The sequence below is a fragment of the Apodemus sylvaticus genome, chromosome 7 (assembly GCF_947179515.1).
Source record: "Apodemus sylvaticus chromosome 7, mApoSyl1.1, whole genome shotgun sequence".
Classification (NCBI taxonomy): domain Eukaryota; kingdom Metazoa; phylum Chordata; class Mammalia; order Rodentia; family Muridae; genus Apodemus; species Apodemus sylvaticus.
Window position 1 is genome coordinate 63,476,206 of NC_067478.1, and position 123,118 is coordinate 63,599,323.

General features: G+C 46.8%; 4 protein-coding genes, 1 long non-coding RNA gene and 1 pseudogene across 5 annotated transcripts; 3 read left to right on the forward strand and 3 right to left on the reverse strand.

The window, feature by feature from the left end:
* Positions 1 to 3,664: 3,664 nt before the first annotated feature.
* LOC127689715 (40S ribosomal protein S23-like) lies at positions 3,665 to 8,307 on the reverse strand (annotated as a pseudogene).
* Positions 8,308 to 22,295: 13,988 nt separating this feature from the next.
* Positions 22,296 to 29,790, forward strand: LOC127688895 (uncharacterized). Its single transcript, XR_007978786.1, has 3 exons — positions 22,296 to 26,954; positions 28,530 to 28,933; positions 29,584 to 29,790. It is a non-coding gene; the product is annotated as an uncharacterized LOC127688895 (long non-coding RNA).
* Positions 29,791 to 30,068: 278 nt separating this feature from the next.
* On the forward strand, positions 30,069 to 49,557 carry Ankdd1a (ankyrin repeat and death domain containing 1A). Its single transcript, XM_052189435.1, has 15 exons — positions 30,069 to 30,145; positions 33,652 to 33,755; positions 35,910 to 36,038; positions 37,961 to 38,059; positions 40,282 to 40,386; positions 41,441 to 41,539; positions 42,485 to 42,583; positions 43,443 to 43,541; positions 43,876 to 43,974; positions 44,800 to 44,898; positions 45,475 to 45,573; positions 45,912 to 46,007; positions 46,531 to 46,735; positions 47,756 to 47,887; positions 48,497 to 49,557. Exons 1-15 carry the CDS (start codon positions 30,112 to 30,114, stop codon positions 48,556 to 48,558), a joined length of 1,560 nt encoding a protein of 519 aa, XP_052045395.1. The 5' UTR covers positions 30,069 to 30,111; the 3' UTR covers positions 48,559 to 49,557.
* Positions 49,558 to 62,863: 13,306 nt separating this feature from the next.
* Spg21 (SPG21 abhydrolase domain containing, maspardin) lies at positions 62,864 to 92,333 on the reverse strand. The gene is made up of 9 exons (XM_052188006.1): positions 92,105 to 92,333; positions 87,779 to 87,865; positions 84,477 to 84,638; positions 77,083 to 77,163; positions 74,835 to 74,980; positions 70,312 to 70,420; positions 68,860 to 68,967; positions 65,736 to 65,876; positions 62,864 to 63,480 (listed from the first exon to the last, which is right to left on the reverse strand). Exons 2-9 carry the CDS (start codon positions 87,839 to 87,841, stop codon positions 63,364 to 63,366), a joined length of 927 nt encoding a protein of 308 aa, XP_052043966.1. The 5' UTR covers positions 87,842 to 87,865; positions 92,105 to 92,333; the 3' UTR covers positions 62,864 to 63,363.
* Positions 92,334 to 92,374: 41 nt separating this feature from the next.
* Positions 92,375 to 97,057, forward strand: LOC127688897 (ATP synthase subunit e, mitochondrial-like). Its single transcript, XM_052188007.1, has 3 exons — positions 92,375 to 92,462; positions 94,121 to 94,262; positions 96,473 to 97,057. Exon 3 carries the CDS (start codon positions 96,545 to 96,547, stop codon positions 96,767 to 96,769), a length of 225 nt encoding a protein of 74 aa, XP_052043967.1. The 5' UTR covers positions 92,375 to 92,462; positions 94,121 to 94,262; positions 96,473 to 96,544; the 3' UTR covers positions 96,770 to 97,057.
* A 5,169-nt stretch (positions 97,058 to 102,226) lies between these two features.
* Mtfmt (mitochondrial methionyl-tRNA formyltransferase) lies at positions 102,227 to 116,047 on the reverse strand. The gene is given in 10 exon segments (XM_052188008.1): positions 102,227 to 102,484; positions 102,487 to 102,648; positions 104,041 to 104,123; positions 105,722 to 105,800; positions 108,698 to 108,789; positions 110,463 to 110,538; positions 111,738 to 111,840; positions 112,427 to 112,549; positions 114,574 to 114,783; positions 115,810 to 116,047. Coding segments are annotated over 10 exon segments (1,155 nt in total). The 5' UTR covers positions 116,004 to 116,047; the 3' UTR covers positions 102,227 to 102,451.
* Positions 116,048 to 123,118: the final 7,071 nt, after the last annotated feature.

Consider the following 123,118-nt stretch of genomic DNA (forward strand, 5'->3'; position numbering starts at 1 on the left):
GCCTTCCCTTATAAGGGCAACAACTTAGCTGTGATGAAACCTCATGGACTCCCAGCTGGGTGGGCGGGGGAAGGGAAATGACTGAGGCTCCAAGGGCTACAGCTGTGAGCTCTGAGCCGCTGCAGGAACCCACCCACAAGCCTCTCTGGTCCCCATCCTGTGTCAGCTGCTCAGAGTGGGGCTTTCCAGCTAGTCCCACTGGTCTGACTGGGGAGGAGAGGAGGATCCAGGCAAGGCCTGGGAGGCTGGGAATGGGAGGGAGGATTGGCTCTGAAGGGGACTAAACCCAAGTGAAGTAACAGGACGTCTCTGGAAGCAGAAAGGGGGTCTGGACCCTGAGTGACTGCAGCCCACTGATGCCTAAGTTGGCTAAGCCCTCTGAATGCCTAGGCGAGGGCTCAGGGAGGCTCCTAGGCAGGGAAGGGGAGGGCAGGGGTCAGTTAGCTGTCAGTGTCCCCCTCTATTGCTCCTGAAGTTTATGTCCCCGGAATTCACCAGCCCACTGTCCAGCTGAGAAACCAATCATGGGATCGCAGGATATGCAGGTAGATAAGCATCTCTGAGACCGTCCAGTCTCAACTGCCAGTTTTAGATGAGGAAGTAACAGCTCAGAGGGAGGACCCAAACCTGCTTATCTGTTCTGCTAAAAATGTGTGTGGTATGTGTGTATATTTGGCTTTTCCTTTGGTTTCTTATTAAAAGTTCCTTTTAAAGAAATCACAAACCAGAGCAGGGTGTGGTGGCACATTCCTGTAATCCCAGCACTTGGGAGGTAGAGGCAAGTGGTTCAGGAGTATAATGTCACCCCCAGCCAGCTAAGGCAACATGAAACCCTGTCTCAAAAAAGAAAAAAGAAAAGAAAAGAAAAATCATCTGCAACTAGGTTAGGGGTGTGAGTGTGAGTGTGAGTGGAGGAGGAGGTCCGCCTAGCACGTAAGACACCCTGGGTTTGATCCCCAGCACAAAAATACCGAAGCGAAAGAAGAAATCCCAGCTTGATAGCTGCATAGACACAAAGGCTCTTCTACTCTCAGTTCTAGTTAGGTGTGAGATTGGTGTTTCCTTGGAGACCACATATAGGCGGTGGGAGGGGGTGTCAACATTGGCATTAGGCCACATCCCAAGGGAGAACTGTGTCACTGACATCAGTGTTCATAAGCTTCCTGGCTTGGGCTGACTGCTCAGCCCCTCTGAGTCCATCCCATCTCTCAGGAAGGAATTTTTGATGATCATTTTGGTAGGGCATCTAGCCCAGAGCCTGTCATATAAGGATTAATAAATGAGTAATGCATCGATTCCATACCAGCACCGGTACATAGATGCCAAGTACAAGAAAATGGGGTCCTCAGGCATGTGACTCCCTGCCACTCAGGAGGACAGTAAACACACTGAGGCAAGCTCTTCATTATTAGATGGTCACGTCCTATATAGCGGGGCACATGTCTCTGGCTGCTTTGGGTCAGGGAACAGGATGTGGCTTCGTGGAGGAGGTGGCCTTTATCTGGGAGTCGTAGGATGACTAAGAGTTTGCCAAACACAAGTGAGGGAGAAGATCTGAGGCAGACGAATGGCTGAATACGTTTTTCTAGACCCACAGTGAATTCCTTATGGGGTGTCCTGTAGAGAAAATGCTAAGGGATGGAGAGGAAACAGAAGCCGGGGTGGGAGGAGGCGATGATGGGTAAGAGTGCTTGGACTTCATCCTTGAAGGTGTTGAGGGGGACAAGTAACGGCTGAGGGGTGGATGGAAGGAAACCTGTTAGGACGCGGTGCTAGTGGAGCAGGTGAGGGGTGGTGGGCCTCAGTAGCAGGGCCACCTTGGGAGTGGTGTGGAGGGGTAGGTTCTCTTAGGAGTCAGAATTGGGCTTAGGGGACTTGAATGCTCCATGGATGTAGAAAGGATTAATTCTTTTTTTCTGGAATAGGGACTCTATGGGGAAAGCAAAGAACAGGAAGGATGGTGACAGGGAGGGGTCTGATGACACCAGAATTGGACTAGCCAGAGCCAACAGTCCCAGACACCTGGAGGGCAGGACCAGCACACTGAGTTTCATATGTTACTTTGGGCTAGCTACACTGTGATTGATAAGAAGATACCATCTCAGGAGAGTTCTTCCAAGGCTGTTCCTTGGCTCTTTGGGAGCTAAGCCCATGTCTGTCCTGCACAAATTCTGTCTTCTCATGCCAGCCAGATCGTCAGAGGGCAAAGGTACCAGCTGCTGAGCCCAATGGCCTGAGTGTGACCTCAGGAACCCACATGGTGGAAAGAGAGGTTACTCTTTGCTCTCCACACACATGTGCTCGAGAATTCTCTAAATAAATAAGTAAATAGCGCCAGACTGATGGTTGCTCAGGGACTGAGAGTGTGTACTGCATCAGAGGACCTGAGTTCTGTCCCCAGCACCCACATCAGGTGGCTCACAACCACCTGTAACTCGAGCTCCAGGGGATCTGGTGCCTCTGGCCTTCTCGGGCTTTGCACTTACACCCACACAGAGAAACATTCAGACACATTGTTAAATATAATACAAAAAATTTAAATAGTTAAGAACGGGTGGGGGGTGGACAGAACACTATGTTTGTAATCCCAGTACTGGGGAAGCAGAGGCAGGAAGACCCCTGGGGCTTGCTGAGTGGTCATCTTTGCTATAACTCATTGGATAACCCACAACCTCTGGCCTAAAATGGCAGCAATGCTGAGGTTGAGAACTGTGACCTACATGGGCAATGTATAGTCCCTTTACCATAACTGGACAGATTGTAAAGCGAATGGCTTGGCTTGTCACTATGAACAGGCAAGACTGTCCCCCGCAGGCTATGTTGTCAGGATCATTCATCAGCCACTCAGACCGTTAATCAGTGCTTCTGTCAGATGTGTCTCCTGCCTTCACACACAAGCAAAGAGGCTTTGTTTGCTTTCCTCCTCTGGCCTCCATGCACACATGCACAAGTATGTGGGTGCAGACACACATGAACACACACATGTGCTTTATTTCTAGGAGTCATTTCTTGAGATAATCCCCCCAAAAGACTTTAAAAGCATTTCTTTTCCCACCAGCTACCCCATAGCTGCTGGCAACAGGAAAGCCCTAGAGTGTACAGAGCAGAGCGAGCCAGGCTCTGGTCAGCCTCCCCACTCCTGTCCACAAGCTGGCCTAAATAGCCAAGTGTCACCTCTGTGGCCCTGACTGGGTGAGCTTTGCCCAAACAGGGCCAGCCAGCCCTTCTGACACCTTCCTCCATGAGGCCTTCCAGCTGAGGCAGCATTCTGGGACCACCCGTCTCCATTTCCTTTTTGCCTGTGGCCTTGGGTCTGAAAGGAAGCTGGCCTGCCCTGTTCCTTGCAGCTAGTGCCAGGCTGCTTGGAGGCTGAACTCCGAATGTCTTCAGAGTCCCCAGGGCTCGATGTGGCACTGAAGTGTGCTGTCCTGTGAACTAGGGAACATGTTGACAGAATGCTCCAGGGGTGCTGACGCAGAGACCCATGTTCTCATGCTGTCTAATGTCTCTGCTTTGGAGGAGCAAAGGACACCCCAGATCAAATAGCCCTCTGTTCTTCCCTGAGAGAACTCAGCTCAAAATCACCCATTAGGCCTGAGCCAAAGGACAGTGGCTCTGAGAGATAGGCTCTCCATGTGCTCTAGACTTTTTCTGGAGTCCCAGGAGGACCCTAGAGTTCTTTATCCTTATTTATTTATTTATTTTCAGAATATGACATTTAAAAAAATTTTTTTATTAGATATTTGCTTTATTTAAATTTTAAATGGCCAGAATACGAAATTTTATTACTGTGTTTCCATTGTCAAATTTTATGATCTTGATCTGCCCTTCTTGCCTTTGCATAGAGCCAAAGGAGACACATTGGCTCCTTTAACCACCTTTTCGACCAAATCCAGCAGCCAGAACTTCATCGTTTTCCTCAATGAAGCTCAAGCAGCCATCACTGGGCATGAATGCTGTGTTCTTCTTGCCGTTCTTAATGAGCTGCACCCTGATACCCTTCCTGATGCAGGAAGAATTTAGCTGTTTGGCTTCAACCCCTATTTTTTCCAGCACAATTCCCTTTGCATGAGAGGAACCCCTAAATGGATTGGTCTTCAGGGCTGTGCCCAAGTGGGCTTTCTTCTACTGCTTATCACACCACTTCTGGTCCCGTCGGTGAGTGCAGAGCTTCCGGGCAGTGCGGAGACCTTGCCGGCGCCGTGGCCTCAGAGAGAGAGAGAGAGAGAGAGAGAGAGAGGTGGTGCTCTTTGTCTCTTTTTAAATGTCTGGGTTCTTCCACAGGACTAAGTAGTTGGTGGGCTTCATGGCATGAGCCTTCCAGCTCTGTGATCTTTGAGAAGTTATCTAACACTCCAGTCCTGGAGTCCTTTCTGGAGATGGAGAGCATAAAATGCACCTTTGGTTCGAAGACAGAAGGAGGCCATATCTGACCTGCTCCTGAACATGCTGGCACAGGGCCTTCAAGAAGCAGTGATTCTTTTGCCACTTTATTTTTTTTTTCCCCAAGATAAGCTTTCTGTGTGTAGCCCTGGCTGTCCTGAAACTATTTCTATAAACCAGGCTGGCCTTGAACTCACAGAGATCTACCTGCCTCTGCCTTCTGAATGCTAGGATTAAGAAATGTGCCACCACTGCCCAGGCATACCGCTGTATTATCAAAGCACGCCTCAGGAGAGACTGTCCCACGCAGGCTGCCTGGGAGTCTCAGTCAGTCACAGAAAGTCTACAAGCCGCAGACGGAGCATAGCTGGTATGTGGTCGCCTGGCATGCACAAGTCCTTGGCCTCTGTTTCTAGCACCGCATAAAACCTGTGCAGCAGGACTGCAAGCCCCTCGGTCTCTGTGCTTGGGAAGTGGAAAAACAGACAAAGTGTGGGGCGGGACGGAGGAAGGAAGCCTGTAGTGTAGGGCTGTGGATGAGGCACAGTGGTAAAAGACAAGCATGTATTTACCTTCACAAGGGGGAGACACCGGAGGCTGGTGGTCTCTGGGTTCAGTCCCAGCATTGGGGGAAGGAGGAAGGAGGAAAGAAAGAAACAAAATCAAGGAGAAGAAGCATCCAAGCTACATTTTACAAATGGAGAGAGCAGGGCAGGGTCTGGGCTCCCGCTACACAGGAGGGGGAGAGGGAGGGCACTAGCTGCATTCCCCTCCCCCAGCAGGCCACTAGCCCAGTCCTGCTGCTGCTTTCCCAGTCCTGCTCCTTTTGGTGATAAGAGCTCCAGACATCAACTGTTTCCCTCCATCCAGGCCTGGAATCGGGAAACAAGGGACAGGAATTGTCCTTCCTGACATCCCCTCGCAGGCCTTGGCTTCCTGAAATACAGCTGTGGCAGCAGCTTCGGATTTGGCAGGACTTCTAGCATTCATTTAATAAAAAACAATCTATGGGGCTGGGGGTGTGGCTTAGCCTCTCAGGCGCTTGCCTCAGACGCCCTACCTTGGATGTGATAACCCAGCACAGCATAGAGCTACATTTGGTGAGTCAGGTCCTGTAATGCTGGGGCTCACGGAGTTCAGTGTCGCTGCTGGCTGTGTAACAAGTTGGAGGCCAGCATGAGACCTTGTCTTGAAAGATAAAAAAACAAAAATGACAAAGAACCGGCTACAGGGCCCTCCTGAAACACTGGCAAGGCTGGCAGGGCCCGCCGATTTCTGGGACTACAGGGAGGAAAGCTAATGAACTTTCTGAAGGCCGTGGAAAAGCAGATATGCTGTCAGCCTCCCAAAGAGACTGGATCTTTCCGGGCCTCTGGCCCTGCCCCACAGTAAGTTCTAGACTAGCAATTGCAGAAAGATAGACAGGGCTGGCTGGCAGCACAGGGAACACACCCCGCCCCAGTGTGTCAGCTGCAGGCATCCGTGTCAAGTGCAAAAAGACCCTGCTGGGTTTGGATTGCTGCAGCTCAAGGAAACACAGGCCCAGAGATGATGAGAGATCTCCCAACAGACAAACAGCACGTGGCAGAGCACAGTGAGGCAGGCAGGCATCTGGGAAGCCACAGCCTCTGCCCTGAGTGATGTAGCCACACCTCCAGAACAGAGCTTTCTCCTCATGCGGCCTCCTGAACTCCACTGTGGTTGCCAAGACAAAGTGTGCAAATCACACCTAAAGCAGAAGCAGGCCTGGTGCTTGCTTCCTCAGGCCACTTCCTGTTTGGAGTCCAGGGCAGTCCCTTCCAGCTCTTCTTACCCAGATCAAGAGACTCCCTCCATGCCTTGGTGTGGGATCTAGGGAAGGTGAGACTGTGTATGTGGCAGAACCTACTGGTTATGTGGCTCTCCCCAGCTGCCTGAAATCTCACCACTAAAGCTGTTCCTTGGTATCATTTCCCTCTTGGATTCCTGAGACTCGAGACACATCGTGTAGCCGTGAGCTGTGGAAAATACTTCACAGTTTATGAAATACGTTCCCAGCTGATTAGGAGGGGACTGTTTTTGTTCTGAGGTAGTCTCACGTGCTTCAGGCTAGCCTCAGACTTACTATATATATAGTCGAGAATGACCTCAAAGTGCTGCTCTCTTGCCTCTGCCTGTCCAGTGTACCCATTATGCCGAACTGTAGGTCAGTCCTAGGATTTCCTGCATGGCAGAAAAGCACTTTTACCAGCTGAATTGTGTACCCCATCCCCAAACAGGTTTTTAAAAGCGTATTTACAGGTGTGTATGGTAGCTCATGCCTATAATCCCAGCATTTGGGAGTTAGAGGCAGGAAGGTCCATTAGCTCAAAGTCATCCTTGTCTATGGAGAAAGCTTGGGCTACATGTGAATTAGAATCCTCCTTAAAAAGTCACCAGGTATGATGGTGAAAATATTTAATCCTAACACTGGGGAGACAGAGGCAGGTGGATTACTGGGGAGACAGAGGCAGGTAGATCACTGTTTCAAAGCCAGCCTCATCTACATAGAAAGTTCCAGGCTAGCCAGGACTACATAGTAAGACCCAGTCTCCAATAAATAAATACTGTTTTGTCTTTCTGCAGTGTTTGGGATCAGGCACAGCATCTGATCATGCTAGGTAAATTGTCTTTTACCAGGGTACAGTCTAGCCCTAAAATTTTCCTAATTTCTAATTAACATATAACAATTGATGTTGTGATGCATATATCTATATCTATAATATGCAATGGTCAGATAAGTAACCTTTTTTAAAACTTTATTTTATGTGTATGAGTGTCTTGCCTGCATCTATTTAAGTCATACTTCTATGATATAGAACACCAGAACCTCTAAGCACTTTATATATGTGGCTAACCATCATCCCTGACTTCCTCTTCTCAGCTCTGACAATCTTACCATGGTTTGGGAGGTGTGTGTGTGTGTGTGTTTATGTGTGTGTGTGTGTTTATGTCTGTGTGGATGGATGCCCACAGAGTCTAGAAGAGCGTGTCAGAGCCCCTGAAATTAGAGCTTAAAACAGCTGTGAGCTGTCCAACATGAGTGCCGGGGACTCAAACTCAGGTCCTCTGGAAGAGAGTTATGTGCCCTGGGCCATCTCTCCAGCCTCTATGAAGTCAAGTGTGTTTTTCGGGTTTTTTTTTTTGTTTTTGTTTTTGTTTTTGTTTTTTTGAAACAGGGTTTTTCTGAGTAGTCCTGGCTGTCTTGGAACTAGCCTCAAATTCAGAGATCTGCCTTCCTCTGTCTCCCAAGTACTAGGACTAAAGTCATGTGCCACTATCATCCAGTCTAGAAATCAACTTTTTAATTTTTTATTTTTATTAATGTTTTGTTTTGTTTGTTTTCAGACAGGGTCTCTCTGTGTAACCCTAGCTATTCTGGAACTCGCTCTGTAGACCAGGCTGGCCTCGAACTCACGGAGATCCTCCTGCCTTTGCCTCCCAATTGCTGGGATTAAAGGCATGCATCACCACTGTCCCGGTATTTTTATTGCATTTAATTATGTGTATGTGTGTATCCACATCCAGGTAGAGGTCAGAGGTATCTATCTAATCCCCTGGAGCTGGAGTTACAGGCAGTTGTGACATGTCCTATGTAAGTTCTGGGAACTGAACTTGGCTTCTCTGAAAGAGCAGTACTTGATTTTAATCACGGATCCATCTCTCTACCATGAAATAAAAATATTATTTTTTTTAAAAATGGGCAACAAAACAAACAAACAAAAAAAGCCAGGGTGTGGTGGCGCACGCCTTTAATCCCAGCACTTGGGAGGCAGAGGCAGGTGGATTTCTGAGTTATCATTCTGAGTTATGCATTTGTGTGGACGGGAGGGCAGGCACATGTACCATGCGTACATGTGGAGGTTAAAGAACAGTTTTTGAGAATCAGTTCTTACCTTCTTCCATGTGGGTCCCAGGGATGTCTTTTGTCCATTGGGCCTAGTGGCAGATACCTTTATCCACTTAGCTGTTTCAATGGCTCTAAGATGAACTGTTTTAGCTTTAGATATGAGGCAAGAGATTATTGTCTTTCCATACTTGACTTGACTTATCATATCAACCACTTCTCTTGCTGTTACTGTTGATGTCTTGAGGTCTGTCTTGTATATGTATACATATTGTGCTTGCCTGTGCATGCATTTATGTAAACCAGAGGTCCACTTTGAGCCCTGTCTATCATTCATTGAATTATCTTTTGAGACAGGATCTTAAACTGACCCCAAAGCTCACTGATTGGCTAGCTTAGATGGCACCAATCCCTGGAAATCTTGTCTTTGCCCACTAACACTGGGAAAGGGGTCATGCCGCAGCAGCTGGCTTTTTTCTCCCCATAGGTTACTGGGCATCAAACAGAGGTCCTCAAGTTTGCATAGCAATCCCTTTACCCACAGAACCATCCACCCAGGCCTCATGGCCTCCAATTCTATCTGTGGAGCCAGAGATTACAGAATTTTATTGATTTATTTTTTTAATGGTCAGATTGTGTGTATGTGTTTGATTTCATTGTTGCCATTCATCTAAGAACATCTGGTTAATTCTGTACCTTGGATCCTGTGAATAACACAGTCATCATGGAAGCACAGCTGTCCCTTCCTCAATGCATTCCTTCCCTTCCTTTTCTCTGGATATGTAGCTAGTAGTGAGATAGCTGGATCATATGATAACTCTATTTTTAGTTCTTGAGGAACTTCCATACTGTTTTCCATAGTGACTACATTAATTTCCATTTCCACCAACAGAGTATGAGAGTTCCCCTTTCTGACATCTCATTTGTCATTTGCTTAGTTTGGTGATAGCCATTCTATCTGGTGTGAGATGATTCTTCATTGTGGTTGAACTATTTTGGTCCTCTTCACATCAGAGAAAGGTAGAGTAGCAATTTCAACACGTCTATGGGACAGATGAGGTCACTGAGGGAGGCAGAGGACTCGCCAGCTAATCAGAACCCCAACTTAAATGTAGGTCTTTCTGCTCTCTGGGCCTCAGAGGACATAGCAGGCAGGTTTGAGTAGGAAAGCAGAAGGGACAAGTTCTGGAGGACAAAGCTTGGCCAAAGAGGAGCATGGGTCCCTGTGGTCTGGAGGGTCTGGCAGGAGACAAAAGTAGCTTGTCAGCTAGGAGGAGTCAGATGGGTAAGAGCCTTTCCTCCAGGCTCCAGCTGTCCTCTGTGCTCTGGAAATGCCAGCTCTGTTGCCTGACACTAGGACAGCTAGGCCATCGGGGAGGCTCATTAGTTTGTTAGCACTGGCTGAGTCAGGGCCTCACAAATGTGTTCCTCATGTGACTTGAGATGAGTCAAGAGGGGAAGTGCTGGGAGGGGATTCCCAGGATACGGGCAGCTGAGGGCCTGGGGGAAGGAGGTCTAGAGATGGGCTGGAGGCTGGGCCTCTGTAGTGCGGCTGTACTATCCCTAAGTCTGAGGGCCAGTGCAAAGAGTACGATCAACTTGGAAGTGATAAGTCCCCTGATGAGCAGCTTCAGTACGTGAGCATCTCAGAGCTTCTGGTTATGGGGAAAGACCTAGCCTGGTGCCAAACAGTATAAACATAGCAAGAGCCTAGGCTTGGGCACATGGGCCCCATTTCCTGAGACATCCTATTTGCCAGGTATTTGTTTATCTTTGTAGAAATCCAATCAAACACTGCATTTGATACACACACACACACACACACACACACACAAAATGTATGGGGCTGGCAAGATGGATCAGCAGGTAAAGACACTTGCCACTAAGCCTGTGACCTGGGTTTGCTCCCAGAGAAAATGGAATACCTCAAGTTGTCTTCTGACCTCCACACACACCATAGCGTATGCTCACTTCCACTATAACAATCAATAAATCAATCCATAAAAACCAGTAGGAGCCAGCTATGGTGGCCCAAGCCTGTAACCTCAGCCCTTGGGAAGTGAGGGAAAAAAAGATTAGGAATTCAAAGTAATTCTCAGTTTCGTAGTAAGTTTGAGGCAAGTTTGGGATATAGAAGAAGCTGCCTCAAACCCCGCAGTGGTGGTGCACACCTATAATCCCAGTGCTTGCGAGGCAGAGGCAGGCTGATCTCTGAGTCTGAGGCTAGCCTAGTCTACAGAGGATAGCCAGGACTACATTGAGAAACTTCCATGTATGTCTGTGTACTATGCATGCCTGGTGTCTACAGATGTCAAGAGAGGGTTTTGGATCTTTGGAGCTAGAGTTATGGACAGGCATGAGCCACCATGTGAGTCCTGGGAATACAACCTGGATCCTCTGGAAGAGTAGCCAGTTTCTTAGCCACTGAGCCATCTCTCCAGCAACCCATTTACTCTTCCCCATTTAAAAAATATGTCTTAAATATTTTTTTATTACATGTATGTGTTTGCCTGGGGTTTGGGCATTCAACACCCTTGGGGGCCAGAAGTAGGATTCCCTGGAACTGGGGTTAAAAGTCAGCTATGAGCCACCTGGCACAGATGCTGGGAACTGAACTCATGTCTTCTGTAAGACTAGGAAGCACTGATGAACACTAAGCCATCTCAGCGCAGGCCCTGATTTTCTTTTTCTTTCTTTCTTTCTTTCTTTCTTTCTTTCTTTCTTTCTTTCTTTCTTTCTTTCTTTCTTTCTTTCCTTAAAGATTAATTAATTTATTTATTTTATGTATGTGAGTGTACTGTTGCTCTCTTCAGATACAGCAGAAGGGGGCATCAGATCCCATTACAGATGGTTGTGAGCCACCATGTGGTTGCTGGGAATTGAACTCAGGACCTCTGGAAGAGCGGTCAGTACTCTAACCGCTGAGCCATCCTTCCAGCTCCCCTGATCTTCTTAAAGGCATTTTATGGTCATCAGAGCTGATCTGGTTACTTACGTTAGTGGAGTGTGCTTCAGCTCTGAGACACCATCACTGTCCAATGAGCAATCCACAGCTCTCCAGCTGCCTGCTGTTCATGGTCCATTATGAGCCTTCCCTTCCTGTAAGCACTGACATTGTTTAACTTCACTTCAGAACAGCCCGAAGCCCTCACATGTTTCCCTTCATACACATGCACAGTCACCAAGAAACAATGTGTTAAGAGGAAGAGTTAAAGGAAATGGGGAACGTTGGCCAGAAAAGAGGCTGGTATTTTAGCACTGTGGGAGAGAACCTAAGACAGTTCCCACCTTAATCGTGAGCTTGCTTAGAACTCACTATGCAGCAGAGGCCAGCCTTGAACTCATGTCAATCCTGTTGTTTCAGCCTGAATCTCAGCACTCGGATTAAAAATACAAGTTGCTCTGTGTGGAAGAGGGATATGAGATTGGAAATGAGGACATCTAGGGAATTTCCAGATAGCCTGCTTCATCCTGTGCCTCTCTGGATCCTAGATCCTCCCTCTACTGCCCACCCCTCTACTGAGAAAGGGAGTGAGGGGTGGGGTGGAGGGCACAAAGTGGCTGGTGGTAGTTTTTGGTGGAGGCACCTTTGTTTGTCTCAGTCTCCTCAGCTGGGAACAGGGAGCAAAGATGTATGCTCCTGTTGGCATGGGCTGTGATGTGGTCACTGGGGAAATATTTTTGATCAGGGGCCACAATGATCATTAGTTCACTGACACTGAGTGCTTGCTGCAGTGAGACTGGCTTCTCCTCCAGGGATTCTGTACCTGTTTTTAAACTGTCAATCAAGTTTAGATTGGAAGTGGGTGTGGAGGTCCAGGCCTGCAATCCCAGTACTCAGGAGGCTGAGGCAGGAGGGTTAGAAAGTTCATCCTTGGCTACATAACAAGTTTGAGGCTAGCCTAGGCTATATTTGTATCCAAAAGGAAGAAGGAAGGAAGGAAAGAAGGAAAGAAGGAAGGAAGGACCCAGATGATCACTCCTTTTGAGACACAGTTTGCTGTCTATGGGGGTCACAGGCTGTACTAGTGTTATTTTGAAGATTACGTAAAATTCTATGTGAAGAAACTCAGAGCCAGAAGTTTCCAGGGACTTTTTCCTTTTTCTTTAGACGGATTCTCATTATGTAGCCCTAGATGACCTGCAACACAATATGTAGATCAGGCTAGCTCAAATGCACAGAGAGCCTTTTGCTACTGCCTCCTGTGTGTGTCATTACAAAAGGAAGATAGGATCTTGAGGTTTCTTCCTGACAGGCAAGACACTAGCCTGGAGGCTCCTCTGTGTCAAGCCTTGGAGTGAGTGTGTCTGACATCTCCAGTGGCCTGCCCCTCCGAGGGTGACCCAAGACTGCAGGCTCAGAAGGTCAGGCTCTGGTTAAACCCCGAGTCTTCTCTCCAGTCCCTGGGGCCCAGAAGTGGCTGGCTGCCAGTGTCAATGTTGAGTTCCATGCAGCTGGATTTCTGACCAGTCCTCGAGACTGGTGCGGGAGGCCCAGAACTGAACGGTCTCTTCAGGGAGGCCCATTGTCTGAATCTTGCCCTTGGTGTCACAGACAGTGAGCAAAGTTGAAACTAAGTCCGAGAAGAGACCAGGAACTGGGACCCTAAATGAGGAGCTCCTACTGAGAGGAAGGGGTGCCCACACAGGGCAGGCTAGGAGCCCTACCCCTTCTCAGAGCCAAGTCCAGGTGCTCACACTTCCAACCCCACAACCTTACCCTCTTCCCTCTGCCCACCCTGGGCCAGCAACTAGGTCTGGCTCTTACTGTAAGCCTTGTGCTTGCATTGCCAAGGATGACACCCTCACATGCAGGTGACCATGTCTAAGAGCCCCTTCTCACGGCAGCCACAGGGCCCAGGCAGGCTTGTATGAGCTGCCTCTGACCTGAAGGGTTCTTCGCACCACGGTGGAACCTCGGCCACTCATTCATCATTTTCTGGATGCTTTACTCCCTAAATTCGTATCCATTTAGTATTTTCCCTTACAGCAAGCCCTTTGAAATAGCCCAAGAGGGACACAGTGCATATTCCTGTGATCCCTGCAGCCTCAGCACCTGAGCCCTCACTAGGCCGCACCAAGAGGATTGTGGGAAGTTCAAAACCAGCTTGGGCTACACAAAGAAACTCTTTAAAATAATGATAACAATAACAAATAATAAATAAAAATAATGAAGTATTATCCAGGGTGGCACATGACACACGTGAACTCTCAGCACTCTGAGTAGTAGTGTCAGGAGAATCACGAGGTCAAGGCCAGCCTCTGCTATATTAGATCCTTTGTCCCCAAAACAAAATTTGAGTAGGCAAGAGCTTATTGTGGCGAAGATCCTTGCTGTCATGCCTGACAATCAGAACTTGATCTCGAGACGTACACAAGGTGGAAGGAGACACACAACTCCCACAAGTTGTCCTCCTGCTGGTGTGACTGGTGGCCAGTCTCAGCCCTCTTCCTAACCACACAGCCACTGTGTTCCTCTGAGGTCCTGCTCTGCAGGTGTGCCTGGCAGGAGGCGAGTGCTCCTTTGCTCCTGTGCCCAGGTTTACCAATCCCAAGGGGAAGTGCTTCCTGGTGTGCCCCCTAAGTCCTCTGCTGCAATGTCACCTCCTGTCCCTGTGTTTTGCCCTCACTGGACCTGGGATTGGGTAAAGGTGTCTTCTCTGAAGGGTTGGTTGGATCCAGTTCTGATACTGGTGCTATCTTGCTGGGTACCCTTGAGCAAGTCACTGTCCCTCTCTGGACAAGATTTTCTCATAGGTAAAATGAAGGGGCCAGCTTTCTGAAACGGGCCTTCTTCCACTTCCTCTCCCTCCCTGCAAAGACAGGGGGAGTTTGGGTAGGGCTCTAGCTTTTTCATATTGCGCTAATGGTTTCTGTTTCTCTTCCGGTTGAGGATGGGAACCTAGATCTGGATGAGCTGGAGAGGAAGCTGCTGCTGAGGGTAGCAGTCTGCCTGCCGGGGAGCCCGCCCCATCTGGGAACCCCCTCTTCGCCTTTTCCTCAGACCATTAGGCCGACGGGTCTAGGTGTTTTCAAGGATGGTTGAGGAGGCCACACGCCTGTGTCTCCATCCCCGGGTAAAACGGACGTTCTGCATCCAAACCTGAGTCTCCAAGGAGTGGGGTAGTCAGAGGCCCACTCAGCCTTCCTGCTTTCACAGAAGTGGAAACTGAGCCCCAGAGAAGTATGGCCAGGTCAGGTCAGCACCTTGGCTGGAGTGTGGGGCAAGAACTTGGAGTCCTGAACCCACTCAGGGGAAGCTGTCCTGCCTGCCATCACCTTCTGCGTGGCACAGGGACAGCAGGGCTGCTATGAAAATGTCTCTGACTCTTAACAGGAAGTGTGGGTTCTTCGCTCTGAGTTGACAACCACAGCAGCTACACACACACACACACACACACCCTCCTTCGAGCGCCAGTGCAAACACATATGCAGAGCAACCTGCTTGTTCTCCTTTGTGAGAAAACATACCATAGATGGAGATGTATCGGAAGCTCCCACTGGCTCCAGATGCCCAGCTGAGGTTTCTACTCTGTGCCCTCTGACCCACATCACATTTCATGGTAGAGAATGGACTTCAGGAGAGGAAATGAAACCAGGACACTCGGCACGCCTCTTCTGGGTTGTCACAGCTTAGCAAAAGTCCCCACACACCAGCCCCGTGGCTAGTGCCCATCAGTCCTGCAACCTGGAGGAAAACCTAAAGTTCCAACAGGACAGACCGACAAGAATAGCATCCGCTCCCCCCACCCCCCACTCCCAGGGGACCACACAGGGTGGCATACTCATGACCACCCAGAGCCAGACACTGCCCTCGATCCATCTGATAAGAGAGGCCAAAGAAATGGGAGCTTGCCTGCAGAGGCTTAGCATGTAAATGACAAAGTCTAGATTCGAACTTGGGGTCAGAAGCTGGGCAGTGGTAGAACGCACTAATCCCAGGACTCAGAAGGCAGAGGCAGAAGGATCTCTGTGAGTTTGAGGCCAGCCTGGTCTACAGAGCAAGTTTCAGCATAGCCAGAGGTAGCTAACACAGAGAAACCCTACTTGGAAAAACAAACAAATGAAAAGAAAAAGAAAAAAGGAACCTGGGGCCAGGTACTCTCATCCTCATGGGAAAGCAGCGGATTGGAGCAGTGACACTGTCAGCCCACAAAATATGACAGGGCCTCCTACAGGCAGCACACAGGGAGCAGGGCTCCCAGAAGTCTTGGTGTCTGTGAGTAAAGTTTCCCAGACATGATGACACTGGAAACTGCTTTAAAAATGAATGGAACTGGGGCTGGAGAGATGGCTCAGCAGTTGGGAGCATTTTCTGCTCTTCCAAAGGTCCTGGGTTTGAATCTCAGCAACCACATGGTGGCTAACAACCATCCGCAACGAGATCTGACGCCCTCTTCTGGAGTGTCTGAAAACAGCATATAATAAATCTTAAAAAAAAGAGAGAGAGAGAGAATAAAAGGAACTGGGCTGGGCTGTGGCTCAGCCGGCAGAGTGCTCACACAGCACGAAGCCCTGGGTTCAGTCCCCATAAATTATGCTGCATGATGAGACATACCTGCAAACCCCAGCCCTGAGGAAGTCATTCTCAGCTACATAATGAGTTTAAGGTCAGCCCGGGCTACACCAGAGCTCTGGGATGAGGCTGGAATTTTAGGGTATCCTAGTCAGTCCTAAAAGAGGGTTGTGTGCTTCTGTCAGCCCCATGTTCCAGAGACCTCCCAAAGATGAGCTGTTACAGGTGCCCAGGCCAAGGTCACGCGGCTAGGAGCAGACCTTCAGCCATGGGAAGGAGAGGGAGGAGGGAGCTGGGAGGAAGGATGCTCTGGGGGACTCAGGCTCCTGGTGGGGATGAAGATGCAGCCACCGGGCCTGGCTTCTGAGACCACAGTGTCCACCTCCAGTCCAGCTCAGGACCCTAGGTTAGGACTGGCAGGCTCTAGAGCACGTTTCCCCCAGACCCCCTACTGTTTGTGGGTCCGACCCTCCTAAGTCACCTCTCCTCCAAGGCAGCGAAGGACTTTGCTCTTTACTAGCTAAGGTGCCAAACTCAGCCTCTCCCTGCAGAGCTGGAGGGATCTGCAGCTGCTGGCTGCACCAGCAGTGAATGAAAAAGCCCCAGGTTCTGTGTCCTCACTGCTCTAAGCAATCTGGATAGTCACCAGCTGCAGGCCTGGGGTGGTCCTAGTGATTGGCAGTACCTGGATGTGTGCCTTAGCTGCAAGGGAGGCTGGCAAGGGGGTGTATTGGGCATAGTTCATTTCCAGGGTATAAACTGGATTCTTCCTTGAACTGAGAATTCTCCACATCTAGGAAGGGCTTTCTGATTCCATTATACTACCTCATAGGGATGCTGGTGAGAACTGCATAATCCACATAAGTGTGTTTTGTAAAGTACTGAGTCTAAAAGAAATGTTTAAGGGACTGGAGGATGGCTCCATTAGGAAAGTGCTTGCTATGCAAGCACGAGGACTTGACTTTAGATCCCTAAGACCTTACATAAACAACAAATTGCAGTGACACGTGCTAGCAACTCCTATGCTGGTAGTACAGGCCGATCAAAGGAGCTGGCCAGCCAGTCTAGAGCTATGGTTTTAGTAAAACAAAGCAAGACAAAAAACAAAGCAAAAAAAAAAAAATACCTGTCTCAGGAAGATGCCCTATCTAGATCACTGACCTCCAAATACACAAGTAGCTACATCTACATGCAAACACACACACATACACACACACACACACAGAGAGAGAGAGAGAGAGAGAGAGAGAGAGAGAGAGAGAGAGAGAGAGAGCTCTCCGTAAATGCAAATCATCATTCTAGTAAATTCTATATATGCTTGCTGGTAATCTCATTTGGGAAGTGGAAGTAGGAAGATGAATTTGAAGATAACCTGGGCTATGCAGCAAGACATAAACTCTCCCCTCCACATGGGCAAGAAGTAGACTTGGCTTTTGTTCTCTGCTTTATCTCAGTGCGGGCAGGGGTGCCTGACACCCAGCAGAAACTCCATCTAGCCTTTCTGGGCTTTGCTTGTTTGCCTTTTTTTTTTTTTTAATTGAACCAGAGTCTCACGTAGCCCAGGCTGCCTCCAGCCTTCCTCTGTTCTCACTTTGCTGCCCTGGCTGTAGTCTTAGTGGTTTCTGAAGACGAGACAGATGCTGCTGCATAAGCCAGAGGCCCACAGTGCCATTTACTGCCTGTTTATTGAGTGGTCTCTGAGTCACCTCCCTGCCTCAGCCCAGGTACAATAGCCTCAGCTGGCTCAAAAATGTGCGAAACTGGCTGCAAAATAACAAAAAGGCTTCAGCCTTCAAGCTGAGCAGGAAACAGCTGATCAAGCCTGCCCTGGGAGATCTGCTTCTGCTGGGAGCTGAGGAGAAAGCTTTCCTTTTTCTTCGGTGGGAATGACTTTCTTCATTTCCTATATCCATGAAATAGTGTGTGTGGGGCAGAGCAGAGGATAATGTCAGATGTCTTTAATTGCTCTGTAGTTTTTAAAGATTTTTTCTTTCTTTCTTTCTTCTTTCTTTCCTTCCTTCCTTCCTTCTTTCTTTCCTTCCTTCCTTCCTTCCTTCCTTCCTTCCTTCCTTCCTTCCTTCCTTCCTTCCTTCCTTCCTTCCTTCCTTTCTTTCTTTCTTTCTTTCTTTCTTTCTTTCTTTCTTTCTTTCTTTCTTTCTTTCTTTCTTTCTTTCTTTCTTTCTTTCTGTGAGTACATTGTCTCTGTCTTCAGACACACCAGAAGAGGGCATCAGATTCCATTACAGATGGTTGTGAGCCACCATGTGGTTGCTGGGAATTAAACTCAGGACCTCTGGAAGAGCAGTTAGTACTATTAACCACCAAGCCATCTCTCTAGCTGGAGTTGTTGCTTTTAAATTTATCTGGAGCTGGAAGATGGCTCAGTGCTTCCAGAGGACCCTGGTTCAATTCCCAGGATCCACATGCAGCACATGCCAGAACTCCAGTTCCAGGGTTTCTGACACCCTCACACAGATAAATATGCAGGCAAAATACTAATGAACACAAAACAAAAATAAAAATAATTATAAAAATAAATCATAAAATGATTTACATTTATTTGTGTGTGTGGAGGCAGACCATACTTGGGGCTTAGAGGAGAACTAGCAGGAGTCAGTTCTCTCCACTATGTGGGTCCTGGGAATCAAACTCAGTGACAGTGGCATGCACCCTTACCCACTGGGCCATTTCATTGGCCTTCTCTCCTTCTTTTTTTTTTTTTTTTTTGTTTTTTGTTTTTTGTTTTTTTTTTTGGATTTGGTTTTTTCGAGACAGGGTTTCTCTGTGTAGCCCTGGTTGTCCTGGAACTCACTCTGTAGACCAGGCTGGCCTAGAACTCAGAAATCCGCCTGCCTCTGCCTCCCAAAGTACTGGGATTACAGGTGTGTGCCACCACCGCCCGGCTTCTCCCTCTTTTTGAGACAAGGTCTCTCACTATATCCAGAGTTCACCAGTTCAGTTAAATTGACTAGCCCACAAACTTCAGGGCTCTATCTGCCGGTCTCCTTCTTCCCAGCAGTGAGGTCACAGTCACACACCACTGCACCTGACTTTTATGTGGGTGCTGGGCATTGAACCCAGGTCCTCATGCTTTAAGTAGCAGGCACTTGACTGACCGAGCCACCTCCCCAGCCACAGACACATGGAGAACACCTCCAGGGTCACAGGGCCTCTCCATGAGGGGACAACTGTAGTGAGCTGACCTGAGCCACACAGGCTGGCGCGAGCTGCGTGAGGAAGTCAGGCTGTCCCTGGAGATGAGCCTGGCCTTCGCCTTCCTCAGCCGCTCTTCCAGGAGAGGAGAGGAACACAACACTTTTGGCAGGAAGGATGAAATAGTCCTTGGACCCTAAACCTGTTCATCACGACAGCTTGAAAGGCTGCCTGGCGCGTATTGTCCACGGTGCAGACTCCGGTGGCTGGGATTGCTGGTCTGCCTGAGTTTGGGGGATGGGAAAAGAGGAGGCTACTTGCCTGCTCTGACTGACTCCTGGCCCACCTCTTAAAGTGGAAATGGTGTCCTCCCTGTTTAGACAAGGCCCTGGGGCCTGAGGGACAGTTACCAACTCCACTGCTGTGTTCCTGTGCTGTGCAACTCAGGCTGAGGCACCAGCAGAGAAGCGTTTGCTCACTGGTGGGACAGGAGGCAGCTTCCCAGAGAAAGCGACATCTGAGCCAGCCTCTAAACAATGTGTGGGGATTTAATGCTCTTGAGGAGGGAGGGGAAAGGGGCAGGTGACCTGAGGAACTGTGCTGGTACAGGAGGCGTTTGGCAAGCTCAGAGTGTCAGATAACTCAGGTGGCCAGGAGGGGCAGGCTGGGAGCTAGGAGGCCTTGCTAGCTAGCCAAGGCTCTAGGTCCGGTTTGTGACACCTAAATGACCTTGAGTTACAAAAATTCACTTTCCTCTGAATATTTGTGAGATACCCACTTCCCTGCTCAGTTTCCCCCCAGCTTCCTTTTCTCTGCCCTCCCCTTTCCTCTTTAATCCCCTTTGTACCCTTAGAAAAATGTGCTTCTACTTTCATTTAATACACACACACATACAAATACATACACACATACATACTCATACACACATACACACACATACATACACACACTTACACACATACACACTCACATATATACATACTCATACACACACATACACACAAAACATATACACACAAACATACACGTTCACACACATACATACATACACATTCACACACACACATACATACACATTCACACATACATATTCACACACAAGAACATACATATTCACACACGTACACATTCACATATATACTCATACATACATATACACTCACATACACACACATGATTGAATATAACTATATAAAATCTAGAAAAATCATGAAAGAGAGAACCCAGTGCTGGAGAGACGGCTCAGGAGTTAAGAGCACTCACTGAGCCGGCAGAGGGAGGACCAGCGTCCACACAGGGTGGATCACAGCTTCCTGCAACTCCAGGTCCAGGGATCTGACGCCCTCCCAGGCATCCTTAGGCACTTGCATACATGTGGTTTGTGTGCATACATAAAGTCAGGTATATACTCTCTCTCTCTCTCTCTCTCTCTCTCACACACACACACACACCTTTTGTCAAAGTGAAAGAAAAATGAGGAAAAACCTATAATATTTATCTTTCTGGAACTGGCTTAATTACCTAATACGATTCCATTTCTGTCCATTTTCCCGGGACCACTATAACTTTATTTTTCTATTTTGTACATTTGCCACATTTTGTACATTTTCCTTATCTATTCTGTTGGTCTTGGACACTTAAATCAGTTCTGTAACTTAGCAATTGTCCATGCTCTCCAACCCCCTTGAGACAAAGACCTGCTATATAGACCAGCCTGGCTTAAAACTCAAGACTCAGCTTGCCTCAGCCTCCGCCGAGTGCTGGGGTCACATGCATGTGCCACTGTAGCTGTTTCTTGTACCTCTAAACTTTCTTTCTTTCTTTATGTGTTTACTTAGTCTCTCTCTCTCTCTCTCTCTCTCTCTCTCTCTCTCTCTCTCTCTCTCTCTCTCTCTCGATTCAGTGGCCAACAGTGAACCCAGAGGCCTTCCTGCAAGCTTCATCTATATAGGAGAGATGACAGCCACATCTCTCCAATTGTGTCTCCCTCGATGACGTCTCAGGACTTCTCAGATAGCTTTAGCTCGAGCTTTCTGCCTTCTCCCCCCTGGGCTGACAACACGTGTGCTAGCCTCCCAGGGCCTAAATGACAAGGCAGACACAGGGGAGGATGGATGATGACTCAGCTCAGGCAAGTCGGGCTTTATCACTTCCCAGCCTGTGGCCCCGGACAAGATACAGAGCTCCCTGTGAGTCTCAGTGCCCTGCATCTGCAGGTGGAGATGAAGTAAGTGCCGCTGTGTGCATTTGCTCCAGGCAAGGCTTCCTGTTAAGATACAGGAAAGACCTACAAGGACCTCTCATGTGCTGGGACACTCCAGACAGGTGAAGATGTGGAGAGGCCATGTGATACAGATGACCGGATAAGCGCATCACACCCTTAACTCTCTCTCAGTATTTCCTTACTAAGGTTTTTCGTTTTATAAAGATTTATGTATTCTATGTATATGAATACACTATAACTGTCTTCAGACACACTAGAAGAGGGTATCGGATCCCATTACAGATGGTTGTGAGCCACCATGTGGTTGCTGGGAATTGAACTCAGGACCTCTGGAAGAGCAGTCAGTGCTCTTCACCACTGAGCCATCTCTCCAGCCGTCTTAGTTGGGTTTTTGTTGTTGTTCCATTTTTTGAGACAATGTTCCATTTTTGAGACAGTAACCCAGGCTGGCCCCGACTTGCTATGCACCTGAGGATGACTTTGAACTTCTGATCCTTTTGCCTCCAGTTTCCAAGCACTGAGATTATAGACGTGTATCACCATGCCCAGTTTATGCAGTCCCGGGGCTCTAACTCAGGGCATTGTGGATGCTAGGCCAGCACCCTGCCAACTGAACTACATCCTTATGTAGTAGTGTTTTTTTTTTTTATTGTGTTATTATTTGCTTGAGTGTGTGTGTCTGTCTGTCTGTCTCACATGTGTGTGTGTGTACTTGAGCCTTGTGTACATTTGGAGGTCAGATAACAACTTGAAGGAGTCCAGTAAGTTCTCATTCTTTACCGTATGGGTCCCGGCCATGGAACTCAGGTGGTCAGGCAGGGCAGCAAGTGCCTTTGCTCGCAGCTGTCTCACCAGCTCCTTATTTACTTTTGAGTCTTATTAAAATAGCTCAGGCTGGTCTTAAATTCAAGATTCCTGAACCTAAGTCTCATGAATGATGAGATATTGGGTGTATACCATTTTGCCAGACTCCAGAATCTTCTGTGCAGGCACCAGCGGAGGAGCCACCAGACCTGTGAGGATGGGTTGTGTAGAGCAGAATGCAGAGCCCAGTGGCAGTGCTCTTATCAAAGGAGGCCAGGCCCTGCCAACCGGAAGGCACTGCTGACTTAAAGGCGGGTCTCAGGCCGTGGGAATCCTGCCAGCGTGCCCTCTTCAGGATGTTGTAGAAGGGAGGCCTTCAAAATGGGCATCTGAGAGATCGCATCTGACAGGAGAGGCAGGGGCAGCCCAGGGCCTTGGAGAAGCTGGGTTGGACCACCGGTGAGCAGGTTCTTCATATAAGGCTCTGGAGCAAGTGGAACCGGAAGCTGGTCACACTCTGCTGAGCCATAGACCTAGGCTAGAGGGCAAGATTTTTGGAGTCTAAAAGGAGGACACTTATGCAGCAGCCGTGAGGATCAGGTATCAGTTCTTTTCTTAGTACCCAACAGGCTGAGTCCGTGTCCCACCCCAGATTAGAACCAGAAGATGGCCAGCCACAGTAGAGGCAACTCTGGCTCATGACAGGATGCTTTCCTGGAAAGGCTGGTGCATTTGCAGACCTGCCGGGGAGATAGGTCTGGAGTCACAGCCCTCAGTGATGGACATGCGCATGCACAAGCCCCAGAGAGAGAGGATACGGCGGCTACTGGGCTGGGTGGATGCAAGGATGACACCTAGCAGTCCTGACAGCAGACCGTAAGCCTTGAAGCCACTCTTGCCTCCTGTTGCCCACTCACAGCAAATCCTGTTGGTTCCACCTCCACACCAACTCCTTCTTATTCCCTCATATTGCCCTCTGAATCCCCACTGTCTCTTGTGGGGTACTCCAGCACCTCTACCATCCTCCCTGTTTCTACCCTTCTCCCTATTGTCTCTCCTTACCCTGGCAAACCCTAAGTCATTTATTTTGAAAGATTTATTTATTTCATGTGTTTTTCCTGCATGTATGTCTGTGTACACATGTGTTCCTAGTACCCAGAGTGGTTGGACCCCCTGGAACTGGAGTTATGGCTGCTTGTGAACCACCACTCGGGTATCACACTCAGTCATAAGCAAGAGCACCAAGTGCCCTTTCCTGGGGAATCATCTCTCCAGCCCTTACTTGTTTATTTTTATGTTTTTCTTCTTTCAAAGTTTTTTTCTGAGACAGGATCTCTCTGTGTCCCTGGCTATCCTGGAACTCTCTTTGTAGACCAGGCTGGCCTTGAACTCACAGAGACCCATGTGCAGCCACATCCCTGGGACTAAGGGCATGGGCCACAATGACCAGCTGATTGGTTTCTCTTTGATTCAAGGTCTGGCTATGCCAGAGACAGGCTGACTTTGAACTTCTGATCCTCCTGCCTCCATCTCCTAAGTACTAGGTTACAGGTGCATACAACTAGACACCGTTCAAGGCCAACCTATTTTACATATCTGGTTCTAGCTCAAAATCCAGATATGGTGGCACATGCCTTTAATCCCAGCACTAAGGAGTCAAGAGGCAGGTGGATCTCAGTTTGAGGTTATCCTGGTCTATGGAGTGAATTCCAGGACAGCCACAGTTGTATATAGAGACTGGGGGTGGGGCGGGGAGCAGAGAAAGAAAGAAGGAAAAGAAGAAAGACTCCTTCAACACTTCCTGCGCTGAGTGCCGCCTCTCAGATGTTCTACCCCAGCAAGCACAGATCCACTCCTTTCTCTTCCACAGTCTTCCAGCACTGCTGGTGTGGCCGCTCCACTGTTTATTTGGATGTGTTCATTCTATTGATGCACCTTGGATTGTTTCCAGTTCTTTGCTGCAGTTAAAAAAAAATAACAACCAAAGAGAACAAAACATCCCTTCTCCCACATACCTGTAGAGATTCTTTTCTTTTTCTTTTTCTTTTTTTTTTAAATATCAGTTTTTATTCTGCCTCTATGTATATCTATGTGAAGGTGTCAGATCCTCTGGAACTGGAATTACATACAGTATTAAATTGCCATGTGGGTGCTGGGATTTGAACTTTGGTCCTTTGTAGGAGCAGCCCATGTTCTTGTCCACTGAGCCATCTCTGCAGCCCTGAGATGTAAATTCTTAGAGTTGTTATAAAGGGTGTGTACTTTGTTTTATTTTTTCCAGGGATGGGAATTCAGCCTACAGTCTTCAGTAAAAAAAACTACCATCAAGCTAAGTTCCTCACGTTGCTACAAAAACATTTTTTTCTGTCAGCCTCTGTCCAGCTGTTTCAGGACCCGGCACCATGCTGGTTTTCCTAAGGTTGCTGGTGTTCACAGGCTTCTTTCTCTCTGATGAGCTTTGGCATAATTTGGTTGAATCTTACCAGGTTCTGTGACACCACGACCAAAAAGTCACTTGGGAAAGAACACAGGGATGAATCAGTCTCCATCTCTGTGATGAAAAGGTCATCTAGGCTGGGGATCCTGCTGCTGAGGTCATGCTGATGGGAGGCAGTGAGGGCTGCAAACCAGTCCTATCTAGCAGACGCCGTAGACCAGGAACCTCCAGAGAGGAGCCGAGCCGAGTTGGGTTTGGAGCAATTGGGAAGTCCTCTGAGGAGTTCGGCCTCAGCTTTGCCCTGGCTACTGAACACTTTCTCAGATACTAGGTCACTGAATTCTCATAACAGCTTTCGGTATTGTCTTAGTTTATTGCTGTGATGAAACATGACCAAAAAAGCAACTTGGGAAGGAAAGCGTATATTTGGCTTAGAACAGGAACTCATACAGGGCAGGAACCTGGAGGTGGGAGCTGAGGCAGAGGGTTTGGAGGGATGTTGCTTAATGGCTTGCTCATTGTGACCTGCTTATTTATAGAACCCAAGACCACCAGCCCAAGGGTATCCCCACCCACAATGGGCTGGGCCCTTCTACATTAATCACTAATTGAGAAAATGCCCCACAGGCTTGCCCACTGCCCAATCACTGGGGGCATTTTCTCTATTGAGCTCCCTCCTCTCTAATGACTCTAGCTTGTTGGCATAAAACTAGCCAGTATACTTATTTATTTATTATTTATTTATTTATTATTATAAGACATTTTTATTTTAATTTTTTTTTTTGGATTTGGTTTTTTCGAGACAGGGTTTCTCTGTGTAGCCCTGGCTGTCCTGGAACTCACTCTGTAGACCAGGCTGACCTCGAACTCAGAAATCCGCCTGCCTCTGCCTCCCAGAGTGCTGGGATTACAGGCGTGAGCCACCACCGCCTAGCCATTTTTAGTTTTAAAAATTTTAAAATTGTATCTGTGTTTGTCTGCATATATGGTATGCCATGTGCAAGTTTGGTTTCCATAGGAGCTACAAGAGGGTGTTGAATCCCTTAGAAATGGAATCGCTGACAGTTATGAGACCTCAGGGAACTGAACCTGGGTGCTCTGCGAGAGCAGCAAGTGCTCTTAACTACTGCACCATCTCTCCAAGTCCTAATTTATTTTTATTTTAAATTATGTGTCTATGTCAGTCCATTGGTTTTCTAGACAGACTTCTCTTTCCCTCTTGCTTGTCAGTATCAGAAATTAGGCTTTTAGAGGTTCGTGTGGCGCCTCGGGTTGTAGTGCAGGTCTGTGACCTGAGCCACTCAAGAGGATCATGGGTCTCAAGCTCGTCTGGGCTACAGAGTGAGTTCGAGGCTAGTCTTAGTAATTTAGTGAGATACTGAGACCCCATCTCAAATCTAAAATTAATCAAGGGCAGGCTAAGTCAGGGATGGTATCAGCACTTGACGGGGTAGAGGCAGGAGGCCCAGATGTTCAAGGTCAGTTCTTAGCTGTATAGCCAGATGGAGGCCAGCCTGTTCTATATGAAATCCCATCTAAGAAAGAAAGACAGAAAGACGGACAGACAGACAGAAAGAAAGAAATACAGACAGAAAAGAAAGGGAAGACAGACAGATAGATAAAAAAATGAGGACTGGAGATGAAGTTCAGGTGTTAGGTGAAATCCTGGGTTCAGGTACCAGCACTCACAAAACTCACACCTGTAATCTCAGGCCTTGTTATGCTTAACGGTGGAGGCAGGAGGATCATTGAGGCCATACTTGGCTACGAATTGAGATAAAGGTCAGCCTGGACTGCTTGAGGCTCTGTTAAAAACAAAAAATAGGGCCAGCAGGGAAAGAGGCTGGCTGCCAAGCCAGAAGTCCTGTGTTTAATCCCCAGGCGCACGTAGTGGAAGAACAAATTCCTGGACGTTGCCCTCTGGACTCCACGGGGGTCCTTCACCAGTAGATCCAGCTCACTGGCCGGATCCAGTGGGTCAGGTTGGACTACAGCCTGCATAGCTTGCCTCTGTGGCCTAAGAGTCACGTGTCTTATTAGTGTTGAAGACAGACCCATATGCGCACACTTACACACAATACGGTACCGGCAAGCTGCACCGCTTTGCTGACTCTGGCTCCCCCGTGTGTCGACGACCGGAGCTTCAGTGGGCCTAGTGGGTTCTGCCTGGCTGCATAAGAGTTGGGGGGGAAAAAAAAACAACCCAGAACCCAATTGCTCCCAGCTGCTCTGGTTTGGATCATGCACAAAAGTTCATGCATTTATGTGGTGCTGGAGATGGAAGCCAAGGTTTTGTGAATGGTAGACAAAAGTTCTACAACTGAGATACTTCTTCAGCTGCTTTTATATTTTTGAAAACTAGAATACAGGGTTTATTTAAACAATCTAATTGAAGGCTGCAGAAACAATTACTTTGTCAGTTGAGGGTGTTTAACCACCTTTGTATTATGAGGTTGGGTACTCCTTATCAGCATTGACCTCACGCCGTTGTGGATACATCTGGGAAAAATGTGACTAAAGAAGGCTTGAGACTGGAGATGGACTCTGTAATCCGAAGTATCAAAGATTCCTGGTACTGTACCATTGAATTCTAGCCCTTGGGAGTTGAGACAGGGGCGTGTGTGTGTGTGTGTGTGTGTGTGTGTAGGGGCTGGGGGTGGGAGATCTGGAGTTGGAATCAGCCTGGACTCCCTAGAGAGATATTACCTCAAAAAATTAAAAGCCAGGCATAGTGACACACACCTTTAATCAGCACTCAGGAGACAGAGAGGGGTGATTCTCTGAGTTTGAGACCAGCCTGGTCTACATTGTGAGGACATCCAGGGTTATGTAGAGGCCCTGTTTCTAAATAAATAAATAAATAAATAAATAAATAAATAAATTTTATTAAAAAATAAAACAAGGGGCTGGGATTAGCTCAGTTGGTAGAGTACTTGCCTGGCATGCAAGAAGATGGCTTTGATCCGCAGCACTGCACAGACTGAATATTGTGATCAACACCTGTAATCTCAGCACTTAGTGGGTAGAGGCAGGAAGATTAGGAGTTCAAGTTTATCCACAGGTTACATAGGGATTTTGAGTCAACGTGAGCTACAGGAGACCCTGTCTCAAAAACAGAAACAAAAAAGCACCCTCCCCCACCCTTTCCCCCAAACAACAACAAACAAAACCCAACAACGAACAAATGGAGGAAGTGCCTTCTGATGGAATACCACTTCTGCGAAAGCTTCCTAAACACTCACCAAGTCTTGTGGTTGGACCACCAAATTAAGGAACACGTGGGAGACAGGAGCATAGCAAGTGACTCTGTGGAGAAGGATTGGCAGCATCAAGATGGTGGAATGTGGGAATGTCTATAGGACAGACAACAGAGAGGATAGGGTGGGGGTGGGACAGGGGGTGGGATTCGTAGATTAAAGGAAAAGCAAGGGCTGTGGATCTAGTGCAGTGGCAGAGCATTTGACCGCCATATGTGAGAGGCCCTGAGTTCAATCCCAAGCATTCAGGGTGGGAAAAAAGTGGAAGGACATTGTGATAAGCCAGGCAAAGAAAGGCAAATATGAATTTACTTTTATGTATAAGATACCAAGTTGATTTTATTTTTTATTTTTTGTTTTTGTTTTTTGTTTTTTTGTTTTTTTGAGACAGGGTTTCTCTGTGTAGCCCTGGGTGTCCTGGAACTCATTCTGTAGACCAGCCTGGCCTCGAACTCAGAAATCCACCTGCCTCTGCCTCCCAAGTGCTGGGATTACAGACGTGCGCCACCACTGCCCAGCTACAAAGCTGATTTTAAAGCAGAGACAACAATAGTGGTTCCTAGAGTCCAGAAAGACCATGGGGAGGGAGGTATGAGAGAAGAAGGTTAATGAGCACAGAGCTGCAGTTCGTTTATTTATTTATCATCCATATATTGATAGATTTATCACAGGTAGGGTCATAGTATGTAGCCAGGCCTGGAACTCGCTGTGGTACCCAGCCTAGGCTCTGTATCCTAAGTGCTAAAACTTCACGTGAGCACATACCAGGAAAATACTACATGTAGGAAAAATACTAATGTACATAAAAATATTTTTTAATTAAAAAGACTTCAAATATGAATTGTGGAAAAATGTTGATATGTGGCAATATTCTTTTATCTTTTCTGTAGGTTTGATCATTTCTCAATAGCATGGTGGGGCAAAAATCATCCCTCTACATAAAGAGACCTTTATCGGCTCCAGATGGAGGCGCCACAGCCTAGCATTTGGGGCCCTTGGGGGCCATTCTGAGCAACCTTTTGGGGCTTAGATAAATCTTCTGCACATTTGCCACCACTCAGAGTATCTCCCCACACCCCAGCAAGGGGGGATGGGACTAAAATCCAGAGACATCTGGGCAGTGTTCAGACATCACACAAACATATGGAACTGCAAACATCTGCATGGGCTCCCATCCTGGGGCAGTCTACTGCACTGTCCCCCACTCTGCTCCTTTGTAAGCTTCTGTTCACCTGACCAAGAACAAGACAGTTCCCAGAGACCAAAGAAGACGGGCAACGAAAGAACTCAGCAGGTATAATACTGCCATGCTCCAAAGCGTTGGCCTGTGTGAATTTTGAGCTTCTTTGGGAGGCAATGGGCGGTTCCAGGGTATCCCAGCATCTTGCAGGATGGTCAGAGATACTACACACATGTGACTCTGAAGGGAAGCTGACGTGGAAGATCACGTGAGCCCGCGTGTTGGAGACCAGCGTCCATAACAAAGCTAGATTTGGTTTCAGAAGAAGACAGAACACATAAACAATAAACAAAGGGGGGGAACCCCAAATTTTGTTTCTTTTTATTATTAAATTATAGGGAAATGGGCCGAAAGCCTAGTGTGATTTTGACTGTCATGGAATTATAAAATCGTGACCACGCTCTAACAATTAAAGGCTACACTAACGTGGAGAAGTGGAGAATGTTGGTGGCACAGTTAACACTGGGAATTTGACACTTGAGCTAGTCCCCAAAAAGAATGACAGGGACTAGCCTGCTGAGGAGAAAGGGCTGGAAGAGCATTCCGCGAAGAAAAAAGGAATAGCAGTTTCTTAGACCTTTAGGCAGCACAGAGGGTGGTTCATTTTGCTGGAGGAATTTTTACAATGTTAATTTCATTGATTTGTTTACTTTTGATTATTTTACTTCCTTTGGGTTAAAAGGTCTTTTCGCCCTTTCTGCCAGTGTGGATTCCAGAATGCCAGCCTTAGACTGCTACCACCAGTGGAGCACACACACTGGGACAACCGCACCGTCTGCTCTGGCATCTGGCATCTTCCTGCTTCCTCCGTGTTTCTGTTTGTTTGCGTTTGGTTTTGGCCAATCTAAGTAATGTAATTTATATCTAATTGTTGCTGTGACCCGATTTTTCTGATCGTGAATATATCTTTTGTCCTATGCCTAAGGCTTGCTGGGGTATTAGGGGGTCTGAAGTATCCAGAGTGGGAGGGCCTGTTGAGGCATCAAGGTTGGGAGGGTCCCAGAGGAGCTGCGCGCAGGGACCTGGAGCAGCTTGAAGGCACAGGGCGGGGGCGGGAGCTGCGGGGGCGTCAGTCGGACTCACGGATGGGCTGACAGCAAGCAGAGGCTACAGACAGAAGCAAAGCCTCCACCGCCCACTCCCGCCCGCTCTGCGCGCTCTGCTCCAGGCCCTGCGCTCTCCTCACCTTGGCAACGAAGCACGCCTAGCAGGAGTGAGCGCGGAGCAGCAGGATGGAGGAGGAGCTGGCTTGGGAGACACACGGCTGTGAGTGACGCTAGCGGGGGTGGGGGTGGGGGGACGTAGGAGCCGGAAGAACCGAGGCCTGGTGGGAGGACCCCAAGTTCAAAGAGGGCGACCCAGGGAGAGGCTGGCCCTTGGCCTGGACACCTCTGTCTTGGTCTTCTCTGTTGCTCCTGAAGAAACAGAAGAATGTCGTACGGGTGTATGGCACAGTGGCTGCGCATCTGGGACTCAGGGTGTCCCGAATGCAGCAAGCCAGGAGTGACAGCGATCCCTGATAATAATTTGCTTTGTGTGGCAGGTCTTAAAGCAGGTCAGGCCAGTCTTCTACCTTTGCTACCACGTGGGTCGGGCCTACTGCCATCTCCATATTTTCAGATGAGAAAGCTGAGGGACAGGATGAGGTCACATGACAGTATATTGGTAGAAAAGCTGAAATCAGAAATAAGAGCGCACACTGCTTGGCTGGTAGAATGTTTGTTTAATATGCACAAGGCCTTGTGCTCAATCCCAAGCACCATGCAAAGCCAGGCATGGTGGCATACATCCGCAATCCTAGCACAGGGGAAGTAGAGGCAGGAGGATCAGGAATTCAACATGGTTTTCCATCCTTTGGCTATACAGGGAGTCCAAGGCCACCTGGGCTACAAGAGACCCTGTCAGCCACCATCACTACCATCAAAACAAACACTTAAAGATCCTAGTTCACCCAGAATAAAATGGGGTGTAGACACCATATCAAAGGAGGAACCAGGATCTTGGAAAGAGGTGCTGTGGTCAGCCCTATCCCTGAATGAGAAAAGAAATTTCGGAGTCTCTTTCAGAATGTACCCAGAACCAGGACCTCTGTGCATGTGGCTTCCCACAATGCTCTCCTGGAGACCTTTGGTGCCCTGCCTGGGAGAGGAAAGAGGACTGGCTCATCATCTCCTATGAGAAGTCTTAGTCCTGCTGCCCAGGCTGAGCCCTGGCCACTGAACCCGGGGTGCTTTCTCAAATCCGCATAGTCCTCCCCCTGGATCTCAAAGTGCTGAAGCCAGATGTTACCATCTGCCCAGAAGAATGAGATGTGGGTGCTGGGCTCCCGGAAGCTTAAGCGTGGCTTTTGAATCTTGTATTTTATTATTTACTTTATTTTTTTTTTTTAGACAGATTCTCACAGTGTATTCTTGGGGAGGTGTCTTTGAATTCACTGCTTAGACCAGGCTGTAGATTTGCCTACCTCTCCCTCCAAGTGTTGGGATTAAAGGCATGTGCTTTGCTTTGTTATTTTTTAAAAGATTTATTTATTTTTATGTATATGAGTACACTGTAGCTGTACAGATGGTTGTGAGCCTTCATGTGGTTGCTGGGAATTGGATTTAGGACCTCTGCTCTCTCCGGTCAACCCTGGCCAACCTTGCTCACTCAGTCCCTGCTCGCTCTGGCCCAAAGATTTATTTATTATTATAAGTAAGTACACTGTAGCTGTCTTCAGACACAATAGAAGAGGGGGTTAGATCTCATTATGGATGGTTGTGAGCCATGGTGTAGTTGCTGGGATTTGAACTCAGGACCTTCTGAAGAGTCAGAACAGATGCTTTTAACCACTGAGCCATCTATCCAGCCCCATTTTGTTATTTTTATTTGTGTATGTGTGTTTGTACGAGTGTGCAAGCGCGTGCACACGTGTTTATTATACCTGAAGAAACCAGAAGAGGGCATTGGATCCCCTAGACCATAGTTCTAGGCAGTTACCAGTCAGCAAATGTGGATGCTCGTAACCAAACTCAAATTCTCTGTAAGAGCAGCTACTCTACTTAAGCACAGCGCCATCTTTCAAGGTGGTCTCTTCAGCCCCTTATGAGACAGGGTCTCATGTGGCCCACATTGGATTTTAACTTGCTGATACTGTCCTTGAACTCTTGACCCTCCATCTCCTAAGTGTGTGCCACTACGCCTAGCAAAGTGCTGATTATTTCAGAGCGATCACAGAGTTCTGCTGGGGTTAAAGGGTCCTTGAGGATTCTCCCAGCCAAAGGGAGAGCAGTGAGGGTGTGTGGCTCTGAGCAGAGGAACCGGCGCTCATCAAAGCTCGGGTGTCAGAGAGCCTGGTGTGCATTGCTGAGGCTGGAGATGTGTGGGCAAGCAGCATGGGCAGGCAAGCTTTCAGTCTAACTCTGTCACTTTTGTGCATGCTTTCCCTGCCAAGACATTGGCCATCTGTCCCTGGATGCACAAAGGACCAGGCTCAGTGTGGAGGGCAGGGGACAACTTTCAGGAGTTGATTCTCTCCTTCTACCTTGTTTTTGAGGCAGCAATCTCCCTTGCTGTTTCTGCCAATCTGTGGTGCATACTCCAGACTGGCTGATCTTCGAGCTTCTGGGCAATTTTCTTTCTACCTGCTATCTGATGCCAGAACTACAGATGCACGCCACTGCAACTGGCTCTTCACATGGGCTCTGGGAATCGAACTTATGTTGACAGGCTTGCATGCCAACACCTTCACTTTTACTGAACCATCTTGAGCTTTCTTTTACTTTATTTAGAGTGTGTGTGTGTGTGTGTGTGTGTGTATGTGTATGTGTGTGTGTGTGCAGGCACTTATGATATGCCTTTGGAGGTCAGGGGACACTTTTGGAAGTCAATTCTCTCCTTCCACTATGTGGGTCTTGGGGACTGAGTTCAGGCTGTCATCCTTGGTAGCAAATATCCTTACCAACTGAGCCATCTCACACTCCCCCCTTATTTGTATAGATTTTTTTTATATGTATGCCCATGTCTTTTTTTATGTATGAACATGTGACTGTGTGCACGGGTGGGTGCCTGCAGAGGCTAGAAGAAATGTCAATCCCCTTGGAAGCCAGGTGTGAGCCTTCCAAGATGGCTGCCAGGCTCTAAATTCATATCCTCTGAAGGAGCCATAAATGCTTGTGCCTGTTGACCGCTCTTTTAAAGTACGTTGTTGTTTATTTCTTTTGTGTATATGTAGGGATGTTTGTACCAGAGTGCTCGTGCAGATGTCAGAGGGGGACTTGTAGAGGAACATTTTCTCCTTTCTACCATGTAGATCCGGGTACCACACTCAGGGTGTCAGGCTTGGCAGCCAGTGTCTTTGCTCTCTGATCCATCTTGACAGTCCACTTTTCCCTTTTTAAATTGAATTCTAGGGATCTGAGCCCAATTGCTCATGTGCTCACACTTGCCAGGCAAGCACCTTACCTAAGCCATCTCCCTGTGCCCTGAAGGTGATTTGAAAGGGAGAGAGAAGGCAGAGAAGAGAGCCTGCCAGCCAGGCAAGGCAGATATGGAGGTGGAAGGGTTAAAATTAAGGGGCAAGGAGAGAAGAGGTGGAGAGATGAGGAATAAGAAGGTGAAAAAACAGGAGATTCCTCCTCTGGTCTCCCTCAGGGTGGCACAATAAATCTGCACTGTTGTCTAACCTGGGTCACGTTAAAGGTGGTCAAAAGTTGGGAATGATCCAACCATCCCCAAACACATCCCTAAGAGTGTGGGGGGTCCCTTCCTCTCACCCCCCTCTTTCTCCTTAGTGCTTCCCCTGGAGAGACAGCTCCATGAGGCCTCACGCTGGAATCAGGTGGAGAGGATGAAGGAGCTGTTTGAGAAGAGGGTCAACATCAGGGCTAGAAACCATGTGAGTATGACCGTGCAATGCTGCCACCCTGTGGGACAAGTCGCTGTGCCGGACAGAGGACATGTGTTTGCATGCATTGACTTATGGGAAGGCCCTTGCTGTGTCCATTGCCTGAACTGGTCTGAGGGTCAGTATTCCAAGCCAGGCTTTGGCAGTTCCAGAGCTCAGACTATGAATCGGTGTGGCCCATCTGAAAGACACATCTAAAAGACAAAGGTGGAGAGGTGCAGTAGGCAGGATTCTGGGGACCGTCAAGGACCAGACTCCAGACTCCAGGAAGCGTGTATGAAGCAGCAGTCAAGTTTGGCTCTCTTAACACCTGCTGTTCCCACTGTGTGTGAAAATCTGAGGAGGCACAGGCCCATCTTGGTAGCCTGGTAGTCAGGCACGGGGAAGAGAATAGAGGAAGGAGCATGTCTTTAAGTGGACCTTAAAGACAGCCCAGCTATCATACAGGGCAGCCCTTCTCTGACTCAGAGCTTCTGACTCTGAGGAAATTCTTGGGTGATAGACTAGGCCATGACTAGCAGGAACCGGGTGCAGAATCCTTGATAGCAGCAGAGTTTGCACTGTCTCGGGTGATTTAATGTGGCCTGACTTCAGTCTGCAGAGCCAGCTCAGGGGTGTAGGAATAGTAACAAGAATTACGAGTGTGTCCCCAGTGTTCTGGTTTTCAGAGTGCTCCAGCCGCTCAGTGGCTGTCATTCAGCCCTGAAGAGATGTGGAGAGTAGAAGTATTGACCCTGAGTATAGGTCAAGGCAGGTGCGATTGGACAAAGGCAGGTTACTCCAGGTCATACAGGACATAGCTGGTGACTGAAGCTTTGGTCTCAGCTCCTGGACAAGTAAGCACCTGTAGGGAAACATGGTCTTTTAAAGATTTACTTATTTATTTTATATATATGAGGACACTTTCACTGTCTTCAGACACACCAGAAGAGGAGCCCATTACAGATGGTTGTAAGTCACCATGTGGCTGCTGGGAATTGAACTCAGGATCTCTGAAAGAGCAGTCAGTGCTCTTAACCACTGAGCCATCTCTCCAGCCCTTTTATTTTCTTTTAAAGATTTAGTTTTTTTTTTTTTATTTTATGTATGGTAAGCATGGTCTTTTAGGATGACAGCAGATTGTTGTCCATCCATCCATCCATCCATCCATCCATCCATCCATCCATCCGTTGTCCATCTTTCCACCAGTTATATTCACTTACACATTTATTGGTGTCCTCATCCATTGATTCAGTCTATTCACTCATATATGTTGGCTCATTTGTTCATTCATTCATTCATTCATTCATTCACTAAGGGCTACCCTGTGCTAGGTGCTGGGAACAGAGCAGAACCCATGGAGTCTGGTGGGGTAGCAAAGACAGCAAACCTGTGATCTCATTCCCACAGTGATGAACTGTCCTGTAAAGCTAAGGGAGGGGCCTAAGGGCTTTGTCCCACCTGGAGACAAAAGCTTCCACAGAGTAAGGTGAAGCATGGGGCTTTAGGTAGAGGGGATGGTGTGGCAGAAGCTCTGAAGAAGAAAGGTCAGGTCTCCAGAGATGACACAGAAAAGTAGAGTTTCTGTTTGCTGCCTCTCATAAGCTGAGGCGGCAGAGAAGCGGACTCCACAGATGGAGGCAGGTGGCCCAGCATGCTCAAATGGACTGAGGGCCAGAAAGCAGCGTGAACTCCCAGGGTGGCGGAGAGTGAGCCAGACGGCCAGGCCCCATCAGCTCACTGTGAAGGAAGAACCAGACATTCTGTTTCCCTTGGGGACGTTGAGAGCTGTCTTAGATCACATGTGGCTTCCCAGTAGGAAGAACGGTTTGGAGCTGGAAACCATCTGGCCCCTTTGAGAAGCACTGGCGGGTGGGGGGTCGGGGGCAGTGCCAGGCTGCACTGGGTCTTGTAGGTCCACTCCAAGAGCGGTGGAAAGACACTGTGAAGAGTCTCAAGCAGGGACAGATGGGCCCAGTCAGTATGTCCTATGATTTGTACCATATCGGGGAGAAGGGACCCCAAGAAGGGCTGGGTCCCCAGCCAGCTGGTCACTGTAGCCACCAACAGTCCTTCCTCCTTGCAGGCCAGCTGTCCTGGTAGGGAGGGTGCTGGGGGCAGGCCAAGCAGTCGGGCATAGTGACAGTTGTCCTCTCCTCCTGGCAGGTGGGCAGAGTGGCTCTACACTGGGCAGCAGGTGCTGGGCACGAACAGGCTGTGCGGCTGCTCCTGGAGCATGGGGCTGCTGTGGACGACGTGGACTCGGTAGGGAGGTGTGTGTGTGTGTGTGTGTGTGTGTGTGTGTGTGTGTGTGTGTGTATCTGACCTGTGAGCAGTTGTCATTGGTGGGATTGCCAGTGATGTAGTGATGTGAAAACACATAATAGGCTGGGCCTGAGTTGATCTTGGGGATTGACAAGAAACCAGTGACACTGGACCCATCTCTTTCCCCTGGCACAAGAAGAAAGTTCTCGCTATTATCAATGGCCTTTCAGTTCTGGGAATGGTCCTTCATGACACCATGTGATGAGGGAGAGGGGTGAGCTGTAGAATAAATAACCACGTGGATCAATAATGACCTGCTTAGTAAAGGGCCGGAGCAGAGGGTCCCCTGTGATACTGAGACCCTGGTGTTCTGCCCTGGTCAGCACCTTAATGTAACTTGCTAAGAAACTGTGTCCTGGAGCATTCTGGGCAGCTGGAGGAGGTGGTGCTCTGCATGAGAGGGAGGGGCCCCAAAGAGGCTCTAAGGAATTGTCTCTGCAGGTTGAGAAGGGATGAATCTGACAGTGTGACATTTGGTATAGGTATACTTAAGAATGAAAACTCAGGGATATAGTTGTGGCTCAACTGTGCAGAAGTATGTGTGTGGGGGAATAGAAAAAATAGAAAGAGAATAGAGAGAAGGTCACAGGGAGCCCAAGCTGGCCTCAAACTCAAGGCTGACCTTGAACTTGTGTTCCTTCTGCCTCCATTTCCTGAGAGCTCTAAAACGTTCGGACTGCAGGTGTGCACCACTATGCCCAGTTTATGTGGTGCTGGGGACTGAGACCAGGGTCTCATGCATGTTAGGCAGGGACTTCCCAACTCAGTCACACACCTGGTCCCCAAACTAAATGTAAACTGAATAACCAAAGAAAGAAAGAAAGAAAGAAGCCACTGGACATTGCATTGCACACCTTTAATCCTAACGTTTAGGAAGCAGAGGCAGTCGATCTCTGTGAGTTTGAAGCGAGCATGCTGGCGGCGCACGCCTTTAATCCCAGCACTTGGGAGGCAGAGGCAGGCAGATTTCTGTGTTAGAGGCTAGCCTGGTCTACAGAGTGAGTTCCAGGACAGCCGGAGCTACACAGAGAAACCCTGCCTCGAAAAACCCAAAAAGAAAAAAATAAAAAAGAAAGAAAGAAATGAAGTCAGCCTGGTTTACACAGTGCGTTCCAGACCATCCAGGGCTGTATAGTGAGACCCTGCCTCAAAGTAAACCAACCAGCAGAGGCAGGGGATGACGTAGTGGGTGAAGGGGTGCTGTGCTACCCAGGAGCCTAAATTCAGCCTTTTTTTTTTTTTTGAGACAGGGTTTCTCTGTGTAGTCCTGACTGTCCTGGAACTCACTCTGCAGACCAGGCTGGCCTTGAACTCAGAAATCTGCCAGCCTCTGCCTCCCAAGTGCTGGGATTAAAGGCATGTGCCACCACTGCCTGGCCAAACATTTCATTTTCAATGGTCTTTCTGTTGAAGAAGCAATGAGAGTAGATGGCACCTGTTTCATTTTCAAGTTCTATATAGTAAAAGAAAGTTTCCAATAGTCTATCAGCCTCTGGTTTAATAACAGCAAACCTGGGGCTGCAGAGATGGCTTGGTGGTTTAGAGAACTTGTTGCTCTTACAGAGGACCCAGGTTTGATTTCCTAGAGTCCACACTGTGGCTCACAACCATCTATAAATACAGTCCCAGGGGATCTGATGACGACCTCCTTTTAGCCTCCTCTGATGCCAAGCATGTACATGGTCCACATATACAAAGACAAAACATTCATACGTAGAAAACAACAGAAACAAATCTATTTAAAAAGCCAGCAAAACGTTCTAGTTTTAAGGGCCTAAAGCCTGGGGCTCTCTGAACCAATCTGTACCTGTAGATGAATGGCTTGGCCACGGGGTCACAGCCACGCCTCTGCCTCCTCCCTTCTCCTCACCTCCCTGTGTCCTCTCCCCTAGTTTGGGATGAACGCACTCCTCCTGTCTGCCTGGTTCGGCCACTTGCATGTTGTGCAGATCCTGGTCAATGCTGGGGCCAAGGTCCATTGTGTGAGCGAGGTAAGGCCTCAGGCGGCAGCCCCGGGCCCCTCTGTTTCCCACCCGCTTCTGCCTGTGGCAGCTTACCTGGCCTTCTGGAACCTTCAGCTCCCACTGAGCTGAGCCCCGCCCGCACCCCCCCCCCCCCCCCGCCCCTGTAGGCTGGAGACTGGGCAGGGTGTTTTCATCTCTTCTCCAGTTGTTGTATCCCTCCCTGCTCTGGGGTGGAAATTCTCCACTGTCTGGCCAGCTGCTCTCCATATTCACAGCTGGAATCTGCCCAATCTACAGGGCTGTTCGGAAGGTGAGCTAAGGCAGGAGGTCTTCCCTTAGGTCTCCTGTCAGGCTCTGCCCTTCTCATCCTCGGGGTAGCCACATGGAAGGATCAGAATCCTGGGTGGTTACTTTATCACCCAAGCTTGCTTCCCATTGGAAATGGGATCGTACCTTGGTGTAATGGGATCGTACCCCGGTGTAATGGGATCGTAGAGCAAGATCAGTAGTGGGGGTAACGCCCCAGGCTGGGTGGGTGCTGGCCCCTTAGGGATCTGGCCTCCTTCAGTACTGGGTGTGTGACTTAAGAAAGCAGGGTCCCACAAATGTGAGTGCTTGGAATCCCCTCCACTGGGATTCACGTAGCCCAGGCTGTCCTTGAACTGCTCATGTAGCTGAGGTTGATCCTCTTGCCTCCACTATCCACGTTCAGGGATTACAGGTGCCTGTCACTACACCTTGTCTGTTCTGTACTGGGGATGGAACTCAGGGCTTGTGCATGCTACAGAACCCTATCCCTAAATTGGTTTCCTATCCCAAACACCCCTAAAGGATGTTTATATTCTAATCTCAGACCTGTGAACTCACAGGATCTAATAGGACAAAAGGAATTTTGCAAATGAGATTATAGATCGAGAATTAGGAAGATTCCTCTCCCGCACCCTGCATTATCCACACAGGCCCCTGGTGATCCCAAGAGTTCACAGAGAGGCAGTTAACACAGGAAGCTGAGGCTAGGCGTTCAATCCCTAGCACCCACATGGCAGTTCACAACTGACAACTGTTTGTAATTCCAGTGACCCTGATTGAACCTTTAGAAGAAATGTGCCCCTCTCTACTTAACCCATTTTAACCATCCTGTGAACCACCGTGTGGGTGATGGGAACCTGGGACCCAGCGCAGTGCTCTTAAATGCTGAGTCATATCTCCAGCTCTAAGAACATTTTTTAAAAGCTCAGACAGTACTTCAGACTACAACCTTAATGCAGGCGGGGGTGGAAGTCCTGGGTCATTTGTCCTTTGTAAGTCTCCCGCATTTAAATATTACTCAGGAAATTAAATATCACATCTCGCTTCCTCAAAGAGGGAGCCAGATCCTGCAGAGAGCATCTGGCCTTTGTTCTCCCTGGGAGACTAGGAGGTCGGTTTTAGAAATCTTACACTGAACACTCAATTAATGGCTTCATTTTTTTGTTCATTTGAGTGTGAGTGTGTGTGTATGTGTGTGTGTCCGAGCACGCATATGCATGTGTGTGCCCGCCCTCCCATGTGCCTGCATGAGTTTATACACAACACAAGCATTTAGGTCCCTAAGAGGCCAGAGGACATTGGATCCCATGGAATTGGAGTTACAAGCAGGTGTGAGCCATTTGATGTAGGTGCTGGGGATTGAGCCCAGGTCCTCTGAAGGAGCAGCCTGCTCTTAACTGCTGAGCCATCTCTCCAGCTCTGTCAGTGCTTTCTTCATTTGTAGCTGTACGAAGGAGGCTAGTGCCTAGAATTCTCACACATTTGCTTAGTGGGTTGTTCCTGTGCTGTGTAATATCACCTTACAATTTGGATTTTTTTTTCTGTTTATAAAATGTTCTCTATTTGGGCATGATAGAGAAAAACCTTTAATCCCAGCACTTGGGAGGCAGAGGCAGGAGGATCTCTATGAGTTTGAGGCCAGCTTGGTGTACAGCATGAGTTCCAGGCCAGCTAGAGACGCATATATACTTCCCCTGTGCTCTGACCTGTACTGAGGCAGTCTGTGCATAAATGCAGACTCAGAGAGGTAAAGCAACTCACTGGCCTGTGTGGAGCCAGGCTTTGGCTTCTGGCATCCTGACTGCTGGCCGCTGACTGCTGGCTGCCTCCCTAGCTCTGACAGCACTGTTGCCATGGAGAGCTGAGTGCTGGTAGACAGGTAGTGTATGAGAAGGGTCTCCCTTCACAGACTCCAGGGGTGCCCTTGGGCTTGTTTCCAGGATGGCCTGACTTTACTACACTGTGCTGCTCAGAAAGGCCATGTGCCTGTGCTGGCCTTTGTCATGGAAGACCTGGAGAACGTGACCTTGGACCATGCAGACAAGGTAAGATCCATGCAAAGCTATCCGTTCAACTCTTCCTTTGGCTGGGACTTCCTAGGTGTACCCTATCAGTTGGGGGCACGGCTGACGGATCTTATGGGCTCAGGCTCTACTAGGGGACTGCACATCTGGAGTGCATCCTTTGATCAGCTGGAAAAACTGTACTGTACCTTGAGTGTCCCTAGAGGGAACATGGATGATTCCTGAACAGGTCGGATGAAAACAGAACACTTGACTCTCACTTCCATTAAGGACTAAACAGGCCAGAGAAGGGAGCCTGTTGTTTGCTTCCTGGAGAAGGGGTCATTTAGGGAAGGGGAGATTTAGGGTCCTTGGAAAGGGGTGATGTCTTAGTCAGGGTTTCTATTCCTGCTCAAACATCATGACCAAGAAGCAAGTTGGGGAGGAAAGGGTTTATTCAGCCTACACTTCCATGTTGCAGTTCATCACTAAAGGAAGTCAGGACTGGAACTCAAGCAGGTCAGGAAGCAGGAGCTGATGCAGAGGGCATGGAGGGATGTTTCTTACTGGCTTGCTTCCCCTGGCTTGCTCAGCCTGCTCTCTTATAGAACCCAAGAACACCAGCCCAGGGATGGCACCACACACAAGGGCCCCTCCCCACTTGATCACTAATTGAGAAAATGCCCCACACTGGATCTCATGGAGGCACTTCCCCAACTGAAGCTCCTTTCTCTGTGATAACTCCAGCCTGTGTCAAGTTGACACACAAAACCAGCCAGTACAGGTGGAAAGCATTCTTGGAACTTTAAGGGCAGGAGAGAACTCCGAAGGTGTGATTTCTGGTGGACCGGAATCATGAGAGGGAAAGCCGAAGGGGCTGGGGGTCGATGGAGATCTTCACGTCTCAAACCTGAGGATTTTTTCTTCAGGTGGCAGAGAGCCACTGGAGGGATGCAATAGAAGGGGGAGCTTCTCCCAACAAAGGGCTGTTGTTCAGAAGCTGAGGCTGGGTAGGAGGGGGCTGGGGAATGGGGGCCACGGGAGGTGTGTGCTCTGGCAGTGTGAGGAGGCTCACTGTCCCTCACCTTCTGGCCAGCTGGGAAGAACAGCATTTCACAGAGCTGCCGAGCACGGACAGCTGGATGCTCTGGACTTCCTCGTGGGCTCTGGCTGTGACCACAGTGTCAAGGACAAGGTATGGTGACTGAGAGTAACTCCAAGTCTCCTGACCAGCTGCAGCAGGCCCTGCATCTTCTTGGTCCCGGCATCACCTTACTCCTTATTCCTCTTTTCTGATTTTTATTATGTGTGTGAATGCTTTCCCAGAATATGTGTGTGCCGTGGGCATGCTGGACGCCCTCAGAAGTCAGAAGAGGGTGTCCGACGGTTGTAAGGCACCAGGTGGGTGCTGGGAATAGAACCTCGGCACTCTGGAAGAGCAACAAGTACTCTTAATACTGAGCCATCTCTCCAGCCTACTTCTGACTTGAGTTCTGATAGAGGGAAAGGCCCCAAAAGGCCAGAATGTGTCATGTGTCAGATTTCTTCAAGTGGACACTTCAGTTCATGTGAGCCAGCTGGTGGGGTATACGATACCCAAGATAAAACTTCCTTTCTTTCTCTCTCTTTCTCTCCTCCCTCCTCTTTCTTCTTTTGAGAAAGTCTCAAATAGTCCAGGCTAACTTCGAGTTCAGTGTGTATCTGAAAGTGACCTGGAACTTCTTATCTTCCTGCCCCTATCTCCCAAGCACTGGATTTATAGGTAGCACTGTCACGTCTGGTTTACATGCTCCTGGAGATTGAACCAGGACCTTGTGCGTGCTAGGCAATCACTCTACCAACTGAGCTGCACTCCCAGCCCTTATTTTATTATTAGAGTAATGAACCTGCCTTGTGTCATAAGGAACAAGAGTGTGTGGGGGACCAGGCCTTGAGAAGGCTCCTGGTTGTGGCTTTTGGCAGTGCACAGGCGTGACACTTGTCAGACTTGCTCTGTAATCCTGAACATGTCACTCTGGCCCTTAACTTCGCCACCTGTAAAATGGGGGGGGGGGGTTCTAATGGGGGTTCTCTGACATACTGACATACATATTTGGGGACCCTGTATCTGTGAGTCCTTCAAACAGTCTTCTTCCTGCAGGGTGGGAACACAGCCTTGCACTTGGCTGCCAGCCAGGGCCACGTGGATGTGCTACAGAGACTTGTGGACATTGGGCTAGACCTGGAAGAACAGAACACGGTGAGTCGCCAATGCCGACACACACAGACAGATGAGCCACTCGCTGTCTTTGAGGAGGCCTCAGTCTGTGGTGCAGTGTGGGTTTGTCTTGGTAGTGATCTGGCGCAGGAAGCTGAGGGCATTTTCTCACTCATGGTGACACTACCAGGAGGAGGTGAGCAGAAGTCCAGGGAGTTGGCTGAACAAGAAGCCAGATAGGCTGGACGGTCAAAACATGAGAGGTTGTTGCTACCCAGATAGATGGTCATGGGAGACTTTCTGACAGAGGAGGGACTAGACTGGTGAGGGTGAGATGGCTTAAAGGACAAGGAGCACATGGACAGAGGTGTGATGTCAGTCAGCATGGCAGAGGTGTGATGTCAGTCAGCCTGGCAGAGGTGTGACGTCAGTCAGCCTGGCAGAGGTGTGACGTCAGTCAGCCTGGCAGAGGTGTGATGTCAGTCAGCATGGCAGAGGTGTGACGTCAGTCAGCCTGGCAGAGGTGTGATGTCAGTCAGCATGGCAGAGGTGTGACGTCAGTCAGCCTGGCAGAGGTGTGATGTCAGTCAGCATGGCAGAGGTGTGACATCAGTCAGCATGGCAGAGGTGTGATGTCAGTCAGCATGGCAGAGGTGTGACGTCAGTCAGCATGGCAGAGGTGTGACGTCAGTCAGCATGGCAGAGGTGTGACGTCAGCCAGCCTGGCATGTGCGTTCCACACAGTGAGGCCATCAGTGCGGGCTCAGAAGCTGCAGGTAACCAAGACTCTTGTCCTCACTAGCAGGTGGTTAAGAGTTCAAAGGGCCAGAACAGAGGCCTGTGCCCTTCATAAGCTTGGCTTCAGCTTCCCCAGGCTCCATTCTCCCCCTGTGTGTCTCAGGAGGGCCTGACTGCTCTGCATGCAGCCACTGAAGGGATCCACGCCGACTGTGTGAATCTTCTCCTCAGCGCTGGGAGCAACGTGAATGCCCTCACCCAGGTAGCCAGCCCTCCTGAGACTGATGGCTTCCATTCCCCAGACTGCCAAGTCACAGTATGTCAATCAGAAATAGCTGATTCCTAAATGTTCTGTGAATAGAGGCTTTAAGGCAGTTATCTTGGGTCTCCATCTTGGCTTCTTCGTGGCTTAGCTCTGCGGCCTGGTAAAAGCCATTATAGTAAAGGCCACAGTGGGCATTTTGCAAGTCCTGAGGCCTGGGCAAATCACAGATTTCTCCTGCCATGAGACTTGAGCAGAGTATGAGTCTCAAGCTGCCCTGCCACACCCACATGAGAGAGCCTTGAATAACCGCCCCACGCCTGTTTCTCTCTAGAAAAGGCTGAGCTGCCTCCACTACGCGGCCCTTGGTGGCTCTGAGGACATGTCCCGCGCACTCATTAAGGCAGGAGGATGCACAGATGTGGCTGACAAGGTAAGTGTTGGGCCTGGATTGAAAGGATCCACACAGCAGTGTTCCTTAACTGTATTAATTATGCACAGGGGGGAGAACTAGTCCCAGGGGCTGGGGTGGGACAGGGACTGAAGGAACATTGTGTTCTGATGTTTTGTTAGGAGCAGGGTTGAAACCAAGCTTGACTATCTTCCCAGCTGAATTAACTACAACTGGTAGACCCAGTCACTTAGTTATATTCTCTCTTTCTCTATTTGTGTGTGTGTGTGTGTGTGTGTGTGTGTGTGTGTGTGTATGGGCGCGTGCGTGCACAGAAAGGCCACAGGCTAACATTAGGTGTCTGACTACTCTCATTCATTCATTCATTGATTCATACATCACTGTGGCCAGGCACCTCCCCAGGTGCCTCCTAGCTTGGGTTGTGAATTGCAGTGTTTCTGGTTGAAAGGTGCATACCCTCACAAGGACACATTTTTGTGTGGTTTTTAGACCACTGTGTGGATTTACTGTGATAGAGAATCAGAAGACAGTGTTGCTAGAAGGAGCCTTAGCAACCATCCCTTGTCAGATGAGGAGTGACAGAGGAGGGTGGACCAGAGCAGAAAAACAGGCGTGTCCAAGGTCATGCCGTGCACATATACTCAAGGCTGGCATTTCAGGCTCTCTAACCTGGCACAAGGACTGTTACCCTCAGTTTTAGGCCTCCAGTTCCAGGCATTGTGGCTATGCCTGCCTCTGGTCACCTCTATTGTTTGAGAGACTACAGTGGCCAAATTGACCCCACCTACCTCCAATCTGCAGTCCTGGAGGAGGGGCAAGTCATTGATCTGCGTGTCTCTCCCGTAGCAAGGCACCACTCCTATGCACCTTGCTGTGAAGCACAACCTCCCTGGCCTTGTCCAGCTCCTCATCGATGCCCACAGTGATCTGGACGCAGTGGACATTGTGAGTGACTACAGGGACCAACCATTCAGACCCAGGGGTCTCCCGGCATGACCTAGGCTTGAGAAATTAATATCCTTTTTTAGCTTTTCAAGGTTGTTGGTTTATTTTTATTTGTGTGTGTGTGTGTGTGTGTGTGTGTGTGTATGAACATGAGTGTGAGTATCTGTGTATGTGCTCCCTGTGTGCCCTGGGAGGTCAGAGGAGCATAAAATCTCCGGGAGCTGGAGTTATAGGCAGCTGTGGACCATCCTATGTGGGTGCTGGTGATTTAATTACTGTCCTCTTCAAGAACAGCACTTGCTCTAAACCACAGAGCCACCTCTCCAGCCTCTATGTATTGTATTATTGTATTGTATTGTATTGTATTGTATTGTATTGTTTTGTATTGTATTGTATAATTTTTGAGTCAGGGTCTCTGTGTAGGCCTGGATGTCCTGGAGCCTACCATGTAGGCCAGACTGGCCTTGAACTCACAGAGGTCGGTGGTCCCTGCCTCTGCCTCCCGAGTGCTGGGACTGAAAGCGTGTGCCACCTTGCCTGCTCCCCAGATGCTTTACCTTCCCCGTCTTTCTCCAGAGGCAGCAGACTCCCCTCCACCTTGCCGCCGAGCATGCCTGGCAGGATGTCGCAGAGAAGCTCCTCATTGCTGGGGCTGACTTGAGCCTGAGAGATAAGGTACCTGTGCTCTAAGCAGCCCCTCTTTCGAGCCTTCAAGGCTTCTTCCATGCCAGACACTGCTACCAATGCCAATGATAATAAATACAAGTAAATATAACAATAACTCTATTATTATTATTATTATTATTATTATTATTATTCCACATCTCTACCATGCTGCCCAGAAAACCTTTCTGTTTCCAGTGTGGACCACTGGAAGTACTTCCCTTGGGCAGATGGTTTTGTAGTAAGTCCAGAGGGCAGCCTTGCCCTGCCCTGCCCTGCCCCGCCCCGCCCCGCCCTACCCCCCCCCCCGCCCCACCCTGTACAAGCTTCCCTCTGCCTTTTCTTTGCAGCAAGGAAAAACAGCCCTGGCAGTGGCTGCCCGTAGCAACCATGTCAGCCTGGTGGACATGATCATAAAAGCTGATCGTTTCTACCGATGGGAGAAGGTATCGTTTCCATTGATCTCGCCGGCCTTGGCTGTGCATGGAACATCGACCAATCTTGGGGGCTCTGTCTCGAAGTGGGTGGTCACCTCACCATCAGGACTGTGAGGACCTGGACAAGCAAGCATCCAGCCACACCCAGATGAGGCAGACTTGGGTCTGTGCTGGTAGGATCCTGGCCAAGAAATAAATTGGTTTGAATACATAAACTTCATGGTGATAAAGAAATGGTGTGAGGACAGAGAGGTCTCTGGCTGGTGGCTTCCTGGAGACTACAGTGGAGGTGGCACAGTAGTGCTCTTTTGACTGGCAGTGGGTTGAAAGTCAGGGAGGTGAGTTCCAGATGGAGGAACAGTGTGAATGCATTGGGGTCCAATGGTCAAGACCAGGTATAGTCAGACAGGGTGGCAGACGTGAAGTCACCCATGCTCATTTAGGGGCCCAGGTTCTGTATCACTTATATCATGAGGAAGAACTTGCAAGGAGGCCCCAGATGGCTTCTGCACTTTTGGGATCTGCCCCACAGGACCACCTTTCATGCAGAGACGGCAGCGACCTCTCTAGGAAGAACTTAACCTTTAAGCAAGACCATCGGCAGGAAACGCAGCAGTTCCGCTCTGTGCTTTGGCGACTGGCCTCCCGGTATCTGAGGCCCAGTGAGTGGAAGAAACTGGCCTATTCCTGGCAGTTCACGGAGGCTCATGTCTGTGCCATTGAGCAACAGTGGACAGGTACGGCACTACCCTGCCCTACCCCAGGGCAGCCGCTGGTTGGGGACATGTGAGGTGAGTTCTGTGTTCTGTGAGGCTGGGGAAAGAAGCCGTGCGACCGGCAGCCCAGCTCCGCTCTACTCCCAAAGCTCTCCTGGCTTCTTGCTCAGGCTCTGCATCCCTGTTGACCTCCTGTATGACCTTGAACTTTGCAGAATCAACTGGAACCCGAGCTCACTGTTTATACACTCAGCTAACGCCATTCCCCATGGGGGTGGGGAAGGAAGAAAGAGGTGACTGTTGTCACTCTTAATATCAGTTTAGACCTCTTGGCCTTGGTGCAAAGAAACAGAAATAAAGCATGCCTTGACTCAGTGTATGTGGGTGTGTATGGTATGCGGGTGTGTGATATATATGAATGTGTGTGCATGTGCACATGGGGTGGGCACCTGTGTCCTTGCATGTGGAGGCCGAAGAGGGGCACTGAGGGTCCCACTTCTCACTCTTCCCGTCTCACGGAAGCTGAAGTTGCTGGGTTTTGACTAGGCTGGCTGGCTAACAACCCTAGTGATGCTGCTTTCTCTGCACACCCCGACTCCCAACCTGAGGTTAAAGGTGCACAGAGCCAGGCCCGGCTTTTAGATGAGTGTCACGGGGTCTGAGGGCAAGTCCTCACATTTGTACACTGGGTGTTCTTACCCACTGAGTCATTGCCCCAGCACTATATACACTGCACTATATGCTTTATTTCTATTTCATGTTTCTTTGTATCAGTTAAAGATGAAACATATAATTGGGTATCCTAGTACCTTGAAGACATACGGCTTTTTTTTTTCTTTTTGAGTAACATAGGTAGATCCTCAGAGAGAACCTGAGGCTATGGACGCTCTATAGCCTGAGGCACCATCCCTAAGTCACTCCATCTGAGAAGCTGGACCCCAACCTCCGTCTTTCCAGTTGGCTGCACTCAGGATGCAGTAGAGGGCAGCATACACACCTCTGGGAAGATGCCGAGGCGGCCTCTCCTCTCACCCTCTACAGGAAGTCGGAGCTACCAGGAGCATGGCCACAGGATGCTGCTCATCTGGCTGCACGGCGTGGGCATGGCTGGGAAGAACCCCAGCAAAGCACTGTTCGAGGGCCTCGTGGCCATCGGCAGGAGAGACTTGGCCGGTAAGTCTATCTCAAAATAATTAAGTCACATATACGTGCTTAGGAAAAATTTAAGTTTGTAAAATTACTCTCACTATTTTGTCATCAGGTACTTACATAAGTAATAAAATAAGATGGTGACAGTTTTTTGAGGTTATTTTTGTTGTTGTTTTGGGGTTCTTTGCTTTTTTGAGACAGGATCTCATTATGTAGTTTTAACTGGCTTGACCCACTTGGTCTCAAACTCACAGAGATCCACCTGCCTCTGCCTCCCAGTGCTGGGATTACAAGTGTGTGTCACCACCCCCCAAATAGTCTTTAAATGTTTTTTTAGATATTTATTATTTTATCTGTATATGAGTGTCTTGCTGGAATGTTTGGATGTGTATCAGAAGGTGTCAGATCACTGGGAAGGGATGATGGCTGTGAGTTAGGACCTGAACCCAGGTCCTCTGCAAGAGTAACAAGTGCTTTTAGCCACAGAGCCATCTCTCCGACCTTCCCAAATATTCTGAAGAATGGCAATGCGTCTTCTCTTAGCACTAAGACTCACAGGAAATTAGGACACAAACCAGCCCAGGGAGGAAGGGTGGATGCAACTCTAGGCAACAGGGGTCTTGTGTTCTACAGAAAGCGCCAGGAAGATGGCAAACGGTGAGCCCACGACGCCCAGAAGGTGTACAGCCATGTGAGCTTTGGGGACACCCGGAGAACATCTGCACAGAAGAGGATGTCTGTAAGGGCTTCCAGAGCAGTCCCCGCACACAGACCTCCAGCTGCTGCTACTGGACCATAGAGGCCAGCAGGAAACGCCAGTATTTTCTGAAGGATGGGCCATGGGTCTATTCTAGGTTTTCCCGGCCGTCCTGTCCCAGCAGTGTGGCCCTTTCTAGCTCTCAGCTTATTTTGTTGTGTTTGTGAGGGTACATGTGTATGCAACTGTATCACGGGTGTGTGGAGGCCGGAAGACCTTTGGCTGGGCATTCCTCCCCAGGCTCTGTCCATCTTAGGGTTTTTGTTTGTTTGTTTGTTTGTTTGTTTTGGTTTTTTGGTTTTGCTTTGAATAACAGGCGGGTAGATTCTCAGAGAAAACCTGAGGCTATGGACGTTCTACAGCCTGAGGCACCGTCCCTAAGCCACTAAGTCACTCCATCTGAGAAGCTGGACCCTAACCTCCATCTTTTTTTTATTTTATTTTTTGTCTTGAGACAGCCTCTTGTCTCTCTATATGTTCCCAGCAGTCATGGAATACCTTGTGTTTTTGATACAAGGCCTCTCATTGGCCTCACTGTACTAACTGGTCAGTGAGCCCAGTGACCCTCCTGCTTTGGCCTCTCTAGTGCTGGGCTTTCAAGTGTGTGCCACCGTGCCCTGGTTTCTATGTGGGTTCTGAGGGTCAAACTCAGGTCCTCAGGTTGTTTGGGAAGCGCCACACCAACTGAGCAGTTCTCCCCAAGCCTCTCTGCTCATTATCACTTCCATGATCTTAGAACACCATGAAGCATCCCTGCGGAGCAAGGGGTGTCTCCACAGCCTAGGGCACTGAGGTCATTCAAACTGGACGGCCCTTAACTCATCAAGGGCAGCTCAGTGCTCTCCGGGGCTGAGCTGACAGAAGCTACCGTGCTGATCCCACAGCTGTCTGCACACACTCTCCTGTTCGCCCCTCTAATCGGGTAATTGGTTATATAATGGGATCTATAACTTTTCAAAGGTTTTGATCTTTTTTATCTTGAAGTCACTTCAGACTTACAAAAATCAAAAAATAAAACTGAGAATGTTCAAGTGTTCTGCACACAGCGTCTCTAAACATTAGCTCTTGCATAACTACAGTGTGGATTTGTAAAACCAGGAAGTGAGAGGCTGGAGAGGTGGCTCTGTGGTTGAGAGCACTTGTTCTTGCACAGGACCCTGAGTTCAGTTCCCTGCACACACGTGGCAGCTTAGAGCTATCTATAACTTCTGACTCTAAGTGATCTGACACCCTCTTCTGGCCTCCAATGTCATTGCTTGTATGTAGTGCATGTGTGCGTGTGCACTTGCAGGCAAACATTCATATATATAAAATCTCTTCTAAAATTTAGGAAATTAACAGGTTACAAAATACTCATTAATCTCAAACCATATTCAGATTTTGTTAGTGTTATGTCACCTCTTAAGTTACTATCTGGCCCAGGATCACAGATTACATTTAGACATTTTAGATGCTGTTCTGATTCTTTGGTGCTGGGGACTGAACCCAGGGTCTTACATATGCTAACCACCTGCTACACTTTTGAGCTTACAACTTCCGTCTTTGCTTTTGTTTTAGATGGGGTGGGTCTCTCCAGGTGTCCCAAGCAGGCCTCCAGCATGAGATTTTCCCACTCCAGTCTCCCAAATACTGGGACTACAAGACACTCACCACTACACTCCCCTGACACCACATCACCCATTTACTGTGTGTGTCACCCCGTGGAGGACAACCTGGCAGAGCTAATCCTCTCCCTTGACCTCGTGGGTCCGGGGGTTGGAGTCATGTGTCAGACTTGATGGCAAACACTTTCACCCACTGAAGCATCTGCTGGGCCCCTCTTCCCTCCCTTAAACGTTTTTAGATTTAAAATTTGTATTTTATGTCTATGTTTTGCATGCTTGTATGTATGTACGCCACATACATGGTTCATGGTTGGTACCCTAAAGAAGGTCAGAAGAGGCGTCAGATCCTCGGAAAGTGGAGTTCAGAGCTCATGAGCCACATGTGGGAACTGAACCCAGGTCCTCTGCAAGAGCAACAGAGTCTTAACTGCTCCACCGTCCATCTCTCAGCCCCGGTCTCCTCTGAAATAGTTCCACGAGAAAGCTCTGAGGTATCGCCCCAGTTAAACATGCTGAGTTGACAGGGATATTTCACAGCTGCACATCCAAGATGGACCACTGACCATTGTGGCTACTGAGCAGTACACAGTGGGTATGGCCAAAGAACTGAAATTTCAGTTTTATCTAGGTTTTTTTATTTTGTTTTGGTTTTGTTTTTGTCTCCCCACCTCCTCTGAGACAAAGTCTCTCTGTGTAGCCCTGGCTGTCTTAGAACTCTCTCTGTAGACCAGGCTGGCCTCCAAATCACAGAGCCTGCCTTTGTCTCCTGAGTGCTGGGATTAAAGGTGTGTGCCACCACTGCCCAGTCAATTTTATTTAGTTTTAACTATTGAAAAAAAAAATAGTGGTGTTTTTGTTTTTCCTTTTTTTTTTTTTTTTTTTTTTTTTAGATTTTTATTTTATTATATGTAAGTACACTGCAGCTATCTTCAGACACTCCAGCAGAGGGCATCAGATCTCATTACAGATGGTTGTAAGCCATCATGTGGTTGCTGGGGTTTGAACTCAGGACCTTCAGAAGAGCAGTCGGTGCTCTTAACCATTGAGCCATCTCACCAGCCCCTGTTTTTCCTTTTAAACAGTACTGGGGTTCATGGTAGGTAAGCACTCCACCACTGGATTGTACTTTTGTACTTATACCCCAGATTATCTGACTATTAAGCAAGCAAACGGCATGCTTTCTGGACAGCAGAGCTAACCTGCTGCCTCACTCTGAAGTGTCAGCTTGTGTGTGTGTGTGTGTGTGTGTGTGTGTGTGTGTGTATGTGTGTGTATGTATGTGTATGTGTGTGTGTGTGTATGTGTGTGTGTGTATGTGTGTCTGTGTGTGTGTGTATGTGTGTCTGTGTGTGTGTATGTGTGTGTGTGTGTATGTGTGTGTATGTGTGTGTGTATGTGTGTCTCTGTGTGTGTGTGTGTGTGTGTGTGTCTCAGCACCTGAGAAGCAGAGGCACAAGGGTTCATCCCAAGCTTGAAGCCAGCCTGGTTTATACAGTAAGTTCAAGGTCAGCAAAAGCTAGAAAGCATCCGAGATCCTGATCCACTGATATTTGACCTACCTCCAACTGTTCAGATTTTACTTTCCCAAGAGGTCGAGAGCCAGTCAGTCCTTCTGGAAGTTGGACTACCTCTGGAAGTGGGCGCAGGTTGGTGTCAGAAGCTGGCCCTAGCCATAGGTGTTGCTCAGGGTCCTGTGATACTGTTGCAGTTGCTATTGAAACTCTAACTTTCTTTTAAGTAGGCAAGCTCCCAGTCCCTACTTTAAACCCAGCGGGCGCCCTGTGTGCTGACTGGCCCACCTCACTTGCTATTGCCTGACAGTGCAGCCTCACAGGCCACACACCGAGCCTGCAGGGTTCAGGCCATGGTACAGAGGCGCAGGTGTGCAGCCCAGTGTGATAGTCAACCTGCAGCAGAAGATGCAGGTGCAAGGAATCCACCCAGCACGCACGGGTACACAGCGTCTATCGGGAGGCCTTCCTGCTGTCTCCCTATGTAGCCCAGGTTGGTCTCAAACTCTCTTGTTCCGCAGCAGTTCCTGGGTGCTGCGATCACAGGGGGCACCAATGCACCTGGGCTGAAGTTCTTCCCTACACTGCTTCTGATCTTTCCTACATTTTTTTCCCCAATAAACCAACCGATTGTCTTCTGGAGATGATTAAAATAGAATCTGCCTTGTCTGCACAATGGAATAGTATATGCTGGTGAAAAAGACACGAAGTATTTTATGGAAGGAGCTTCAAGATCAATTAAATGGAAAAATCAAGCTACAAATCAAAGTGAAACCATGCTTACTTCTGGATAAGTGAAAGTGTCCACTTTCACTTTTTATTTGTATATGTTTTTTTTTTAATAAATAAAAGCTAGAGGAAGGCTCAGAAGCTGGAACAAATGGTGCCCTCGGGATAAGAGCCTCTGAGATAGGGAGAAGGTAGGTGTCTTAGTTAGGGTTTTACTGCTGTGAACAGACGCCATGACCACGGCAACTCTTAAAAGGATAATATTTAATTGGGGCTGGCTTACAGATTCAGAGGTTCAGTCCATTATCATCAAAGTGGGAATGTGGCAGCATCCAGGCAGGCATGGTACAGGTGGAGCTGAGAGTTCTTCTACATCTTCATCCTAAGGCTGTAAGCAGAATACTGGATTCCAGGCAGCTGGGATGAGCGTCTTAAAGCCCATGCCCAGTGACACACCTACTCCAACAAGGCCACACCTTCTAATAGTTCCCTTCTCTGGGCCGAGCACATATAAAACCATCACAGTGGGAGAAAGAATTCTTAGTGAAATCACGTACTGCTTTAACTTTCAAAATGTGCAGGTGCATAAACGAACATAGCATTCTGGAAAAGGTTAAATGATGAACGGACCCGCGGATGCCAGGGACTCTGGGTGAGGAGGAAGGTGAGGAGATGGCACCCAGGGCACTGTTGGCATGGCGAGACTGTTCTTTATGGTAATGGTGGATGCATGGCATTGAACAGCACTCAGAATCCACGAGGCAAACCACAGTGCTGGCCCTGGGGTGAGCTATGGGCTTAAGTTATTAATAACGTTTCAGTATGAGCTGGGGATGTGGCTCAGTTGGTAGAGTGCTGACTTAGCATTTATGAAGTCCCAGGTTCTATCCCTGGCTCTGCATAAACCAGACCTGGTGGCACGCTCAGTAACATGATGAGGTCAGATTGAACTATGTGAAAGCCTGTCTAAAAGAAAGAAAGGCAGAAAGAGAGGAGTGTCAGTGTTTGTTCATCAACTGTAACATACCCCACAGATGCAAAATCATGTAGGACAAACGATGGGGTGGAGAAAGATAGACAGGAACTCAGCCTTCTCAGTCATTCTAAAAGTAAAATCTCTCAAAACAGACAAACAACTTGGGAGCCAGAGGGATGACTCAGCGGTTAAGAATGCTTGCTGCCAGCTGGGCGGTGGTGGCGCACACCTGTAATCCCAGCACTCTGGGAGACAGAGGCAGGCGGATTTCTGAGTTCGAGTCCAGCCTGGTCTAGAGAGTGAGTTCCAGGACAGCCACGGCTACACAGAGAAACCCTGTCTCCAAAAAACCAAAATAAATAAATAAATAAATAAATAAGAATGCTTGCTGCCCTTCCAGGGATCAGAGTTCAGTTCCCAGCACCTAAGTCAGGCAGCTCCCACATAGCTGCACACAAGCACATAATTAAAAGTAATACAAATCTTTACCTATAAACTTGTGAAGTTGTGAAAAGAAAAAAAGAGGCGTTAAAACCAGCCAATTGGGTCAGGAATAATGTCACACACTGCCAAGGCCAGAGGCTTACCTGAGCCCAGATGCTGCACTTTGTGTTGTAGGACCCTCGAGGCTCCACTCGAGTCTCGGATCTCGCACACCCAAGGAAACGCGAGAGACCGGCTTGATGCAAAAACACTAGGCAGTTTAATTGCGGAGCTCCAGGCCGACATGTCTCGGGTAAGAGACAAAGCGGTCCACCCCGAGGCTCAAAAGCTAGGGGTTTATATGGGAAAAGGCAAGGGGGTTTCACGCTCTTTACATAATTAGTCAATTCATAGATTGAGGGAGTAATTGGCATACAATTACATCAGCGGGTAGTACGTGAGTCAGCAGTGTAGGAGAGTAGAATGTAGGGGAGTGGGAGACTTATCTTGTTAGCAGAGGGCCTAGTTAAACTACAGGAGAAAAGAAAGGGTGTGGGGAGGGAGCCCAGGTGGCCCATGACTCAGTGGAGGTTGTTTAGGCTACTTTTTATCTTTTCTGGCTGGCTAGTTTCTGGAATGTCTTAACGACCTTGGGAGGACCATCCTGCTATTCTAACAACCTTGAGAAGGCCCCAGCTTGTCTGGGTTTGCCCCTGGCCTGCTATATGCCTGGGCCGTGGATTCTATGAGGTCTTAACTTCGTTTTTGTTTCTAATTTCCATCAGTGTCTGTGTGGGACACAGCTGTGGCCACTCTATGATGCAGGTGTCAATGGCTTGGTCCCAGCTGATGGCATTTGGGAATGGTTAGGAACCATTAGTGGTGTGGTCTACTAGAAGTTTCCTTGAAAGAGGTAAGGACCCTGGGACTCTTCCTCTCTCTGCTCCCAGCTGTCTCGAGGTAAAAGCTCTCCCACACTCTGAGTAACCCTCTACCCCACCACAGGCCTGAAGCAACTGGAGCAAGAGATTCATATGGACTGAAACTCTGAGCCAAAATCTTTTCTCCTGTTTTATGTGTTTTGTCACAGTGATAATAAAGGTGACCAGTAGGGCAGGAGTTCAAGTCCAACCTGGGAAACAGTAAAACCCCCATCTGAGAAAAACAAAACCAGAAACTGCACTTGGTTATGCACAGCTATGGTCCCAGCGACTCTGGAAGTTGGGCCAGAGGCTCACTGATGCTTAGGAGAGTCTCTGTGGTCAGTCTGAGCAACGTGCCTATTTTATTTAGGAAATACTGCATGGGAATGAGATGATAGATCTGGATAAATTTTATTAAATTATTTATTTATTTATTGAGATAGAGGTTCTTTTTGTTTTTGTTTTCAAGACAGGGTTTCTCTGTGTAGCCCTGGCTGTCCTGGAACTCACTCTGTAGACCAGGCTGGCCTCGAACTCATAGAGATCCTCCTGCCTCTGCCTCCCAAGTGCTGGGATTAAAGGCGTGCACCACCACTGCCTGGCCAACACAGAGGTTCTTAAAGTCTGTATCTATCCAGTAATGGGTGGGAACAAAGACTGATGGATATCTTCTGTCTCAGGGAAGGTGGGATGGGGGTATCTGAGATACCCACAGAGGATTAAAGGTGGGGGTTGGGGAGATAGTTGTTGGGGTGGGGAAGGACAGATTGAGTGCCTGAGGTCTGTGCAGGGCCATGGGGGTGGGGAGGCAGGTTCATCTGGGAATCCTGTGACTGGAACACAGAAGGTGGAAGGTGAGGAAAGGAGTGGGGGCTGCAGAGAGCATGCTGGGAGTCCCTTTTCTACTCCATAATTGAAAACTTGGCAGGGCACGGAGGTGCACACCTACAGTCCCAGCACTTGAGAGGCAGAGGAGGCTGAAGGATCAGGAGTTCCAGGTCAATTTAGAATACATAAGACCCTGACTCAAAAACCCAAGGACTTAGGATGTACCTCAATGCTACACTTGCCCGGGGCACACGAGGCCCTGGGCTCAATCTCTAATGCTACAAAATGAACTTAAACGTTGATGCCTCACACGAACTCAACAGGATGGAGGGTGGGAGCGTGAGTGGGCCTGCTGCCTCACTCAATCTTCTCTGGAAGCGCTTCTCAGGCCCAACCAGCACCAGGAATGGACGGACGGCTGTTACTGGGCCTGCTATGCAAGACACGGAAGCTGAAATGGAGACTCTTAGTTTTTCCAAAAAGAGCTTTGTGGCTCGTCAGCTGGCAAGGAGACCGGAGATGAGCTAGAATGATCTGTGATCGGCAGGGAAGGCTGACGAGCTAGAATGATCTGGGATCGGCAGGGAAGGCTGCCGAGCTAGAATGATCTGGGATCGGCAGGGAAGGCTGTAGAGCGGCTTAGGGCAAGGGGAGTTAGGAAGCTGGCTGGCCAGAGAAGGGGAAACTGGCTCTGCCCAGCAGCCACCTCTGCTTGGGGTTCACACTGGGGAAGTGCAGTGTCCCCATGCCTCTGTGTCGGACTTTGGTTCCTCCAGGCTGTTAAGCTCCTGCTAGGTCACATCCTTGGGTGCTGTGGCTCTGATCTGAAAATTCGGTTGCAGGATCTTGAGGGAACTTTCCTGTCCCTCCTAGGAAACAAATGCTAATCTGCCTCAGAGTGCTCTCTCTGTGTCTGTGTCTCTCTGTCTCTGTCTGTCTGTCTGTCTGTCTGACTCTATTTCTCTTTCTCTCTCTCTTTCTTTTTGTTGTTTTTGTTTTGTTTTTCAAAACAGGGTTTTCTCTGTGTAGCCCTGGCTCTCCAGGCTGGCCTCTGCCTCCCAAGTGCTAGGATTAAAGGCATGTGCCACCAGCACCCATGGCTTTTCTTGTTTTAAAACATATATTAAAATCTTTTCCTGACTGGGTTTGTACCTCAGTGGTAAAGTGTTTGCCTTGCAAGTGCAAAGGCCCTGGGTTCCATCAGCTCTGGAGGAAAAAAACTAATGATGTATATACAATGCGCATGCATTACAACACAAATACAGTATAAAACATGCATGTATTTTCAAAACACATGCAAGCACAAAATGTAATATATCAAGATACACTATATATTTATATTCTTATAGTTGGAGATCTTTCTCCTGTGGGTCTCAAGATAGATAATTTATGGAGGGTGGGAACAAGATTGGGGGACACATCATATATTGAAGTGCATCCATGTAATTCATTAAACAGGTATAAAACTAGCCATGACTGAAGTTGCTTTTAAAATTTTTTCCTCTGCAATTTTCAGTAAACAGTAAAAGCAATACTTAAAATTATAGATTTTACCTGGATGTATGTCTGTTTACCATTTATGTGTAGTGCCCACAAAGGCTAGAAGAGAGCTTTGACTCTTCTGAGATGGAGTTAAGGTTATGCACTGTCTTGTGGGAGCTGGGAACCGAACTCTAGTCCTCTGGAAGAGCAGCCAGCTCTCTTAAGAGCTGAGCCATCTGTCCAGTCCTAGAGCTCTATTTTAGAATTTCAGAAACTGGTCTTACTTCCACAACGTTATTTTACAATGTTCCAGATGGTTTCTCCAGCAAGCGACAAGATCAGACTAGTGTGTGGATGGCACGGAGGCTGGCAGAGGGTGGGGGCTGGGAGAGCCAGTGAGGGGCCACTGTGGTAATCTGGGCAGGAAGTACCAAGTCCTGGCCTGTGGCAGGAAGGGTTGGGCTCTGTAGGTTGGATGGCAGATCTGTTAGTCTGAGATGAGGTAGGTGTGGAAATCTGCTGTGTAGACAACTCTTCTTCAGCCTGGTGGTGTAGAGTGCAGTGGGCATAGCCAGGCTCCCATGGTCAGCCCGTTCAGAGTCTGCCTCTACTACAGAGAGCTGCCTTCACCCGGGACCATGCTCCCCATGTAGCCTGCATCAGAACCAGAGCAAGCTAGAAGACTCAGTTGTGTTAATCCAGAGGCATCACTAGCCCCAAAGCTTCCCGTCTGGTGGGCAGGGCATCATTCAGAGTCCAGCATCTCTTCCCATCTTGTGCACCAAGTTTTAACTTGGCGTTGGCTTCTCTCTGAGCCTCGCAGGCCTAGGTGTGGGTGGCCTGGGTGGGAGTTTCAGAGGTTCTGTGATGACTGGGAGAAGAGGCGGGGCAGGTTTGACAGATTGGTTGAGGAGTGGTTGTAGTTTAGTATGCAGGAGTCTGAGGCTCCAGTAGAAGGCCAGTCTCAAAGACTGGCCTTTGAAAAAAACATTGTAGGCTTGTAACTAAATCAGTCAGGACTGGAAATGGCAGCTTGCAGTCACCCAGTGTTGGAGCAGGTAGCAAAGGTTTTTAGGGGGAATGAACTCACTTAGGGAGGATTTGGAAAGAAAGCACAGGACCGCCCTCCAGCCACTGTATCTTCTGGCTCCGTGATGGATGCTCATAGCAGCTGTGTGGTTGGGAGACTGAGGCCTGCCTGGAGTTTTAGGTGCAACCAGTTAAAATGCCAAGCCCTGCCATTACCGATTACAAGTGTTTCCTAGCTCACAGGAGGTGTCAAATCACTAAACGGAGGAAGCATCTGGCTTGTCAGATGCCACATTGACATTCTGGCCACACTGGTCCTGTAGGAGCCTGAGCCAAATACCTGGAACTCCCTTGTAAGACCAGTGTGACCAGAGCTGTGGTAGGGCTAAAAATCTGAGAGACAGAGATATTTGGTATTCTTTAAGACATGTTTCATTTTTATGTACTGTGTGTGTGTCTGTCTGCGTGTGCTCTAACCATGGTCTGTGTGTGTGAACTCAGAGGACAAGACCTGGCTCCCTCTTCTCACCACGTGGGTTCTGGGAACTGATCTTTTAACTTGCTGAGCCATCTCATTGGGTTTACATGTGGGTATGCAAGTGTGGGCTATGGTGCATGTGTAGCGGTCTGAGGACAGCAGGCTGCAGTTGGCTCTCTGCTTTCGTGTGGGTTCCAGGATTTGAACTCAGGTTTCCAGGCCTGGCTGCAAGCGTCTTAACCCACTGAGTCATCTCATTGCCCCTGGATGGCCCTTGTAGTAAGTGGCTTTCTTATAAGGGTATGTTAGGGGCTTATCGGTCTGTTACAATGTTTATTTCCTGCTGAATATCACAATGTAATCTCCCTTAATCTCCCTGAAGCTTCTATAGCTGTGATGAGTGTGGACAGTGTGAATACTGTATCAGGTTGACTAGGGACACTGCAGTCTCAGGAGCAGCTTAGCAGGTGTGATGCAGGTAGGGTGTGTGTGATAGTTCTGTTATTCTTACAGTGTGAGTGTGGGTTCTATTGACCAATGGGAATCTGCTGAGGCAGTGATGGTGCTGGCTGTTATTTCAGTGTTTCCTTAGTAACGGCCCCAACAGTGGCCAAGGGCACTTTCGCATTGAATTAGATACTAGTTTGGGGCCAGATACTTCACAAGGAGAGGCAGGGACAAGAATCTGTTCCAGCTCTTTGACATTTTTTTGTCAATGGTAATCAGACAAAGACAAAGCTCCTGTGGCGGTGTGTGTTGGGGAACTGGAGACTTTCTCCTTGTAATCCTAACTCTTATACACCTGAATATAATTGTCATCTTGGAGGCTAGTTAGTCCTGGAAGCTTTTAGCTCCTGTCAAAGCTAATCTAGGCCTAGAATGTTTTCAGCCTCTGAGACTCACCGCTGAATATGCTCACACTTTCTAGTTCTTTCTGATTTCTGACTTGCTCATTCAACTCAGCTGTTCTGACTCAAACTCTTTTCCAAGCCAACTGATTCAATCTGGCTTTTCTCCACTTGTTCTGAAATTGCTTTGCCTGGCCTCATACTAATTTGACAGTATGTTGTAATTTTCTATCTCCTTCTCTGTCTCTGGCTTGTTCTCTCTGTGTAGCCTGTCTCTGTACAACTTTTCTAGTAAAACTGCCTCCTTCCTTTTTTTCTCCTTTTCTCTCCACACTGCGCTTTTGAAGCAGCTTCCCCTTTCTCTCTTCTCATGAGAGTTGGGCAGATCCTATTCTGTCACATTTTTCTGATTCACCACTTTGTCTGCCACTCAATTAGACATCACTTTCAAACATGGGTGCTTCCTTCTACAAATTACTTGATTGTTTGGATTAAAGGTGTGTCTGTATTTCAGAGGGATTAAAAGTATGTGCTAAGGGCTGAGCCACAACTAGAAACGCAGTCTTGGGGTTCACAGTGCGATGTGAGAAAATATCCTGCAACATCTGCCCACTCTTTCATTTGTTTTGTCCACCAGATGTCAAGCTGATGGATCGCAGCTGGAGCTGTGATACATGCATCAGAGAGGCAGGGCATTTATGGGCAAGGGAGGGAGTTTCTCGCCAGACATTCTTTAGGCTGTGGGCTTTGGGGTGGAGTTACAGCCAGGGGCAGAGAGGCATTGCTACCATGCCTCAGCACATCTCTGCGGGTGGAGAAGCTATGGAACCTGAGTTCCTGCTCTGCACAGCTAGCAGCAGGCCTCGTGGGAGTGCTGGAAGCAGGGGAGCTGCCTGGAGACAGGCCCTGGTTTTGGCATCCAAGCCGCAGGTGGTTAGCCATGTCCGCCTCAGCATCCCTGGGTCTGTGGACAGCACCCCCCACTCCCCTCTGCATCACACTGCCAGCTCCCAACCACACAGCATTCTGTTGTGTGTGTCATGACTCTGCTGAGCCAGACCTAAAGCCGTCTATCGTGGTGGAATGCTTACAGGGTTCCACAGATGGGAACACACATGTATTGCAGACCTCCAGTGCAGTCCAAATTCAGGAGATAGTTTCCTTCTCAAGATGGCTCCTGGCTACAGCACAATGGGGGTCTTTGGGAGTTGAGTGAATTCTTTTTCCAAAGTCAGATCACTGCTGATTTTAGAGCTCCTATATATTGAAGCTATCAGTCTGCAAGGGCCAGGAAACTGCAATAGCAAGCTCTTTATCCCTTTATGCGCAGTAAGGGCGGGGTTAGGGTTGGGGGCGGGGCTGGGGGCAGGATTCAGCCAGATGGTACTTTGTTTCTCTTGATGTCATCACAGATCTCTAGGGTTCAGAGGACCCTATTCATCAGAGGACTCCTGATGAATAAATCCCAGGATCAGCTGCAGTCACTCACCCGAGCACTCAGCTGTAAACCCGTAGCTTTGAAGCAGCCATCTCCCTGCCGAGCCTTGGCTTTTATGGGGCTTCACTATGGAACTGGGACTCACCATGTGGACCAGGCTGGCCTCACGGTCACACACCCTCCTGCTTCTGCTGTGCTGAAGACTAAAGGTATGCACTACCACGCCCGCTTTGAATTGACTGTGTGCCCGCACACATGAGCAGGGCAGAGGACAATCTGTAGACTCTGGATCTCTTCTTCCACCACAGGTTCTGGGGACTGAAGACCGGGCATCAGGCTGGTATGACAAGGGCTTTTGCCTGCTGAACCACCTTGCTGGCCCAAGATCTTTGTTTTTTATGATTATTCTTAAGATGTTAATTTTTTCTAGCCATTATATTGATAGCTTCCCATAACTGTTAATTTTTTAAAATGTTAATTATAGCTTTTTATATGTATGTGTGTGGACCATATCAATTTTCTAATGTGGACTGATAAAACCTCTTACATATACAGATATTTCAACCTTTATTATCAAATAACCTCTTGGTTACTGTACACACCTGTATACAGATGGGTGCATTTACCTGTGTATGTGTGGGCAGAGGCCAGAGGATGCAGCCGGTAACCTCAGATAGCCCAGTGCCCGAGTGCAGCTAGTGCTGAGGTTCCAGGCTGCGTGGACACTCTTGTCATTGTGCACGGGCACTGGGCTATCTGAGGTTCCAGGCTGCGTGGACACTCGGGCACTGGGCTATCTGAGGTTCCAGGCTGCGTGGACACTCTTGTCATTGTGCACGGGCACTGGGCTATCTGAGGTTCCAGGCTGCGTGGACACTCGGGCACTGGGCTATCTGAGGTTCCAGGCTGCGTGGACACTCTTGTCATTGTGCACGGGCACTGGGCTATCTGAGGTTCCAGGCTGCGTGGACACTCTTGCCATTGTGCACGGGCACTGGGCTATCTGAGGTTCCAGGCTGCGTGGACACTCTTGCCATTGTGCACGGGCACTGGGCTATCTGAGGTTCCAGGCTGCGTGGACACTCTTGCCATTGTGCACGGGCACTGGGCTATCTGAGGTTCCAGGCTGCGTGGACACTCTTGCCATTGTGCACGGGCACTGGGCTATCTGAGGTTACAGGCTGCGTGGACACTCTTGTCATTGTATACGGGCACTGGGCTATCTGAGGTTACAGGCTGCGTGGACACTCGGGCACTGTGCACGGGCACTGGGCTATCTGAGGTTACAGGCTGCGTGGACACTCTTGTCATTGTATACGGGCACTGGGCTATCTGAGGTTACAGGCTGCGTGGACACTCGGGCACTGGGCTATCTGAGGTTACAGGCTGCGTGGACACTCGGGCACTGGGCTAGCTCGAGTCCTCATGCTTGTTCAGCATGCACGTTTACTCACTGAGCCACCCCCCAGCTTCTCACATGACACATCTCTTGAAAGCACACATAGAAATGCTGTAGAATCAGAAAGGTCTCATAGTCATCCAATACAGGAAGTGTATGGAAAAGTGAGGGAGACGGACAAGGCTCTCCGCAAGCTGGAAGTTTTCTACATCAGATCAAGAGCTGAACAGTTTATTATTTTCTCCGTATGTATTAAAAACGTTGCTATCAGGCATCCGGTGATCTTTCAGGATAATATCTGTAATCCTAGCACTCGGGAGGTGGAGGCAGGAGGACCAGGAGCTCTAAGCTAGCCTTGGCACATAATGAATTCAAGGCCAGCCTAACCTAAATGAGACTCTTTTTAACAAATCCCATTGTGAGAAAGATGAAAATATGTATGTGGGCTACATCGGCAGTCAGCAGGTGACAGCCAGCTGTGCCTCACACAGAATGATGGAGCTGTTCACCCAACATCACACAGCCCTGGCCAGCAGCCCAGCAGGGCAGCAACACTCACCACAGGAGCCACTCGCTGAAATTCAATTTTTATTCCAAATGTAATGTCTAGAAATACAACAGCTAATAATCAAAATGGTGTGCTCAACTGGGAACTAACAAAGCTGATGTGTAGGGAGTAATCAGCACGCCGCCAGCCTCGGCACTCTGGTTATATACCCAAGAAAGCATAAAAATGATGGTGTTCCTCTTCCAACCTGGAGGTGCAGCAGTTAGAGAAAGCAGGAAGAGAGAAAACGCCACATTATCCCAAACCTTTGAGATGAACACACAGCGTGGAGACTTTTGGGTAGCAAAAATTCCACAATTCTTAAAATGGGAGTCTTTAAAAGTTCTTCAAATTCAAAAGTTTAAAACAAAAACAAATGTGGAGAGGGGACAGACACACTGGCCTAGAAGAGCTGACGCCTGTCATGAGATTGACAATCAGTCCGACTTCCAGAACTGTGAGGAGCAGCGTGCCTGACGAACCTGACCTGATTGTGCAAGAGCGGGTGGCTCGGCGGCCGGGCCCCATCTATGGCTCCTCCTGGCTGAGGCCCAGGTGGCTTTTCTGCACCTCCAGCTCCTCCGCACTGACCACTGACGGGTCGATGGCGGCGTATTTGGTTCCATGGAACTGCAGCAAATGTATCTGGAAAAGTGCAGATTACTCCCGTTATTATTAGGGTTTTGTTTTATGGTGCTGGGATTGAAGCACAGGCTTCAGAGTGCTATACAAGGCTCCACCACAGGGCGACCCTGTCTCCTGTCCTGAATCTTTCTGAGATCGTGTGGAGGCCAGAGAGCAGCATCAGTGTCACTCCTTAGGGCTCCCCTGCCCCCCTTTAAAGGATTTACTCATTGAGGTATTTTATGTCTGAGGGGAGGGCTGTCTTCTTGTTCACCAGCAGAGGGCACCAGATCCCATTACAGCAGGTTGTGAGCCACCATGTGGTTGCTGGGAATTGAACTCAGGACCTCTCAAGAGCAACCAGTGCTCTGAACTGCTGAGCCATCTCTCCAGCCCCCTTAGGACTCCTTTAAGAAATCACAATTAGTTTGTGTATGTGTGGAAGTCAGCAGCTGTGGGAGATGGCAATCTCCCCCTCTGTAGTTTCCCGGCACTGAACTGGGTTGCTGGGCAGGGCACCGTTCTTTTACTCACGGAACCATCAGTGGCGGAACCATCAGTGGCCATCCACCTTGTCTCTCAGTGACATCAAGCTTGGCAGGGAGGAGAGGCTGCTGCTAGCTGGCCTCAGAGTCTGCCTGTTTGTCCCCCCCCCCCCCACACGCCATCACACCTGCCTTTGTAACCCTGGATTGTGTGGACTGAGCTCAGGCCCTCCGCATCACACAGCAAACACTTTACCTTGGAGTCTCCCCAACCCAGCACCTTCACTTTTCAATGACTGCATTACAGAGCAGAAGGTGTAGCATGCTACATTAACCAGCACAGTGGGAGAACATACAATTTTCCTAAAAGTACAGACTAGAGAAAAGCCAGCAAAGAAATGAGTATGGGTCTCATAATGTAGCTGAGACTGGTGTTGAACTCACAGCAATCCTGTGCCAGCCTCAAAGTGTTATGATTACGAGTATTCGCCACTGTGCTGTCCAAAGAAGTGGGACCACTGACCTCAAATTGTTTTGTGGTTTTAAGCCGAGTCTCCATGGATATCGCTCTCCACCCACATAACCCCATGTTTTGTGTATGTGTGCATCTGTGGGCACATGTGTGTAGACTCATGTGTATGTGCATGTAGAGGCCCAAGGTCGATCACTGTCCATCTTAATCACTGAGGAAGGCAGGCAACAATCAAGTCCAGAGCTAATATGGCCAATCCTTTTTAAAAAATGTATACAGGGGATTTGTATACACGTATGCCTATGCATCTCATTCAACCACATTCATGCAGGTCAAAAGAGGACGTTGGACCCCTGGATCTAGAATTTCAGTGGAGGTGGGAGTTGGACCTCGGTCCCCTGGAGAGCCACCAGAGCAGCCTCTCCAGCCCCAGCACGGTAGTCTTGAAGGCCAGCTTGCTCTCCGGACTCCCCAGACTCCGCCTTTCCAGGCTGAAGTTCACACAGGCCACCATGCTCACCGGGCGTCTATGGGACTCTGGAGACGGGAACTACAGTTCTCATGCTTGCATGCCATAGACCCATCTCTGCTGGCCCTTCATAAACCTCCTTCTTTATAAAAGTTTTATTGCATGTTTTACTCATGTGTGCCTGGTGCCTGTAGAGGTTGAAGGTGTTGATCTCTTGGAACTGGGGTTAAGGATGGTTGTGAACCATCATGTGCATGTTGGGACTCAAACCTACAACGTCCTGCGTAAGAGCAGCACGCGCGCTCGGTCAATGAGCCGCTTTGCCAGCCCTCACACAGCAAACATCCCGGGATGCTCCATCTGTGGACGCTCAGTGTGAGGTCTCTCCAGTCCTCTGCTACTATGGCTAATGGCATAGCGGGCATCCCTGGGCATCCGTTTCTCTAGGGTTAGGATTGCCTCCTGGGGATCTACTTTCACAAGTAGTAGAGAGCATTAAAGATGGGGCTCACTCACCAGAAAGGTGCCTGATGCTTCTTGCTAGATTATCAAGGCAGCCGGTCATCACCCCATTCTAGTAATCTCTTCAGAGATTGAGATGGTGTTTTATTTTTGCTATTATCATATAAGCAGATCAAGAAGTCATTTTCTGAGGCTTGGAGTGTTTCATTTAGATATGGTGTCTTGCTGTGGCTGCATACCCTGTCTCCAGGAGGCAAGGCACACCATACTAAGGGCCACTACCACAGTGTCTGATGCAAGGCCCACCAATCTAGAGCAGGACTGGTAAGGGAGCACTGCCTTGGAGGTCTCTGAGGCTCACATGCTCTGGGGTCCAGGCTGGACTTACCTGCACATAAAGGTTGACCTCTGCACTCCTGCACAGATAGGGGAAGTTGCCTCCTGTCTTTAGGTGAGCTCTCCGGGCATTAGGGTATAGTTTGTACATTTCTTCCTTGGCTTCTGTTGACAGTGCACTCTGGTCAAACACCTTTGAAAACACGCAAGGCTGAAATCTCAAGGCATTGTTAGTTCACTCACCTCACGTTCTTGAGTGCCAGAGCAGCCAGAGATTACCGCCTGGTGCTGTTCCTGGTCACGTCAGACTCCAATCCAAGCGTGCACTGTGTGGTACAATGCTTGTCTAGCATGTACACAGCCCCAGCCCCATCCAAAAAATAAAATTCTAATTCCAACTTAGGATCTCAGGTATAGACTTTGCTGTCTCTCATATGTAGCTAATTAATTAAATATTAATAGTAAATAAATAATTATTAATCATTACTATATCATTAATCATTAATGAAAATAATCATTAGAATACCAATTTCAAAAACAATGAAATCTTGGGATTGGAGAGATGGCTCAGAGCTAAGAGCACTGGCTGCTCTTCCAGAAGACCCTGGTTAGGGTCCCAGCACCCACATGGCAGCCCACAACTGTCTGTAACCCTAGTTCCAGGGGATACAATACCCTCTTCTGACCCCATGGCCAGATGATGCACTTACAAACATTCAGGCAAAGCATCCATATACATAAAGCAAAATAATCTATTTTTAAAAAGACTAAAGGCAGGAAGTTCCCACTCTTTCTGGGAGAGGGTGTTCTGGCAGCTGAGCCCGAGAGCTTCTGGGCACCTTTCAGATACTCTCTGCAGCATGCACACGGAAGCCAGAGGCCAACTGCAGATATACTTGTTTTGGAAGACAGGGTCTCTTGATGGCCTGGAATGCACAAAGCAGGTTAGACTGGCAGGTTGGCAAACCAGAATCCTGCCTGTCTGCACCTCCCCAAGGCTGGCATTACAGGCACGTGCCACCATGTCTACTGTTCTGTTTGTTTTAATGTAGGTTCTGGGGCTCAAGAAATGGTTCCGCCACTAAAGGCTGGACTCAAAACCAAAATGTTAAATGAACTAGAATCTTGTGCATTACTGGGGGAAATGCAAAATGATACAGCCATTGGAAGACATTATGTCAATTCCTCAAAAAGTTTAAAGTAGAATTGCATGTGTGTCACACTATGTGTGTGGGTACATGAGGCGGCCGGAAGGAGAACTGCATGTGTGTAACTATGTGTGTGGGTACATGAGGAGGCCGGAAGGAGGACTGCATGTGTGTCACACTATGTTTGTGGGTACATGAGGAGGCCGGAAGGAGGACTGCATGCGTGTCAGTATGTGTGTGGGTACATGAGGCGGCCGGAAGGAGGACTGCATGTGTGTCACACTATGTGTGTGGGTACATGAGGAGGCCGGAAGGAGGACTGCATGTGTGTCACTATGTGTGTGGGTACATGAGGAGGCCGGAAGGAGAACTGCATGTGTGTCACTATGTGTGTGGGTACATGAGGAGGCCGGAAGGAGGACTGCATGTGTGTCACTATGTGTGTGGGTACATGAGGAGGCCGGAAGGAGGACTGCATGTGTGTCACTATGTGTGTGGGTACATGAGGAGGCCGGAAGAGGATCCTGAATCTTCTGGAGCTGGAATTGTGGACAGTTGTAGGGAGCCAGAAAGGTGCTGGGAACAGAAATTACAAGAAATTGCAGAAATTATCTCTACAGCCCCCAAATTACAAGATTTTAAAAAGCGAGGACTCAGATCCTTTATACCCATGTCAACTGACACATCCACAAACATCTGACAGGTGAAGACATGGACAAGATGTGAAGTTTATGCAACAGAGTATCATTAAGCCTTAAGATACTCAGATACAGCCGGGCAGTGGTGGCACATGCCTTTAATCCCAGAACTTGGGAGGCAGAGGCAGGCAGATTTCTGAGTTCAAGGCCAGCCTGGTCTACAGAGTGAGTTCCAGGACAGCCAGGGCTACACAGAGAAATCCTGTCTCAAAAAACCAAAAAAACAAAGATACTCAGATACATTATGGGGCCAGGGAATCTTTTTCCGTCTTTATTTTGATGTTCATAGGTGTTTTGCCTGCATGTATCTCTATGTACCATCTGCACGCAGGCCAGAAAAGGATAGCAGATCTCCTGAACCATAGTTAAAAATGATTGTGAAGCGGGGCGGTAGTGGCACACACCTTTATTCCCAGAACTTGGGAGGCAAAGGCAGGTGGATCTCTGAGTTTGAGGCCAGTCTAGTCTACAGATCCAGTTCCAAGACAGTCAGGGCTACACAGAGAAACTCCTGTCTTGAGAAGTTGTGAACTGCCATGCGGGCAATTGGACTAGAACCCAGAGCCTCTACAAGAACAGCCACTGCTCAAACCAGCGAGCTACCTTTCCAGAATGAATCTTGAAAACAATTGTATTTTTAATTAAGTGTGCATGTGTGTTCCTCTGTGTGGGTATATGCATGTGAAATCACTAGACATTTACAGCATCTGTTGGGGAGAAAATAAAATCCACCAGCCTAAGGTCTTGAGGTGCAGAGCGCCTGCCTAGCACACAAAAAGTCTGGGTTCAGTTCCCAGCACCCTAAACACCTCCCACACATAAAATAAGGTCAAAATAAATAAGCTTGGGGGTGTTTGGCCTGCATATTTTTGTCAGTGTAGCACCTCTAAGGCCTGGTATCTGAGGATGCCAGAGAGGATGTGCAATCTGTGGAAGTGGAGTTAGACGGTTACAAACCACCACACGGGTGCTGGAAACAAACCTGCATCGTTTGCAAGAGCAGCCAGGGCTCTACCCACCGAGTATCAATAATCCAGACTATGTGTTTTAACTTTTGGTGGGGGGGAGCTGAGACAGCCTGTTTATCCCTGGCTGGCCTAGAACTTGCTATGTAACCAGGTTGTCTCCAACTTCAGTGTCACTAGCACACCGAGGACAAGGCTGTCTGTCACTCTCATAAGCAAAAATCCAGGAGGAGCAGCAGGTTACTGTGGAATTGAGAAGACCAAGGTGTATTTGAAGAAAGAAGTGTGGTTAATGTCACCAAATAATTTATCTTGGCTATATATTTATAATGGCAAATACCTGTATTATTTCAAGAGAAACTTACATCCATGATGGTGACAGGGATGTCCCGAATTTTATGAGGTTCCACATAGGAATTCTGACAGTTGAGAGTTAGTCTTGAAGCTAGCTCACTTTGACCCAAACTCTCCAGCTGCAGAAGAGATAGAGATACAGGTAAGAGTTTGCAGGGATTTTTTCTCATGTGTACAGCAGGTCCACTAAGTGGCACTGTGCTTGTGATGTTGGGGATGTTTATGGTGGAAAACTCACCAATGAGAAAACACGATGTATCTGACAGACTGCAATCCATCAGGGCCTTTTCTATTATGGCACCTAAATCTGGCCCTGTAAATGCCACGTGGTCTTCTTTTGGCGACAACCTGCACTGCCTGTTTAACTCAGGTGCACCCTAATGTGAGTGCCTCAAAGGTGACAATCAGCATGTAAGGACCTTAGGGACCTTCTGTCCGTGCTCCTGAAATGGCAGGGTGTGGACTTGCTTATCACATTGACCTGAATGCTTCTGGAGGGAAAAACTGATTCTGGCTGAGCACAGGGCACACACCCTCAGGAGGTAAAGCCTGAGGCTACAAGATACCTGCTCTCGAAAAATGAAACCCCTCCCCACTCTAAAGGAGCCAGACTCCTGGACGCATTCTAGTGTGAGGTCTCTGAAGCTTCTGCTCTTAGAAACGGTCTTGCTGGGTAACTGGCTGGCCTCAAGGTGGAGACCCTTCTGCGTACGTCACCAAGTACTGAGGTTATAGGCATAATTATCATAGCCAGGCTGCAATATTTTAACTTTTAAATAAAAATTTAATTTTATGCTTAAATTGCAGGTGTCTGCGAGGCCCACTGAGGGTGATGGATTCCCCTGAAGCTGGAATTTCAGGTGCTTGTGAGCTGCTTGACATGGGTTCTGGGAACCCAGTTTGAGTCTTCTGGAAGGGCAGTTCACGCCCTTAACCATCTCTCCAGTCTATAAGCTGGTGTCCTCAGTGACCACAGGTAGTTCCCACAGTGGAAGTGACCACCAAAGGCGGTGCTGAGAACCAAACTCACATCTTCTAGAACAAGAGTGTTCTTAACCACTAAGTCATCTCTGTAGCCTCTTAAATTAATTAGTTGGTTTTGTTTGTTTTTTAAAGATGGGTTTCTCTGTGTAGCCGTGGCTATCCTGGAACTCACTCCATAGACCAGGCTAGCCTTGAGCTCACAGAGATCTGTCTGCCTCTGCCTCCCAAGTGCCAGGATTTGGGTCCCAGCAAGCATTACGACTCTTTCTAAGCTCCTGTTGGATTTGAATGTGCAGCACCTGCTGGGAGACACTGGGAGCTAAGCCCTCACCAGCAGTGGGGTCTGTCTGAAGTACTACAGTTAACACAGGGGCCTGCTCCACAAAGTCCTCCCACACACACCACAGATGATGGACCTCCTTTTATATGCGCATGAAAAAATCCCAGTGAACGTGTTCCAGGAGTGCCAGGATCCTCACCCTGTCCACCATGAAATCAATGGCGTCAGCCATCATCGGGTCCACTGGGCCAGAGGAAAAGTTCCCCAGAACTATTTTCTTGAGCATAAATGCTGGCATCAGCCAGAAGCTGCAAAACAAGGACAGAGGCTGGTGACTGACATGGCAATGGAGAGTGATCTTCAGCTCTGAAGCTCCTTTCCAGGAGGACGCCTGGAATCCAGAGGAAGGCCGATGATCTGTATTTCAAGGAAGGAGCAGGAAACGTGAGAGAAATGCAAGGAAAGGTACAAGTATGAAGTAAGTAAGACATTTTGTAGTGAGAGGGTGTGTGTGTGTGTGTGTGTGTGTGTATGTGTGTGTGTCTGTTTGTTTAAAAACAGAATTTGTTTGGGATAATTTTTTTGTCCTAAAGTAGTATGGTTAGATTGCTCCAAATGTACAGGAAAGGCAAATAACACCAGAACAAGTAGCAGAAAGTCTGTGGAGGAAAACTCACAAGAGGAAGCTAAGATCAAGGAAGCTGGGCAGTTGGGCCAGGCAGCTGCTTCCCCTCTGACAAGGCCTGTGGAGGTCTTTGGGTGATGGACATTTTACAACATGGCTTGTTTAACTGACAGAATTATGACCTTCCCCACAGAAAAACTTCCTTCCAAGGAGTAATTCACTCTATCTTTGCAGTGCTTGACTGTACATGCCGTTACCAGGAGATGAAGGAGCAGTGACTGACTAGGCGAGGCAGGAGGGACACAAGTAGATCCCCAGCGGCTAACAGAACCCATCCCAATGATGAGACTATACAGGGATACAACTGATAGGGAAGTGCTCCTCTGGGAGCACTATTGGACATGCACTCTCTCAGGCTTCAGGCAGTGGTGAAGGGGACCCAAGCACGAGACTCAACAAGATCGGGAGCTACAACAAAACACCAAGATCCATTTCAGTTCCTAGAGAGGACATATCAGTGCTGACCATGCGGTAGCACATGCGACATGGCGGGATATTTAAGAGCAGAGTAAGGGCTACGATGTGGCTCGGTTGATAGAGTGCTTGCCTAGCATGCACAAAGTCTTGGGTTCAGTCCCCAAGACTGCATAAACTGGGTATGGTGGTCCACACTTACAACCCCAGCACTTGAGAGGATCAGAACTTCTAGGTCACACCCAGACAGTTGGAAGCCAGCCTAGAAAACATGGAACCTGTCTCAAAACAAAAACCGGGAAGATGGCTTGCCCTACAAGCATGAAGGCTGGAGTTCACATTTGTAGTGCCTGAGTCAACGCTGGGAGGATGTGGGAGGGCAGGCAGAGGATTCCCAGAGCAAGATGGTGAGCTAGAATAGCTCTAGACTATGCCTCTATGTGAAACAGAGATAGTAGAAGATATTGGATGCCAATCTCTGCCTCCAAACACATGGCATCCTCGCCAACCCCAAAAACAGAATAAAAGAAATCTATAGTGTCGAGGGAGCATTTCATACAAACCTTTTCTGGAGGAGATGAAGTGACACTTATGGTGTTAATAATACACAACAACTGCAGGAGGAGGGAGCCAGACAGGATGCATTAGACCAGAGGAAACGGTCTCTCCAAACACTAAGGTGCCCCAGGCAAAGGCCTGGCACACCCAAGTCAAGGAGAAGGAGCAGCAGAGCAGAGAGCTCCAATGTGGAAGTGCAAGGACAGGAAAAAAGGACTGGCGGGCTCGCAGACATTGAAAGACTCAGATTTACAACATTGTACAAACTGTCCCATGGGAGTCCTGGGTAAATCTGATAATCAACAACTTGATTGCCTGCTGGATACCAGTACTATCTGTTCAGAACTGAAATATTAGGTAGCTAGAACAACAACAAAACACTTTACAGGCTACTCTCCTGGTAAGAGTCTTGGGACAGGCAGGAGCATCCTTTTGTAACCTTCAGAATGCTATTCTGGAAATCAGCCCCAAGCACAGTTTCTTATAGAGGGACAAGATGGCCTGAAAGAAACCTTTCTACCCGGACAACTCAGCACCAAGGTCCAGCTGAACAACCTGAAGTCCCCAAGACAGGTAACGAAAGCCCTGGGAGCAGTCAGGGCTCACACGAGACAGGTTAATTCCCAGTTAGAACTGCCTTTAAAGAAGGGGCAGAGATCCTCATCACATCACCTTAGAGAAGACGGGACAAAGCCTCGTGTCTTTTTGTAACCAGACCTCCTCATTTTATGTGTAAGTGGTTTATCTGCCTGTGCACCACATGCTTGCTCGGTGTCCATTAATATAAGATGTATTAGTTGGGCATAATGGAATGAGCCTTTAATACCAGCACTTGGGAGAAAGAAGTTGGCAGATGTTTGAGTTTAGTGAGATCTATCAAAATAAAAAAAAAGTAGGGTAAAAATTTTAATACATTTCCTGCCAGCCTCCACATAACATCAGCACTCAAAAAAACATCTTCAACTGGGTATCAAGGCCTGAGGGAAACAGACTTTTTGAGAATCTACACTCCTAATGCCATTCACTCTGCTGACAACCACTGCTCTTGGAGATTACAGGGACCCCTTTTCACAGTTCCAGGAGAAAATAATGCCAAGAACTATTTGCATGTAAGTGGTAGGACCTGCTCAACAGAGCTTTGCTAACACAGAAGTGACTGCATTATTTAGCCAACTGTGGATACAACCTGTCTTGCGCTAAACCACAGACACATACACAATTCACCCACTGATGGTCTGCTCTGTCCTAAATGCTGTGGTCCCCAACCTTCCTAATGCTGCCAACCTTCAATGCAGTTCCTCGTGTTGTGGTGACCCCCGATAAATGAAATTTATTTCATTGCTACTTCACAGCTGTAATTTTGCTACTGTTATGGATTATGATCTAAACAGTTTTTGAGATAAAAGGTTTGCCAAAGGGATTGTGACCCACAGATTGAAAACTGCTGTCCTACAGGAAAGGACACATTTGCCGGTATTTAAACAAGTCCAGGCAGCATCAAACTAGATCTGGGGTAAATGGCTGTTTTTGTTTTCTTCCTTTGCAGAATTTGAAGTCCAAGTCATGTATTTAAGGAAAAACTACTACATGAAGCTTTTGTTTTTGTGGTTTGGGACAGTCTCTTGTTTTGTAGCTATGACTAGCCTGATAATTTCTCCTCCGGTATTTTTTAGAGCTGGGATGACAGGTTCATGTCAGCACAGCTTGCTTCTACCATGAGGCTGTCAAGTGACATTAAGGTCTGGAAAGCATTAATTCCCGAGGACTGGGGCTGTAGCTCATTGTCTGCACACTTGCCTGGCAGGCACCAAAGCCTGGGACAACCTCTGTGTATGTTCCCTCCTATATTCTTTCCTTATTAAAGAGGAAGAGGAAATTACGCAGCCATTCTATGGGCCAGTCCCAGTGTGAGGTATGAGTCACCTGTGCACTGAATTGTACTACTCTGCTCCCAAATGACGTCTCTGACACCACCCTCCCAAGCATTACTGTTTTTAGACCATTGAACTAGTACATTCATTCAGCTATCTGGGCCTCTCTGATCGAGCTTTGCTGGGCACGTGGAGGGGACAGTGAGTAGGATGTAAAGTGAATAAAAAAAAAGTAGCATTACAAGAAACCCAAAGACACAGCAATGGCTCAGGAGACACAAAAATGTCATCTAGGATGCAAGCCTTAGCCAAGGAAAAGCAGGTTGTTAATACTAGTAACTACAGTTACTAGTGGATGCTCAAAGCATCACTAGGTGACCACAAGCTACTGTTAGGGCTACAGAAGGAACAACCTAGTAAGTGGAAAGATGGTTCATAAAGCAGAAGAGAAGGCTACTGGGGTTGGTCACAGCTCAGTTCTAACTAGATCTCTGGCTCCTCAAATTGATTTATCTCAATATAAACCTTCATATATTGATAAAGAAAGGCCTAAAGAACAGGTCTTTATGTGTGTGATACACTCCAGAGATACAGCTGTCTTCCTGTGTCACTCTTTGCCTTATTCTCTGGAAACAGGGTCTTACTGGTTTTAGGTTAGGCTGTCTGGCTAGCAATCTTTCTGTCTCCACCACTACCCAAGCCAGCACTGGGGTTACAACCTCAAACATCAGGACTCACACCTGAGGTGTCCTGACATGGCTTGTACTCACACAAGCAAAGATTAAAAATAAAATGTTAAAATCAATGAGAGGAACCGGGTACTTTACTAGCTGCTCCTAAAGCAATTCTTTCTGAAGAACATGGCATCAAGTGCCAAGATTACACCAATATGAACTAAGTGTTCTTGTCTTTCCACTGGTGGTCACCCCTCAGGGCACTAACCCAGAAAGGGAGGAAATCAAATTGTATGAAGATTTATCGCAGAGCATGACAGAATGTTGGGGAAACCTGCATGAAACTATGTCGACTTAGAGAACTGATCTTATAAGCACGACAGGACATCTGTTACTGCACAACCCACACTGAGTAAAGAGTTGAGCGTGGCGTTCATAGCATTCTTTTCTTCTCCACCTCCTACTCCCACTGCATCAACCCCCCCCCCCAAAGCCAACATTTAAAGATGCACATCCTTACCTGTTTGCAGTCCACGTTTGGTTGAAGATAGACGTGTCACTGAAGGCATTGCACAGGATGAGGGAGTGCACTCTGGGAGACTTGTGAGTATATTCAGCAAACTTCTGAGCCAAAAAGCCTCCCAAAGATGCCCCAAACAGATGGACCTAATTATAAATAAACATAAGGCAGATCCTAAAATACTGAGTTGCTTCATTTGTTGTTAATCACAGAATATGCCATCACTAGCTAATAGGCTGAAATATCTACAGCAGTTATAAATTCAACAAATACTTTATTTAAATAAATGTATTTAACTCCATCAAGAAAACAATACACTAGGTGTTGAAAACGTGACTTAGCAGTTAAGAGTGCTTGCTGCAGACATGAGGAGCAGGGTTCGGATCCCAAAAGCTATGTAGTCCCAGACCCTGCCTCAGAGGAATGGGTGGAGCGTGACAGAAACACGCAGTATCCTCTGCTGACCTCTGAAGTACATGCATCTGCACATACACTCACACAAGTAAGTCTAAATCAAACAATGCTCCCCACCCCCCAGCCCTGGAGAAAACATCTGGGTACGGTTGTGGGGAGAGCAGGTGAATGAATGGGTGCCACTGGGGCGAGCACAGCCACACCAAGGACCCATGGGAACGGCAAAGCCTTCCTCTGGACCAAATACAAGTGTTGACAAGCAACTGACCTTTAGCTAAAACCAGTGTTTTATCTGTCATTGTGTGCAGTCACTATCAACCAGAGCTGCCTCTTTTACCTCCCATCTCCTTGTTCAGCTTTATAATAGTAAATGATAAAAGAAACTGTGTCCTTGCTCAGTGCTATACAGTAAGTTCACTGATATACTGCTGGTGCATCTCCACCAGAGTGCAAGGCCCACCGAGCCCAGCCCTTCTGTTCATGAGTCTGACCTTCCTTCGGTCCCTCATCACCCAGTCAGGTTTCTAGGATCCAGCTACTGGGTTGCAGAGAGTAATGGCTCATACCTCTAGCTCTCCCAGCATCTGGGAGGTAAGATGCGAAGTTCAAGATCATGGCTGGCTACATAGTGAGCCTGAGGCCAGTCTGGGCTACGTGAGTCGGTCTCACACAAAATAAAAAATGATCTAATGCCCTGGAAACCAAAATCTTTCTGAGGACAGAATTTTGATAAAATCTCAGGTTTTATAGCATTTTAGATCTTTAGATTGGGGACAACTCAACCTGTCCTGACCCATACTATGATGAAAAGAACCACAGACACATCATGCTAAGCAGAAAAAGCCAGTTACAAAGGCCACATCTTATGTAATTATGCTTAAATTAGTGTCCAGAGCAGATAAGGTCATAGAGACCAAAGAGATTTGGTTGCAGAGCTGGGGAAAGATGGAGAGTGGCTACTAATAACTTTTCTACTTGCACTATGGGAAAAATGTTTGTGTGTAAGCATACACGTCATAGCCTGCTCGTGGGGGTCAGAGGATGTTGGAGGCCCGAGGTCCTTGTGCTCACAGGTAAGCACTGAGGACACCAGGAATGGTAAACATGGAGGCTGTCTCTTCAAAGGCAGAGACACAGAACCTGTTCTCCACCCAGAAGGCTGGAAGGTAGTTACTAGCCTAGTGACCTCTGTGCTATCTGTATGATCATACCAGACCCTCAAGACCCTGAAGATGTCACATGTAGTCAACCTATAGAACCCATCTTTATAGAAGATGTTACAGGTAGTTTATAAAGAGTTTTGATATAGTCAGGGTGTAAGGTTTATTCGGCACACAAGATGAGTTAATTATCCCTAGGAAACTTTTTTTTTTAATTGTGCAGTGCTTCAATATGTCTAAAATAAACTGGCCAGTGTCAGACTCTATATTGGCTACTGAGTTGTGTTGAACCAACTGCCAACAGATACACTCCACAACTGGCACTAATGTACAGTGCCACCACACTGTACCACAGTCTACAACCACAACAATCTTCAGCAAGGGGCTCTCTTCATCTGCCCTGCGGTCCGGGGAATGGCTTGGTGGCAAGGCCTTTACCATCTTATTGGTCCAATAAATTTCCTTTTAGGGAAGATAGAAAAAAAATGCTCCAGAGTTGACAGTGTTGAAAGCTATAACTTCATCTGGAAATTTAAAATGTGACTGTCTACTTTAAAACAGTATTGTGTGGTATGTGAATTCTATCACAATAAAGCTATTACTAAAAAATAAGACCTTAGCCTTTACAGGATTCACACTTCAATCACATTCGAAGTTATTGGTTCACTACTCACTTTATCCAACTGTAAGTGGTCTAAAAGTTTTCTGAATCCATCACAGAATTCAAGATGGTCCCAATAAACTGGATACTGCAACTGAAATAAAAATTTTAATTCATGTTAACAATTTAAAATGCATCTTACATTTGAACAGTTCAGGAATTACATAACTTTTCCTATTGCCCAAGCTTTGTTTCTTATTCTACATTTGTGAAAACAATATTTTAAGATTTTTTTTTTAAACATTTATCTTGCTGTGTGGTGGTGCACACCTTTAATCTCAGCACTTGGGAGGCAGAGACAAAGGATCTCTAAATTTGAGGCCAGCCTGGTCCACAGAGTTCGTTCCAGGATAGCCAGGTCTATACAAAGAAACTCTTGTCACAAAACAAAACCTTTCTTTATGTGTATCTTTGAAAGCCATATGCATATGGGTGCCACTGGAGACCAGACACGTTGTCAGACGCCCTGGGGCTGCAGTTTTGGATGGCTGTGAGCTGTCATGCTGTTTCTGAGAATTAAACCTGGGTCCTCTGAAAGAGCAGCCAGTGTTCTCAACACTGAGCCATCACTGCAGCGCCACACAGCAATTTCAATCCACATCAATTTCCTTTCCAAAGAGTCTGAGGGTCAAGAGCAACTACCGCAGAGATCGCGCTGGTAAAGAAACACAATTTCATTCTGAATGAGACCCTGAGGTTCAGAGAGCCAGGAGAACCAGAAATAAAAGCCTCTCTCAAGAAGATATTCTACCGCCTTTTGGTAGCATTTAAGGAATTGCTCAATAAAATGGAACTTTGTAATTTTTTAGTCCTTCTGATTTCCTATACTTTCACTTACAACACAAAGTTTGACAGCTGACCCTAAGAAGTCTGTCTGCTAATATCACCAGCAAGGACAGTATAAGTGACAAGCTCATTTCTAGAGACTGAGATTTTTCTCCTAAGAATTTCTCCATGTGTCTTTATGTGTCTTTGTGACTATGTGTGTGCCTTGTGTATCTTTATGTCTCTCTCATGTGTCTGTGGTCTGTGTCTGTGTACACACACACACACACACACATGGCAGCTTCATTTTGTTGTTTTAAGCCCTCATATTTATATTGTCATTGAAGAAAAATCACTGGGACAGATAGTGCTGTGGCTTTGATATATTTTATTATAAAATTCTATTTGTAGATAAGGCTTCTAGAATAGGATGTAGATGTTACCATAAAAGAAAAGGGAATGTATCTATAAAGGCTTTAACTTGAAAGTCTTCACACTAAGCTAAAGACATGACTCAGTGGTAGACCATGTGCTCAGAATACATAGGCTCTGAGTTTAAACCCTAAGACCAAACAAACCAAACCAAATCAATGCCACAGGCTGGCGATAAAGCTGCACACACTGTAACACTGCCCCACCCCCACTCCCACTTAAATCTAGGTAGAGCTGAGCAATCTGAGTGAAATCAGCAGATGTTAATTAATATCCTGGGAGCCGGAGAGAGGGCTCGGTGGACAAGAGCACTTGCTGTTCTTTCAGAGTAAGTGTGGTTTCCAGCATCCACACCGGGCAGCTCACAGCTATGAGTCCAGTTACAGGACTGCTCTGATGAGCTGTGCTCACTCAGGCTCTCTCTTGCTCTCTCAAAATAGTAAATCTTAAAAAATTAAATAGTGGGCTGGAGAGATGGCTCAGCGGTTAAGAACACCGATTGCTCTTCCAGAGGTCCTGAGTTCAAATCCCAGCAACCACATGGTGGCTCACAACCATCCGTAATGAGATCTGACGCCCTCTTCTGGGGTGTCTGAAGACAGCTACAGTATACTTACATATAATAAATAAATAAATCTTTAAAAAAAAAAAAAAATTAAATAGTATGTTAGCATCAAATTTACATTAACATCTCAGAAGACAGAGATTATTAACATGGGCTTGCTTGGAGGAACATGGTGAATGAACAGAATCTATGATATATGAATACTACAAACACCACTTTGTGGCTGTTATTGAAAAATTTGTTTAAAATCAAAAGTGGGCTAGGGATGTGGCTCAGTAAGTGAAGTACGAGGGGCACAAGCATGAAGACCCAAGTTTGGATTCTTAGCACCCAGGTGTGTCTGCAACTCCAGTGTTGGGGTTTTGTTGGGTTTTTTTTGTTTGTTTGTTTTTTTGTTTTGTTTTGGAGGGGGGCTAAACAGATCCCCAAAATTCGCTGGCTAGTCTATCTGAATCATGAGTTTCAGGTTTGATAAAAGACTATCTTAAAATATAGGGTAGAGAGGCTGGCAAGATGGCTCAGCAGGTGAAGGTGCCTGCCTTGTACAGCAAGGGATTTGTCCACCAAGCTGGCTTGACAGCCGGCTGATCTATCAAATATTGACAGTTTAGAATACACTACTGACTTTTTCTGCATTCACCCTATGGCTAAAGAAACAGGGCGAGGGGGCTGAAGAAATGGCTCAGCAGGTAGAGGATCACCAAGCCTTAAGACTGGAGTTTGATCCACAAGGTAGGAGGACAGAAATGACTCTTGTAAGTTGTCCTCTGACATCCACACAACAAACAAATAAACAAACAAACAAACATAATTTTAAAAAGAATGGTGCAGGGTGTGGTAACACACACCTTGGATTCTAGCAACACTGAGGAGGCAGAGGCAGATGGATCTCTGTGAGGTCAGCCTGGTCTACATAGCAAGATTCAGGATAACCAGAGCTACAGAGAACTTACCTCCAAGGAGGGGAAAAAAAAGCTGGATTTGGTGGCACACGTCTTTAGTCCCAGCCCTCAGGAAGCAGAGGCAGGTAGATCTGAGCTCTATACCAGCCTGGTCTACAGACTGAGTCCAGAGCAGCCAGGGTTACACAGAGAAACTCTGTCTTCAAAAACCAAAGGAAGGAACAGATAGAAAAACACCAAACCGAAACAGAAAAGAACCTCAGTGGGAAAGAAAATCAGACAGAGCTGAGGCCTCTGAGATATGCCAGTCTGAGGCAGGAAGCCCCGTCAGTATTTGCTTTCTAGAGGGCAGATTCCCTAGGGCAGCTCAGGTTCCACCCATGGCTGTGGAGGGTGGGGTGCTGTGTGTGAAGAGTGGCTGAACCCCCAGGACACAGAATTAGCCAAAGAGATTCACACCATCAGATGAAGGCAGAAGGAAGGCCTGGAGGTGGGGTTGATGCCAACTGTTCTCCCAAGAGAAGGACTGTCAGGAGAAAGAGGATTCAGACCTGTCTGCTGGGACCTCTGGCATAGAAGTCAGTTTCCTTCTCTGATGGTTAACACGGCCTGTCAACTCTGAAGACTAGACTCACCCTGGAGGCCGGCCTCTGGGAATGGTCATGAGGGGTTATCTACATTAGGCAGCAGTGGGAAAACCTTACCTGATTGTGTGGAGCACCAGTCCATGGACTGGGATCATAGACTGAACACAGACTGAGCACCTACATTGTCTCTCTGCCTACAACTGCCTCAAGCCCCTGCAGCCGTGACATTTCTGTCATGATGATCCAGGCCCTTCAACCGTGAGTCAAATGAGCTCACTCCTCCGTACACTGCTTTTGTCCTGCAACATGTAAAGTCACTAATTCCCCTCCCAACGCAGGCGGCAGTGACTGAGGAATTACAGGTAGGTTTTGAGTTTTCCGGTTGGGCAGAGGGAAGAGGGGAGAGATCCTGAGGAGAGGCACCATGAGCACACTGCAGGGAGAAAGGGCAAGTATTGGGGACACCACTGAGGGGGCAGCCAGGCTAGCAGTTACAAAAGTAGATTAGGGGTGACCCCCAGTAATTGTCAAAGCCAAATAAAATAACCATAGTTTGAGTCTCATTTTTTTTTTTTTTTGAGACAGGGTTTCTCTGTGTAGCCATGGCTGTCCTGGAACTCACTCTGTAGACCAGGCTAGCCTCGAACACAGAAATCCACCTGCCTCTGCCTCCCAAGTGCTGGGATTACAGGTGTGTGCCACCAGGCCCGGCTGAGCCTCATTTATTTTTAAGCTGGTCAGGGATAAGCTTAAATTGACTGCACTACAAACCTTTATCAAAAGCCACAGAATCTTCTCATAAACACCCTCACTTTTTTTTTTAATTTTAATTTTTTATTATATTCAACACAATATATAATTTTATACCAATCATAAAAATAATGCACATATTATTAGATGAACATAAAAAGATAAAGTCTTTTGTTTTGTTTTTAGTAGAGCTTAAAATCTTGGCTCTTACTATGGTAAAAATTCAAAATAAGAACAATTTTTAGACACTGGAGTTCACTGTGATAAGGCTGTACTTCAATGTCCCTCATATCACTAAAGGATTTTACCTCCATAGTAGCTAAGCTAAGAGTTGACAATTCTGCTGCATCAAGGAATGAATTGTAGGCACAATTATTTGGATATAGATTTCCTGCTATGGTCAAAGCTATTTGCCTTGAGTGACTGTCATCATTCTCAGCTCACAGGAAACAGGTTACATCCAAATAAGAAATGGTGTGTGTATTAAGATGATCTATCCATGAAGATATTCATCCCTAGCACTCTGGGAGGCAGAGGCAGGTGGATTTCTGAGTTCGAGGCCAGCCTGGTCTACAGAGTGAGTTCCAGGACAGCCAGGTCTATACAGAGAAACCTGTCTCGAAAAAGCCAAATCCAAAAAACCCAAAAAAAAAAAAAAAAAAAAGAGAGAGAGAGAAAGAGAGATTCACCAACTGTTTCCCTGAACAATGGTTCTGCTTGGAGGGGGGCACAGACATTAGGTGAGGGTAAGATTCTGATTCATTGGCTGTGATGATTTTGAAAAGCATTTGTCTCACAAAAAAGAGTAACTTATAAGGTCATCTTCTTCAAAATGGATACAATAATTATAAATATCAAGCAAAAAAAAATCAAGCAAAACATTCAGTCTTGCTCTTTGTTGTTCTCTTATAAGCCACCTCCCAAATTAATTATCTATGTTTCTTTTGGATGCATAAATAATTTTGAAATATGTAAGCTGCTCTGAAAACCATAGTATAATGTAAAAACATCAAATAAATAATCCTACTAATAGAGAGGCTGAGATACGAGAAGCATGATTTCAAGACCATTATGTGGTACACGGCAAGACACTGTCATGTACAAACAAGCAGAAAGTGTGTATGGATTGTACAATATTAGACATATCACTCCAATTACCAAATTAGAGAGACCACTCGGTTACAGCCAACAAATTTCTAATTCCTAATATTTTTAAACTTCAATAGAAGGATATATTGGTAATATTAATTTTCATATTAAGAGATATTAAGGAAAAGTGATTGTTACTTCCTGTTATTTTTATTAGAAGTGGAATTATGTTTGTGTGAGTTTATTGAAAGATTACTTTCTTGCTTTTTTTCTAGGGTGTATTCCTTCCTTGTGTTAGTGTTTTCCATCTATTATCCTTTGTAGGGATGGATTTGTGGAAAGATATTGTATAAACTTGGTTTTGTCATGGATTATCTTGTTTTCTCCGTCTATAGTAACTGAGCGTTCTGCTGGGTGTAGCAGCCTGGACTGGCATCTGTGTTCTCTTGGGGTCTGTGTGACATCTGCCCATAGTCTTCTAGCTTTCATAGTCTCTGGTGAGAAGTCTGGTATAATTCTGATAGGTCTATCTTTATATGTTACTTGACCCTTTTCCCTTACTGCTTTTAATATTCTTTCTTTGTTTAGTGCATTTGGTGTTTTGAGTATTATGAGATGGGAGGAATTTCTTTTCTGGTCTAGTCTATTTGGAGTTCTGTAGGTTTCTTGTATGTTCATGGGCATTTCTCTTTTTAGGTTAGGGAAAGGGCCAGTAAATATCTTCAACAAAATTATTAGGTTCTATAATTTTGTTGAAGATATTTACTGACCCTTTGAGAGTCTTCGCTCTCTTCTATACCTATTATCCTTAGGTTTGGTCTTCTCATTGTGTCCTGGATTTCCTGGATGTTTTGGGTTAGGAGCTTTTTGCTTTCTGCATTTTCTTTGACTGTTGTGCCAATGTTTTCTATGGTATCTGATGCACCTGAGATTCTCTCTTCTATCTCTTGTATTCTGTTGCTGATGCTTGCATCTATGACTCCTGATCTCTTTCCTAGGTTTTCTAGCTCCAGGGTTGTCTCACTTTGTGATTTCTTTATTGTTTTTAGTTCCATTTTTAGATCCTGGATCGTTTTGTTCATTTTCTTTGCCTGTTTGAGTTCTCCTGTAAATCTTTAAGGGATTTTTGTGTTTCTTCTTTAAGGGCTTCCAGCTATTTACCTGTGTGCTCCTTTATTTCTTTAAGGGAGTTATTTATGTCCTTTTTTCTTGTTTTTTGTTTTTTTTTTTTTTTTTTTCCTTTTTGGTTTTTTGAGACAGGGTTTCTCTGTGTAGCCCTGGCTGTCCTGGAACTCACTCTGTAGACCAGGCTGGCCTCAAATTCAGAAATCCACTTGCCTCTGCCTCCCAGAGTGCTGGGATTACAGGCGTGCACCACCACCACCGCCCGGCTATTTATGTCCTTTTTAAAGTCCTCCATCATCATCATGAGAAGTGAATTTAGATTTGAATCTTGCTTTTCCGGTGTGATAGTGTAGCTAGGACTTGCTATGGTGGAAGAATTGGGATCTGATAATGCCAAGTAACCTTGATTTCTGTTGCTTATGTTCTTACGCTTGCCTCCCGCCATCTGGTTATCTCTAGTGCTGCCTGCCCTCGCTATATCTGACTGGAGCCTGTCCATCTTGTTATCCTGGTTGTACCAGAACTCCTCAAACTCAAGCTGTCTCTGTGATCCTGTGATCTTAGGTGTGTTTGAGCTCCTGGGCCTCTGGGACCCTGAGATCCTGGTGTGACCAAGCTCCTGTGATCCCATGATCCCATGATCCTGGGATGTAAAAGCGCCTGAGAGTGGAGCTTCCTCTGGGTGTTGTGGGACTGGCTGTGGAGTTTGTGCCTTGTGCCACAGGTCTGCTCAGGGCACCAGCAGGGCACCAGCAGGGAACCCGAGCCACTGGTCTGACGGAGTTCCTGCATGCCTGGGTCCCGCTGTCCCCAGTTATTCCCAGAAACACCCTCACTCTTAAAGAAATTCAGAAGGACAGTGGGACACTAGATCAAGCCCTAAGCCTGTTAAGAAATACTCAGAAATACAAAGCCTTTTTCAACGGCACCTTGAAGATACTTTAAAAGAAAAACAGTGCGGGGTGCACAGCTTGGAGGTGTGGTGCCGCTTATGAGAAGCATTCACTTGGTATGGCGCTCTCTCAGCCATGGGTTTGATGCACCAGAGAAAACTAAAGGCTGTGTGACTGAGAAGTAAAATGGGAAAATATAATCTTACTTCAAATAAAGAGTTTCCATTACTATAGTTAGTCAGAAACAGAAGGAAAAAGCCCAGGAATGTGAGATTCACTGCTGAAGCAGCCATACTTACAGCTATAACCCGGTAACCCCATCCAGTCAAAGCCAAGATCTGCTGGAAAAACACATCTGCAGTTCCACTGACGGGAGGAAGAAAGATGAGAGGACACCTGATACTTCTGGGGCCAGCGTCGTAGAGCGACCAGATCTTACTGTCATCGTCATCCACGATTATCTGGAGGGAAGATTAAAAGGGGGAAAGAAAGGAACGTTTCATGACTGGGGGTTGAAGGTGCTGGTTTATAAGAGTCACTGGCAATTGTAATAGACCTACCATGATTACAAGACAATATGGGGATCGCAGGTGAGTACCCACAATACACTGCTCTGGTTTCCTTTTCCTTAGTGCACTTTATAAACTTCCAAAGAACAGATTCTTAACTGTTTCACTGTTCTGTTCTCAACTGAACTGTCTATGCAGAATAATGGGAAGTCTGTTTTGTTTTGTGAACACTAAACTCTACATGGCGTTTTATATTTTTCACGAGTGTATGTGTATGTGTTTGTGTGTGTGTGTGCACATAAGAACAGTTTGCAGTCAATCTTGAGTGCTGGCTCAGAGGACTGGCTGGGGTTAGCAGGGTCAGAGATTGAATACGGCAGGCAAGGAGGAACCGAGAATCTGGCTCTGGGAGAGCTAGGCAGGCCCCAGATGCTTCTGGAGCCAATGCGGAGCAAATGTGAGAGGGAGGAGGGGATTTCATTGGCAGATGAAGGACCAGGTAAGTGTATGTGTTGTCACTGGCTCAGGAAATGCTCCAAACTGTTCACTTGAGCATGTGGGAGAAAGTAAATTGTTTTTTAGGAAGGGGACGTGGAGGAGGTTGACAGAAGCCTTTGTCATTTAGTGTTCTTAGCCTGACAGGGAAGAAAGAGCATGAAACAAGGCACGTCAAGTACATCACACAAATCCAGTGCAGGCTAGTTATTATTATACGTCACTGCACCCATACCTGCCAGTTCAAGTCAACAGCTATCTTTTTTACCCTGAGTGTTCCTAGCTAGCAGGACTGTGGACTCCACAAGTCTCTCTATGGGTAGCAACTGACTAACCAGGGTCATTGGTGTCACCAAGAGCTGACAAATGGGGCGAGGCAAAGTCCAGGGAATCCAAATAATTTACCTTGGGCCTTCCTGACGGGTGAAAACATATCTCATGTTTTTGACCTCTGTATTGTGCCATTTGTTTTGATTCCTATGTATCTTTTCCTGTGATTACTTTTTTTTTTATTTTAAAAAAGCAAACAACCAAACCCAATGACCTCTTCAGCCTACATACACAACAAATCCCAAGTCTTGTAAAATCATGTAAGAAAGCAAAATTTCAATCTTCTAGAGATTTGTTTCAATAACTAACTTGGGAGGAAAGTAACACAAATACCAGGTTCAGAACAGTAGCTTCTACACATATATTTTGAAACAGCATGTTCTATGAATTGACAGAGGCATTCTGAATACACCATAAATACCTAAGGATATTCAACTTCCTCTGAGTTCTCTGAATGCCAGATTCACCAGAACTTCATCAGAACACACAGTATCTGCTTGACAACTTTTGTTTTTGTTTTATTCAAGGCAGGGCTTCTCTGTGCAGCCCTGGCTGTCTTGGAACTTAAAACCAAAGCACTATAAAATTTCAAGCAAATATATCATGAAAGATAAGTGTGGGGGGAGGACCTATCAATGAGTGACTTATAAGAATATTTAGGCTGGCTTGGGGGTCTTGGGACTGACTGAGGGAGCTTGCTGAGGAAGTGCATCTATCAAGAGTTCATGGGGAAAAAAAAGAGTTCATGGGAGTTCCTTGAAAGGGAGAAGGACCCTACTTCAATGCTGACAACAGTTTCCTGGGAAGCAAAGAGTAAAAGAAGCTCCCTTTGTAAGCAGTCCCAGTTAGTATGACTTTGAAGCCAGATTTCTTTGCTTTTTAAACCAAGGTTTAGTAGGCAATATGATCTCTGATCTCTAATATGCTAGTTAACTCCACAGTCCTCAGGTTTCTTGTCCGTAGCTTATACCTTGTCAAACTGTTGGGAGCATTAAGAGTTTTCCAATGGTGCCAGAGATATTAGCAGGAAGCCTCTGCCTGGGCAAAATGTAGCTCAGACTTCTATATAAACTATATAGACTTGCACCATACTTTCTCAGCTATCTGCTTTGCTAAAATGATTATAACAGACGGCACTGATGATCCTGACACCACAGTATTCAATACTGCTGCAGCAAAGACTCCCTCTGTGATAGAAGTGGTCTTTGTCTAGGATTAGCATGGGGCTCATAGTCAAATTTCAACTGAGGGTTTACAGACATCCTAAGCAAATGGGCTCCAGAGGATGACCAGGGTTGAGTGAGTGCATCTGCAGTGTCTGGATGAGAATGGTGCTCAGAGGCTCATAGATTTGAATACTTGGCTGTCAGCTGGTGGACCTGTTTGGGGAGGATTAGGAGGTGTGGCTTTACTGGAGATGATGTGTCACTGGGGATGGGCTTTGAGATTCTAAGTTTCCCAGTATGTCTTCCTTTACTTCATGCCTGTTGATCAGGAGGCTGTGAGCTCTCAGCTACTGCTCCAGCACCAGGCCTGCCTACAATGCTCTCTGCCACGATAGCCACAGACTCTAATTAACCCTCTAAAACTGTAAGCCTCAAATAAACTTTGATAAGTTGCCTTGGTCATGGTTTTAGGAAAGTAGTTAAGAAAGGGTCACTGCGCCTGGCGGTGGTGGTGCATGCCTTTAATCCCAGCACTTGGGAGGCAGAGGCAGGTGGATTTCTGATTTTGAGGCCAGCCTGGTCTACAGAGTGAGTTCCAGGACAGCCAGGACTATACAGAGAAACCCTGTCTCGAAAAATGGAAAGGAGAAAGGAGAAAGGAAAGGAAAAAGGAAAGGAAAGAAAAAGGAAAGGAAAAAAAAGGAAAGGAAAAAGGAAAGGAAAAAGGAAAGGAAAAAGGAAAGGAAAGGAAAAAGGAAAGGAAAGGAAAAAGGAAAGGAAAGGAAAGGAAAGGAAGAAAAAATGTCACTGCACACAGAATTCTATGAAGCTTAAGTTTCAGGAACAGAAACAAATAACTATACTATCTATATTTTACTACATTATCCGAGGTTGAGTATGGAGAAGGAATTACAAATAAGAAAATCTTTACACTCCAAAGCTGACTGCATGTGACAGGGAATGGGTGAACTTTACACTGTGTAACGTCTAGTCACAGTATTTGGCAATAACATTCACTCTTGTACAATACTGAGGCACAGCTTCTAAACCACATGAAGTATCAGCTTTTGTGATTATGAACTGCAGTAAAATTGCACTTACCTTTTTCAGGGGAACGGTACTTCTAAACCAATTATAATCTGGAGAGACTTTGATCTCTCCCATGATGAGCAGAAGCAGAGGTTAACCCTGAAATAAAAGCAGATGACGGTTTCACAGAGAGAACTCAATGCAAAGGCTGGTCTAGCTGCACCAACAACACTTTAACCAAAGAAGCAGGGTTGTTAGCCTCATCCATACAGATTTAAACTAGACAGGACCACAGGAAGGATCCCTTTAGTAGCTCCAAAAGAGGACTCTGGTCTTGCAGAATTAAAGAACCATACTGGATACAGAATACTCTTTCTTTTACCCCATCCTACTTAGGAGACGCTGAGCTCTTCTGACAGCCCCTGAAGAATCCATTTTAATAAACTTCCCATCTGCTCATAGGACATATATGACAGAGGGGTTGGCAAGCTTGTTTTCAGATGATTCACAACATGCCAAAATCTAACTTTAATTCACATGTAGCTAACGCCCAAGAAGAGTGGGAGGGACAAACATGCCATTCGCACTGATGTGATTAAAAGGTACAAAGGCTGAGATGTAGTGGGTACGGCAGAGCCTTTGCCTGACGAGCACAAAGCCCTGGGTTCAGTCCTCAGTGCTGCAAAGTTACACAGACGTCTCTGAAACACCTGATACACACGTAAATATGCTGTAACGTACAACAGAATGTTTGTCTCTAGAGAAAAAAGGTATGTCTTCTAGTTTGTTTTTTTTGTTGGCTTTTAATTTTTGAGGCTGGGTTTCAATGTGTAGCCTTGGGCTCTCTTAGAACTCACTCTGCAAACCAGACTGGCCTCAAACTCAGAGATTCACCTGCCTCTGCCCATCACAGATTAACGGGTGGTCAGCATGTCCATGACCTTAGTTAAAGTCAGCCACCTCCGAGCTTCTTTCCCCTCCGTGGGTTTCATCTTTGTTTCCCCAAAGCCTAGAACGGCTTGGCAGCCAGCCCGCCTGATCTGCTGACTGCAGGATGACTAACTCCAGAAGAGCCTGAAGTAGGCCCTGCGAGAATCCCTCCTGATCAAGTTACCTCCGGGCGCGAACTGCCTTTCCTTCTTTGCTCACACAACGTCATCACAGGAACCTGAGATTAAGGTTTCCTGGTGCAGGTTCTTTTCTGTCAAGATGGGCACTTCCACGCATCCACCAGGAAAGACTCACACACTTGCCTCGCCCGGTGCCCCCCACTTCCAGGGCAGGACTAGACACCCTAGCAGGGTTGAGTTTGAGAGTCCAGGACTTAATTCTAGGCTGACTTTTAATTTCCATTTTAGAAAAAGCTCGGGACTGGCAAGGGGCAGAGGTTTCAATAAAGCTCTTCCTCATTCCTCGGTCCTCCCTCAGGAACACAACACTGGCCTGCAGCCTCTGAGCGTCACTAAACAGAACTTCCAGCAAACGGAGGCAGTCCAACGTGATACTCTAACTACAGGACTGATGGAATACTGGTCTCTCTTAGCTCAAAGCAAAGAAGATGCTTTAAGAAAGGGTTGTTAAAATGGTAAATTGTTTTAACATCAAGTAAATCACCACCAGTCTTGTGCTGAAACCAGTGTGCACAGGTGTGGTTATAAACACGAAAACAAAGAACACAATCCTTTACAAAATCCATTTTATCTAAAATATTAACATGTTTAAAAATATCTAAGCCATTTAAACTATTTCTTTTAGCACATCTTTCACTGTTTAAAATTGTTTTTATTTGATAGCTTCATACATTTATGTAGTACATTTTAGTTAATTTAACCTTCCTGTCTCCCTTAAGTTATTACTTTAAAATGAAAGCAACTAGCAACACATACAGCGAATCCTGGAATATTTTATATTAGGACAGACTTGAAATACCACCACAGCATCTGTATACTTCCAACTGGAAACATTTTCTAGAATGTCTGCAGGAGAGAAAATTAAAAACAGGCTAAACAGCCAGGTGTGATGGTTCACATCTTTAATCCTAGCCCTCAGGAGGCTGACAGCTAGCTCTCTGAGTTCAAGGCCATCCTGGTCTACATAGTGAGTTCCAGGCCAGCCAGAGGTATACAATAATAGTAAGACCCTGTCTCAAACACACAAAATTAAAACATCTATCAATTTGTTAAAGTTTATTTCTAGGATCAACCACCTTACAAAAAAAAAAAATTATCCACAGTTTTAATCAGCTGCCATTCACAAACCAAACTAAGGTACAAGCACACAGGCAGCCACACAGATGAATTACTCACTTCTTTCCCACAGCAGGAGAGGGTAGTCCTTACCAAGTCTTCGGTATAATTCACAAGCACCTCAGAACTGAACACATTACAACTAATCTTGATGCATACGAGATTCTACACAGCTGTGAGGACACTTTTGCAAGGACAGGTGATTCTAACACTTGTGCTAGTTTGGTGGTAAGGAAAGGCCAAACAGTTACCAAATGTTGTGTGTGACCAGCTGACCGCTAGGAAGTTAAAAAAAAAATCCGCTGCAAAGCTAAAGCAGCTGTGAAGGCTATGAAAAGGAAAGTTTGTTCGAGCTCTCTTTCATCCACTTAAGCCGGATGCTTTTCCAAGTCACAAGAGAAACATTATAAAAAATCTGTGGCCCAGAAAGTTAGCTGAGATTGTGACCAAACTGGTCAGGATGAAAAGGAACATAGGCAGTGAGTTCAGGGCAGATTTGCTTTCTCCTGACTCTGTTCTTTACAAAAACAAAAGCACCTGTTCAGGCTGGTGAGGAAAAAGGACCAGAGATAAGCTTTTTTTTTTTTCAAAGATTTATTTATTTATTATATGTACGTACACTGTAGCTGTCTTCAGACACTCCAGAAGAGAGCATCAGACCTCATTACAGATCGTTGTGAGCCACCGTGTGGTTGCTGAGATTTGAATTCAGGACCTTTGAAAGAGCAGTCAGTGCTCTTAACCTCTGAGCCATCTCTCCAGCCCCAGTGATAAGCTTTAATCAAGGAAACCCCTCCCCTCGATGGAAAGGACACCCAGTTCTTTCTGGACCTTGTGTTAATGGACAGTAAGTCTGTTAGTTGTGAGCATGTACTTGTCCTTTAGAGTTTCAACAGAATCTGTAGGTCATGGTTGAGGAAATAATCTTTACAAATGTTTGACACATGGTCAGTCACAGATTGCTGGTCCTTCATCTCAATGTACAGTTGACTTACATAGGGACAATCTGTGATTTTTAATACAAGCAATAAAAATGTATTAGAACTTGAGCATCAGCCGGGTGGTGGAGGCGCACGCCTGTAATCCCAGCACTCTGGGAGGCAGAGGCAGGCGGATTTCTGAGTTCGAGGCCAGCCTGGTCTACAGAGTGAGTTCCAGGACAGCCAGGGATATACAGAGAAACCATGACTCAAAAAAACCAAATCCAAACAACAACAACAAAAAAGAACTTGAGCATCTCTAAGTGACACAACTATGACTCTCGGGTTGGAGAATACTCACTGTGAGCTTTTACTACCCGAGCTACATCTAAGGCCCTGAAGCAGGATGCTTCATATCTTCACCCTCTGCCACACCTGTATGTGTTAAAATGCTATCTTTTTGGAGATTTCTTCAGGTAAGATTTATCCTTTCTCCAGGAACCTATCCACTTCTAAACGTCCTGAGAGGAGAAGCTGCCTGAACGACATCTTTCTCTCTGACACCTCGTTTCAAGAGTCCTAGTGTAAAAGCTTTTTGAAAATTCATACATCACTATTAGACGACTTCCCAATTTGCAGAATCCTTACAAAAAGGGCAGCTGGACCACTGAAGACGGAGACAAAGCAACAGCATCAGCACCTAACTTCTAACTCCCTGGGAAAAGAAGAAAAAAGGGGCACTCTCTCGCGCTGCTACATTCTTCATGACTCATTAACAGGCCTCACACCTATTCTGAGGTAGGATCTTCAAAACAACTCTACTCGCAGCCTTTAAAAGTTGACTGAAACCAAAATGTTCCTGAATTGTTGGCCCACAGCCCCAGGATGGGTGGCTCAAGAAAATGAGGGTGTCTAAGGATTTTGTGCACCAATCGCCATAGGGGCCGCCCTGGGTTCCACTAGCTCAGACACAACAACAATCCGCAATGATCCGAAGCTGGACCTTAGGACACAGGCACATACGTTCACGCATAGGCGCGCGCGCGCGCACACACACACACACACCCGCACACGCGCGCGCGCACACACAGAAATATGGATCACGTGCATGGTCACAAGGACCTGCCCACCCGTGAACTCTGCTCATAAGTCACGCATGCTCGATACACGCCCACCTACAACCCTACACGCACCACACACCCACACTCGGCTTTCCAGGGCCTGCCCCTCACCTGCCGTGGCCGCTCCCGCGTCCCTTTCTTTCCAGCCTAGACGGATCTTCGCCCCGATCTGGGCGCAGCGGATGCAGTCTGCGGGGCGCGGGTGGGCCTGGCGACCGCAGAGCACACACCCGGCGAGCAGCGGGCACAGGGGGCGCGCGGCCGAGCAGCCAGAGGCCGCCGCCTCCCAGGTCTGGAACGGGTAGCTCCCCGGGCGCACCTCCCGCTTCCGGGTTCCGAGGAGGCGGGACCAGATGGTGAGGAAGGGGCGGGGCTCTGGCGGTTACTATGGCGACGGGGCTGGTGAGGGAGACCGTTGGAGACTTCTTGCGGCATACTTGAGGGCTGCGGAGGCTGGCGTTGGATAAGGGTCAGTCCTAGGTTACTTCTAACAGGAGCACGGAGGAGGAAACTATGGTAGTGAAAGTCTGGGCTGTGGGCCCCGGGGATCTGCTTCTGACTTCAGTTTTAGGCGTCTTCATGCTTTGGAGAGAGACACCTTTGGGCCATAGCTTTGGTGAATGGGCCTTAACATAGTCTTTTTTAAAAAAATTAGTATATGTCAGTTCATTACAATGGCTTAATTAGGACATTTTGATACCTATATAAAGAATTTTGGAGCCGGGCGGTAGTGGCACACGCCTGTAATCCCAGCACTTGGGAGGCAGAGGCAGGTAGATTTCTGAGTTCGAGGCCAGCCTGATCTACGGAGTGAGTTCCAGGACAGCCAGGGATATACAGAGAAGCCATGTCTCGAAAAAAACAAATCCAAAAAAAAAAAAACCAGAATTTTGCTCATCACCCTCTGTTAGTCTATGCCTCCCATGCCCCGCTCCCCTTTAGTTTCCCAACTGCATTTGCTTTCTCAGCAAAATTGTTTTTACCTTTTGTACATAGCCCTCCTGACCTCCTTTCGAAGCCTTGTCTCCTTTTATGGCTTTGTGCTGATGGTGAGGAGACATACTCAGCACTGGTTTGCCCTCTTCTGTTAAGCACAGTGTAATCACTGTTCTTAGGAGAGATGTGGCAGATGCCACGACACCTTTCAGTAATTGCTTACAGTTTTGCTATAAAATAATGCATAATAATATTGAGTGACCTGTCAATCTTGTTTGAAAATTTGTAAGGTTCCTAAAGCAAGATCCTAATGTTTTAGGGAGAACTTTTATAAAATATTTTTATTATTATTACCTTTAATTGTGTGTGTTTGTGGGAGAGTATGTGGTGTACATGAGTGTAGTTTGTAAGGAGGGCAGAGGAGGTGCTTAGATCCCCCAGAGCTGGCATTACAGGCATTTGTGAGTTGCCCAACATGGGTGTAAAAGCAAGATGTATTCTTAACCTCTGACCAATCTCTTAACCCCTAGATTTTAATCATCCCCACCCATGTGTGTGTGTGTGTGTGTGTGTGTTGGTTGGTTGGTGCCTGCTGAGGCCAGCTTTGGATCCCCGGAGCTGCAGATGATTGAGATGGATTTCCAGCCTGACTGAGTACTGGGAACTCAGCTTTGGTCCTCTGGAAGAGCAGCAAGTTTGTTAACCATCAAACCATCTCTTCAGTCCTAGAGGGCACAAACAAAAACAATGACTCAAAAACAAAACAAAACAAAAAACATTGGTCTGTGTCTCAGGAGTCTTAGATTGCAGTCTAGAACTTAGACAAACACCAGACACATTTCCCCAGAGCATAGTGATGTCTCAGCTCTCTAAAGGTAATGCAGAAGGATCTCAAATAGTGTATCTCAAAGCTAACTGAATTGCTCAAAATGATAGCAAAAAGTGGCAGATACAGTATCTGAAATGACCTTCAACAAGCTCTCAAAATTCAGAGCTCTTCACCAAATACATGGTAGATAGACTTTGATGTATAAGTATATATTGTATATATGTAATATATATGTGATTTTATTACAACGTGAGCAATCTAACATTGTTTTGTGTCTCTTAGAAAAGTCCCACGGTGTTATTTGAATCCCCAGTTGTTGTACAACACATGGTAAGCACACTTTATTTTTTTGCCCTTGACAGAGTGTTTAACATCTGCGTGTCCAGCTGTCTCAGCACACAGCTGTTGGCAGCTGACTTCTGAGCGAGGCAGGCCACAGCTTGGGCAGAGTGCGAAGAATTTGCAGCTGTCTTGTGTGGCGTCTGCCGGAAGTTCCCACAGCAGGTATGTACAGCATCTGTGCCTATGTGCGGCTCTAATCGGAAAGCTGGAATGTTCACAAAATATGCTGTGACTACCAAGCAGCGTAAACAAGGGGCCAAATGGCTTGTGGATTTGTCCCAAATTTTAGGCATGTAGAGGGAAACTGGGGAGTGTGTCTTAAGATATAATCTTATTCTGTAGATCTGGCTGGCTGGAATTCAATATAAAGACCAGGTGTAACAGGCCCCAGACTTTAGTACGACTGAATCCATGATAGAAGTGTCATTCAGGCTGTAAAACCCAACACATATACAGTACCACCTGCCAAAAATGAAAACAAAGACCTAATCCATCAAAGTCCATAGTTCTAGGAAAATCTCTAATTATACTAACCTTGCTTTTTGGCTTTTGTAGTTCTGCTTCTGGCTAACTGGTCTTGTTAATTGAAGTATGTCAACCCAGGGAATGTTTTTTTGTGCTCAAAAGTTCACTCTGAGGGCCAGAGAGATGGATCAGCGGTTAATAATACTGACTGTTCTTCCAGAGATCCTGAGCTCAATTCCCAGCAACCACATGGTGGCTCACAACCATCTGTAATAGAATCTGATACCCTCATCTGGTGTGTCTAAAGACAACTACAGTATACTCATATAAATAAAAAATAAATATTAAAAGAAAAGTTCACCCTGAAAAAGGCTCAGGGGCTATGCTATGATCCTAACATCCAATGTAGTTGCCAGAGGCTAATAAAGACTTTCTAGTGGGGCAGTGGTGGCACACGATTTTATTTTTATTTATTTTTTCGTTAGTTTGTTTGGTTTTTTTGTTTTTGTTTTAGTTTTTTGGGGTTTTTTTTGGGGGGGGGGAGGGACAGGGTTTCTCTGTGTAGCCCTGGCTGTCGTGGAACTCACTCTGTAGATGAAGCTGGACTCGAACTCAGAAATCGCCTGCCTCTGCCTCTCAAGTGCTGGGATTAAAGCCATGTGCCACTACTGCCCGGTGCCCACATTCCTGCTCGCCACATCCAGAGACTGCTCAGGAACCTCAGAAGAAACTGTAGTGTAAACTGCTGTGCTCTCCTGCACTGTCCAGACATTTTCATTATTATATTCACCAGTGTGACTTTAAGTCACTCCACAGCCCCACTCTGGAATTTATAGCAGCACAGTGACACTGCCTGCCAGCTTGCAGGTTCACGTGATGCTTGCATGAGGAAATACACATGAATAGACATTGCAAGGGGTGAGGAGAGCAACTGTAAGGTGTTATCATTAGTGCACTGAAAGATAACAAAAGGGAGAGGGTGTCTTGCATTGCCAGGAAAGAATATGGCACTCTAGAAAATGGGAGGATAAGCCGGGCGTGGTGGCACTTGGGAGGCAGAGGCAGGCGGATTTCTGCGAGGCCAGCCTGGTCTACAGAATGAGTTCCAGGACAGCCAGGGCTACACAGAGAAACCCTGTCTCAGGAAAAACAAAAAAACAAAAAAACAAAAAACAAAAAACAACAACAAAAAAGACTTTTTATTGGCCTAAACCAATGTCTGACCAGTCTTCTCTGGTGAATACCTCACAACACAGGTTTGCCTCAAATTTATAGTGGTCCTCTTGCTTCTGCCTCCTGAGTGCTGGGTTACAGGTCTGCCATCACAATAGACTTGTTTCTCTTTGACAAAATAATACACACACACACACACACACACACACACACATTCATGTCTGAGAGAGATATACATTAAAGGGCTGGAGGGATGGCTCGGTGGGTAAGAGCTTTTACTGTTCTTGCAGAGGACCTGAATTCAATTTCCAACTCCCATATTAGGTAGCTCAAAACCACCTACTTATAACTCCAGTTCCTGGGGATCTAATTATCTTTTCTGGTTTCTACCAGCACTTGCACATGTACACACACACACACACACACACACTTAAATTTTACTTATGGGCTGGAGTTGGCGCAGTGGTTAAAAACACTGGCCCCTCTAGCAGAGGTCCTAGCTTCAAACTGTAGCAATTATATGGTGGCTCACAACCACCTGTAACTCCAGTTCCAGGAGATCCAATATCATCTTTTGGGCTGGTTGGCAGTGCATATCTATGGTGCATATACATACACTAAGGCACACACATACAAAATAAAAGATAAAGTAAAAATCTATTAACATATTACTTGTTCTTAGTATAATTACAACTATATTCAGAACTAAAGTCTACTCTTAAATCCTTCCACAGTTTCCCATTGCCTTCAAGTTGCTATCTAATAAGAAGTTTTGAGGCCCAAGGTGAACTTCGGGTGTGAAGGTCATGGACCAAAAGGTGCCCCCGGTTAGGGTCTCTCCGCTCATCAAGTTCAGCAGGTACTCCGCTCTGATCCTCGGCATAGCATACGGCAGCAAGCGCTACAGTTACCTGAAACCCCGGGCAGAAGAGCAGAGGAGGATAGAAGCGGAGGAAAAGAAGAGACTAGATGAGTTGAAAAGGATTGCGAGAGAATTGGCAGAAGCTCAAGATGACAGCATTCTCAAGTGAGGCACCAGTGAGCTTGCCCTTGGTAGTCTAAGCTCCACCCCACACTTACCTGGCAACAGCCAGGCATGCCCTGCCCCATTGACCTGGCCCACTATAAAAGGGGCTACTTGCCCCTCCTCTCTCTCTCATCTCTCCTGCTTCTTGGCACTCTCACCCCTCTGCCCCTCTTGGGCTCTCCTCCCCTCCCCCCTCTCCACTTCTCTACTCTCTCTCTCTGTCTCTCTCTCTCTCTCTCTCTCTCTCTGTGCCTCTCTAACTCCCATCCTCTGCCCTGAATAAACTCTATTCTATACCATGTCTGTATGCGTGTAGTTCCTCGGGGAAGAGGTGCCTGGGCATGGGCCCGCCTGGGCACCCCCTTCCCCCACACCGCCATGCCACACTCCCTAAACCCCTCCCCCTCTCTTTTTATGACCCTTCACTTGCTTTCTTCAGTGGTTGAGGATGAATAAAACTTCATGGTGTGGGGGGAAAAAAAGGTTTGACTAGGTCTGGCTCTCCAAATCGGCTCTCTGTGGGCCCAACTGTAACAACTACACAAAGGGCCCTTCCCCTCCCTCATCTGATGAGGTTAGGCCTTGGATCTAAAATGCCTCCCTTTATTGGGCCCATTTGAGTATTCCCAGAAACCAGGGATTTGTTAAGAAGTGACTGGAAAATACTTTTTTTTAAAATTAAAAACAACACTGTTTCGCGCTACCATCTTTTGTTTTGAGACAGATCTCACTATGTCGCCCAGGCTGGCCTTGGATTTGAACCTGGGCTCTTCCTGCTCCAGCCTCCTGAGTGCTGGGTTTACCAGAGCATGCCATCACACCAGCTTGAACACCATCCTGTGGGATACATGCAGATGTACAGATGTGAGTGCACAGTGCACACTTGTGGGTGTGCACACAGTCATTGGTCAGTGTCAGGTGTCTTCCTCGGCCGCTCTCCACCTCATGCTTTGAGACAGCGCCTCTCACTGAACCTAGGCCGGCCAGTGAGCCCCCAGGGCTTCCTGTTAGTCATCTCCTAATCACCAGGATAACAGGGGCACTGACTTTCTACACAGCTGCTGGAGATCTGGACTCGGGTCCTCATGCTTAAGAAATGATTAACCACGGAGCCATCTCCACAGCACGGCAGCCATGGACACCACCGCTCTGGGTACCGACTTCAGTGCCAACATGCCAAACAATGCTGTCTCCCCACTGCTAGATGTCACAGTGCAGTGGGTTATAGGGAGGGGTCAGACGCTGGATAGGTATTCTAGAACTGCCAGAGAAACATGCTGACTTGCCTGTCCTCTAGATTGTGACCTAAAGGTCCCATCAGACAGAATATTGATGATGCGGTTATTGTGATTAATAATTTATTAGTCGCCATCTGTGACTTAAGAGCCCTGAATTTGAGGCTGAGGCTACAGCTCAGTTGGTAGTTTCCTTGTGTAGCACACAGGAAACTGTAATTCCAGCGTTGACAAGGAGGCAGACAACACTGGGGATAAGGGGGAGAAGAGAGAGAAACAAACGCATACATACAAACACACAGAGACACACCTTCTAATTCTATCCTTGGACAAGACATTTCCCTCTCTCCAGGCCTGGTGGTCTCTGTTGTAAAATTAGTTTATTTGCACTAAATCTCTATGTTCTAATTGTAAGATCAGAATCCTATCAACTTAGGGACTATTTTGGGTTTTTTTTTTAAAGTCAGGTTCAGATGTAGCCCAGGCTAGCCTCAAACTTGCTATATAACTAAAATGTCTTTGAACTTTGGGTCTTCCTGCTTCCACCCTTTGCTTGCTGGGATTACCAGCATGCATCTCTTTATGCAGATTTGTGGACCAAACCTAGGGCTTCAGGCAAGCTAAGCACACACTCCACTAACAGGGCTATTCTCCTCAACCCCTATTAAGGAATAAGAGCAAGAACTTTCCCTCAGAGATGCTCTGATAATCTCCCACTCCCTACTGTTTATAGAGCAGCCCAGGGCTGTGGACACAGCTCATAGGTATAACTCTCTAGCAGGCTAAGCCCTAGGTTTGACCTCCAAACAGAAGGAGAGGCCGAGGAGGAGATGGGGGTGGCTCTGGAGAGATGGCTCAGGAGTTAAAGGGACTGGCTGCTCTTCCAGAGGTCGATACCCAGAAGCCATATGGTCTCTCACAACCATCTGTAATGGGTTCCCACGCCATCTTCTGACATGTATGCATACAGGCAGAAAGAGCACTCATGAACATAAAATACATAAATCTTAGACACTACAGCCGTGAGATGGGCGGGGGATGGGTGAAGAAGTGTGCACCTCTCAGTAAAGCACTCGACAGGCCCTGGCTTCCTTTCCCAGTGCTAAAATCAGAGAGAAGAAAACAAGGGGGCCTGGTGTCTGACCTCTGGCCCACCTGCATGCATGCGTGCATGCACACACAAACATGAACACATACATGTATGTACATACAAAGAATAATCGCCCTTGACGGGGAAGCAGCTTGTAAGTTCATCGAAGCCAGTTTTAAAAAGTTAAAGTTGCTCCTCAACAAAACGTCCATGGCATCAGCTCTGCCTCTCGGTTACTGACCTGAATGCCTTTGATGGTGAACTGATCTGGAAGAGTAGGATTTTGAATTTTGTTTTCCATGCTTAGGGACCAAATCCAGGGCCACGCTAGGCAGTGTTCTTCCACTGAACTAGATCTCTTACCCTGAAATAGTATTCTAACTTATTTGTGTATTAACTTCTTTTTCAAGTTCTGGGAATAAAATCAGATCTCACATATATGAAAAATAGGCAATCTTCAATGGAATTATACTTCTAATCAAGTGTGTACATACATGTGGGTATGTGTTCATGTTTGTGTGTGCATGCATGCATGTGGACCAGAGGTCAGACCCAGGAGTCATTCCTCAGGAGCTATTCATCTTCGTTTGTTTTGTTCTGGTGTGTGTGTGTGTGTGTGTGTGTGTAAGGTCAAATGAAGATGTCAGATACTGTGCTAGTTTTATATAAACTAGACACAAGATGAACTCACATGAGTAGAAGAAATTCTGTTGAAAGATCAGTCCCTAAGACCAGGCTTGTAGGCAGGCCTGTAGGATGTTTTCTAGTGACTGATGTGGGAGGGCCCAGGCTATTGTGGGTAGTGCCTCTATAGACTGTTGTCCTTGGGTTGTACAAAAAAAGCAGGCTGAGCAAGTCATGAGGGGCAAACCAGTAAGCAGCCCACCTCCATGACCTCTGCGTCAGCTCTGTCTCCTGGTTCCTGACGTGAAGGTCTCTGATGGTGAAGTGTGATATGGAGGAAGAGCAAGTGAAACTAAACCCTTTCTTCCCCAATTCACTTTTGGTCAAGGTGTTTCATCCAGATACCTTCCTCTAGCCCTTTCTGCCTTATTCATTTGAGACAGGTTCTCTTGGTGAACCCAGAGCTTGTGGTTTCAGGGAGGCCAGGTGGCATTAGAAACACCATTTCCCAAAGTTATTAAAAACAAAAAAACAAAAACAAACAAACAAACAAACAAAAAAAACAGGGCCAGCAAGATAGCTCAGTGGATAGACATCGAGGACCGTGACTTACAAGACTGAAGGAGAAAGCGGACTGCCCCTCCCCCCCAGAGATACATCTGCTGAATCCTAGGCTCTGAACATCTTCCCTCACTTTTTTTTTCTTTTGCTTTGCTTATTTTTTTTTTTCCCAAGGCAGGGTTTCTCTATGCAGACCTGGCTGTCCTGGAACTCACCATAGACCATGCTGGCCTCTAACTTGGAGGTCCACCTGCCTCTCCCTCCGTGTGCTGGGTGGGATCAAAGGTGTGCACTACCCACCCTTCCTTTCCTCACCTCTGAGATGAAATTCAGAGTTCCTGTCTCACTCTGAAACCTTTTTCCTCATGTTGGTGTAATGGTGTCCCCACAGTGTGGCTGCCACCCAGGAGAAAAACAATTGTAGAAGGTCCAAAAGTGGGAAACAGTCTCACCAGACGATGTGTGTAGTAAAGGCAGAGAAAGGGCAGGTTTATAATGTGGTCCACCCTGTCATGAAGGCCATCAAGTTCCCAGATCTGTATCCTGCCAGCCAACTGGACAGTCACTAGCTTATGACTCCAGTTCAAAGGTCAACAGGGTCAAGTCTCAGAGGAGCAGAACTTCTAAGTCTGAAGCCAATGTTCCTTCTCAGCTCTCTCTTCACCGCCTCCCTCCCTCCCTTCCTGAGGCAGGGTCTCTTGGTGAGCCTGGAGCTCGCTGAACTACAATGGCTGGTCTGTGTGTCACTGGGATCCACCAGCTCTACTGCCCCAGTTCTAGGGTTACAGAGGCAAACCACCATGTCTGTCTGGTTTGCATGTGGAAGTGGGGGATCCGAACTCACGTTTTTATGCTTTTGCAGCCAACACTGTACCCCCAAGCCATCAGCCTAGCCTTTTGTTTTTAACTCACATTAGCAAAGCGATCTGCTTTACTCTGCTGACTAAGTGTTAATCTCATCCAGAGATTCCTTCAGACATAACCAGAGTACTTTAGCTAAGGCCACTCTGTGGTTTAGTCAACCTGAGAGGTGACAGCAAACATTACCAATTATTAAGTATCAAGTGTGGCCAGGCAGTGGTGGCACACGCCTTTGATCCCAGCACTTGGGAGGCAGAGGCAGGTGGATTTCTGAGTTCGAGGCTAGCCTGGTCTACAGAGTGAGTTCCAAGACAACCAGAGCTACAAAGAGAAACCCTGTCTCAAAAAAACAAAAAACATAAAGCAAGCAAACAAACAAAAAAGTATCCAGTGTGTGTTGGGCATTTCCCTGGGCATTTCCTGTGTATAATACTGTCCTGCAAAGCAGTTATTTATTACCCATATTATTAAACTAAGAAACCAGAGTTTTAAAGATTTAGGTAGATTGTCCTGAGTCACTCCACTAGAAGCTAGCAACAGAGTTCTCTTTTCATTTGCTTTTGTTCTTAGACAAGTTCTCACGCACCCTGGGCAGGCCTCCAGCATGCTCTGTAGTGATGCCTTGAACTGACCCTCCTGTATTCATCTTCCAAGTACTGGCACTACAGGCGTGCACCCCCACAGCCATCTGTGTGCTCTAGAGATGGGACCCAGCACTGTGTGCACACTAGGCAAATATTCTACCAACTGAGCCCCAAGCCGGAGTCCAGTTTCAAGTCTGGGGTATAGCCAACTTTTTTCCAGCAATAATAAAAATTCAAATAGGAAGGTCTTGCAAAACCTGTGGAGAGTTGAGGATGACCTTCAACTTCTGATGCTCCTGCCTCTGCTTTCTGAGTACTGGGACTACAGGTGTGCACCACTGCCTGGATGATGAGGCCTGGGGATCAAACTCAGAACTTCAGCAAGGCTAAGCAGGCACTCTACCTACTGAGCTAGACCCACAGTCCACACACGTGCCATTTAAAACAGTCTTTTAGATTATATGCACACCATTCAGTTGTCTCACTCTTCAAAGGACACAATCTCCTGAACATTATAAATAAAAATTTTATTTAAACTTTTTGTGTTACTCAAGTAGAAAAGTCCTCTCTTAACTGCTACACACAGTGGAGAGTGAAAGACTTCCACCTCCTGATAACCATTTCTCTTCTCCCACGTTGGCATCGTCTTTCAAAATCACAGCAGCTGCTTGTAAATAAAGCTTTTAATAAATTACAGGTGTGTAATAGGTCCTTGTCCATGGTCTTCCTAGCTACTTAATGCACTGTTGCATAGCAACAACTTTGTTTTCTGCTGCACCTTTGTTGGAAGTCTGAGAGTCTGAAATCTGCACTGGCTTGGGTGAGTATGGGAATTTTTCTGGTACCATGCATGCAAATATCCATTGTAGAAATCAGTAGCTGTCAGAGTTTTCTTAAGCATTACTGATCGAACGCCGATCCAGCCATCCTAAAGAACAAAGAACAGACAGTGAGTAGACAATGGGGGCAAAACTTGACAACAAGATAAACTGTACTTTATAAGCCATGCCAGGCACGGTGATGCAGCCGGTGATCCCTACACTGGGGAGGCAGGCCAGGCCCATCTCTGAGTTCAAGGAAAGACAGGGCTACCTAGTAAGGTCCTATCTTTAAAACAACAACAACAACAACAACAACAACAACAACAACAACAGAAAACTCAAAATGTTATAGAAACAATTGCTATTACTAAATGCCTAGCCAGCTGGGCAGTGGTAGTGCATACCTTTAATCCCAGCACTCGGGAGGCAGAGGCAAGCAGATTTCTGAGTTCAAGGCCAGATACTGGTCTAAGAGTGAGTTCCAGGACAGCCAGGGCTGTACAGAGAAACCCTGTCTTGAAAAAAAAAAAAAAAACCACACTGTACTGGATGACATGTAGTGCCTTCTCTCTAAACACACTGTACCGGATGACATATAGTGCCTTCTCTCTAAACACACTGTACCGGATGACATGTAGTGCCTTCTCTCTAAACACACTGTACCGGATGACATGCAGCGCCTTCTCTCTAAACACACTGTACCGGATGACATGCAGTGCCTTCTCTCTAAACACACTGTACTGGATGACATGCAGTGCCTTCTCTCTAAACACACTGTACCGGATGACATGCAGTGCCTTCTCTCTAAGAGTTCCTCATAAAGGAGCAATAACAACAACTGCCCTGACCCATCTCAACTGAGGACACAGAATACAATGTCACCCAAACAGAACAAGTCAAGGCCTGAGAAAGTGATGTCTTGTTAGTGCTAGATTGCTCTGAAGGGGCCCCATAACCAAGGCAACTCTTAACAATAGAAAGTATTTAAACTGGTTACAGTTTCAGAGGTTTGGTCCACTAGCATCATGGCAGCCTGCTTAGAATGGAGAAGTTTTATATTCTGATTCACAAATGGGGCATAGGGCTCTATGTGGGCTCTACGCCGGGCCTGGCATGGGCTTTTGAAACCTCAAAGCCACCTCCTATGACACACATTCTTTCAACAGGAGCACACCTCCTACTCCTTCTAATCCTTTCAGAGAGTTCTAATCCCTGGTGACTAAGTTTTCAAATACATGAGCCCAAGGAAGCCATTCTCATTCCAACCACCTCAACCATAAAGGGAAAGCCAAGTATGGTGGTGCATACCTGCAATTTCAACACTCAGCAGGCAGAGGCAGGAGGAACAGTTTTAAGCTAACCTTGGCAGAAAACTCAACAGTGAGTTCAAGACTGGCCTAGGATCCCTGAGACCTCATCTCAAAAGAAAAGGAAAAAGAAATACAAATTACAAATCTAGCAAAACCAATCACAATAACTTGAAGCTAAAGTCAACATACTTTGCAGTGAACCAGCAGCATTTGCGATGGTCTGTGGTACATCACAGACCCCGGAGTCACAGTTTGTCCTGTTAATTTCGGATCTAAGAAGGGGAAGAGAACACAAGAGAAATAAATATGCAACACCATAGTACTTCTTAAAAATCAAAGCCGTGTGTGCATGTGTGTGCATGTGTGTGTGATGGAGTCAGGCAAGCTGGATCTTACAGAGATCCCCATGCTGCCGGCCCAGCCCTGGGTGTGACATGGTACAGCACTTGCCCAGGATGTGCAAGACCTGGGCTCCATCTCCAGCACTGACACACAAAATTAAAAAAAAGAGAAGAATAAAAGAAAGACTCTTCAGAGGCAGAACTAATGATGGTAGGGATGCACCTGCTGAAGCCCCAGCTCTGCGATCTAAAACCTCCTGGAGCCACGTGCTCTGGCAAGAGTTCCACACAAGGCAGAAGCTATAGTCCTCGCTCCACCTCTCCGGAATCACCTTTGATGCTGAATGTGTCGATTTAGGACTGTTATTTTGGGAAACTAGCTGCCCAGCAGTGGAACAGCTCACAGGACGTGAGACTTCCTCTGCATGGTTGTTTGAATACACTTGGCCTGTGGGAAGCGGCACCATTAGGAGGTATGGCCCTGCTGGAGAAAGTGCATCACTGTGTTGTCTGACTTTGAGGACTCCTTGTTTTTCCCAGTGCAGAAGCGACCCTCCTCCTGGTTGCCTGCAGAAGACAGTCTCTTGCTGCTGACTTTGGATGGAGATGTAGAACTCTTGGCTCCCACAGCACCACATCTGTTTGGAAGCTGCTACGCTTCCTGCCATAATGATAAAGGAATGAACCTCTGAAACTATAAGCCAGTCCCAATTAAATGCCCTTTATAAGAGTTGCCCACAGGGGCTGGAGAGATGGCTCAGTGGCTAAGAGCACTGACTGCTCTTTCAGAGGTCCTGAGTTCAAATCCCAACAACCACATGGTGGCTCACGACCATCTGTAATGAGCTCTGATGCCCTCTTCTGGTGTGTCTGAAGATAGCAACAGGGTAATTACATAAATAAATCTTTTTTAAAAATTGCCCACATTCTTTTTTTTGTTGTTTTTTGTTTTGTTTTGTTTTTTTGTTTTTTTTCCAAGACAGGGTTCCTATGTGTAGCCCTGGCTGTCCTGGAACTCACTCTGTAGACGAGGCTGGCCTCAAACTCAGAAATCCGCCTGCCTCTGCCTCCCAAATGCTGGGATTAAAGGCCTGTGCCATCACTGCCCGGTGCCCACATTCCTGCTCGCCACATCCAGAGACTGCTCTGGAACCTCAGAAGAAACTGTAGTATGAACTGCTGTGCTCTCCTGCACTGTCCAGACATTTTCATTATTATATTCACCAGTGTGACTTTAAGTCACTCCACAGCCCCACTCTGGAATTTATAGGAGCACAGTGACACTGCCTACCAGCTTCCAGGTTCACGTAATGCTTGCATAAGAAAATACACATGGATAGACATTGCAAGGGGTGAGGAGAGCAACTGCAAGGTGTTATCATTAGTGCACTGAAAGATAACAAAAGGGAGCAGATCCTTACGTTCAGTCTGTGTGTGAGAATTAGAAAGCTGGGGAGGTGAGGTGGGTGCCACACGCTTTCAAGTGGACTGTAGTAAAAACAGCTTGTCAGACATTCGAAAGTTAGTACCTGCAAGGATGGAGTTGCTAACTTCTACCAGATCCAGAAGTTTAATGGTGTTCCCCATCCAGAGTGTCTGCAGTGGAGCCTGCAATTGGAATGGACAGATTCATGAAGAATGCACACCAAGCCCTTTGGAGACTGCCATATATTAATCCACTCTGATGTTTCTTCCATGACCAGAGGAACTGGGCACGCAGGCATCAAATCTACTGAAACAGAGTCTGAATGACCCTCTGTATCATCTTTGCAGTATGTGTAAGATCTTAAGTTTTATGTAAGATTCAGTATTTTTTAAATAGTAGCCTTAGTATGTCCAACTAAACATTTATGCTCAGTTTGGAAGCAAGATTAAGCATCTGTGTTAAAGAAAGTGATAGAATTGTATACTTTCACAAGAGGCAGCCACTGTTAAGCACCTGGTGTGTATGCCCTGTATTAATCCCCTCACACCAGATGTTATTAGTACAAAAGCCTAGAGCACGGTTGTCAGTACACGTCTGTCTCCTTTACCTGTGCGTGTCCATCTGTGAATTAATCATAGTTATAAAATTATATATAATACCTTTATAAAGACATTTCGCACACTTCCAATTTCTTGCTATCTCAGACAGCAGTGTCCTGCTGTTACAAACTGTGGCAGTAAACAACTTTGTGGGGCTGGCCGGCTCAACAGGTAAATTTATTTGCTACTAAGCCAGATGGCCTGAGCCCTGGGTAAAGGCCACACAAGATGGAAAGAGAGAGTCAATTTCTGAAAGTTGTCCTCTGACCAACACATGCACACATACTAAATAACTGTGATGAGAACACAGCTTTGTAGAGACACCTTTAAGACTTTACATAAACCCCAGCACTGGGTAGTAGAAGCAGGTGGATCTCTGTGAGTTTGTGGCTAGCCTAGTCTACATAGTTCTAGGCCAGCCAGGGCTACCATCTCAAAGACAATACACACACACACACAAAAAACAAAACCACAAACTGAGTTGTAGAACTGATGGCAGAAATGTGCCTGGCACGCGCAAAGCCACGGGTTCCACCCTCAGCACTGAAGGGAAAAAAAATCCAATCACAAAGAGATTCCTCCCAAGTCTACCGTTTAAGCTGGCATGAGGGTTCACACCTGAATCCCAGCACTCAGGAGGAAGGAGCTCCATGAGTTCAAGTCCACCCTGGCAGCAGAGTAAAATGCTGCCTTAACAACAAAACCAAGACCAACAAAAACCTAGGCAGTCGATCTCTCATTAATTTATGAGAATTTTATACATATTTAGGAAGTTAGACATTGACATTGAATTCTTATATATGTGTTATAGATATTTCTTCCAGTTTGACAACTCTTGAGTCTTATGACTAGTTGCTTTTCTTTTCTTTTCTTTCTTTCTTTCTTTCTTTTTTTTTTTTTTTTTTTTTGGTTTTTTGGATTTGGATTTTTTGAGACAGGGTTTCTCTGTATAGCCCTGGCTGTCCTGGAACTCACTCTGTAGATCAGGCTGGCCTCGAACTCAGAAATCCGCCTGCCTCTGCCTCCCAGAGTGCTGGGATTACAGGCATGCACCACCACTGCCCGGCGCCAGCACACCAGTCTTAAGGAGTCTTATTTTAAAAATGCAGAATCAGGGCTGGAGAGACGGCTCAGTAGTTAAGAGCACAAAGAAACTGGGTTTGATTCCAGCACCCACACAACTGCTCACAACTGTCTATATGAAACTCCAGTCCCAGGTGACCCAATGCTCTCTTCTGACCTCAAAGAGCACTAGGGATAAATATAGTACAAAGATATACATACAGGCAAAATGCCCACAGGCATTAAATAACATAAAGGTAGAGTCGCCAGGCCTCCATTTGAGACTAGAGAGATGGTTCAGTGGTTGAGAGAGATCACTGTGTAATTGTGAGGATGGGAGTTCATACCCCATCCCCCTCATAAAGACATCTAGGACACAGCTGTAACTATAGCTCTGCAGTATCAATGGCCTCTCCTGGCCTCTGTGCATGCATGGGTGTGTGTACCGGCACATATATATGCTCATATACCCAGACACACAAGCATATGCATAAATAATGAAATACGCCTTAAAAGAAAAGACATTTAAAAAGACATTTAAAAAGAAAACAAAAACAACGGTGATGACAACAACAAAACAAAGGCAGGTTTCACTGGCAAAGCCTAGCCAAGTGCCCCAGTAGTGCCACTTGCTGCACAATGTGAAATGCCATCTTTGCCATTTTAACACATTCACAATATAAACAAATGCAACAAAAGCTATCTGAAAGCATAATGAAAATACACATACCAGAAATAATTTCCCTCAGTTTCTCTGAGCTCATCGTTTTCAGACTGTATTTTGATGCTGATGTTTTAAGACATTATGTGTATGTGTGGAAATGGGAATGGAGAATTTCAGTTCAAAGCCAGCCTGGGTTACACTGTGGGACTGTTTCAAAAAGAAAGAAGGAAACCAGGTATTGGCCATGTCTGTCAGCCCAGCGTTTAGAAGGCTGATGCAGGAGAATGCCTGAATGTGAGGACAAACGTGTGCTATACAGTGACCACAGACTGAGACCTGCTCTCCAAACAAACAAATGGGGGCTGGAGATGACTTAGCGGCTAAGGGTGAGTGCTGCTCTTGCAGAAGATCCAAGTTCAGCTCCCAGCACCAAGGCAGAAAGATATTAGATTGAGTTAGAGGACTTAGATTCATTGCTCAGTGACTAGTCACACTTAAGTAACTTATCTTGTTTTTATTCTCCTTTATAACTAAACCTGGTTAGGAAATATTGCAGAATGTACATTTGAAAGCACTTTGTGGGGGGTGGGGGGAAGAAAAAAGAAAGCACTTTGTGATTTCCAAAGCTATACCAAAATTTAAAATTTAAAGTTTAAGAACATTTCCTATATTTAGTTTATAAGGTTCATTCCTAAATAAATATACCTAGAAAGGAAACAATACGGTAAAAACACAATGCAACTGTTCAACTCACTATATCCCCAATGGCAAGGTGAAGTCTAAGTACTTGCTCTGAGGTTTGCTCCTCCCACTTGACACAGCTGGTGCCAGCAGAAACCTTGGGGGCTGCAAGATGAGACACACGTAAGAATGAACGGGTTCAGTGTTCACGAACTGATACAGTCAGGCTGAATTACAAACAGAAGAGAATGATCAACTTCTCTATATATCCAAAACATACTGCACTATGAAGCTAAAGTAAGTACACCAAAAAAAGGATTAACGCATGAGAACTACTTTTTAACCGGGGAGTTAAAACTCCAGAGAGGGTGGGCAAGATGACTCAGTGAGTTAAGGTGCGTGCCTTCAAGTCTGACAACGTTGTCCATGGCAGGAGGACCAGCTCCTGAAGAGCTATAGTGGGTTAGCCTGGTGCTGAGTGTATTCTAATGCTAACGACATTAAAAAAAAAGATTTAGTTATTAAGTACACTGTAGCTGGTTTCAGACACACCAGAAGAGGGCATCAAATCTCATTACAGATGGTTGTGAGCCACCATGTGGTTGCTGGGATTTGAACTCAGGACATTCGGAAGAGTAGTCAGTGCTCTTAACCACTGAGCCATCTCTCCAGCCCCCAAAACTACATTTTTAGGTGTGGTAGTGTATGCCTATAATTTAAATACTTGGGAAGCTAAGGCAGTCGGATTGATACTATTTCTAGGCTATCCTAGACTGTTTAGCAAGACCTTGTCTCAAAACAAAAATGAAAAAGAAACTCAAAACATACCAAAAAGTTTACATTTTGGGGTGACTAATTAGGATTATATTAACTAAAAACAAAGATTCAAACAGTCTTTAAAATATGTTCCTGGGGCTAGAGAGATGGCTCAGGGATTAAGAGCACTGACTGCTCTTCCAGAGGTCCTGAGTTCAATTCCCAGCAATCACACGGTAGCTCACAACCATCTCTAATAAGATCTGATGCCCTCTTCTGGTGTGTCTGAAGATAACTACAGTGTACTCACATAAAATTAAAAAAAAAAAATCTTAAAAAAGAGAGAGGGAGGGAGGGAGGGAGGGGAGAGAGAGAGAGAGAGAGAGAGAGAGAGAGAGAGAGAGAGAGAGAGAGAGAGAGAGACTGTCTTGAAAAACCAAGGGGAGCGGGGGAATGTGAAAATGTGTTCCTTGGATCCTAGATTGTTATGATTTTTTTTTTTGAGTGGATATACAATACATCTTTGCTTTGGGCATTAGGAAGACCTGTATGGACTAGACACTGGATGCTATCAGGATATATTTAATGCCTTTGTTTTTGCTTTGTTTTAGGATTAAAAAAATATTTTTTTCATTTTATGTGCATACTTTGCCTTTGTGAAATGTCTCTGTGTGTATCACATCGATGCAGGGCCCACACAGGCCAGAAGAGTGTCAAATAGTTGTGGGCCACCATGTTGGTGCCGAGTGTCTAATCTAGGTTGTCTCCAAGAGCAGCCAGAGCTCTGAAGCACTGAGCCAGATCTCCAAGTGCGTGCTAATGAAACTGGAGATGAACTTCATCATTTATACTTGCAGATGAACAATTGGAATTTAAAATATATACATAAAGTATGCACACAGAAAGATCTGGGGCAAACAGATGTGCTAAATACTTGTCAAATAGGAGGCCGGGGGACTGTTGAGAGCTTGCCAGCCATGATCTGGAAAGCACACAGAGGCAGTGATGAGGACAGAGCATCCAGCCGCCACCACAGCCAATGGAACCTTTACAAGAGGTGAGAGTGTCTAGCCCCCACTCACCGTATGTCACTCCCTCGGCTGGCTGCGGCCTTCCATTGTTCAGACTTTCGGGTAAATTTTTCAAAACTGAGATAAGCTACAAATACAAAAGAAGAGAGAGAGCAGAGTATATTCTACAGGACAAGGCAGAAACATCACAAATCAATGCCATGAAGTAACCTGTCCCAGGAAGAGTAGGGGCAAACTGGCTTCGCCTGCACGGATGTGTGCTGACAGGTGGCTACACCGCACTGCTCTGTGGGGCACAGGCACTGAACTGCTTCTGAACAGTGTTGAACTGTACCTGGACACACAGGCTCTTACTGTCAGGCAGCCTGTACGGAGGACTACACTCTCACCCTACGCAAGGCAACATAGGCGTCTCACAGGAGTATGCTCTAATCCCACTCCCATAACCCACCGGTGCTGGCATTTTGAAAAAGTTCTCTGACATGTTTGTAGTCTTTGGTGTTATGTCTGTGAAACAAGTGTCAGCAACAATTACCTCAGAGGTTGTTAAGAGGGTACAAAAGAAAATTCACAAGAGTATCTAGAACAGTCTCGATAAACAGCAGCCGCCACAGAGTCACTTCTGAGGGACTGCCCAGAACAGGCGGTACTAGCCATACAGCGGGACCTGAAGAGGTCCCTAGGGAGTGGCTGCTAGCTGAGAGAGAGGAGCAGCAAGCCGTGTAAGGGTGGGGAGAGGGCAGCTGGGAAAATAAACCACATGCCTCACTAAGGAATGGAGGGACCACTGACGATCACCTATTTTATTTGAAAGCTTTTATTAAGCACCCACTCTACAAGTCTTAATGGTCACATATACTGGGCACATATACAAATTTTAGGAAGCTAGGGAGAGGAACCATTCCACTTGGTTGTTAAGACAAGATCTCATTAGCCCAGGCTGACCTCCTGCACATGATTCTCCTGCCTCAGCCTCTTGAGTGTGGGGATTCCAGGTGAATATGACCATGTTTGGTCCCAGTCTCAGACTTCATCTCTCTCATGTTATTAATTATTTTACTACTTTTTACAGTTGTGCACATGAACCCGGGGGTGGGGTGGGGGTGGGGTCAGAGACTGAGTTCTCCTCTGTCATCACGTGAGTGCTGGAGATTGGGCTTGGTTCCACAGGCTTGCTGGCAGGCACCATTACCTGCTGAGTCATCCTACTGCCACTGACCCCATCCCCACCCCCTACCAGTGACGCTTAAAAATGACAAATCGTAAGATTTGTATTGCTTAAGAAGCCTTCTAAAGCTGATGACGATGACAACACACACACTGTACCATGTTGGCGCCAAGTTTTGACAACACTGCTTCCAGTTCCTTTGATGTGCTCTTGGGAGGCACAGGGATGCTTTCCTGCTTGAGAATTGGGCCTATATCAAATCTGGCAAGGAAATAACAACAACAACAAAAAAGCAAAGTAGTCAACATCATTATAAAGACAAATATATTTGTCTATACAGCACAGAGACAGCTTTTGCAGACTAGTAATTTGTCAGTCACTCCAGTTTGAGTTCACCCTGGCATACAGAAGGAATTGCCTCCAAAGTAAGAAGGTGGGGGTCGCATATGCCTTTAATACTAGTATTGGGAAGCAGCCACAGGAGGAACTCTCTGGAGTCTGAGCTCAGTCTAGTCCACACAGTGAGTTCTAGGCCAGCCAGAGACATACAATAAGTATCTCAAAAAATCCAAAGCAAATCAACACTCCTCTCTCTCTCTCCAAATCCATCTGTCATCTATATCTTTTAGAGAAATCCAGGTATCAATAATCCCAATGACTGCTTTACAAGGACTTTAAATAGACTCTGCATGATTCTCAGAAGACACACGCTACGTTAGAGACTAGGAACACTCACAGTGACTATAGAGGCCAAGGGCAACACTGGGGCATTAGCCAAGTCAGCATACCCTGACCATCCCCCAACCACAGAGATCTCAGACACACACCACACTTTAATAAATCCTACCTTTTGGGTCTAACTTGCATAATTGTTACGCCAGTGACTGTGTCTCCATGAAGCACTGTGTGGATTATTGGCGCGGGACCACGCCACCTCGGGAGGCAACTGGGGTGCACATTCAGTATGCCGCTGAGTCAGAAAAGGCAGAAATTAGTGTGGGAACTAGTTATTGCCACCAAACTAACATGCACTTTCATCACTAAACTTTACAAGAGCCTGTTACAGTGGCATTTATTAATCCTAACACCTGGAAAGCTGTTGAGTTCCAGGCCAGCCTGTGCCACAGGTTGAGACCCTGTTTCAAAACAATCATCACCCTGAAAATATCTGACAGTGTATATCACCTGTAATATATAACCTGTAGGGTTAAAAGCATATGACAGCAGGGCAGTGGTGGTATATGACTTTAATCCCAGCACTTGGGCCTGCTCTACAGAGTGAGTTCCAGTACAGCCAGGACTACACAGAGAAACCCTGTCTCAAAACAAAAACAAAACAAAAAGTATGACCTCAAGATTGTATCACCTAAAACATAAAGTCAGAGGTGAGTTCAGTCTCTTACCATAAGCAACCAATGAGACATAATTACAAACAGAGCAAGCAGAGGTTGGAGAACCAGCCGAGAGGGTAAGAGGACCAGGGTTCAGGTTCTCAGCACCCCACACAGTGGATCACAACCATCTACATCTACAGTTCCAGGGAATCTGTCACTCTCTTCCGGCTTCCCTGAACACCAGGTACCCACATTATGCAGGCAAAACACTCACGCACATAAAATAAAATGAGTATATCTATGCAAAAAATGTTTTTAATTAAAACAACAAAGCAAAGAGTGATGTATAATAAGATACCTTGTCATCAAGTGATATCCCTACCCAAACATTGAGTTAAGGGTGAAATTTACACAATCTTACAGCATAATATCAGATACACCATCTGATGAAATGTCATCAGAAACATGAGGAGTTTTTCAGATAAAGGGAACAGTGCAGAGATTTTATTATTTTCTTCTCAGCTGCTGCTTCCCAAGTGCTGAGATTAAAGGAATGTATACATGCTTGACATGGACAGAGATTTGCTTTGTTGTGTTTTGTTTTTTTCAGACAGGGTTTCTCTGTAGAGCCCTGATGGTCCTGGAATTCATTCTGTAGACTAGACTGGCCTTGAACTCCAGAGATGTGCCTGCTCCTGCTGCTGCTGCTGCTGCTGCTGCTGCTGCCTCTGCCTTGCAAGTGCTGAGTTTAAAGGCAGGCGCTGGGCCAGAGATTTTAAGGGAAGGAAATGCTTGCCCCATCCACCACATGGCAGGCAGTGTAGCTGGTGTAGCTGAATCAGGAGCCACGGCATCTGTAGAGATCAATGGAGGGCATAGAGGGCTGACGCAGGGTTCTGACTGTTGGTCCAGGTGAGAATGAAAGCTACTGGAGGATTCCGAGCACAGTGACACAGTCTGACAGACAGATCCTTTGAGGAGTCAATGTAGCTGCTGGGTTGGCAAGAAGCCAACCAACAGGGCCAAAGACAGAAGCAGAGGCCCTCGAGGAGGTAATGAAGTACTACAGACAAGAGTGGGCACAGTGCCGATGACGGAGTCCACCATGACAGACTGGACGGGACACAAGACAACGGAGGAATGACTCTGGGGCTTGGGGCCCAGCATCCAGAAGGCTGGGGTTCATAGTTCCTGAGATAAAGGTCTGCAGAGGGGTTGAGTCTTCTCAGTGAGAGAAGCAAATGGGACTTCCAAGCAGAGCTGTGTATATATGCCTGCTACTTAAATGAGGGTGGATGAAAGCCAAGGGGTAGTGAAGAGTTTAATACATTTGATACTTTGTGCCAAAAATAAATCTTATTTTAAAAGATGACAGTAAAGGAAACACAGTTTAACCTGGGCCTGGTGGTACATACTTTTAATCTACGCATTTGGGGGACAGATACAGGCAGAACTCTCTGTGAGTTTGAGGCTAGCCCAGTCTACACAGTGAATTGCAGTAGGGCAGCCAGGGCTACCATAGTGAGACTCTGCCTGTGTGTTTGGATAAATAAATAAGTAGAAAAAGAAAACATAGTTTAAATTATGGCATTTTTAAATGCTAGACCCATTCATAAAAGACATGATCTCTACACTGTATTTCCTTATAAGTAAAACTTACTAGGGAAATTTAAGAATAAGAGCCTCACTCAAAAGTCGGCCAAAGGAAGCCACTACTCCAACGTCATATTCTCCAGATCCCACGTCGGGCCACTCATAGACCGGGAGCTGAGACTGTATAGCATATTGCTTCACAGGCAGTCCTTTAGGGGATAGCGAAGGCACCGTGACAACCTCCAGTTTCTCAATTAACTTTTCCTCTTTGTCGTCTCTGAATTAGAAAGATTGGGAAGAAAATCGACAGTGTCAGGGCCACAGCTCAAAGCTAAACTGCTTTATGAGCAGCAAAGCTATTAATACGATTAACTCCATGGCACATTTGGAGCTAAAATAATTAAGTTTTTTGCAACCAACAAACAGGATTTTATATTTAATACAAAAAAATAAATTTTATCTTTTATTATTATTTGTGTGTGTGTGTGTGTGTGTGTGTGCGCACATGTGTACAGGCATGTGCTACAGCATGTGTGTGGAAATAAGAGAAAACTTTCAGGAATCAGTTCTCTCCTAATAGCATCCACAGGGTGTAACTCACAATGGCCTGTCACTCCAGCTCCAGGGAACCTGACACCCTCTTCTGGCCTCCAAAGGCACCAACATGCACATGCTCATAGAGACACACACACATACAAATAAAATTTAAAAATATAAATCTTATTTAAAAAGAAAAGTATTTGTAGAAAGGCAGGAATGGGGTGGTGGGGGGGGAGAGAACCGGGAACGGTAAATAACCAAATAACCTTAAGCTGGGAGGGAAGTAGGGTGGTAGACATATCAGACATTCTGAAAGGCTGAATTACAAATAACTTTCTCCTTAGTAGACAGGTTTGTCAAATCGCATAAATATTACACGTATACGAAACTGTTCTAACTTAGAAATGTAGTCATTTGAAGACGGTTCGTGAGAGGCTGTTCAGCCCTAGAAAACACAGGCGTGTTGAAGGGTAAGGACACTGGAGGCCACCAAAAGGACTGCTGGGCAGCCGCAGCAACACCGGGAAGGGACGAACTTTGGAGTCACGGCCCTTTTCAGCCAACCGGCTCCGCCCACGGCCCTGGGCACTGGCCGGGCCTCTCCAAGCACCAGTTCCCAGGCGCGGGGAGGTGGAGGGTCTGCTGGCAGGCTCTGCAGGAGCCACAGGAGCTCCGCGGGCCAGGACCCAACGGGGCGCCTTCCCGGGATCCCCGCTGCCCTGGTGTCGCCGCCGCGGCTCCGCGTGGGACCCCGCTTCGGTACCTGGCGGCGTGCAGCGCCCGCAGCGCTTCCCGGGCAAAGTGGTCGGTGCCGAGGAACAGCACCCGCCAAGGCGGCTTCTCGCGGACCCGGGAGCCTCGGCCGTCCTTCCCGCCGAACCCGGCAGGTGACTGACAGGAACAGCGTGGCCTCCTTCCCGCCAGCCACGGACCCCAGCAGCGCCGCGGAAGGAGCATCACTTCGGCCCACAGCGGCCCACCATGCGCATGCGTAACCAGGGGGCGGAGCATAGGGCTCTAAGGCCCAACACACGCAGAGGGCGAGGAGGGGCCTGCCGCCTTGGAGGCGTGGCCCAACTGAGTAACTGCTAAGGAAGAAATTTGAGGGTACTTTGATGTGTATTATTTAGCCAAGCCCCTCAAAGAACACTGCAGACACATACACACAAGCAAGACACATATGAGCGCATAAAATAAAATGTCCATAAAATAAACTAAACCGCTAAAGGAAACTACTTTTAAAACTTTACAAATTAATTTTTAAAATTTATTTTTGTTTTATGTGCTTCGGTGTTTTTGCCTGCATATATGTCTGTGTAAGAATGTGGAATCCCCTACAACTCGAGACAGTGAGTTGTGAGCAAATTGTGAGCTGCCACGTGGGCCTGGGAATTGAACCTGGGTCCTTTGGAAGGGAAGCCAGTGCTCTTAGCTGCTGAGCCCTCTCTCCAGCCCCACAATTTTATTTTTAAGTATGTGTATGTCTGTCTGTCCCATATGTGTGCTTAGAACTGAATTCAACGTGTGTGTGTGTGTGTGTGTGTGTGTGTGTGTGTGTGTGATGTGCCCGTTGGGAACTAAACTTTTGCAACAGCTTTTTTAAAAAAATGTGGAAATGTTTTGCTTATGTGCATATATATGCATCATATGTGTGCTTCTTGGAACTTGGGATCAGATGGCTGTGAGCCACCATGTGGGAATCAAACCCAGGTCCAGTTAAGAACAAGTGCTCTCAACCAGAGTGGTCTCTCTAGCTCACAGTAAGTGCTCTTAACTGTTGAGCCATCTCTGCAGTCTCCCAACCCTGCCCCTCTGTAACTCCACCATCACCACCACAGAAAGAACTCACTTGAGAACAGAGCACACATCCTGTCAGATCATGAAACAGTAAATATAGTATCATTTTCTCAGTCACCACAACTAATAGTTATTACATCACAATTTACACAGTTCATGTCCAGTATTTCTGTTAATCCTCATATGATCCATCCAAGGGAGCTGTTATTCCAACCTTTGTAACTGAAGAGACCCGGCACCCAGTGAAGTTCAGGACTTGTGGTCAGGTCCCCAGCGCTGGAAGACGGCAGTATTGGAGTGGGGTGAGGTCCTGTCCCTCCAGCTCCAAAGCCTTGTGTGGTGATTTGTATATGATTGACTCAGGGAGTGACCCTGTTAGGAGGTGTGGCCTTGTTGGAGTAGGTGTGTCACTGTGGGTGTGGGCTTAAGACTCTCACCCTAGTGGCCTGGAAGTCAGTCTTCTACTAGCAGCCTTCAGATGATGATGTAGAACTCTCAGCTCCTCCTGCACCTTATCTGCCTGGATGCTGCTGTGTTTCTGCATTGATGACAATGGACTGAACCTCTGAAGCTATAAGCCAGCCCCAATTAAATGTTGTCTTTTATAAAACTTGCACTGGTCATGGTGTCTGTTCACAGCAGTAAAACCCTAAGACAGAAGTTGGTACCAGGTACTGGGGTATTGCTGTAATAGGGATGACCATGCTTTTGTTTGGAAGAATGTGGATTTGGGGACTTTGGGTTTGGAAAGCCATGAAATGCTTTAAGTGGGGCTTAATGGGTCAGCCTAGTAGGAATATGGAAGACAGTGGTGCTGAGGGTCACTTGAACTGTGTAGGCCTGATGACCCAAGAAGTTTCAGTGGAGAAGAACTTTAATATGTGGCTGAGAGACTGTTTTGTGATGTTTTGGTGAAGAATATGGCTGCTTTTTGCCATTGTCTGAAGAGACTGCCTAGGGCTAAGATAAAGAAATTTATATTAATTGCATCTGCAAAGGAAGTCTCAAAAAAGCCCAACAAAGACTTTGTTCTCTGGTTAAGTCTGATGAAGAGAATTTTGAACAAACATAGCAAGCAGAGAAAGGAAAAGTAAAAAATATATAGTTTGAGTATTAAAGGGGCTCCAGGAAGTGAAATGGAGCTGAATTCAAGGATATTAAATTGAATTAAGGGAGTGGTGACCTTGGAACAAGATCCCACCCAACTAAATTTAGGTCCAGGCTTGGTAGTACAAGCCTTTAATCCCAGGAGATCCCAAGAAACATTGTGGCCCTCCAGTTAGAGTAGGGGCTTATGGAGGACAGGTGATTAATGGAGTTTTGACTGATGTGTGACTCAGTAGGTCCAGTGGGTCCCTGAACACATCCTGTGGTCATTTCCCTAGTTCCAGAATGTATAATTGGGATAGATATACTCAGAAATTAGCAGAATTCTCACATTGGTTCTCTGACCTGTGGAGTGAGGGCTATTATGGTTGGAAGGGCAAAATGGAAGCCTTTAGAGTTGCCTCTGCCAAAGAAAATAGTGAATCAAAAACAATATCGTATTCCTGGAGGAATTGCAGAAATTATTGCCACGATCAAGGACTTGAAAGATGCAGGAGGAGCTGAGAGTTCTACATACTTCTGTCTTAGTTAGGGTTTCACTGCTGTGAACAGACACCATGACCAATGCAAGTTTTATAAAACAACAACAACAACAACAACATTTAATCGGGGCTGGCTTACGGACTCAGAGGTTCAGTCCATTGTCATCAAGGCAGAAACACAGCAGCATCCAGGCAGATATGGTGCAGGAGGAGCTGAAAGAGTTCTACATCTTCATCTGAAGGCTGCTGACTGACTTCCAGGCCACTAGGGTGAGGGTCTTAAGCTCACAACCACAGTGACACACCTACTCCAACAAGGCCACACCTCCTAACAGGGTCACTCCTTGAGTCAATCATATACAAACCACCACACCATGATCCTACCATTTGACCTGAACAACAATCTCATCTACTAAGAAACTCAGGATTCCCACTCACACTTGAGGAAACTTAGGCTCGTTCACTTGTCCAAGGTCACTTCATGATGATCTAAGGCTCTTTAGAGTCTCCTACCTCGCATGTGGGACGCTATAGGAAGATTGTAGGAAAAGGGAGGCGTGAGGGCTGTCTGCTGCAGACCTCTGAAGACCATTGATGTTCAGATGTGTGTTTCCAAGGCAGGTAACACTGGGCTCCTTAACACATGCCTGTGGTGCTGGCTATGATTACAGAGCCGCATCAGGTTTTACTCTTGTCTAATTCCTGTCACGTGGCCTGAAAGCCAGAGGCCCCGGACCAGGCTTTTGTTTTGTTTTTAGTATCCCTGTTTCTGTACCTTCGAGTGTCCATCCACCTTACATTTCCTCTCTTCCTCACTAAATGGCATCCACGTTCAGTGCTAAGACAACACCCTCCCTGAGGCTTTGAACTCCTACCTCATAGATTCAATATGTTTCTCCTCGTGTCCCCTCAAAACTGAGAGGGGCTTTGTTTGCCATAGTCGAGGAGAGTTGTCCTGTGTGCCCAGAGAGCAGCAAATTCCTTGGGCTAAATAGAGAAGAGAGGCAAAAATGATGATCCTGCTAGCTGGCTCATCTGACCATGTGAGGGAACCGAGATGGGATGCCAAGCTGTATCCTCCTCCAGTCGAGGCAGTCCCAGAATCGTAACTTAGGGGAAGTGGAACACGATTCTAACATCCAAGGTACTGCCTTTTGAATCACTAAAGCTGTGACCTACTGGAGCTGGAGAGATGGCTCAGTGCTTAAGATGCTCTCTGTTCTTAGAGAGAACCTGTGTTTATTTCTCAGCACCCACATCTCCAGCTCTAGGCTCTAGGAGACACACTGCCCTCTTCTGGCCCCTGAAGGCACTGCAGTCATGCATACAAACATACCATTAAAAACCCAAATCTTCAAGTATGGGAGAGATGGGTCAGCAGCTGAGAGCACTGGGTGCTCTTACAAAGGACTCATGTTTAATTCCTTGCACCCACGTGGTGGCTCACAACCACCTGTAGCTCCAGGGCATCCTCTCCTAGTCTCTGGGGGCACGGCAGGCACTGGGTGCACAGGCATAGGTGCAAGGCCCACTTAGATGCAGTTCATTTTCAGCAGCTCAAGTTCTCCCATGTAGCTATGCTGCGAACACACAGCACAGTTTGCTTGTTTGTTTGAGGCAGGGTTTGGTCTTGCTATGTCTTCCATGCTGGCCAAGACTTTGTGATCCTCCACAGTAAACTTCTTTTTAAAACAGAAGCTGAACATGATATGAATGTAAAGACAGAGTTTTCCCTAAGTACAAAATGAAATTTTGTTTTGTTTTTCAAGAGAGGTTTCTCTGCTCTTCCCTGCTGTCCTGGAACTTACTCTATAGACCAGACTGGCCTCAGACTCAGAGATCCATCTGCTTCTGCATCCTGAGTGCTGGGGTCAAAGGTGTGCTTCAGTACTGCCCGGCTTGAAAATGAAAATTTTTATGAAGTTCTTCATAGAGAGTTAGACACCTGGGAGCCTGACTCTTCCAAGTGCAGATAAATAAATCCCCGGCTGCGTTCACTTTCAGCACAGAGATGGGCTGCGAAGGGCAAGGAGGTTTGTGCAATCGATCATTGTACATCTATATCCTCCCGGCAATGCTGAGAGCATCACTGTATGAAATCAGAGTGACTGTGATTACCCACTCGAGACCTTCATTAGATAAGCCCAGCCACATTCCCATGTGGAATCGGGGAAGCCCCACTCCTGTCCGAGGATACAAAGTGGTGAACAGTGGCTGCTGAGGAGACTTCCTCAGTGTATAACTGCCTGTAAGTTATCCATGCTCCTGTGACTCACCCAATTAAACTCACTGGTTCTCTAGACTTTGATGGAATGATTTCTTGGTCTGTGATTGGTGCTCTATCTGGGACAAATAAACATTTGTCTTCCCTGGAGGAAAAAAAGCACACAGCATTAAGACAGCCATAAAGCATATCTAAGGTATTGGAAGCCAGACAATGAACTTCTGGTCAGTGCTTTAGTTTTTAGAGATTTCTTCCGGAAACTTCCTCAGCTCCGTAGAAAACTGGAATGTGGGAGTGGCCTAATCCCCCCCCCCCCACACACACACCCAAAGCATCCTTCCGTGTTCCCACAATCTTACACTGCTGCCATTTGTCTATCCTCTGGGCAGAGAAAACCAGCCACAGGATAAATGTGTATATTTCTGCTTGCACGCGCTCATATTTAACCAACTATTTGGTGTTGGGTCAAAAAAGAGGAGAAGCTAGAGGCCCGGGGCAGGAAGTAAGAACAAAAGCTTTTGCCCCGATCAGGGGAAATACTGGCTATGCACACGCACCAGACCAGTATTAAGGTCACAAACTTAACCCATGGTGCCCACTGAGCCATTTGGGTTGCTCTTTGAGTACTACCTTGGACTCTAGATGGTTGTTGCACGAGAGTTCCACAAGGGGGCGGTGTTACCGACCTTTTCTCTGTTGAAGATGGTGGACAGACAATTCACAGGTTCTCGGCAGTGTCTCTATAACAGTGCCTGTGTAACTTCAACAGATTTTACTTGGTCTAACTGCTTACTTTCCTTGTAAGTGGCTCACAAATACTAAGTAGCATCACATTTTATAAAACAACAATGTTATTAAAAAATTTGAAAGGAGAAAATGTATTCCCCAACTCCTCTGAAAAATAGTTTATAATAATCATATACACTATATTCAGTAAATACAGAAATGTGTCCCCTGCTCACCACCACAAATAATTAAAGAGGTTGCAGGTCTGAGAGGCTCGTATTTTGACTGATTTAGAGAATGCCAAACACTTAGATAAATTTATAATAAGTAAAAATCACTTGGGAAAGCCAGGCATGGTGGCTCACACCTGCAATTCAGCATTCAGAAGGATGAGGCAGGAGGATTGCCAGGAGTTAAAGTCAGGCTGGGATACTCAGCAAAACCTTGACTTGAAAACCAAACAAAAACAATTTATTGAGGAAACAAAATGAAGCGGAAAAAAGAAAAGTGTGTTTGAATAAAACACGAAGGTGTCAGAATTGAGTGTGGTGGTGTACACCTTTAACCCCAGCACTTGGGAGGCAGAGGCAGGCAGATCTCTGTAAATTCAAAGCCAGCCTGGGCTACACTGTGAATTCTAGGTTAGCCAGGGCTACATAGTAAAACCCCATTTCAAAAACAAACAGTTGAAAACCAACCCAAACCAAACAACAACAAAAACCCTGAAGAATCAGTTAATAGCTCTGATTACTAAGACAATTCATTCAAAAATGAAAGACAGATAAACATGCCCAGGACAGTGATGCACACCTGTGGTACCGGCACTCTGGAGAGAGGCTGAACTAGGAGACTCTAGAGTTCCAGGCAGTCTGGGCTACATGGTGAGACATTGTTTTAAAAACAAGTTTTTAAAAAAGAAAGGAAGGAAAGAAGGAAGGAAGGAAGGAAGGAAGGAAGAAAGAAAGAAAGAAAGAAAGAAAGAAAGAAAGAAAGAAAGAAAGAAAGAAAGAAAGGAGGGAGAGAGAAAAAACCCATACTACACATATATCAGGCTGTCCCCAAGAACATTTTCTGCTTAAGCACTTTTATTTTATTTCATTTACTTATTTAAATATTTCTTTATTTTGTTTTATATGTATGAGTATTTTGCGTGCATGCACAGATATGAGTACCACACACATGCCTGGTAAGATGGATCTCCTGGAACTGGAATTAGCAACAGTTGTGAGCTGTCATGCCGGTGGTGGGAATGGAACGCCAGCCCTTTTAGAGTAACAACCAGTGCCCTTAACCACTGAGCCATCTCTCCAGTCCTGTCTAAACCTTTTTAAAGCAAGGGCAGGCAGGATGGCTCAGTGGGTTGAGCACTTGCCTCAGATGTAAGGATCTGAGTCCAGACCCCAGAACTCCTGAGTGTGCCTTGATCGCAGAGCTGTAGGATGCAGCAGAGTCCTGAGAATCCACGGAAGCCATGGTCAGTCAGTCTGGCCCATGTGGCCAAGTTTCAGACCAGTGAGTGATCTTGCCTCATGCATGCATGCACGCACGCAGACGCAGACTTTAAACAGAGACATTGAAGTTATATTGTTATGTTTGGTAAACAGTAGAATACCCTGATGTTGAAAGCCTACTCTGTACTCTTTGAGGTGCTTGGACCATTTGTGTGTCTGTGTCAAGCTGACAGTGAAAATGACCAGCACCATACATTCACTTCAGGCCATTCTACCCTATCATTT

Excerpts from the sequence above, each read along its gene's own strand:
- Ankdd1a (XM_052189435.1), top strand. The coding sequence starts at position 30,112 with ATGGAGGAGGAGCTGGCTTGGGAGACACACGGCT. Across the intron at positions 45,574-45,911 it reads ACTTGAGCCTGAGAGATAAG|CAAGGAAAAACAGCCCTGGC; the intron begins GTACCTGTGCTC and ends TTTTCTTTGCAG. Across the intron at positions 46,008-46,530 it reads GTTTCTACCGATGGGAGAAG|GACCACCTTTCATGCAGAGA; the intron begins GTATCGTTTCCA and ends TCTGCCCCACAG.
- Spg21 (XM_052188006.1), bottom strand. The coding sequence starts at position 87,841 with ATGGGAGAGATCAAAGTCTCTCCAGATTATAATTGGTTTAGAAGTACC. Across the intron at positions 84,639-87,778 it reads GTACCGTTCCCCTGAAAAAG|ATAATCGTGGATGACGATGA; the intron begins GTAAGTGCAATT and ends TCTTCCCTCCAG. Across the intron at positions 74,981-77,082 it reads ACCACTTACAGTTGGATAAA|GTCCATCTGTTTGGGGCATC; the intron begins GTGAGTAGTGAA and ends ATTTATAATTAG.
- LOC127688897 (XM_052188007.1), top strand. The coding sequence starts at position 96,545 with ATGGACCAAAAGGTGCCCCCGGTTAGGGTCTCTCCGCTCATCAAGTTC.